General features: G+C 39.7%; 3 protein-coding genes across 5 annotated transcripts; 1 reads left to right on the forward strand and 2 right to left on the reverse strand.

Annotated features, from left to right (window-relative positions):
* Nucleotides 1–19,353: 19,353 nt before the first annotated feature.
* Nucleotides 19,354–62,859, reverse strand: INPP5F (inositol polyphosphate-5-phosphatase F). Its single transcript, XM_063338833.1, has 20 exons — nucleotides 62,572–62,859; nucleotides 48,789–48,869; nucleotides 41,559–41,695; nucleotides 40,086–40,214; nucleotides 39,418–39,585; nucleotides 39,039–39,095; nucleotides 37,243–37,441; nucleotides 34,705–34,884; nucleotides 32,752–32,819; nucleotides 32,163–32,287; nucleotides 30,687–30,764; nucleotides 29,820–29,940; nucleotides 27,607–27,735; nucleotides 27,066–27,183; nucleotides 26,322–26,520; nucleotides 25,228–25,299; nucleotides 25,059–25,132; nucleotides 23,662–23,790; nucleotides 22,831–22,918; nucleotides 19,354–21,582 (listed from the first exon to the last, which is right to left on the reverse strand). The coding sequence occupies exons 1-20, from the start codon at nucleotides 62,666–62,668 to the stop codon at nucleotides 20,451–20,453; spliced, it is 3,381 nt and encodes a 1,126-aa protein (XP_063194903.1). The 5' UTR covers nucleotides 62,669–62,859; the 3' UTR covers nucleotides 19,354–20,450.
* Nucleotides 62,860–87,629: 24,770 nt separating this feature from the next.
* Nucleotides 87,630–105,118, reverse strand: BAG3 (BAG cochaperone 3). Its single transcript, XM_063338673.1, has 4 exons — nucleotides 104,802–105,118; nucleotides 93,132–93,488; nucleotides 90,610–90,990; nucleotides 87,630–88,956 (listed from the first exon to the last, which is right to left on the reverse strand). Exons 1-4 carry the CDS (start codon nucleotides 104,970–104,972, stop codon nucleotides 88,183–88,185), a joined length of 1,683 nt encoding a protein of 560 aa, XP_063194743.1. The 5' UTR covers nucleotides 104,973–105,118; the 3' UTR covers nucleotides 87,630–88,182.
* A 15,793-nt stretch (nucleotides 105,119–120,911) lies between these two features.
* TIAL1 (TIA1 cytotoxic granule associated RNA binding protein like 1) lies at nucleotides 120,912–142,314 on the forward strand. Of its 3 annotated transcripts, none has more exons than XM_063337972.1 (12): nucleotides 120,912–121,219; nucleotides 127,925–128,021; nucleotides 131,140–131,289; nucleotides 131,602–131,656; nucleotides 131,967–132,054; nucleotides 133,958–134,033; nucleotides 136,523–136,631; nucleotides 136,935–137,030; nucleotides 137,116–137,200; nucleotides 137,492–137,615; nucleotides 138,093–138,232; nucleotides 139,206–142,314. In XM_063337972.1, the coding sequence occupies exons 1-12, from the start codon at nucleotides 121,191–121,193 to the stop codon at nucleotides 139,321–139,323; spliced, it is 1,167 nt and encodes a 388-aa protein (XP_063194042.1). In that variant the 5' UTR covers nucleotides 120,912–121,190; the 3' UTR covers nucleotides 139,324–142,314. The 3 variants fall into 3 exon arrangements, with proteins under 3 accessions (XP_063194042.1, XP_063194043.1, XP_063194044.1); XM_063337973.1 differs by having other exon boundaries at nucleotides 120,913–121,219; nucleotides 131,191–131,289; XM_063337974.1 differs by lacking the exons at nucleotides 120,912–121,219; nucleotides 127,925–128,021; nucleotides 131,140–131,289; nucleotides 131,602–131,656; nucleotides 131,967–132,054 and adding an exon at nucleotides 133,224–133,492.
* The last annotated feature ends 277 nt before the right edge of the window (nucleotides 142,315–142,591 follow it).

Raw genomic sequence — 142,591 nt, forward strand, 5'->3', positions numbered from 1 at the left:
TATTTTGGGTTTCGGGAGCCGTACGTGCTGGCTATATGGGTTACCGATCGGTGGTGATATTGCCAGGGCCGCCAGCTGAAGCTGGGCGCTAGGCTTGATCTTAACTAAAGGTGTGTGGGAATAAAAATTTCTGCAGTGAACATAAAGCAGAAAGCGACACCTCCTCCAGCCTCTAGCTGGGTTTCAGGGCTTTTCCTCGCTTCCAGGAGAGGCCGCGTTCTTCTTAGCTTGCCTGAAAGGGTGTAAGATGGGAAGTCAGTGCAATTATAAGAGTCATAAAGTAGTCTAAAGTGCAGTCATTTGCCCAGAACAGAAGGAAATGTTTAAATTGTTTACCATGTTAGGGGAATGCTGAATAGAAGTCTGTTATGTGATGCTAATGCATACATAAATGTGTTTTGTTTGTAGCCCAAAATGTTCCAAACTCTGATTGGGAAAAGAAGGTAACCGAATACTTCAAGGAGAAATTAAAAGAAAATAATGCTACTAATTGGGTAAGATTGTTTTATTCTTTTAGAGTTATGCCATTCTTAAGCTTCATTCTTTTTACTTCCTACATGTTTCTGAGAAGCTCTTCTGTTTCGTGATGAGTACACTTCCGAATTTCAGGCCTAGACTTGGTGATACGTTATTTACACCTCAGTTGCTTTAATCTGTTTGTAAAGCAAATGTGTAAAATCCCGACTGAAACCGGAGAAGCCGATCCGCTTGACTTCAGTGTACTGTTTTGCCCTGGGCCATAGCTGCTGAATGCTGCCTGTTTGTGGTACAATCCAGTAGATGGCAGGAGCTGACAAATACTGTCATTTTTGAAAGTGTTAGTGCCTGCCCTGTCTACTGTGAGCCTGCAGTGTTTGCACACCACGAGTCTCTGAACTGCTGTTTATAAACCCCTTCTCTCCTGATCTTTTGTCACGATGCTGCAAACTTTGTGTGGGTTGAAGAAATAGCTGCTGGGGCTTTCAGGTTTTAGGAAAAAACACTTTTTGCTAAAACTGCCTTATCAGGCCTGGGATTTGCAGTTTAGCAAGGAAGCTACGCGTTAGGTTTAAAAATAAAGCATGCACACTTGAGTTCTAAAGCTGATATTTTTCTAAAAGACTGTGGCAAAAACGGCATTGTGGAACACTGCTAAGTGGATTAGAAAATTTCATATCAGATCTGTTCTGCTTATGGCTAAACAAACAAGTGAAAATAATTGGCTTTCTTTTTTTTCCTTCCACTGAGTGTATTCTGTAATTAATATTTCAATGACAGTTTAAATAGAAGTGTAGATGGCAAAATTGTGTTAAATTTACAACATTAGAAGGGATTGAAAGTGCATTTTCTTACTCAAGAGAAACACAAGGGAATATGTGTTTGTTTATTAAAATGACGTTTCTTATAGGGCCACTTATGGGTTTTGTTGCACTTTAATGTTGGATGTGGGTTTGGGTTTTTTTCAACAGAGAGTTTATCTTCCAAATCAAAAAACCTCTATTCTTATTGCAACTCTCATTATTTCAGGCTATACTACATGCCCAGGCATTGGTTTTTTTCCCCTTCTGTTTTTCCATTGTCATGTAAACATATGGGAAAAAGACTCCCCCCAGTGTGGACTTGGAAATTAACATACAGATTTTCCACGGCCTTTTGTTATAAGAAATTGTGCATGCGATGGCTATGGTACCACTGATAAATAACACATGGTAAAAGTGTTGTTAAATGGGAATAAAATAATCAATAAATTCTATTTAATACTGCAACTGCAATAATTGCCAGTGTAAGAGGTAGTTTTAAATGTTGTTGTAGAGTTTTCATACGGTTTCAGTCACCGAAATGCATTTCTTTATAGTCTAGTATTGGGATTGAGAAATGAACAGGACTGGTGGCTCTGGAATTGGAAGAATTTGGGAACTGTTAAGTGTCTGATAATTGTAACTATTATCTGTACCAGCTGTTCCAGTGTTGAGATATACACACTTTGCTACTGCTTGGATTAGGGGAGTAAATGTGGGGGGAAGAGTACTCAGAAAATATTCAGTATGTTACCTGATGGGGCACTGAGTTATCAGAGGCAATTGATCGTAGCGACAACAGCAATGCAGGGTTTGAAGCAAGTAACAGTAGGATATTACTAGATGATCAGAGAGTAAATTGGTGACAGATTTTGTGCTGATTTTGACTTACTTCAGGGTATTTCTTAATATTTATATAGCAGTTGTTTAGAATAAGCTCTTTCTTATAGGTGCCGTCACTGAATGATGTTCCCGTACATTACCTAAAGCCCAACAGTTTAGTGAAATTTCGCTGCATGGTTCAAGATATGTTTGATCCTGAGTTTTACATGGGAGTATATGAAACAGTTGACCCAAACACAAATGCACGTGTAAGTGAAATACTGATTTATTATTTTACTAAATGTTAGCATTTTCTCCATTCTAGTTTTTATATTTCCTCTAGTTTCTGAATTAAACCTGTAGAGTCTGGGCACTGTCTAATAGAACTCTGTTTATATGTCTCAAATGGCGTCAGTAATACATCACTTCTTACCTTTCCATTGAGGAATAAAAATTACTAAAATAACGAAAGTATGTCTTTGAACAACTTTAGACCGCAGTGATTTTGTTATAAGTAATTCGTATTCAGGATGCCTTCAGAAACATAATGATTGCATTGCCTTTTCTTTCTTGACAGGTTTTGCATTTTGGTAAATACAGAGATGTGGCAGAATGTGGGGTAAGTTATACAAATTTTGAAACGACGTATTAGAAAGATGTAGTTTGTAAGTGTAGTATCGCTTATTTGGTGGCTTATTTGGAAGCCAGTGACTTCCTGGAGATACTGCTCTTAAAATGCAAAATTGATCTCAGGTTTGGAAAGCAGAGTATTCTTAACTGCTCATGAGCATTCTAACTTCAGCAGCCTTCAAGCCGTTTCTGTTGTATTTAAAATTTGTTTTGCTTGGTGGGGGAAGTGCTCTTGCTCTTGAAACTTTCTGCTATGGAAAACAATTTATTTTTGGTAGCACAGTGCAATTAGAACCAAAAACATTATATATGCAGACTGGACTCACTGTTTCATGAGAGTATATCGTCTTGCATGTTTGCTGTAACTTCTGGATGAGTAAATGACTCTGTGGAGTTAGTTTAAAAAAAGAAAACAAACTCTAATCAGATTTTTAACAAAGTTTCTATTGGTATTCTAGCCTCAGCAGGAAATTGATTTGAACTCCTCACAAACAGTCACCTCGGAGAGGCAGACTTTCTACTGCGTTCCAGTGCCTGGCGAATCAGCATGGGTGAAAGAAATATCTTTTTTGACTGGGCTAGTGCTCTGTTACACAAACAGTGATCACCAACTAATTCATTAGGTTTAAGGACATAAGAGGTGGTAGGTTTAAAAAAAAAAAAAAAAAAAAGGAAAATTGGTGATGTGATATATGCACAAAGAGGATGCAAATGAATTTAGGAACACTGCTTTTTGATTTAGTCAGGATTTAGATGAGATTTTTGTGTTTGCTTGGGAGGGTCTTGAAAATTCCTTTCAATTTCTACTTGCGAATTCTTAGAAAAAGAGAAACTTCAGTTGAGCCATGGGTATTCCATTGACATTTTCTGATTAAACTAGTGAGAGCCTCCTACAAGAATCTGTAAAAACACCTGTAGCTGAGCATGTTATGACAATAATTCCTGTAAAATTGACCGCAGTATGTCATTTTCTCAATGAGTACAGGAAACATTTTGGGGAGAAAGAAATCATCTTTAGTTTCTCCTAGTAAATAGAAGTTGAATTTTCTGAGTGAAATGGATACAGGATGTTTATTTTAACACCTTTTAGGAATTTTATATCCTCTTCTCCAAGGGAGTGGGGGAGAGGTCTAGAAAACTTAAGATAAGTTGCATTTTGTGAAAAGATAGGATTTTGATGGTAAATCTATAATGATTTGATATTTCATATTTGGAATTTAGAATTTAAGAAAACTACTATTTGTCATTGTCACAGAATACCAATGCGACTTCACAATTAATCTAGCACAATTTTTGTAATAAAATGATTGATAAGCATTAGTCTTTGAATGAAGCTTGCAGCAAAGTACTGCAGCAATGGAAATTTAAAGTGAGACGTACTATTATGAAAATAGTGAACACTATTTCAATGTTTGCTCATAACGCTAAGAAAAAGTGTATTAGCTTTTTCAGAATTCATTTAAAAGTGTAGTATTGCTAGTATCTTACAAGTATGTCAACACTTCCTGTGTGTTTCTTTTTAAAGTAATAATAATTATATCGGATAGCAAGTCTTTAAATATTATTATAATGTCTGTTCTTTAGGGTTGAAATGTAGGAGAGAAAAAATTCTTGAGATTTTGAGTTATACCTGACCACAAGCGTGTTCTCTGGGCATTAAAAAAACCCCACCTTTTTTTAGAGACTGATAGTGGAATAGCACTCAGTGTTTTTTAGTTTCTATTTTCAACAAAGCCAATGACTCTTGTACACTGCTTAAGCAGGTTATTTGTGTAGCTAAAGAGATGACATCTAAATAACAATTTAAATAATTATTTTAGTGTCTTGCTCAAAATAGGACAATAGAATTTGGTTTAAAAAAAAAAAAAAAAAAAAAAAAAACAAACCCAGAACAACTTGCCTTGAATTTTCTCAACTAAGTCTGTGGTTGTCCTTAATCCACAATTTTACGCATATATTAGTGCAAGCCAAGCTCGAGTTAGTCCTTCAACATCCTACACACCGAGTCGCCACAAGAGGAGCTATGAGGAAGATGAGGATATGGATCTACATCCATCTAAACAGAAAGAGCAACATATAGGTAATAATCATTATTGATGAATACCTTTTGTGATATCTTCCCAGAATTTGCAGAAATTTCATTCTCAAAAATTGAAATATTTGTAGTTGTTTGAATCAGTAGTGTTAATGCAGCCTTCATAACTAATTTGATAGCTTTGTTGAAGTCATCGGTGTGGGAGAGCCTAGTGTTGCATGTGTATTGTATGACTTGTTGGTACTACTTTCTAGAGTTAATTCCTAAAATTAAGATTTTTTTTACGGCAACATTTGTGTATTGCCTTTTGTATGTAACAGCATACACCATTTATAGCAGCAGGCTGAAATTTTGGAGTTCTTGTTTAATTTCCCACTCTATTTCAGATGTCATGGTAATCTGGGAAAAATCATGTCTTTCTTGCGCTCCCTGTGGGGATGTTATTGTGTAAATCGAAGCCAAACTAAATCTCCGATCTTCCAGTCTTACCTTTTGTTCTAACATGAGACTTATTAATTGGACTTCATAAAGGAACTAGATTAATCCCAGACACTTGAAGCATCCTGAAGAAAGCTATTAAAAATTGCAGAAGCTATTGCTTTCTTTTGTTCGGTGTTATGTATCTGTCAGGTTCATTAGCTGAATTCAGGTATTTCTAGTTGTATTCTTACTAGTTTGCAAATGTTTTATTAGATAGTTTAGACTGTTTTGTCTTCATACTCAGACTGATCAATTGTAGAGTAGATATTTTTAGTTTTATTACTGCTGAAAATCTACAGAGATTTTTGATGTAAACTGTTACATTGATGCATACTCTTACCTTTAAGAACTATAGTTTTTTGACCATGAGGTGCAGAAAAATATTACCTTGGCAGTCCAACCAAATTTAGAAAAAAAATCATTCACACAGTTCAAGTATTACATTTTGAAAATCAGATTGTTGACCGTGTTTGGGTTTTGAAGACACGTAGATCCTCCTCATGCTTATCTTGGTGATATAAAACATGCATTTGTGAGACTTCTCTATTCTGAGTAAGAGTATCTTGTGTCAAATCTATTAATTTATTAAATATTTTTGCCTCAGGCATCTTGTTAAATTAGTTTAATTCTGTGTTGCTCAATGAAGAAAGCTGTTTGCTTTTGCATTTCTGTTTGAAGAGCCTATGAATCCTTTATTTTTCAGGCAGCGGAGGTAATATCCATGGATGCGTGGAGCCAAAGAGATTAGAAACGGAGGCTTCTGCTGGTCATCATCTCATTTCTCCCAACTGCTCCCCTCCACTTGACTTAAATTTTCCGTTGCCAGGAGAGAAGGGACCAGCATGTCTCGTCAAGGTAACACAAGCGGAGAGGTGATGAGTGTGGCTGTGGCCTCAGTGAGGCAGACAGAATCTGTAAAGTAGTAAGTCTTGCATTAGTTTATGGGCACAGAAATTGAGTTTCAAGTCCACAATTTTGTTTCTACAGATAATGACATTGTTTTTCTTCATTATTACATTGTTTCTCTTCACTGCTCCTGTAGGTGAATTGCTGAACTCCTTCAGCAGCATTTATTAGAGCTTGCATATTTTTACTACAGTTAGCAAAATGAAAAAATCCATTATTAGATGCTCAAGGGTGTAGCTGATAATGACTCCTGGTATTTTGCTTTTAGGATTGGCCTCTTAAGGAAAAAAGTTGTGATGGAAGAAGCAAAACACTACACTACGCATTTTTGTATTGCATTTGAAATGGTCTGTGATTCACTAATGTGCTATATTGACTATGAAACTTGCGACACAAAATTTCTATGCTGCTGCTGTGTTGAATGCTCTGTTATTCGGCAAATCTTGATCAGTCAGATTAGGGTACAATTTTTTTACATTTCTGTAGCAAAAGAATGACAATAGGAAAAAGCATGCAATCATAGAAACTCATTTTCCAATGTAAGCTTACTGACACTAAGGACTGGGAGAAACCTCTTCACACAGACTGTTCTCAGTCTACAGTTGAGTCTCCTGAGATTTTTCCTTTTGTCTTGTGTTTGTGTTCGGTCCTGCATCTGGCCCATCTGCCTCTGTATTTTATTATTTTCTCTTTTGTGGCAGGTCTACGAGAGCTGGGAGAGCTTCAAAGTCAATGACGTTCTGGAGGTATATGGTATATTGTCTGTGGATCCAGTGCTGAGCATAGTAAACAATGAAGAGAGGTAAGACTCCCCTGGTGCATGATCCTGAATTGAAGGAAAATTTATTATATAAGCAAAATATTCTGGCTGTCCCCTCGATACAGACGTGGAAATGTATAAATACATAACAGTTACGCTTAAGTGGTGAATTTTGTTGCTTAAAAAAAGCTTGATGTGGAAAGTGTTAGATCCACCGTCCTGTAAACTGGAGTCTGTTGTACTCTGGTACATCCATACCCTTGGATACATGATATGTCTTTTTTTAGGTTGTTGTATAGTCTATAAAGCAGAAAATGCTTCTATAGCTAGATGTTTTGTACCCTTTCATGCCTATTAAACTATCAATGAGCGAGTGAATAACGAAAAAAACTTTCTAATAAGCTTTAAAATTATAAAATGTCCTTTTGGAATAATTTCTAAGTCCCTGAAAGTTGTTACCATAAACAATTCTGAAAACTACAAAATAAAAAGTTTGCTTATCTGCATGGAGAGTGAAAGTGACCAAAATGAGTAAAAATGGGCTTTGTTTTTTTTCTTAATTAAGGTATAGCATCACATTATACCGCTGATTGAAACTTCCCATTTCACCTGCTGTTCTGCAATTACTTGCTTGACAAAACACAAACTGACTGACAAGGATGCAAGAAATCAATTTTCAAAATGAAGCTGTTTACCAGTCTAACACGTGTACTAGTGATGTCTTGAACCATTGCGCTTTAAATTATTTCTGTTGGTGATTTGGTTTATCTTTCTGATAAGTACAATATGGAGAGTGCAGTGTGAATCCTTTATAGTGCCAGCTTCTTAAAAGTTAACTCAGCCTGGTCAGCTGCTTTTGGTTATCATCTGTCTGACAGCTGATCCCAGACTGACAGCTCAGTTGGTCTGTCATAGGTTGGGTGTTTTTTTCCCTGCGTGTCATTCTATCACAAATAGACAAAATGGTGGCATTTAACAGTGTTTTGAATGCAAACAAAAGAAGTTTCTTTTAATGGAAAGAGTGGGCAGTCTGTTAGCGAACTGCTGAAGAGGCTTTGAAGTTATATAGCCTTTCAGCTTTTAAAACTGATACAAGTCGATTAAATTTGTACTGAATTGCTATCATCTGGTATAGTCACTTTAGGGATTTTAGTTTCTATTTCAAAAATGAGAACCACCTGGAAGGAATTTTGTAAGACCTCCTCGGAGAGAGCAGAGCTTGTGTATCTGAACTCGTAAATGAAGAGGTTGTACCTTCAAGTTCGAGCTGAGGTACATTAGGATTTATTTACTCACTTGTTTTTTTAACTCGGCCACTGATGTAGCTGTTGTGTGACTGTCTGGAAGATCTTATCGTCAGGCTCTAGAACCTGGTGGAGTATAAAAATCCTACATGTCCATACACTGACAAATGTAGTAAATGATTACATTATTTTCTTAAAAGTTGCTATTTAGACTTGATTCAGTACATGCTGTATAGAACAGTGTAACAGTTTGTTTGAAGCTACATCTCATTAAATGGTGCAGCAAATAATAAATGTGGGGGTTTTGGGGGTGTTTGGTTTTGGGGTTTGTTTTTTTGGTGTTTGGGATTGTTTTTTTTTTCAGAAAGGTAAGATTTAATTATTTTCTGAAAATAATAGAATCCAAATTTTTTTGGTCAAGCATGCTTGGGCATTTCTATATCATTATGTAACTGTGATTCAGTATTTATGGCGTTTATAAAAATCACAAAGAAGGTAGTTTGAATATGGGAGGAGTTACCCGGAGCTGGGAGCGGATGTTGTTTGTTCCGATGTGCTCTGTTCTTGGCCTGCTTCCAGCTGCTCTTAGTCAGATGGCGAGAAATTTGTGTGGAACGCTTCTAAGTCCAATTGTGCTGTGCCCTTTCCTATGGACAGCTCGGCCCTCGATCCTATGGAGTGTATGGACACGGCAGAAGAACAGAGAGTACACAGTCCTCCAGCCTCATTAGTCCCCAGAATCCATGTGATTTTGGCACAGAAATTGCAACACATTAACCCGTTACTGCCTGCTTGCCTTAATGAAGAGGAGAGTAAAACCTGTGAGTATCCGAACTTGACCTCTCTCTGTGTAGGTGTAAATCTGCAGTTTCCTAGTTCATCTGAATAAATACTTCTTTGCTCAGAGACAAACACATCAATGGCAGGATTTGAATTTCAATCTTGTTAAATGGAGGAACCATTCAACACTACAGAACTGGACAATATGCAAGTGTTTGTGTTTGTCATGCTTGTGTGTTTATTTTTCTGAAATAAATGTGATTTATATGAAACTTGGTTTTGCATTCTGTGTGCCCAAGGATTTTACCAAGTTATTCAGCCCTAGTAGTTTATTTATTTTCAAATGGAGCAGTGAATTGCTGGAAAACTAGATTTCCAATTTAGTATAACAGTGACGATAAGAAACATACCGACAACATAAAGAAGAAAATAAGGCAATTCTGGTTTTAAGCAACTGTTCTATTACTTGTGGCCTATTTGACTGTTATTTTTTGTCACTGAATTATTGCATGCAAACCTCTAAGTGATATTTATCGTTTTCTTCCTTGCATGCCTTGTATTGAGCTGTGCTATGTGTAAGGGTTTTTTTTTTTCTGCCTTTAGTATAGTATGGATAGACTATCGATTTTAGAAATTTGGCTCCAGACTTTTCAGCCTTCTGCAAATGCATTACACAATATCTTATTAAAAAAAGGAAGGCATTTCCAAGGAAATGTTGGTTATCTAAGGCTAGTAATTACTCAGTTGGAAAACCAATGAATGTTTGTTTGTTTTTCTTAGACTACTTTGGATTAAACATTTTTCTTCGTCAAACTGTAATGCAAAGTAAGGTTGATGTAGAGGGAAGAGAGTGAGGAACAGCACATTTCCTGACGTTTGTTTTCTTCTGCTTTTTTGTTAGTTGTTTCTAATTTCATGTCTGAGCTGTCACCAGTGAGAGCAGAGTTGCTTGGGTTCCTCACCCACGCCCTCTTGGGAGACAGTTTGGCTGCTGAATACCTTATATTGCATCTCATCTCTACAGTGTAAGTATTTAGATGTTTGCTGAGAATTTATATATTAATCTTTAAAAGAAATCTCCTTTGATGGGGCTCTTCACCGCTCGGCAAATAAATGGCAGAAATAGCTTAAAGAGTTTTTACTAGAAAAACTCTTTTACTACTCCAGTAGTAATTTGTCCAGCTAGAGTTGTCCTGTCATAATAGACAGAGTAAACAGATTTCATAGTCTGAAATAACGGTGAGTTTTGTTAAAAGGCCAGTTTTGTGGCAGCGTGTCCTTGCAGTGTTCCTTTGAGAGTTGGACAAAACTGCCAAGATATGCTTTTAATCAGAGGTATGAAAACATCTTTTTATCTCTAGCTTCCTTTACTGAATAGGACATGCATCCGACTTCTTAAAGATGGCATTTGCTAACTGCAATAATTATTCTTTAGGTATTAAAAGATACTGAAAGGTATTTTCTGGGAGTTTGTTTAATTAAATGTAGACATGTTTAATGGTAAGTTCAAGTGACCCCCATTTAGCATGTGATAGAAATTTACCACCACTACAGCTGATGCTGTAGATAACAATGCAGGTACCTTCAGCTGTCTTCGTGGCTGATTAAAGTGGATTTGTGTAACATTCTCTTATGGTGGTTTAAACTGTCATTGGAGGAAGCAGCAGCATCCTTTGACTCATTAAAATTTCAGGTGCGAAACTTCAGACAATATGTTTTGATTAGATTAAGTGTAGTTGTCAGGCTCAAATTTAATTTTAGTCTTTTCAAAATGAAAATGGATTCCTTTTTTTTAAAAAGAGTAATTTCTTAGTAAATAAACCACTTGTTTATGGTTTTCAAAAATTCCATTCTGCTACGAAGTGAATAGTACAGCGCATATTTGTTTATCGGAAGTGTTTGCAGAGCTGTAACTGGACTCAGCATCTTACCTTTCTCATACCTGCAACTGGTGTGTTAGAAGCCGTAAGATATTTCTCGGCCTCAGTGAGGCAGGTGGTGTCAAAATAGATCCAGCCATAATGCCACAGCTGCCTAATTATCAGCCAACAAGATTTATGGTGGATTTGTGTTTACAGTCTGCCCTGAACCCTTGTCCCCGTGTAAATAGAAGTACTTCAGTATCAGTATGTGGGGTTTGTTTTGTTGGTTTTTTTTTATTCTGTGCACACTTCTTTCTAGTGGGACTGTGAATGCTCTAACACTTAGACTAGAATGTGTTTTCTCTCTTAGCTGTTATCACAAAAAAGTTGAAATTTGTCAAGAATGGGGAGAAGATATACAGTAAGAAGAGGGAGAGGAAAGCTGAGGGCAGGTAAAGGAAATGAACAAGTATGATAAGCAGGGAAACTGAGATTGGGCAATGAGAAGGACAAGGATGAAGAAGTGTATTTACTGAGTAACAATAGAGCACAAGGAGAACAGAACGTCTAGAAGGCACCGTGCAGGGTCTGAAGCACTATAAAGGTGCTGCTTTTGTGCAACGCTGCAAAGCCTTCCACAGCAGCCTTCAGCCTCACTTAGCTCCTTGCACACTGGAGGAGGAAGAAAATATGGCTGCTATTTATTTATACGTATTGGTATTGAAATTCTGCTAGCTGTCAGAGACACTGCACAGTACTCATGCTGATTGATACCTGTATTCACCACGTTAATCAGATGTTTGCCTAACTTTTGTTATTTTTGGTCTAGTTACGCAAGACGAGATGTGCTTCCTCTGGGAAAATTCACAGTCAACTTGAGCGGATGTCCAAGAAATAGCATCTTCACAGAGCACATATACCGCATTATCCAGCAGCTTGTTCCAGCAGTAAGAATAATAGCGTTATAGTGCTTTAATATGTCTGGTGGTAGACGTTGGACTAATTGTTCCAACCAAAAAACCAACACTTTAGTTAAAGACAGGCTTCTTAAACAAAGGCTTGTGCTATCCATGTAGAGAGCAGATAAAAATGGAGATACGGCTTTTCTGTCAGTTGAAGTCTCTATTTACCTAGTCATTTAGGATGAGTGTGTAATAAAATCATATCCCCATAGGCATTAAACTGACAGACAGGTGCTATCTACTTTATTTTGTCTTTCTGGATTGAGATGTTTAGACGTTTCGGTCATTGAATTATCATGTTGTTAGTTTTTATCCCCAAGTTTGTGGACACTCTTCTGCAGAAAATTCATAGTAATTCAGTTTTGGAGTCATAATAATTGTATTGCTGCAATAAATTGTTTGGGGTTTTTTTGCTAATTCTAGATGTGCAGTACAGGTGATAGGAGTTCTTAATGGCATTATTTTCCTTTGGGATTTTTTTTTTTTTTTAAACATTTGGACATTTGGGATGAAGTGTATTCCACATTGTGGAAGTTTTGGTTTACTTGCTATGGAGGTCCACAGTTACAGCGCTTGCTAAAGGCAGCAGTATTTACTAGGGAACCTGGAGGAGAGGAAATGCGCTGATTAGTGTCTTTTCTCGTTGCAGTCCTATCGCCTACAAATGACCATTGAAAACATGAACCATTCACGATTTATCCCACACAAAGACTACACAGCTAATCGCTTAGTGAGTGGGGTCTTGCAGCTTGCCAGCAACACCTCCCTTGTGGTAGACGAGACTCAGCTTGAGCAAGGACAGCTTGACACAACAGGTAGACATTTTTTGTTTTTTAAAAAAAGAAAATCTCATCTGGGAGGTTGAAAGTTGATGCTAATTGTGTCACAGTGATGACTTTATAGTACAAAACTGTTTGTGGTTTCCGTATGGTATTTCATTGCGTGAGCTCGCTTCCTGCTAGTCTGCAGCCTTCTCAGACAACTTACGGCTTCATCTCTTGGAGTTTTTTCCCTGTTTTACTTTCTGGAACTGCCTGGTATTTTGCTCAGAAATGTTTTCATTGAGTCAAAATCTCTATCCCAGACCCCAAATGACCGGTAGTGAAACAAGATAGTTCCTTGTTTAGTATAGCTTTGCATTGCAGAGAACTCTGGACAGTGTCTTTGACACTTGGTGGAAAAGGCCACTGATTTGAGTAAGTCTTTAGACCAAAATACCTCTGATTCATTATAGTAGCCTTTGCTTCCTGTGATAATGAATGAAGAAGTGGGGAAAGCGTATGCTGCTGCCTTATGCTTTATACTTTCAGTGTATGTATGGAAACCATACCTGAAAACCCAACTAAAAACGGGAGATAAAAAAAATAGCTATTACTGTGTGGAACAGAATGATGATTCTAACTTGTAAGCTGATGTAGAGCTGTGTCTGCTTTCTACAGAGCTTTAGACAATTAATTGAATTATAACCTACATAAAAGAGGTGAGTTGTGATACCTGTTAAAAGTTCAGTAACTGAAGAATGCATAGTATGGATATCTGTGGTCATTTCAAGGAAAAAGGAATAGGAAATCACTGGAAGGGACTTTGTTTTTAAAATAAAAATGCTACATCTTGAGAAACCTGCTAGACTGTGAGACACTGTAAGCCTGTGGGGCTCCCTAATGACTATCAGTGCTCTGCCCCATCCAAACACTTCGTCTGGCAGAACTAGTGAGGTTCAGATTTCAGGTTGATTCTATTTAGAAACTTTTTCTTTTCTTTTTTAATTACGCTATTAAAAGTTGTTCAGTGAAAGTATTTGCTTGTTTTTGAGTCCTCAGTATTCTTTTTTGTTACTCTGCTTTGGTAAAATTACAAAACTTCACTAAAGAAAATAGTAAAACTAGTAGAAATCTTTGCATTGTCTGTTCCAAAAAAAGAAGTCAAAACATGAAAAACTCCCATTTACAGAAAAATCTTGCTATGCTGGTTTACGTTCTCTAAAATATTTGCCCTTAATGTCTAAAAAAGCTCAACATTTAATGAAAATTCATATATTAACAGTTGCAGATAAAAAAGGCTTGTTCATTTTATTTTGTTTCTGTTGGTGTGATGATGTTCTCTACTGAATTTAGAATAGAAAAGTAAGAATTTTTAAATTCTTGTAACAATGTTGGGAACAAAATTTAATCCTAGAGAAGAACAAGTATCTTCAGATGTAGTAGTTAGTTTGGAACTCTTGGAAGTTACAGCTTAGAGATTTCAAATGGGAAAATGTCCCAGAAGTAAATAATAACATTAAATTTGCCTTTATTTACTAACTTGGCCTTTATTTACAGTATAGTAAATTAATACCAATTCATTAAAGGCAGAAACATAGCAGTAGATGTGTCATCTGATGCAGTAGCACTGCTGAAGGGAAATTAGAATTGTTGGGTACGTGTTGGTATTTCAAAGGGAGAATTCTAAGAGTTAACCAGTTAATTCATCAATCTTAACTTTCCAGATTTTAAATAACTTAGTTCCAGGTAAGGCAAGTGACTTCTATAAAAATTTGGCAAAATGATAATAAGCCTGTTTTTCATCTGTTCTAGTCTTGGTAGCTTATCTAATGTGTTCTTTTTCCAGCAAGACTTTTTTTTTTCTCTCCCTTAAACTGTTAAATTACACTTTCTGCCAGATAATTTTGTCCTCTTGAGGAGAGATTTTTTTCCTCTGTAAATGGTTATCTGACTTTATAGGACCAATAAAAACATTAGCTATTAACACACATACTATGTCAGATAAAACTCAGGCTTGAAATCCTTCAAGAATTCTTAATTTTGGTCTTAAGAAAGGGTGGCCTCTATCTGGAGGACACAACAGACACAAGAAGAAACAGGATGCTTGCAAGAATTTTTCTTCCAGCTGCTCATTAGAAACAGATTAGAAACGGGGGAGGGGAAAAATCAGGTCTGACATTTGTTTAGGTCCGGTTGTCAGAGAATTTGTTCTTGCTTTTCTAGGTGTACATAATGTGACAGCGCTGGGTAATCTGATAACTTGGCAGAAGGTGGATTATGACTTCAATTACCACCAGATGGAATTCCCGTGCAATATTAATGTTCTTATCACTTCAGAGGGCCGATCGCTCCTACCGGTATGGCATGGTCTTCCTTAATTTGGGGAATAATTGCAGTTGGTAGCTTCTTACTTAGAGCATGCCATTCCTGGAACAAGCGGAGACAGGAAAACTGTCTTGTGACCAGGGCTGGGCACGACACTAGCATTAGTTATCGCTGGTGGCTGCAGCCAGGCCAAGAACCTGTTGAAAGGAGAACCAAGAGGTTGACCTTCCCTCCTCCTTGGCTGAGCGGCACAGTGATGGCACGGCAGTGACCCGAGTTATTAACGGAGATCCCGGCAATGGGGAAGCCTGCAGCCGCACTGCTGCTCTCAGAGCCTTCTAGGACAGACTCTCTGAGGTGGTGGGCGCATGGATAAAGGGCAGCAGGTCTGGCATTGACCCTAGAAAAACGGAGTAGCCGAAGCTTAGAAACATCCGAACTCTTGCATTCCAGTTCCATGAACTGAGTGTTTGTTCTCTCGCCTCTCAGTGAAACTGGCTCCTGCTTGAATAAGGACTTCACACTGGTTTTCAGAAAGGGAACCGTTAAAGAATGAATTTTGTCTTTCCTTAATTCTGGGACATAGTGACTTCTGTCACTTTAGAGTAAATTAGTCTTGGAATAGACAAAAATAGGATGTGGAAAGTGATGATATGTAATTTTATTTTTCAGTCAGATTGCCAAGTCCACTTACAGCCACAGATAATTCCACCCAACATGGAAGAGTACATGAACAGCCTCCTAACAGCAGTGCTCCCTTCTGTGTTGAACAAATTCCGAATTTATCTAAGTTTGTTGAGGCTGCTGGACTATAGTATATCTGATGAAGTGACCAAGGTATGGAAGACTTCACTAATATGTTTTCAACTGTATATTCAGACAGAAAGCACCTTAAGAGAAAGTTATTGTACTTTCCCTTTTCTCTCCCTGTCAGTCATTCTCCTTGAAGTTTTCTAAAAACCAAACAGAAGTATTTTCTTGTCCTGAACGTGCCTTCAAGGATTTGTGTTCTTGGGTATTTCGGTATATACTTTACACGTACCCTGCTTTCTAAAAACTCATTGTGAAATTGTTTTTCAAAGATGAGAACTAGCCTACATTAACTCAGGCTCACTGACAATAACGAGTTGAAATGTTTCTCCTGTCATCTAAGGGTCGTTATGGTGTTTAGCTCCTTAAAAGCTTGTCTCATAGTGAAGATTCTTTTTTTGCCACTTAATTACGTGCTGTATTGTTTATAGGCAGTAGAAGAAGACTTTGTAGAAATGCGCAAGAATGACCCCGAGAGCATAACAGCTGATGATCTGCACCGAACTCTGCTGGTGGCGAGGTGGGTAGCGCCGTTTGTATGAACCGGAGACTTTCTACGAGGTGGTAAGGAACGAATGGTCTGCAGTTCGACTGCAGTTGCGTGAGGCGGGGTAGCAATCTAGAGATGGAATCACCTCTTCCTTTGTTCCTCTCGTCACAGAGTCCTGGTTAGGCAAAGTATTTCCTCCCCCCTTCCTTCCCCTGCTTTCTAGTCCACAGGACACTGACAGAAAACTGGGTTTGTTCTGAATCAGCTTATCAACCCTGACACGCGAACAAGCTCTTCTTTAATTGCTGTTTCTGCTCATCCAGGTTCCTGTCTCTCAGCGCGGGGCAGACAACGCTGTCAAGAGAGAGGTGGCTGAGAGCAAAACAACTGGAGGCCTTACGTAAAGCCAGACTTCAGCAGCAAAAATGTGTTAATGGGAATGAACTTTAATATTTTGTGGATGTCACTATAAAAATTTGTCTAATCCTAGATGGAACCCATACTAAGATTGGAATATTGTTTATACCAGTTTTTGTAGATAATTTATACCAAAAAGCTATGGATATTTACCCTTGCAGTCTGAACACGCTTAACTCTGTTCAGCCAGTTAAACATATTTTATGGAATTTTTTTGGAGCCTGTTTTGTAATTGAAAATTGGTAACAATGAGCAAATTGTTTGATATTAAACTTTAATACTGAAGTTGCGTAAACTTATTTCCTTTAATAATATGCAGCGAGATGCCTTCATACACAGTGACGGTAGTCTTTGTTCTGGAAGAAGTTTGTGATGTAGTTCTTGAAAGGCTGAATTTTGAGGAGCAGAGGTTTCAGCGAGGCTGCAGCTGGAACATTGACTGTAGTAGCCAGAACGGTGTAGTGTTGTTCCCATGAGCTGAGGCACGTTGTGCTCGCAGCAGCAGCAGCAGCATAGTGATGACAGTGTGGTATAAAGAAGTGATTTGATCATATCTGTGACAAGGTTCCAGTATGAAATACCTCTTTATGGTACTCAGAGAAAGCCGTGACTTCTCAAACCTCTCTAATGAGCTTTACTCTGGCACAACTTCTTTTTTGAAAAAAGTGTTGACTGGAGAATTCCTGATACTCATGTACTCGTGCAAAACATACCCGACTTTCTACATGACCAGTAATGCCCTGTGCTTATATTGTTTGAATAATACCAATTAAGCATTAAGAATGGTCTCTACATATCTTATTCATGCCATGGAGTTTGAGCTGGTTTTCAGAGGCCCTACTGCCCCTAATGACTTGCAGAACTAGTTTAACGAGGGTGGTTCAAGTAGTGAAACATTAACAATGTGGAGCCTGGAGCAATCCAGAAGGACTATGTAGTAGGAAGTAGGGCTGCCCCCGTGGAGCGAGCCTGCAAGAGGCAGTGATGGAGCCAATTCTAGATTTTGCTTCAATTAATGCTTTTCTGAACAAGGAAAAAAAAAAAATGTTCCTGCCAAACTACATTAAGCTGATACCACCTTTACTTAGTGCTTTCTCATGATTGAGATTGTGTGAACAGGGACCCTCCTTTTTTTTTACTGCGTTTTTCCTATTCCAAACATGACATTGGTTTTTGCCAATCTGACACTGCCTCTGCACACTAATAATAATTAGATATTTATTATGATAAACAATTTTTGCATATCTTAAACTTGAGCCAAGTTTGATGCCGTTTCAAATCACTTACAGATTATTTCTTTTTTTGAACACTAAAATGCACATCCATGGTTTCAGCTGACTTGTGCTACATTAATGCAAAGTTAAGCAACTGAGCAAATACAGGACAATAATGAAGTCTCTCTTCAAAAGGCAGCCCGGCTGGAAAGCAGAGCTGCCCTAGAGGATGGCTTTATGCGTAGTGCCATGGATTATGTGAGACTGTATCTTCAGTATGTCATAAGTATTGGACAGTTCTAAGCTGGAAGGACACGGTATGTTTGGGTCACCCAGCAGTGCAGCAGATCAGGAACCCATTTCCAGGAAGATACACCCCAGACAGTTGACTAAGCCATATATTTTTTTAATTTTAGGAGTGACTTAATAACCATTAGTACCCTTGCCCTACAGGCCTCTTTTAGACTGTACAAGTCACTACGTAAGCATTTGTACAGATCAGTTTCTCTTGCTCCTACCAAAATAATGGCAAAGTATTTGAAATTTCCTCTCCCTCCTCCAGACCCTTTACAAGTATCAAGGCTTAGGCAGTTTTTAAGGAGTATCCTCATAAACACGTCTTTTTCCCCTCCCCTGAGGCCAGGATAGTAGCAGTGCAGAAGAAAAGGATAAAGCACTTCAGCCACGTACCTGTCCCCTGCCTGACAGGGGCTCCTATTAATGGCTGCAGCTGCCTGAAGGGAGGCTGCAGAGGACAGAGCCAGGCCCTACCCAGTGGTGCCCAGGGATGGGACAAGAGGCCACAGACACAAACTGGAACACGGGAAGTTCCAGCTGAACATCAGGAAACACTGAGCACTAGAAGAGGGTGCCCAGAGGGGTGGAGAAGTTTCTGTCTGTGAAGACATTCAATGGCCACCTGGGCATGGCTCTGGGCAACCAGCTCCAGGTGGTCCTGCTTGAGCAGATGACCTCCAGCCACCCCTTCCAACCTCAGCCACTCTGTGATTCTCTGATGCTGAAGCCAGAGGGAGTCAAGACAACCCACCCACCTCTGAAGCTTAAAATGCCCCAGCCCTGGAGTAACATCACATGCCAAAACCCATCTTTTGATTCCACTTTTTTTTATTAAAATATCTCATGTATATTGCTCACATTAAAATACAGCAGTAGTTTGATTTTAAATATAGCCACAAGTATAGACACTCAAAAAACCCAAACCCACATCACTTCAATAAAACAAATAAATAAATCAGATTTGTTTATCAAAGTTTCAGACCATGGGGGTTAGATGATACTCATTTCAGACACACTAGAAGTCCTAAGACACTGGACTACCCTACCCATGTGACACTATTTTCTGGGAACACCACGTGCAGCCTATCTACAGGACACGGACGAGGACACAGAGGCACCAGGTCTAGAATGGTGGTCGGTTACAAACCACAGCGTAGTAAGATCCTGCTTTACAGTAGCTTTTGGATAATGTCCTATACTAGAATGGAGGGCAAGGCAGTGCTGGGAAAGAGTAATTCAGATTTAATCATTTGACACACATAGATAAGGGCTGTTGTTGGGTTTTGTTTTTTTTTATTATTATTATCCAGTTCCCAGCATGAGTGGATGCTTAGCCTTTTCCTGCAAGTATGCAAAGCTTGAGTTGGTAATGAATTTGGTTTTGATTAGATGCTGACAGCTATGCTCTAATGCAACACGGATTTTCTGAAAGAGTACACTTGCCTTCAGTTTCAGACATTATTTGGACTTTTGCATCTGGATAGTTAGAGTATAGTGTAAAAAAAAAAAATCCTAGCGCAGAGACACACAATGCCTGAAGGTCAGGTAACTGCTTTGTCTTGCTTTACACAGAGACAAAAAAATTATAGCAAAATTGCCAGCATTTGGAAGAAAATGAAACAGGAACAGCTTTAGCATGCACAAGACAATTAGAGGACCTTTGCTCTATTTCCCCTCACCTCAAAACAAGTGAAAAAAACAATAATTACAAACTAAGTTTGCACTGCAGGATCGTGGGTGTTTCAGATTGGATCTATAAACTTTATCTTTACTGAAAGTGTCCCAGGATGTGTGGAAAGAAAGAGGACAGCAAAAAGAAGTCTTAATTTCTGGTTAACATAATTAAATTCAACAAAACCGCATCAATTCCCATTGTAGAGGCACAATTCATAGTAGAAAGCTGCATCTAAAACTTCAATGGAAACAAGTAAAAATACTAGTTCAAAAATAAATAAAATGTAGTTTCCCGGTAAGTTATTTTGCTGGTACAGTGCAAGGTAAGTAAGGTCACAGAAGTGCAGTACCTCCTTTTTAGTATAAATACTTTCTACATAAGTCAGAAGAGCTACAAAATTAGTCTCCAAAAAGAAGTGTGCAACACATAGAAGACAGACAGCATGCTTACTAAATCCCAGTGTCTAAGCTACCTGTTTAAATATGGTTTACCGTTCTTTTGTCTCAGCTGCCTGAGGGAATTCTGAAGCTTGGTCAGAACCAAATTCATCTGCATCTCTCACTTCCTGTAAACAAGTTACCAATAGTATTGATCCCAGTATTCAGTAGCAGTTCATGCCACAACAATGAGTCCTGATATAATTTATTTTTTTTTTGTATTGGATCAAAAGCCACAACTAGAAGAACACTTCCTAAATTAGCAACTAGATTTGAATTATTCGTGTCTGGCATTGCGTAAACATTTCTCTCAGTTCTTTTTGTTTGATTTCATTTATAGCTTCTGGTTCCGCAGGGCTCTTCTGGACCTTTGCCACAGCAAAATTAATCCCTTGAGTCAATCCTGCTTGCGTGATGTTAGCGACCTGGACCATGGAACTGCGAATTTTAGCAAAAGGAGATACAGCTCTGCTGCTGCTACTGTCAGCTGGAGAAGGAGTCGTGTGGAGTCCCGTCTCAAGGTTACCAGACACAGATCCTGGGCTTTTATGAGGTTTAGTGAAGTCAGTCCCACCAACAGCCAAGAGCTGAGGATTTGGCTCAGAAGACTGTACGTCCAACTTAGATGGCCTGGAAGGAATGTCTCTGACGGCTTCAGCCTTGGTTTCTGCCACCTTAGGTGTATTATTGCTGGTTTGATTTATGTGATGGGGCTCTTGAGAGCCAGCCTCAGCCTCCAAAGCATCCGACGTCTGATTCTGAGCATCATGCACAAACCTCTGGCAGTACACATCAATAGGTTTAGCAAATTCCATCTCCACATTGTCAGCAGAAGGTAAGGGTACGTCTTCACAGTCAGACTGGCTCGCCTGAGAGACGTGGATCTCAGACGGAACGTGGATGCTGATGCTCATGTCAGTGCTGCTTATGGACTGGGAGCGACTGCCCAGCCGTGGAGCGGAGGCAATGATGCCACAGCTGGGCAGCACGTAGTCTGCCTGCCCGATGTTCTCCAGAGAGTCAGTCAGCTGGTTGTCCTCGTCGGATTTAGAGTTAGTCAGGTAGTCATCGGAGTGGAATGAATCATTATCTGATCCTTCTGTATCAGATTCAGTACGGACTTTAGTATCTACCACCGGATTCTCTAAAGTTTCAAGGCTACTATCCGATTTCCAGAGATTCACTTTCAAATTTGGCTTTAAAAAATTGACTTTCACTTCAGGCTTGGTAAAGCTGCCCAACTTCCGAAGATTGCTAATGTTCACATTGGATTTGGTTTGTTTCACTTTCTGATTGAGAGACGAGAACTTGCTCAGTAAATAATTCTTGCCTTGGGCCAGGGACCCTCTGTTCTGAGACCGAATGCCAATGATGTCTTCATGAGGTTTACTGCTCTTCCTGGAAGGAAAAGAAAAAGTCTCTAGTGTACAGTCAAGGCGGTCTCATTTGTAAACACCAATTATTTACCGTCTTCCAGTCTATTTCCATAACAAAGATGGACATTTACTGACTTATTCTTTCCTTACATAATTGTACCCATATAAGCTAATCAAATTCAAAACAACAAAGGAGGGCTGAAACAGACTGGTAGCCAAACAAGGGGAAAAGCAAGCTTCTGCAGGCATTTTCAGTTTTAGATGTAACTGGATTCTAAACTCTCTGCATTTATAACCCTGACTTTGTGTATGCTGTATCAGTAGCCAGATTTAGCAAATATTCAATCTTCAGTACCCGTAAAAGAAAACAAGATTTTCTTGCTACACTTTCTAGTCAGCTGGGACAAGAAGCTGAAATAGTAGTAATAGCAATAACAAAGTTATTGAAATATGTGCCATAGTAGTTTTTGCTTGACAATTTACAATTGTGCTACACAACACGTCTTCTAGTAGTTCATGCAGTCTGAACCGGAAGGGTCCAAAATAAAGCAACAGATCACACTTGAACTGCTAAAACATGCTAAACTCCAGCTAGCCATCCTCTCTTATCTCTACACCATCGTCCTTTGTAAATTATTTCACCTCCGATAACACCTCACCAATGTTTGTAGATAAAGGTCACTTCTGTTTAATTATAGATAATTGAATTAGAGAAAACTACCTGAAAAATTCTAGTAAGTACTTTTAATTATCAGCTATGCTTTCACGTGCCATCTCCTCTTAGTGGGCTTGCAAAAGGAAGAACTTCTGTGCCATTCTGACTAACACTTAGAGTTCAGAAGTTCAGCTTCAGACATTTCTTCACACAAGAGCTGTAACGTTATCTGTGAGTTGTTAAGCACTCAGCCCCAGTGGAATCCAAACCAGATTTGCACTTCACAGGTTGTCTTCTTATTACAGAAGCAGACTTTAAGTTCAGATAGGGAAAAACTGAATTTGACAAACTAGTTGTGAACCATCTGATTTGCAGTATGTTGTTTACATTCAGTAGCGTATGTTGTCTGTAAGCACACAGGTATAAAACAGTGCTCTCGCTTATACTTTTAGATAAGCACCTGCAGACAGTTACTATTGGAAGCAGCATACAGACAGATTAGCCAGATACTGACATTTCTTATAGATATCACGTATATGACTGTTGGCATGTGCTGTCAGCCACCAAGAAGAGAGCAGAAGTGCGACACAAAGTTCACATCATTTAAGTACTCACCTCTCCAGCTTCTTCTCAATAATGGGCACATCTAACCCCATCGCTTGCTTTGTGATTCTCAGCATTTCTGCAATGCACTGAAGAGTATCTGAAATCCAATTAGCAGCCTGTCAGACCCTTTAAAAAAACCAACCCTAAAAACCCCATATTCCAAAATCTAAAATTAGACTTATTTCCTTGTAACATTTCTTTGGTTTTGTTGGTTTTTGTTTTTTTATTTCACCCTACAGAAGAGTTGCGCCCTGCAAGTTGCAATTCTGATACAAAGCTTACAAAATAAGCTTAAAGAATAGACTGTCCTTAAGCCCTAAACACCGGGTGTAAGTGAATCACTGCCACAATTCATCATTTGCTGAAGAAAGAGAAGGAATTATATTCCTTCTAATCCTTGTTGATGAAACTCAGTGTTCCAGTAAGAAGTGATATTTTTCCCTTATTAGCATTCATTTAATTTAAGCAAGGAAGAACATTTCTAGACATTGATTTCACTAAATAAATCTCTTCCACTCTTTAGGAGCTAATTTTAAATTAACTCAACCAGTTTTTGGATCAGTAAAGATCTGGACATGGAAATGTCTCAGTTCTAGAGAAACATGCTGCTTTAAAACCATGCTGAAAATTATTTTTCTTTGTATTAAAACAGTAACATTCTAGTGTTGACACAAGAAACCACATACAGGGTTTTTTGTTGCTTCCCCACTCATTTCAATTATATTAAGATTTATCCTTCTTCACAAGTTATTCTAAGAGCACTGGAAAAAGTGTTTCCTAGCAAAATACTGGTATACTGAATATACTTTAACATATAAAACTTTTACATATGAAACAAACCTTTTCCATCTTCTTCTGGGTTGCGTACCACAGCTCTAAGCGTGTGAAAGTACCCACTCATTTCTTTGTATTTGTAATGCAGCCTCATGCAAGAGAACTTGGGTTTGCCAAAGAGAGTAGGTTCAGGCCCTGAGAAATAAGTTAGAAATCAATTAGAAGTTGTCTTTAACCAAACACCAAAAGAGATATTACATATGCTAAGGTACGGTCTTTGCAAGAGTTGACAGTCTTTTTCCAGGATAAAAAGCTTCATGTTTTCTTTAGAGTAGGATAGACATTTCAAATAGATTTCCACAATAACTAAATAATCAATTACTTATAAAAAACAATTAGACACTCTGGGTATGTCTATTATAATCCAGCCTGATTGTTTATTACAGACCATGCCTTCAAATAGAAGAAAAAAGTTCTACACCTATTACATCCCATGTTTTACAGTATGCTCCTGCAAGGATTAAAGAGAAAGCGAATATATTTTTAGCAAGTGGAAGTAATGCAATTTTCAAGATTGAGACCAAGTACTTCAACTTGTGAATGCACCGCATCTTATCTGTATCATTAAACAGGGTGGTTTTTTTGTTTTTATAACGCATTTGGTCTGGATGTTTCAACTGTATTCTGTATGTCAGGATGTGTTATGAATCTCCACAATACAGAACTGAGGGAGACCTTTCCACTGAACTCTTAGAAATTGCACACAGATAGTGAAAGTTACAGTAAGGAGCCGATGAAATCACTATGCATTGTGCAATGGAGGATTAAACTCTACTGGGGGGCCCACAAAAATTTCCCTCCCTTCTCTCTGACTGGAACACCTTTTTCTATCTGTAAAGTCAAAGATATAACATATTTAATACTTGCAGCTGGAAGTGCTGGATTTAGCCTGCAGATGTTACATTCTTTAGTCAATAAATAATGTGATCAGCATAACAAGGTAATTTCATAATAGCATGTTTCTGATCAGACATTAATAAAGAAGAGTTTTTAAAAAGCCATGAAACAGATTTAAAGTACAGTTCATAACCAGCTGCTGTATTTGGATGAAAAAGAGTGCACTAAATGCACAAACTTGTGATTCACTGTAGAAATTGATCAAATTGTTACTGCCAACTGATAATGAAATTTGTTTTGATGAATCCATATTTTAGGAGTCTGAAAGAGCAAAAATTTTAGAATCAAAGTCTCCATTTCAAGCAGTGGCAAGAGAGGACAGAGCGAGAACAGACTCAATTCTGGCATCTGTCATCAGAGAAAGCACATTCTAGCTATGACGGACTACACAGGATATATATTGAAACAGGAGGCCTCAATGTATTGTATATTTGTAGGATGTTTTGATAAGTGCTCAAGCAATTGTTTAAGACAATTCAAGAGATACACGCTGACTATATTCTTACCTATTTCAATTTTTTCCAGAGCTTCAAGACTTAACCTTTGGTACTGATTCACCTTGTCGATTTCATCATCATAGCTAGAAAAAGAGAACCAGAATTTAATGCTTCTAACTGATCAAAAACAAAGCCACTAAAAATAAACTACACAAAGTAAGAGAAAGTGGTAACTTACTAGGCCACATAGTAGGCAGAATTAGAAAGTAGCAGCAGAACATCCACGTCCTTATGAGTAGCATCAATGAGACTAAGGAAGGGGAAGAAGAATGAATACAGGGAAGGTGGTGTTATTTGAACAGCTGTAACACATCCCCAGTGTATTTTAGGGACACTCTTTTACAACTGAAGGCACATTACAACAAGAGGTTTCAATTATGGAATGTGTTCCATCCATCTCATATGATGCTGCTGCCTCCTCACAGCCACTGAAAAACCAAGTTAGGTGTGACACTTCCCAAGCCAAAAGGTGACGTGCCGTTAGACTCTACAATACAATAAGTGGATCCATGTAAGCAACACTTTTAAACCTGGAGTTACCCAATAGCTCTAATAGGTCGGCAGCAGGTCCAAAAATAAATAGCAAACCCACAAGCTACTAAAAATGCTAACAGAGAAATGGAAACATATTTCAGACTCAGTTAAGGTCTGTGCTTTGCAGAGGTACCGTAACATACTGCTTTGCTATTTTTCATTGCTGAAGTTTAACCTGCAGAAGATCTAACCACTATTTTCCTTTTACAAGATAGCGAACTCTGAACTTGATAAGGAGAAGTTATGGTTTATGCTCACTACTTCTCATGAAGAGAAATCTAGGTTTTCCTACTGCTGACTCATTACACAAGAATTTAATCTGATCAGACACGGCTTTGAAGTCAAGTTACACTTTCGCTATAAAGCAATAAGGAACAACGGCTCCTCAAGCAGCCCCTTCTAGAACTAAGGTTAGAAGTTCTTTTCATGGTGCCTACCGCATTTTGGCAATATAAACTGAATGCATGTATTTCCAGGTGGTGTCTCAAAGCTAACTCCAGCATGCACCATTTTTACACCACATTGGGAAAGGCACTCGTTTAGAGGACCTTTCCATTTACAATTACAAGTATTCAATCCCTTCAAGGACTCCTGTCATTCTACAGACCTGTCCAATTTTATTCTGTTAACACATCAGCTATCAAAAGCATTTCATATCAGTAGTAACCAACAGAGGCAGTAGTAATTAACAGAGGTGTCACAGTAGCAGCTGATCAATTCTGACTTTATCACACAAACCTTGGATCACAGTCAATAAGTGCCCATCCTCCATGGAATTTTTCATCATCAGGTAAGAGCAGTTTCATGTAGCTCTGCAACAGCTGGCTGATCAGTTCCTGATGGCTCCTCAGGTTCTCCTTGTGCAAGGCCTCATGCTCTTTCTCTTTTGTAAATATGGAGTAAAGATCCTCCGTTACAGGGATACCCTGCATCAAATCTAAATAAAACACACAAAACATCAAACAAGGAACCAACAAACAGGAGCGACATACAGCAATAGTCAGATTATTTTGTAAATTCCTTCCAAATATTTTATACTTGAAGGAACTCCGGAAAAAATGGTTAGCTATTCTTTCCAAATAGAACGTTGCCTGAAATTGAACACTCAGTAGGTATAACACTATTTTCCCCTCAGTGAAAGTAAGAGTTCATTCACCATTTTAACAAACACACGCTGCATAAGTTTAACTTTGTCTAATAAAGAGATGTTACAAGAAAGTTACTGCTGAAATGATGTCAGGAGCAATGTCTACAATGAGTTACACTGCATGTAGTCTCTCCTAATTGAATGTTGTTTAATCTCCAAATGAAGAACTGACGTTCCATCTGGTGTCCGCTACAGACACATGAATATTACATACACTCAAGGTGCTTTCAAGCTTCAGAAAAAAAAAAAGAATCAGTCAAAGAGATAAAGCCAAGACGATTTCAATAAACTTTCCTGAACACCATAGTTCAACTTAGTTGAAGTTATATTCTTACCTATGACCGCTTGCCTGTAAGCATCCCTGAAGCGATTCAGGTAGTATCTGTTTGCAGAATTAACTCCATCCTTCATCACCCCTGCCAGCTTTCTTTCCCCAGTCCTTGTGAAGTCACCCTGTTACACAGAACATGCGAATCATGCATGTAAGAATATTTCAGAGTTGCGTAAGTACTGTAACTGCTTAAAAGTACCATAATCATGCTTACATTTAAATAGAATTAATGCTTAATATAGATCTTAAACTCTTAGCTCAGCTATGCTTTGTATCTAGACATGAAACTAACAGAATGAAGTTAAAAACCAGCCAGCGATGCCACAGGACGCCTGGACACTCAAGTCTTCTCCAATTCACACTAAGTGTGACAAACACTCTCCTAATGAAATGCCTCTCATCTGTTCAACACAAAAAACATGCCGAATATTTGGCTAGCTTCATTACACATACGAGAGTTCTTCATTGGACATAACATACTAATGTGTAATACATACTGTGACATAACATACTAATCAGAACCAACAATGCTCTTCACCCTTTACCTTTAAGGCTGCGGTGCCAGCATACTGCCGGCTTATGGCATCTCCATTGTTCGCCCATATTATCTGGTAGATCCTATTGCATTTCACTGGCAAAGGCTGTTCTGGTGGCATCACACCCAGTTTTTTGAGCTGCAATTTGACATACACATTAATATAAGGTTCAAAATAAAAATAATTCTCAATGACAGAGCTTGATAAAGGAAGTGGGAACACTTGCCAAGCATTTAATTGTCAAATTTTACATGATCTGAAAAGGGAACCCATTCTGCTAATTTGTCAGATTAAATTGTTAGCAATGAATCACCAATTCATTGTTAAAGATCATACTACTGGACGCAGCAGTAATATATTAATTATGGATGTAGGAGCCAGTCTTCAACAAAATTAGCTGAAGGAAAACAAGTTACTCTACTGAAGATACAGGAAATGTTTTTATTTTCTATAGAGGACTATCAGAAGAACAGACATCACAGAACTTAAACATGGATATAACAAGTTAATGTCTTCTATTGCAAAGGCATTCATGACCTCTAAGCTCTGAAAATAAAGAAATGGAATCTCTTTCCAGTTACAAGAAAAAGCACACCAGGATTCTTCATCTTTTGTTTCTAGATGCCGAAGCAAATGTAGTGGCTCCACCTTCAAACTTACTCCTCCCCCGGAATAAAACCTTACAATAACTTCATCTGTTGTGTTTATTATTAACACTTGTTCGTTTCGGACAGTTACTGTTTAACACCGATACTGGAAGAAAGATATCTTACTCTTCAGAACAACCAGTACTTAAGTTTTTCCAAGATAAGTCTCGGGTACAACACAAACTTCAGCCTTTTTATGGACACTAAATTGGTAAAGCAGCACAGTTTCTCACTCAGAAGGCAATACTACCATACATAACTGCAATGTAGTCGCTCAATGTTAGGCCAACTGCAGGAATAACGTGGACTAAATCATAAGCAAACCTCAATTTACAACCGATACAGAAAATGCTCAAACACTATCTGTAAGTTAGATGAAAGTCATTACAAGTCTGTTCCTTGACTTTGACAGCCCTATCAAGTTCCCAGCTAAGAGAAGACAAGTCCTATAGTTCCAAGGAAGTGCAAAGACAAGGTAAGTGTAATTTTCAGTGTCCTACTTTCTGTCAGTCACCTTAAAACACTTAGGGCATTTCTCAGTTATGAATCCAAGTACATCAGCTATAATACAAGAATGATGCAGCACATCACAAGCTAATACTACAGTAATGATTAGTGAAGTCTTCTTCCCAACACTCTACATAATTCTTGATTTTGAAAGATCACCTTTGAACTGAAGAGTTAACATATATAGAAATCCTATTCTAAAGTAACAACTGTGGGATTCCTGGTCCCACCCCTCCTTCCCAACACTCTTATGTCAGGAGTTCATAAAGCAGATGACAAACAGGAACAGCCAGATACAATGGTTAGAGCCATTCATTCTTCATCCTAAGGAAGGACCCATTTCATCCTTCGCTGTATGCATAGTCAGATTTGTTCATTTAGGGCTGGGCTCTAACTGAAGCTTCAAAGTTCCAGTTACAGTACTATTAAGTCTTCACAAGGGAAGACACCACTGAGCTTATGTATCAAAAAAGCAAACAGGGGGCGCACAAACAAGACGATGACTAAAGGACAGCCTCCATCTACTTGGAAATGCCTTCTCTACACAGGGAGAACTATTCTGGAGCATAATAGCCATCTGGGATATTTACATCATTCATTAATTGCTCTTCTACACACAGAGAAAATTAGTTATCTCCCTACCTGCTGCATCACAGTATTCCACTTAAGTGGCTAACTTCTAGTTAGATTTTAGTCCTTAACATCTCATTTGGGGCAAAGATTTGGGTTTTGACTTTGTTATTTGTTTGGGTTTTTTGTTTTAGTTTTTTAAGCTTTATATTACTGCACAACTTGAAGTGACTAAATCAAAACAAGAGAATTCTCTCCAAGATACAGAGAGACAGCAGTTTCCTCTCTGAAGGAGGCAACTAGGCAACACTGTTTTAGAATGATTCCAAGTTATTTTAATTGTACGTATTACTTTCAGCTTCATGGCTCTTCAAGTAGGTCAAAGATCCTTTTCAGTAGAGGTTACTTTAGCATTTTTCAAACACACAGATTTCCCTGAGCATAACAATTAAGTTCTGAAGTACTCAGTACTTGAAAAAGGACATTGGTTCTACATGCCTGCTGTTCCATGACCACTCTTGCAATAGCAGCCTGCACAACATTGGTACGATCCAGACAGTCCATGCAGTTAACTCGAAAGATTCCTTCCTGTTTACAAATCACACCAGCTTGGTCAACCCTTTTAACAGAAAAATAGAGTAAAAGCATACTGAGACACTTAAATCCTGCATAATTGACCAGCTTCTATAAACAGTAGAAAATTTCACATATGGAATACTATTTATAGATGTACTTATCACCCCAGCCACACACCACTCAGAATTAAATACTCTTGTTCCCACCTATCCTCCGTTTTAGTCTAGGCCAGATATCCAACACAGATGATACTGGGGCATAAACCCGCTATGTAATCATATGCTCAATTCATACACACACGATACAAGCTTTCAAGAGAAAAGGAATTTAATTTCAAAAACATGGAAGTCAACAATAATGACAGCAACATTTCACTCACAAAATGCACTGAACAACATACAGTGATTGACCGAAGACTACAGCCATGCTCATTACCAAAATTCATGAACTTTAATCAGTACAAACTAAAGGTCAAACATGCCTACTGTTTTCAACAGTAAGGTTGGAGTTCTAGGGTTTGTGGCTCAAATACAGTGTTTCACATTAAATATAAGAAACCCTAAAAGTATTAAAGGCAGCAAGCCTCAAGCAGAAGATTGTCTGAGAATTTTTGCTATTATACATGTAGAATAAAAACACTTCAGAACACACCCTCTGACACATGACCTAGGCACTGGGAGAGGAATATAAAACATATCAGTTATGACAAAATCTAGACCTCTGTATATGTACTGGTTTATTTTTTTCTACAAATATTTCATACTAGTCTGAAAACAGTTAAGTACCTACCAGCACCACTTCATATCAAGAATAATATCATGAATGGCATCGGTCAGTGTTTGAACATTTTCAAACTTCATTCCTCGGCTAAAATACAGAATTTCACAGGAGTTAGTTTGAAGTAGAGTAATGATTTTTCTTTACTTAACTATTTCATATTATTTGTAATGTTAATACAGATAGAGTTTTGGCTAAGTGGGAGAGACAAGACATTATCTCCTGCAATAAGCTTTAAACAGCAGCAAATAAATATTCAGAACTATTTTAAAGTACAGTTCGACATATAAATCCAAGGCAATAGATTCAGATCTTTGAATTCACAAAAATTTGCATTCTCAAATGTAGCTTCCACCAGGAAGGAGAAGTGTGCAGCTATTCAGGCATGTGCAACAGTTTGTTCTCATTTTAGGCACAGTCTCAACAAAAGCAACCACTATAGGTTTGAAATTGGGATGTCTTGTCCTGCTTTACCACTGCTTCTACAGAGAAAGGATGAACATCTACAGACACATCATGCCTTCCTCCCCCGACCCCACCAGGCTGCTTTCAGTATTGTTCTCCATTCACTCATGCTCATAGTGCAGAAACAAACAGTCCTGGTCACTATAGCAGTTCTTAGGAGAAAAGCAAACAAAAAATGAAAGGTCATTTAAACAAAAGATTAAGTGTCAAATCAATTCAGGACATCAATACTCCTGCAGAAAAGAAGTCTCTTAAGGGCCATGACTATTTTGAGGGTTTTTTCCCTTCCTCCCTATCCTCTGAGACAATATCCACTAATGACATACTTATTCAGTCAGTAATGCTTTTCCAGGCCAGATGCAATCCCTAGATTAAGTTCAGAAATGAAGATAAAACCCAGAGTTTTTAGACCCCATATTTGTACACAAACGCAGTCTGCTTGAGGGAAGCATGAGAAATACATGCCTGCATGACAGATCACGTGCTTGGGCATGTGAACACTGCACTAGACCATGCCAACACCAGAGCAGAGTCAAAAAAAACCATCAGCTATTTCTACTGGATTAAAATAAAATCCAGTGTATTTTATAATGGAATAACAGCATCAGGGTTCTGAAAGAACCCACCATATATTTACAGAAACAAGCAAGAGAAACAGAAGAATGGCTTGTAGTGAAGAATTAAAAGCAGGATGCTACATAGTTTGAAAAGCAGGTCAGCAACAACTTTACATTCACAGCATGTTTAAGGAAACTCTCTTGCTTAAAATGCGTAACAACTTCTAAGCTTCACCTAATAAATAACTGCATATTTAGCAGGTCAGGAACACAAGACCAACAACAGCAGTGCTTGATTATCCAAACTTGAACTTTTACAGTGCTTTAGGTTACAAAATGTATTCTTCCTATTTAAAAAGTGTTTCATGCAGAAGTAGAAATAATCGTGGCTTTTCTCCTCCCTTCTACTCTCATTTCATACTAATAAAAAAGATGCAAAGTGACATTTCTAAAGAGGGCTTCTTACCAGTGCTCATGGAAGTCGAATGAAACATAAGTCAGATTTGCATTGTTGTACAGAAGAACTTGTTTAAGGTAAGCATCTCCAATAATCTTCTCTCTGCCAGTCTGATCCACCAAATTAATAATAACCTGTTCAAAAGTTTAATTATTTAACACTTGTCATCTGCTACAGAACTTGCTTAGATTTATACCATGGAATAACAAATAGCTCAAGAGTTAAAAAAAGACTTGTAGGTAATCCTGCTGAAGTTACAATCTTTGCTAGATTGTACCCAAGATCAAATAAGGTCCAACAGTTACCTGACTACCTGAATTTTAATACAGAGAAGCTATGAATTCACAAGACAGGTATACAAACGTGAAGATTACTCTTTAAGTTATTGCTGGTTTGTTTTTCGGGGGGCTTTTTTGGTGGGTTTTTTTTTTGGAGGATACTTGAAAAACTTAGTAAAATTCTATTTAAGTACCACCCTTCCAATTGTAAACAAGTTTCTAAAAAATGACAACCCATATTATTAAGAATAAAAACTAAAAACATTAACTTTTATCCCCTGCATTTTCATAAGATGACTATTTTATCATACAACACTTACCTGCTTTTTGTAATTTTTCAGCTGTTCTTCAAAGTGTGCACGAAAACAGGACACTGTTTCATTTTCACCTACAAGACACAGCAGTGTTAGACAAAAACAGCCTGGTCAGCACCAAGCCCTGCCTGAAGTACTAAATCATGCCCAAATCTATACTCTAAAAAAAAAAAAAACCAATATAGCTTTACTTGAAGTACTAAGACACACAACATCACATATTGTACAGAATTACTTCTAAAGGTCTTTCATCAATTTGTTCAACATTATTATTTTACTACTATAATGTACAGGAAACACCATTCTTAAGTTTTGCTTTATTTTGCTTTTTGTGCAGAGCAGATTCGACAAAAAATTAACTTTTAAAAAGCCTGTTTAATCCTTCCACATATGCACCACACCCCCACATAAACATCTCCAAAAGAAGATTACTTATATTTGTTTCACATTTTTTGAAAAAGCAAACTGAAGTGCAAGAAAGGTTTGCAAATTGCAGAGGTGGACACACAGGACAGGGACAGCACTTCCAGTATTATCCCAGTTCTCCTAGAGGACAAAGCTCCTTGTAACTAAAAACACTATCCAGTTGATTCAAGACACCACTGATTCCTCTAAGTCTCAATTCCTACCTGTAAATCTACCAAATTAAGTGCAATTCCTCAATATTTTTTTTGAAACTAATCCTATTAGGAAAAAAGTGAACAAAAAGAACTGCTCAGCTCTATAAACAGATGTCACAGCACAAGCTTTCAGTTGGAACTAATTAAGTGTTGCTGCCAAATATCTTGGGGGAACTGGGAAGTGTTTTATTTGGATTTCCCTCATTTTGAATTTAAATAAGTTTCCATAATGTAGCAACAAGTCATCCCTCTCCAGTAATCTCCAGGTTATTTGGTATAAAAAAAGTCACAAGAAACCTGGATCTCTTGATACAGCTTCCTTAAGTCCACAGTGATAGTAACTGCTTGTCAACTTAAAATTATATGCTTTGCCCAAGTTCCTAAGCAAGCTCAAAGGCCCATTCTACTAGGTATTCCTCAAGACACAGGGAAAAACCAGTCCTTTAGCTTTCCAACACCACAGCCTCCTCTGAAAGAGAAGATTTCTTTTATTTTCAGCCTGAAAACAGTCTTCAGTGGCAGAAGACCAGACCTGCTAATGCTAGAGGAGAATGTGCATCCAACACAGAAGTTGGACTTGCAGAAGTACATACTTGTGATCTAGGATACCAGTCAACCCAATCCATCAGGGGTCTGATTATACAAGATCATGAACATACTGTCTTCCTTCCCAGAAAAGTTTCTCCTTTACAGTGATAAACCTTGAGAAGATTCTTTTTGACCTCTGTCTTAAAAAAGTTCAGGCTATGAATACTTAGTTCATAAAAGCATCCAGATTTGCCAGTCTCATCAATATTCTTATGTTTGGGATTTTGCATTATCTTTGAGTGGAAAAGAAAGCAATTTAGATCTGACAGGGCCCACTAGAGACAGTACTTAATTTCAGAGAAGACAAAAGCACACTACAAAACTGGTGTTATAAGAAATGTCTGTTTTCCCACACTGAAATAGCAGCCCTCAACGCAGAGGGAACCTCAGTAGAAGTTAACTTTGAGGAAAAAGATATTTGTAAAACAATCTCTAAGTACGTTCTCAAAAGAGAAGGCCAAATTGTCTCCTTTCCCAACACAGAAAACTCTGCTGCAGTGAGTAAGACTAGACATAAAACAGGTACTTCATTAAATATTGAAATTCAAGACCTGTTGGTATTTACTTACCATGGACAAGAAGTCAGAGCTCTGCAGAGTTGCAATTAGAGTAGGAGTTAACTGGAGTCATGTCATTACTCTTATTCCTGGCTTTTAGAAAGTGCCACTGAAAGACTAGTGGTAAAGCAACACTCCAGTGAACCTATTTCTAAGGGAACTCTGATCTTTAGGTATTCCAGTCCAATACTTACTCTTGTCCAGTCGGGGCCGTGGGTTGTATCTATATCCAACTTGGCTCCAGAAAACAGGCACAGAGCCTCTGGTTTGTATAAATGAGAGAGTATGATTATGGACATGAATCAGTTGCTCCGTCTCAACATAATTTGCCACGTTTCCATTTTTATCAACACCTCTTCGCTTATACCGCATTCCTAGGAGGCATGAGAACGATCAATTCACATTTAAGTATTAGTCTCAAACATTAATAGCTTTCGTTACTGTATTTGACAACAGTAACACAAGAAGAAAGTTCCAGAGAAAATCCATGATCAATGGTAAAAGTGACTCCCATCCCAGCCTAATCCCCAGAAGTTGTGCTGACTATATGGATAAAGTTTATTTACTGATCTAGTACAAGAAGCAGAAAAATAAGTTGACAGGGCAAGGCAGTCTACTGGCACTATGAAGTCAGATGTATCTAGTCCACTCTAGATGATCCATTGCTTCCTGCTTTGTCGAGTTTAGCAGGAAGTTTTACTTAAGCGCTCGGTATTTTCCATGAACCTAAAAGCCACTTTTACTAACAGATGTTCCACTTCTTACAGTAAGAGGTCCCACAAGCAGCCCAAGATTTCCATGTTCTACAGAAGAAAAGACTTTTCCCCCCACCTTGTTTCAAGCTGTGTAACTAATTCTGCACATTAAGAACAGATACTCTTCTTCCTACTACAGTTTTTTGCCTAGCCATCCCTGACCTGAACATTAAACACAACAGGTAAGTGATGCATACGGACATTTACACATCCTTTACTCAAAGGACAGTACATCACTATTTCAGAAAGGATGCAGGTGATAGCAAGGGATAGGGAAGGAATAAGTAAAAAGGGTTGGAGAAAGACTCAAAGCCGTGGTTTATAGCTTGGAAATTCAGTTACGCAGAATATGAACAACTCTGTTCCATGTCCTGAAGTAGCACTGGACCAAACTTTTGAACTGAAGTCCAACAGCACTAGCTAAGGACTACGGGAGAAGAGGGAAGAGGTTAGAAACAGGGAAGTGAAAGGAATATAGAATACCTGTCATAGGGACCTTTAAGGGGGCTTTCAGACATCCTTTACTTATGTCCTGCCACCAATAGTAGCTGTTACACCAAAACCCACACTAAATCATTGCACAGGAAACTTCAGCTCCTTTACTTTTGATATCTCAACTTTTGCAGACACTAGGCTCTTCAGCTTAAGAGCAGCTGTCTTCCTTTATCTCATGATACCTTTCCTTAAGGTCCTGGGCATGTTGATAATTTAGTGCAATGGTATTTGCATTTTACTTTTAAAAAAAAAGAAAACACAAACAAGCTGCCTGACAAATGAAGACTCGGTGCATTTAACATAGAAGTATCTTAAGCTTTCAAATCAGTGTTTTCTCTGCTTTTTGGGGGGCTTGGGTTTTTAACTACAATATTTCAGAAAGGAAAACACTTTGAACTCTTGCCTAAATTATGTATTACAGAATGAATTAAAAACACAATTCTACAATTATTCTTCAAAACATTGCATCAATTTACTGAAACAATCTTTTTGTGTCAAGGGAGAAAGTTCTACACAGTTACGCTCTGGACTAGCAATCAAATGAGCAGCGTCATTAATAGTAAGAGGGATTCAATAAGCAATTTGCCCTCTGAGATTCAGTTTCTGTATCTGTAAAACTATTTAGTATAAATAAGGCACACTGAAAACTAGTACTACCCTGAAACCCTCAAATATTTACTCTGAGTTGTTCTGACAAACAGTTTTCCTGAGAACTGAATTAAATGCACTGAAGTGAGCTGTGGTACAAAGGCCAGTCCCATATCAGGGTAAGCTTGTCAGCTTTTGTCTTTTTTTGACATGTTAAAAACCTGACTGCGTAGGAAAGGGCTTGGGCACAGCAGAGAATATCTTAAAAAATCTGATAGATTGAAAAGGCTCAGAGACCAGATCTACTAAAGTATCAAATGATTCAATCTTTCTTTCTGTGCTCCTAAGGATGGGCAATATTTTTTGTTTGCCTTGCTACTATTAGAATAAGTCAAATAAGGTGCAAGACCAAAGCACAGTTCTTATTTCTCACCTTGGCCCCACATAAACATCTCTTGGGATGCAGGCACGCACACGCAGCTCTTCAAGTCTCTATTCAGCTGCTGTCAAGCCCTCAAAGGAAGACCTTTGAAAGTTTAACTCACACCCAGGCCTACTGAAAATACTGTATTAGGACAGAGCTGTTACAAGGTCCTAATCAAGGTGTTCTTTGCAAAGATGTAATTTTATCACCGAACTGTGACCTCCAAGGATACATTCAGTGCCCTAAAAGAGCCTAGAGAAGCTCACTTTGTAACCATGCTCAGTATCAGCTCTGCAGTGCTGTACCTGCTACAGCCTTTCCTTTTCTCCTATAAGAAGGAAAGGCTGTGGCACGTACTTCGACAAGAGCTGACCATCTGCAGAGCTGACAGCACTCTTCCGAGTTTTATCTTCTACATCCCTCCCCAGCGCTCAGGAACAATCCCAATGCTTTGAACTATGTTTGCCTACCAGCTCTGTGCCGACTCCGGCGTGAAATAAGCGCCACCAGGAATGTTGGATGAACGTCATCTACACAAGTTGATTCCTGAGGAGGAGTTTCAGGACTGCTCTTATCATCATCAGAAGATTCACTATAGTTTACTACAAGCTCTTCAATCTGCACAAATCCTTGTATGATGGGTATAATCCAGAAGTCCACTTCAGCATTCTGAAGGTTACAAAAAACATTCACATTGTTGTTGATTCTACATTACCTACAATTATTTCTGCCATTTCTCATGTTTATCAATAGTTGTTTCGCATGCATCATGTTTTGAGAAATTTTTGCCATATCCTTGTCTTATTTCTGTAAGAGGTACCAGCATTTATCCTCCATTAGTCCTAGGGCTTTTCAATCAGGAGAAGGAAAGAGAAAGCAATTTGAGATTTTTCTGTAGAGACGAAGCAAGTTGAAGGAAGGCAAGGCAAAAAGCCCTCCTCTACTCACAGCTATCTAGGGATAGAAGAGAACCCTTCAATATTTAAAAGCTTCTTTCCCCCTTTCCTCAAAGGGAGTTTTCATGCAAGGTTATAATTGATGTTTAAACATATATTAAAAGCTTAAAGCAGTAACTTCTCATGTCAAAACCAATGATAGTCAGTTCAGACAGAGCAGCAAATACTGTTTATTATTTAGTTTGTGCTATAAGGCAGTTTTAGAACCTTTATGTGGACATATAGCATAATACAGTTGTATAGGTAGGTAGATTAAAAATTTCAACATGTAATATTGTTAGCCTGTTTTCAGCAAAACATATTAGCATAAGCTTTATAAAGGCTAACTCAGTACCCAAGACCAACTGGTTCGGGGCTCTGCACATCATGCTTCATCACCCTAAAATCTCAGTTTCTTAAGCAGAATTTAGATCTGAGTTCCATACTAATTCAAGGTTATCCATTTATATCTTATAACCTGAAAAATACAACTAGGTAGACTCCTGTATTATACACAAACTTTCCCAGAGCATCTAGGTTTACCCTGCTCTGACTCCATAAGCATTAGAGTATATAAACTTATTAACGAAAGAGAGATACAAGGCATAAGGCAAGATGTGTGCTGTCATCTTTAAAAGAACCTAAGACGTAACCTAAATTGGCATACAGTAGTTAGTAACTCAGTCCTTTATCTAGGAGGTTAATCTAAAACGAAGTGAGATTATAATATTGAAGAAAAAGAGTGGTTGTTTTATGTTTCTTTCTTCATGCCCATTAGCTAGGAAAATGCTTTATCCATTACTCTGAACAAGTTCAGAATAACTTGTTCTACACTACTGTTGCATTGATCACCTACTCTGTTCAAGGAGAAAAACAGTATTCTCCACTTAGGAAGACAAAAATCTCGTCTCAAGAAGATTCTGGAATTCAGCTTTTCTTTCTTTTCTGGCTCCTCCTCCTCATCAAATAATCAGCCCTGTCCAGGGATAATCCATTGCACAGATAAATACATCTTAAATTTACCTTCAGAAATTAGCACAAACATATCACACCTCAAGGTATTCTGCATTGCTATATTGTAATAAAATTTTAATTCAATTGATGTGCATTAATTAGCAATGATCACAGGCTAACGAGAAGGCTGCTGGAAGGCCAGCTGGGGGAAGAAGGTAATGCCAATTGCTCAGCTTCTAGATCAGAAGGCACAGCCCCGATCCTGACCTGTCTGCCAAACAAGCTTTTAAGTAAACTTTGACACCTTAAGTAAACATTTGAACTAAAACTAAAAAATGGTTCTCATAATACATGTTATTGTTAGAAATAAGACTCACATCAATGCTGATGAGATCTTCGATCATGTGCTTGTTCCAAAAGAATCTGTCATCGACCTGTTTAAAATAAAAATGGCAGGTTTTGCAATATTTTAAGTAAGGTTTGGCAATATCTTTGGTAAAGACACCAGTGTTATTCACTACAAGTGCACATACAAGTATAGTGTTCCCTACTTTTGAATGTAACAGCTCTGTTCAAGATTTGCTGCTGGAGACCTTTTGTTTCATTTCCTTGCACTGAAATTGGTTACAGGGCACGATCTTCAGTTGCTGTACATTATACCAGCAGAGAATGTGACCAACCAAGTGTTGGCCACATACATTATTGAACAGCACATCCCCCAAAAGGGGGCAAAAAAAGGAAAGTACACACACTTACTTTTCGCCACAACGGTAAGTTAGTTTTCTCACACGCACTCTGTCTCTGCACAGAATTTGTTAGGTCATAGGTCAGGCTGTAGTAAAAGGAGTCTGAATCCATGAACATTTTGAACAACTCCTCCAATAATCTCTTCTCCAGCTTCTCTTTTTCTTTGCTTTCTTTAATCTGAAAGAAAAGTAACAACTTTCTTATGTTTTTGATTGAAAAGACTCCAGCCATATTTGCTAAGTGCCATTTATAACCTTGTAGGACAAACATTTTCTTAGGAAGCATCTTAAAATTCCTATCAAAGATAAACACAAAGGCCAGCACCTTCAGAAATATCATGTTGCACCAAATTTTGTCTTCGTTTCTATATGGTACGAGATGCTTATGCAGAGCAATTCGTAGAAGATTAGAATCCCAACAGAAGCTAATCCTGGTAAGAAGGCACTCTTAGCTCTGCCAAAGTTATATAATGACAAAGTGAAAAATCATAGAAGAGCAACATTCAAATAATCAAAAATTAAACTGAACTTCAAGACTGCAGAATGTGCAACTACACTGTTTTTTACCAGTTCTCTCTTTAGGTCTTAGTACTCCATTTGATCATCCACCATAACCTTTGAATTATCAACTAAACATTTAAAAAAGAGACAAAACAAGAAAACAGTAGAAAGCTTTACCTTCTTTTTATTTGGAGCAGACACATTTGATTTAATTTGAGTAAGAGTCTTCAGCAGAAATTTTGTGTCATCTGGAGACTGTGTAATCTTCTCTGGCTTGTTTATCCCGAAGTGGTGCTTTTTACAAAGCTAAATAATGATATTGAATTAAAGCCAACCCTTAAATACTCTTTAAGAAGTTCAAGAAAATTTTAGTTAAAAAAAAAAAATCTACAAAAGCAATACTGCAGTGTCCACAAACCTAGGGGAGACACTTAGAAGCCTGCATGTTCTCCCGTATTTCAATATTTCAATCTATAGCATAGAACATCTGCCTCAATTTGACATGACTTGAGTATCCAGTCCCACCTCAACTTCCCACCCAAAATACAGTGTAAATCAGTATTACTCACTTGTATTGTTTTTCCTTTATCTTTTGGAAAAAAGATCTGCAAAATTTAAAGGAAGGCTTTTCCTTGAAGCCAAGTTATAGAATATAAGGTTCCAAAACAAGATGGAAGCAAGAGCTTCCATCTAAAAAAAAAAAATATATATATACACACTCTCTCCTGATTCAGAGGGCAAAGATACAACAGCTTTTCCCCAAGAATATACACACGTGAGAGCCCTGCCTTAGAGACATTCAGGGATAACCTCAGGAGTAAGCAAGTTGAAGTACCTGGGAGAGAGCACTGCAAATCTGAGTTCTTGTACAGGTTTCTAGCCACAGAAGCACCTAGCGTATGCAGAATATTCTTGCCTACACAACTAAGAACAGGAAGGTGTTACATCTAGATTTCAAGTCATATTCTTGTGTCACAGACCCTGGGAGGTTCTAATGCCCAGACTCTGAAGCAGTGCTGCAGCAACTCTTCGTGCTCCTTGAGTTCCACCAAAGCTTTGGAGATTCCATTTTACTCTCCCCCTCTTCAGGGAAGGATTCTCATGCTGTCATACAGGCACCACAGAGACTATCACAAGTCATCCTGTTCCCCCATCATCATTCCCCCCTGACACATACACTCAAAAAAAGATGCCTGAAGCCAGAATTGTTCTCCCAACAGTCTAACCACAGTGTACATCTTAGAGTAATAGAAAGTCTTACCATGCTAGTCATTAAGAGGTAATCAGAGCTTTTTTTTTTTTTTTTAGACAAAACAAGGTTCCTGTCTTAGTCTACAGCTTTGTCCCTTTAGATGACACCAGTGGATTAATTTCTGTTCTGAAGTGATCTGTTGCTCAATTACACTAATAAAGTTTTGTTCTTGTGTGATATTTTCAGGGGTCTTTATGAAATTTGGGTATAGTTTTAATGTAATTTCCCTCCCTAGCAGAACTTTTAACCAAAAAAAAAGGCATTTAAAGAGCACAAGATGTTCAATCTGCCTGCATACACCAGGAAAAAGAGGTAAGAGGCACGTGTTTAACTAATTCTCATTTAAATTTCACTGAAGCAGAAGTGGGAAAGTCAGAATTCACTGCAGATAATCATACCTCTAATTCCAGATCCTGAGGTTCTGTTTCGGAAAGCGGAATCACTGCAATCTTTGTTATTTTGTAAACCTCATGGTCTCCTGGAAGCTTGCCAATCAATGCTTTCTGACGAATTAAAAGTAGCCACCATGGTAAATCTGGGAAAAGATTATAGATGCTTTGATTTGTCTGTCTGGCATTTACTTTGATTAGTCTTCCAGAAGCTTCTCCCCAGTGTAAAACCCCCGCCAGGAACCATTTGACTAGAAGAGTCCAGTGAATGCTGATTCGCCACTGCTATGTTTTGTTATTATGCATTGCAATTAAAAAAAAAACTCTAAAAAGCAATACTTATATTAGATACAGAATAATAACGATATTAACTATTTCATAGACTTACCCATTAGAGGCAAAGTTACCACTACTTCGTCTATAGCAGTTAGACAATCTCTAGGATGATGCACATTCCCACTAATATCACTAACAGCAGTACAATTTGAAAAGAATAGCTGAAGCTCAACACACAGCAAGCTAACATTTTGTACCTTCTATTTTGTATAAAACAGCAAACAAGACAGATATGGGTACCAGCTGATTACAAGATTCATGAGTTAAGAAATCTGGTGAGCAAACATGGACTGCATCATAAAGCAACTCATGAATGTTTAAGGTTTCACAACATCATCCCTGAAGTATATGCATCTAAGTGCTGTAGAATTAATTACCCAAAGATTAATGAAGATACTGATAACAGCTGCATACCATATCCACATTCAATCTACAGCATTTGCAATTATAGCTTCAGCACTTTAAGAGGAGACAGGGAAACAGGACAAACATTCCCACTGACTGAACAGTGCCTGAACATTAGCTTTCTAGATTTGAATCCCTTGGTTAGCTCAGTAGCATGCTAGTAGTACGCCGAGTCAAAAGTGAAAGTTCTGTCAGGACAGATGGAAAGTGTACAGAAAAGTCTTAGACATGCATATATGCTCAGTATTTCTCCCAACTGAGAAGTCACCAACTGAGCTTTACTGAAGAGGTCATACAGGCATTAAAAAGCCTGTTATGTTAGACTTAAATATGCTTCCATACTTGTGACAGTAGACCGTGTCATATATTATGCCTTCAAATACAATATCCAACCTTTGGCAGGAGGTGGGAAAGATCTATTCAGAGGCTTTATAGCAAATGCAACATCTATTTTCCTTGCTCAATAAATTCTAAGTACTATTTTATCCTCCAGGTACTTAAGAAAAAAACAACAGGATAATGTGTTTAAAGTCACAGGACACCCAGAATTGTTCTCTTTCCCGCATTTTCCAATATAGTCTCAGCATAGAATTAAAGGTCTATCAAAATTGTGAGCATCTTTCCAGTAATTGAAATTAAAAAAGCCTTGAACATTTCTGCCCAAATCTGACAAGATATGTTTAAGCTGCAGTTTCTTCTGGAGAAAAGGAACGAACACTGTGAACAGACTGCTGTGCATTACGACAATCCACTCATTTTGATTCTATATCACTATCTTTAGAAGAGAGATGTGCTTATGTTTGGTACTAACAAGCCTTTAAAATCACAAATGCACTGTGAGAAGCAGTGGCTGCCCCCCAAAAAAGGGAGGAGAGGAAGGGGGATGAATTCATGCACCATTTATTTAGTGTATGTGATTTTCTAAAGGGAGTCCTGCACCAGTTCCTGAACACAGCATCAGGATCATAATCCCTATAGGATCAGAGACAAGTCAGGTTGGAAGAGATCTCAGGATGTCACCCTGCTCAATAAGGGTCAGCTCTGAAATTGGACCAAGTCACTCAAAGCCATGACATAAGCATAGTCTCCTAAAAACTAGGTGAACTGTGCTATTCTTGGTGGCGAAAGGATAGCAAAGACAAGAGAGCGACAGCAAATGCCAGCAAGACAGCTAGCCTTACTGACAGCAGCTGCTGGAACAGCTCTTCTGTACAGGTACAGACAACACAACTTGGAGAACATCTGTCCAGCATTACACTGAGCAGCCATAGGTAAGGAAGAAATAAGAAAAGGGAAGCTGAGGAATACAGGATAGATCCTATGTGACAGTGAAAAGACCAATAAATAGGTAAGAAAGTTCTTTTAAAAAGGCGAACTGAAGTGCTGCCAAGAACACCAGCAACAGATGAAGACATCTACTGCTTCATCTAAAAAGAAGGTCAACCATTTTCTTTTGCTTTCCAGTAGGCAAAAGCAATACAGGCTCTGGAAACCCAGGGCAATCCAAGCTTAACAGAAGGGTAGTACAACAGGGAATCCAGACAGATATTCCTGTGGGCAGTCCTATAATCTCATCTATTCCCACCTACAGAAGGGTAGCTACACAACTTACTCCTATGAGGAGATAAGCAGTGTATGCCAACAATCAAAACAGATACTCTTTTAAGAAAGGATACCATCTAGAGCTCCAGTGAAATAATCAATATGATTCCACTGGAAAAAAAAGTATAATGTAAAGGCATTTCTAACCAGATACACCTTAGTGAAAAACGGAAGATAAAAAAGTCTCTGGCTCCGCTTCAGTTTACCTCATGTTAATAAATCCTGGTAGCAATCAGAGCTTAAAGCCAAGTGAGTTCTGTATCTTTTTACCATTTTTTAAAAAATTGCACTCAAAGGCATCTTGGTGTACATTTCAAAACTCTATTTCTATTATAGCCAGAGCCACAGAACATTGAAAGAAAACAGGAATTCCCCAGCAGATCAAAAGAAAACTGTCAGGAAGCAATTATGCAGATAAGTATGCCCTGAAGTAAAAGCTTCAACAATAGCCACAGAAGCAGCATATTATGATTGCCAGCAATATCTAAATAACTGAATCTCTAAATAGAGTATGTGCTTCTGCAGTTAAAAAAGTAGTTCCATAGAACAGCTTTAAAAAAAGATATTTATTAGTTATTGTGTACTCCATGTGGGAGGTATGGTGTGTACAGAAGGGCACTACAGCTATGTGTCATTCCTGAAGAGCACATGTTTTAAATCACCTCTTAAGATCTAATGTTCATTTTTAGTGTTTTATGAAGAACAGATGGCAACAGCTAATTTAAAATACTGTATCTAAAGTAAGCTATTACCTCCCATTCCTCACTAAAACAGGAATTTAGCTCTCTTTGTTCAACACAGTCAGCATATCACTGCTGTTTTTCTGTAACATTTCCCAAACAATATAGTATTTAGTTTCCCCAAATGCTTTTGCAGTAACTTTTCTTAAACTGTACGTGTTTACTAGAAATGCTGCTTTTTGCAAGTATGTTAATTTTAGCCAAGAAATTCCATGCTACCATTTTCTTATTTTTTTGTTACTTGAATAATTTAAAAATTAGTTGCATGCCAAAAGAATATTTTAAGTTGTTGATTGTATGCAGTTAGAAATTCAGCAGCTACATCTCACTGAAGACATTTCAGACCCTGAACTACTCATTGTTTCTATCAAGATTCAGAGGCACACTAACAAAAAAGCTTTCCTTTCCTGGGGATAGGGAAGGAGGAACTCCACTTTCCTTCAGTTTACTGAGTCTACACAACCTTGCCAGCAGCATTTAATTTGGGTCTTAATCAGCACTGGAAGAGCACACCAAATTGATACAAGTACAAACATTAAACTGCACAGGAGTGTGCTTTGACCAAGAAACAGAAAAACACGTGGTGGCACTGAATGAGTTAAGTGGAAGTTGCTGGTACCAGTTAAGAAATCCAGCTTTAGCTATAGTTAGATATACACTATTAACTACTCTGATTAAAAGTGATTCAATTGTAGGCTACCATTACCATTTTAGCAGATTAAAGTATCTACTTTTTACTTTAACAAAAAACAACACAACCTCTTTCTAGTTCTATATTGGAAATTTGACAAAAGGAAATTGAGGGGCTACGCTTATATTTTGTATGCTTGCACACTAACTGAATCACAAAACAAAATTAATACTCTATAAAGGCAACAATGCTTATGCAAGAGATGTGCTTGCCTCTATATGGGAAGATCATGCAGAGACAATTTCAACTGTGCATCTTTATCAAAAAATGTGCAAAGTTCTGTTTCAGTAACTTATGTCCACAATACATCCTAAAATCCTTTTCCTTCTATTCCTATTTTTACAACACATTTTCTTACAAGTCACTTGTGATGGACCAGAAAAAGGTAAGAGACCATATTGCATTCTGATATTCAATTAAGGTTTTGGTTTTTGGTGTTCCCCCCGCCCCCCCCCCCCCAAAGCATCTTAACGTTTAAGAAAATTCAGTATTAGGGAAGAACCAAATGATACTTTAAGTAGACTTTCATCTCTAATTGAGTGCGTGGTTATGTCCAGAGGTACAACTGACCCCCTCATGGCAAAAATTCTTTAGAGAATTAAAAAATAAACCATGTAATATTGGCTAGCTAGTTTCTATGAGATTGCATCCCTGCCACAGAGGCTTTCCTACAAATTCTCCTGTAGCAGGCCTGCAATAAAACCAGCAAAATTAAGAGTAAATTAAATCCCATCCCTAGTTACAGCAAATTGGCAAGGGTATTTCAATGCTACATTAAGGACAGCCCAGGACTGACTACAGGGACACTTCAAGGTCATTTTAGGACTGCTCCAGTATTCTCGCATTAAGCAAGTCTTTCAAGAACATAAGGATCTATGCCCAAGACATTAAAGTGCATATAAGCTTAGTAACAGCTTTAGATTGCCCTGGTAGCAACTTCAATACTTAAAAAGTTATTTAAAGCTTCCAGTATTGGTCAGTATGTGCCAAGCGTTTTTAAAAACACGCCAGTACTTCTTTCCAACAATAGCTAACAACAAGGTTCTGAGCAGGACAAGCCCATACAGGACTCCAGTTAGCCAGACGAGTTCCAAATTAAGTTTTCTGATCCGTATAGTCTTGGGGAAGGGGGGAAGAAATCAGAGCAAGTCCTCCTGTTCTAGATCAGCTCTGTGAGAAAAGCATTTTTCCTCAGCTTCTACAGCACAGTACTCTTACTAAGTCTGAAGATAATGGTCCACCAATATTAAATATTTATACAACTTCTGCTGATAAAGTTTCTCAGTGACAAAGATTGATACAAGAATAAGTAATGAAGACAGGTTACTGTTACAGAGTGCTAGATGATTCAGCTAGAGGATTACAAAAAAACTACACTTGAATATGATCAAGTGAGAGTTCATTAACAATAAAAGGTTTCAAGAGACCTATGTAAGACATCTCAGCCCTCTCATTTTGACTGCCGTCCAACAGAGCAACTGTCAGCAGACTCAAGGAAGCAGCAGTTCTCAGCAGAAGAGTAAGAATAAACAGCTGGAGATTTTATCTTTCTTCAGACATTTAAAGGTAGAAAAATAAATGTCTGCTTACAGGACAGTTGTATCACTAAACACCAGAATATAGACAACGAGGATAGTCTATGAACAGTTTGTGGTGGTGTCATCTGAAGAAGGCAGAGAGGAAACAAAATGCTTCCCACTAGCCTGAACAGCAACTGAATGGAGTGCCTGGATGAGCATAACTGATTCAGGAGCTCTACAGGACACATGGGAAGACCATCAGATATTGGGCTTATTACCTGATAATCTTAATTTACTTGATAACAGCAAGCTGGCACCTACTGAAGTGTCACATGCCAGGGAAAGTTTCAACTCAGCTTTCATAAGGAGAGGAAGTGCCTCACAACAAGCCCACATGCAATGATATTTGGTTGCCATAACACACTAGATTTTCCAGAGAGCATTTGACAAGGTCTCCCCCTTCAAAAGCTTTTATACTAGACTCCCTAGAGAGGGAGGAAAGCCTTTGTGTACCCAAGTGCTTGGTTTAAAAAACAAAAAAAACAAAAACACTAAACACCACCACACCAAAAAAAATGCTAAAAAAAATGATTGAGCATTTTCCCACAACATAAAGAGTCATTACTGGAGTTTAGCCATCATTCATCATGAACAGCACATGCTGAACAGCACAGACAACCTGGATGGAGAGAAGAGAAAGTGAGATGGCAGAGTCTGAACCACTTCCTATCATCAGATCTGAAAAAGAATGGCTGAATAGATCTGCAGAATGAGCACAGGCAAAAACATCATGTGAAATTCAAAGAAGAGAAAGGGACGGAATGGGAAAGAGGATGTGATCATAAACTTCATGGAGAGATGGGCTCTGAACTATTACTGTCAGAAATGAGACCTAGGGGTTACAGTAACTATGTCACCAAAGCATTTCCTAGAGCTAGACCTGTGATACGCTCACGCAGTGGTATACCTGTCCCTTGTCACCTCCTCCCCTATTGCTAGTATGCCACTGCCATCTTGAGTAATACTTTTCTATTCAACAGACTACGAACACCTGATCCACTTCAGCACTTAATCCATCCTGCTATCCTGGAACACACTTGAAACTTTACCTGTAGTGATCATATTGTCAGACACTACTTTAAATGCAGGGTCTAAGCATTCACAAAAAGAACAGCACACACTAAGTAAAGCAGAGTTTACAGCTAGTTTTCCTACCTGTCAGTAAAGATATCCAGAGCACTACGGGCAGAAGAATCTTTCTAGATAAAGCTGGTACATATCAAAAGAAATATTCATCATGGCTACAGGAACTTGCAACTCACTAAAGCTAAAAGAGCAACTGACCTTATTTTACAGGAAAAAGTTACTATAGAAACTTTTAGTTATAGTTAGACCAGCTTAACATTAAATCACAATGCATTCTACACCTGTTTCCATCACCTGCTTCCATTGTATAGCTATGTCTTACATTTAACAACAAATAAGTTTAAGTATTTCTTTTACTTTCAAGTAGTCATCTATCAAGGTAGTAATTACCCCTCAGGTTTTCATATAACATTGCAAATTCAAGCCTTATTTTTCTGAAGACTTACATCATTAGTTTTACACCATAGGAGAACAACAAAAAACTACTTGAAAGGATTATTCAAAGAGGTGCAAGAATTTTATGCATCTCACACAGAGCCTCAGATAGAACTTCAAACAAATTTTTACTCTTTTTGAATGCAGTTCTGTATTTTTACAAGACAGTGACAAACCAGAATACATACACTGTAAAGTACAGGGAATTTGCATCTGCAGCTATAATGCAATCACTTCAACAAGTTCACGTATTTGGGGAGTACACCTCCATTAAAAAGAACACTACACAGTATTATTTGTAGCATCGCTGCCTTTAAAACAAAGTGCATTAGCAGTAAAAAGAAAAACCAAAAGCACCACATACCTGTATGAAGCTGAACTTTACCAATGACTCCCTCAACCAGACCCAGACAAATGGGATTCCAAGCCAAAAGAAGATCAGTGGCTGCAAAGGAGAACAAAGCCCATGGTTTGTTTGGTTATTTTTAAGTAAACTCAACAGAGCAATTAATCCAGTGATGTTCATTCTCTCCCACTTACCCACCTTAGAGGGTAGAAAATACACCACAATTCCTGCAGTGAGATACATATGCCGTTCAATTTTTGCTTGCTACCAAGTAGCTATGACCAAATTACTAAATTTCTAATTTAAAGCCCTACCCCATGTCTTTCCCAGAAATTTCAGAAAAATTGTTTTGGGCTACAGTAACTCAGTTTAATGGAGGCTTAATTCTTCTGACATCCATTAGAATTTGTCACTTAACTGAAGTTTTACATGGCTATAGTGAAATTGAATACAGGTCATTCATTAAGTTAAGAGTGTAGCTTCAAAAACCTAGCAGATGTTAACTTTTAGTCACAGCTCTCTCCCATACCTATCCAGTTACTATTAGTTCCACATTCTATTTCTATATACATGCACACGTACTTCCTCTTTTGTTAAAGCACTCCCACAACTACATGGAATACTGAAGCACACAAATAAGTTTTAGGTTTCTAGTTCTCCTACTGTTAGAGATTACAGTGAACCACATAGGAAGTAGAAAAGAAAGCAGGAAGGCAACACTATCAACTTTGTAATCTGTGAAGGGTACCCCTCTCAACATGCATTCAAGCCATCACTTGATGCAAGTCAGTATTATAATATAAACATGAGAAGTATCCCCCACTGCAGATATTCAGTAAGAGCTTCTAACAGTGGTGTAGTACCTGTTCAGAAGTTTAAGACTCTGGGAAAGAAAAGGTTTCAGAAGTCAAATCTTAAGTGAAGAGAAACCACTAAAAGCAACTAATATCTGTGTAGGAGAGAAGGTTTTTCTATACCAAGAAGGACAAGTTTGTTATTATCTACCAAAACTCACTTGGTTCCAGGGTGGAAGACTTTCTCCAATTTTATCATCCAGACAAATTAAAATCTTAGCTCCCAGTGTAAGCAGACAAACATTTGAAAGAACAAACTCACACAGTATCTTAAGATACAGAAGACTACAATCATCCACCTACACACACTTTATTTACAAGACCTTCGTTTCTTCTTGGAAGTCTAAGATCTGCAGGTGACAACTGGTAGCCTGATATTTTTAATGTACTTACTTTTAAACACTGTGTCGTTTAGACACATTTGTAATTTGAACTTTGCTATTCTAAGAATGCACATTTACTCTTAGCTTTCAGCATAACATTTAATAAGAAACGAGACTCAGCTAATTTCGTCATTAAATACAAGCAATCACATGAGATAAAACAGAAATGGTTTAAGCCAGGATAGATCTAAATTGAACTCATTTAAACAGAATATATCACATGTGCTTTTATATAAGCAGACAAGAAAGAACTAAAAAGGTTTTGATGGCCAGCCCAGCCCACACCACAACACAGTAGCAGAATTTAAAGCTATCTTTGCAGGAGGCAGTACAGAGCTACAACTAATGTTTGTCCATTAAATGGTACAGCCTGGTTACTATATCTGCAGAGAACCTTCCCGTCTCACTGCAGGAGTGCTACAGGCAGCTACTTGGTCTGTACAGAACCTAGTATGAATCATGGTACAACTAAATGAAGTTCTTAAGGAGACTAATACAGGTAGAGGAGTACCAGGAAATAAGTGACAGTGGCTATAACGGTGTGAACGGTTTGATTTACCCTCTAACCTTGAAGTACCTAAACTCATCTTGTATCCATATGTTGTGCTCATACAACACAAGTTCTACAACAGCCTGACCTAAGTTACAGTCCACATAACATGCAAGAGCATTTGTATGCTGAGTGGAAAATCTGCACTATCAAACTCACAGGAAAGAGGAACACAGACAGCTTTCCTCACTCCCAAGTCTTCTCCCTTCTTTCCTAGTTCACCCACACATTCACAGAATCTTGTTTTCACGCCTGGGAATTTTCTACAGCTGATTCATCTCAGACTTCATCTACTTTTTTTGCTATCTTTGCAACCGACTGCCACATTCATATTCCTTTGAGAGCACTAGAAACCAGCCAGATACTTCAAGCAGCCAAAAAAAACCCACTAGGCACAGGAGGCATTTGAAGAACCAAACCACTGAAGGTTTATCATAGCTACTACAAACCCAGTAATCTAGAATACCATCCAAGTATTATTAAACCACTGATCTCCTGCTACGACAAGAGATATTAGTAGAAAGCTCTGGATAGTAAGTGAGGTTTTCTTCTAGTAGCTTACAAGAGAAAAAAAAAACCACAAGAAAAGGATTGTTTTAATTACAGATAAGGAAACAATAGTTTAGACTTGCCTGTAAAAGGACATAAGGAAACTGGTATCAGGGACTATAGGACATGTGGGTCTTACGTAGCTGTACTATTACTTTTGCAGGTTACTCAGATACGCAGCCCTAAACATGAATCACACAGCGCCCAAGACTCCTACAGGAATACTCTCTAATAGCACAGAGACACAATGAGAACTGGCTCCAGACTTTGACTCCTACGTTCACTTATAGTATAGACAAGCTTTGGAAAAAAGAGAATGCATTTAGAGTTAAATGCACACTACACTTTAATTTGCTGTTTAAAGACAGCAAATACAGATCTACAAGCTGGGCAGCACTGGCTCTTGAGGTAAGTGTGATTATCGAGCTACCAATAGTGAAGGCTGACTGCTTCAAGAAACTTTTCCTTGGCGAAGGCAGGGCACAGAACAAAAAAGCAACACATACATATTTAGCAACATTTGAGGAGATTAACTTTTTTTTTCCAATGTCCAAGAAAACCTGTATGTGAAGAAGTCTCACAGGAGGAATGCCTGTAGGCTGTGAAAAAAAACACTAATTATGGAATCACACTGATGTTCTTTGGTGATAGCGGAAGAAAAAAAACAATCTTGTGATACTATTTCTAGAGAACTTTCTATAGGAAAGTATTGTGCAGCATAGAAGCAAGCAAGTTGTTTTAGCTAAGTAAACTGCATCTGGTTCTGACCTGATTAGAACTTCACAACTCGTTATAGCTCAATTTCCTGTGTGACAGTCATATCTCAACTCAGAGCCAACACCCAATCGTGCTAAATAAATATCACTACAGTAAATACCAATATGAACCTTCTGCTCTTGAAGAGTACACTCTGGAAATGCAAGAGGGATAAACCAAATTAAAAGGTTTAACTATAGTCCTCCCCACCCCCCAAGGATATGGGCTTTCATGGTAAGTGCAGTCCCATTTACCCTGTTTTGGAAGAAGCTGTCTCCAACTGCTGTTCAATACTGTAAAATTGTTTGAGACTGTTTGCTCACAGTCATTTAGTCTGTCTCGCAATTCTGGCAGCAGCTATCTTCAGCCACCATCTTGTGTCTTTGAAAAGTTATAACTACTTAATCTTTGCTTATGTAACAATTTTAAATATACAGAGATCCAAGAAAGTTAACTGCAAGCCTGTAGGAGACTAGTCTTTAATTGTAAAATATAGCAGAATGTAAGAGGCAGCTAAGTTGGTGGACAGTAATAAATGTTACAGAAGGTATTTACATCTTTTTAAAGCCAAGGGGGAAAGTAACTGTACAAAACAAAACTGAAAATCCACCGTTAAAAGTTTTCAGATAGCATACATAAGAGACATGTGGCCACATTTCTGACTGCTGAAACAACACAAGGCAAGTTTGATTTTTTTTTTCATTTTTTAAAGAAATGCCTTATCAATAAGAATTAACTGCCACAAGGCTCTATCAAACAAAACACTGGACTTTTCTCTAATCCCAAACCAGACTGAATGCTTTGAGATATAAGGTGAAATCCAATTTATCAATACAGTTACTCTTGTTTCCCCACATAAATTTATCTTCCTATAGATGTCATACCAGTAGTCTAGTGATCTCTTGAAACTCACACAGCCAGGAATAAAGACTTATCAGCCTGAAACTGCAACATTATGTTGTTGAAACAGATTTCTTACAGTATTGTGCTGGTGATAATGAGCACTGTCAAAATAGTAATTGTCCTTCAAAGCAGAAAGCTGCGTACAAAGAGTCACTACGAGCAGTGAACTGAGCCCCATGGCAGATCTTTCCTGACTTGGGGAGTTCTCTGGTGTCCTCAGTATATTTTGAGAGAATTGCCAGGGTTCGATAGGCCTTAACACACGCCCTTAATACTTTTAGGTATGTACTTGCTTACCTAGTTTCCATCCCAAAGTACAAAATAGCTTATTCTTTCCCTTATCCCACTAACTAAATTCAAGCTATTGAAATAAGCGTTGCCTCTTTTTGCTGATTCCTGTCAGAGATTAACAACCACTGACAATAGGTTTACCATTCACAGTGATTGTATCAACATTGTAGTCACAGCACAATAGAACTTCCGTCACAAATTCTGAACAGAACCAGCTTTGATGTGATTACTTCCACCACCACCCCTCAGAGCTCACCAGCAGTGATGCAGGGCCATGCAGTGCCAGACAAATTTCTTTAATTCTTTGTTTACACAAAGATAACCCTGAAAAGGTGACACAAAAACAACTTGGAAGAGCATCAAAAGCCAAGACAGCTTTCTAGCTCTTTCTCCAGTCTAACACCAGCAGAGTTGATTCCGGGTCAGGCACAAATTCTGATAAGAAAGCAAACCACTGCTTTGGGATAAGCCACTTGCTCAACAGTGAATGACTGTAGGCAAGTCTGAAGAGTTTAAGCAGGTGGGCTATCAGCTTCCTTTGGGGAGGAAAAAAAGATTTCATTTGTAGTCACTTGAATCCAGCCCTTACTACCGAGCCGCTGCTATAGTCATAACTTCCAATCTTGCTGTAATTCAGGGAGTATGCTCCTCTTACCTTCCTCAAACTTCGCTGGCTTTCAGAAACAGACCTTGGCTAGAAAGTATTTCCTGTCAGTGTACTCAGTATAAAAAACGTACAAAGCATCACTGAACTTCAAACTCAGTTTATATGTAAGCATATAAACACAGATATAAACGCATGCTGTTTCTCAAAAATTCTTTCCATAGCCTAAGAGAGTAGCAATTCTCATCACAAGCAATAGACATTTATATATATAAAGTAAAAGCTGATTAACTCACCATAAATAGCCAAAGTAAATCCTTCAGCTCTGATAATGTAACATTTGACACCTAAAGTGTTAACTTTTAGAAAAAAGTTCAATACTATTTTTAAATAGATTTGAGATTTTTTTCTTTACATTGTGGCTGCTTTAGATCAAAGACAACTACAAGACTTTATTATTAGCATAATTTGACCTTTATGACCTCTGTGATTTTTCAAATGGAAGTCTGATTCTGAGTTCCAGTTCATCTTTGAATAGTGTTCTGAAATATTAGCCAGGATTAAGACATCACAAATTAAACGGGGAAGATTTAAGACTATAAACTTTAACTTCTTTGTCTTATAGGAAATAAAGTACTACTTTGCAAACAAACTCAGGCTAACTAAGTTTTCCTTTCAGCACAAGTTTCCTGAATTTATTTTTAAGCTACTATAATTGCAGAAAGATGGAAGAGTATTAAGACTTTCAGTATTGCAAGTAAAAGCTCTTAATTGCCATGAAACATTAACTTCAAAAAAGTTATTCCTTCAGCTAATCACCTGTTTTAATTATTTTTAATTTGTCATTTGTACAACTTGCACTGTCTGCGTTAGTCTTGAGAGCCCTCAATCCACTTAGAATTTAAACGCTTTAAAGTGAAATCACCACTACTCCACATCTGCCTACCACATGCACACCCACCTTAAGAAGCCTCCAGCTGGGCTACACTAGGAGGATTTCGGAAAAATCCCAGCTAGTCTTCTCATTCCCACTACACCTTACAGCCTTGCTAGAAAGCCTGCTTATCCTCCAACGAGGAGACACATGTTTTCCAAACAGTAATTCAAGGCAAGTTTCTTACAGAGTGCCTGTCTCAACTGTAGAAGCACAGCACACTACAAAGTACACACCTACTCACTTGAGTCTAGGAAAATGAAACAGTGATTTAGTTTCTTTGGACACTTCCCTTCGGTATTTAAATTAGACTAGATGAACAGGAACAGTTCAAGTGCAATTCAGGCTGTATACTGACAGATTTAAAGCAGTTGGGGTATACAATAGAAGCTTTTATTATTGCTGCAGAAGCAGGATGCAAGTCGCAGAGAAAATGCCTAACAAAAAGTGAATCCTTACTACTCATTTTGATAAAAAGCACTTCTTTGTATTCTGTTGCAGTTATAAAATCCCCTGAGTCACCAGGCATTGCTCAGGAAACTTAAAAACACATGGAAAATATTCAGTCGTTTGGAGAGTATCCAGTATTACAAGTAACTGCACAAGGAACTCCTGTACCCACTGTTGTTACCAGGTGAAACATCTTCCCTCCAAACAGAATTTAACCCTGTAGATCAGCAGTCTCCAAACTTTTTTGATTATGTACCACCAAAAATAATTTAGCATGCACCCTGAATATATGTATATTTATAAACTATACACATGTTCTACTGTACTAATATTGCATACATTATAAAACACAAAAGTAGAAGTTTTAAATGGATGAGATAAATAGTTTTAAAATAGTGTTTCTTTTATCTTTATTAATGGTATAAAATATTGTTTCTGACACACCACTTTAGAGACCACTGCCATAGGTGGCTAAATATGTGCAACAAGCTGTTAAACACATTTCAACCACTTGAAATTAGAAGTGCCTCCTCACCCATTCCAAAAACCTGTAAATACCCGTCAGTTAAGTGACCAGCAGTGACCCCTAAAACGTGAATAGGCACTAAGCCATCTAAGCTCAGTAGGTTTGGGGTTTTTTTACTTTAAAATTTCCCTTTATTCTTCTACCCTGCTGAACTCTACTAGTAGACACATACTTTGTGTCAGATAGAAGCAACACGGGTGAGGAAATATCTTTTATCCTTCCAAAAGTAACAACACTGTACTAATTAATATTATTACAGACCAATGCACATTCCCGTTTTCAGCTGGTATTTCAACAAAGCTCAAGTTGTTTGTGGGTATATCCTCAAAACTAGGAAAGCAGTAGGTTGTCTGTATTTTTTTTTCTTTTTACTCCTACTTACTTGGTAAGAGGGAAATTATCAAAAAGGCAGGAGAAAGGTTTTATTCAAACCTACTTACAAATCTGACAGTTTAAACACCACATTCACTCATTCTGAAGATACACTGTTTAAAGAGTTTGCTCAACAGTTACAGCTATACTCAAAAGAGCATGCAAGAAAGTTATACCATCCTCAAAAGATTTAAATATCAACATTAATTGAGCAGAAGGATTTCACGATTATGGAAAGCAGTTTATTTATCACTGAACTGACTTACATCAATGCTTCTTAAGAGCCATGAGAGAAACACCGGCATAGCTGTGGTGAGCCAAGTCTAAGCAAAGTAAGGTTTTTCTTCTCACACTGTAATTAACTTTCCTCTCAGACTGCCCAACTAATCAAACTCATAGCAGAAAAAGAATTATGGATTAGGAATAACCAATTCAAACACTAAATAAGGCAGTTACACTCAAAAACTCAGCACGTGTTTCAGGAACAGAGAGTAAAGGATGTCATGCCACACACACTGTACATTCCCACCCTCCCCCTATTTTTTTAACTGTTGGGAACAAACTGACTATTTAATCAAAGGACAACAAGCAGTATATCATTTAAGCATTACTGGAAGACACTTCAGTATAATGAAAAGTCTTAAACATCAGCCATATGTGGGAAAGTTGCCATTTTTCCTGAATTGAGAAACAGACAGGGACAAAACAAACCGAAAGTTAACAATTAATGACAGAACAGCACATTTGCCATCTACATTTTTCAACTACCTCTTGGGCAAGGTCAAATACTTCTAAATTTGGCTCAGAATTTGATTTGCACAATGCTGGCATCTTATGTGATTTACTTCAGCATCTCAGCATGATCTTGCCTGCTATCCCCTATCATGTTATCAGAAAGACTTACTACATTACTCAAAACAGGGCATAAGTTTTCCAGCTTAAAGTATTATTGAGAAGCAAAGAGTTACCAAATTTATATCTTATTCTCTAAAAATCTTTATGTACATTAAAAACTCATGTTCTTTATAACACTAAACATGAATCATAAAACCTCTAAACAGTGACAAAAAAGCTTTTGTCAGTAGTCTCAAATCTTTGAGGCAATTCGAGGGAAAGAAGTACAGTCTGCCAAACTCTGGGCCCTGAGTCTCAATACATAACCCTAGCAGAATGAGTTTCTGAAATACACATTCAATATGTATATTGTGTATGTGTAAGCCACATTCAAGACTTGTTTGACATTGCACTGAAGAATTTGTTTCTAGAAGAAAATTCTAAACCACCATCTGAGAAACCTCACAGTTTAAGGGAAGTACTTAGTGGAAGTTATTGCAGTCCTTTGACATCCCGGGGGCTCCTGTTGCAGCTGCCATGCAACACAGCAGTTGGGAAGAGAAGTGGGACAAAGTGTTTTCTTGTTGTCAGTCTCACTCTTTAATTACCAGCAAAGGCCCTGCTGCCCATCAAATCACTTCTCAAAGTCACCCAAAGCCTTCAGGAAGTGTCTTAAAAAAAAAAAGTTACAGCATTAACTGTGCTTTCTGGAACATAACTTCAGCAACATGGATGTGTCCTGTATGCTTAACAGTATCAGTTAGAGACCAAAAAAAAAAAAAATCACATTCCAACCTACAATAGTTGTTTTGAAAGAACACTAACAGCATATCAAATAAATGGTCACCTTTTACTACAGTTCAGACAGTTTAAAACTTAAGTCATTTAAGTTTGAATGTTTCCTTACACATACAGCTGAAATATCACCCACACTGTTAAACTGTGAAAGAACCTAGTAAGAACAACAGTATTCACAGACTGAAATACCACAAGCCTGATACAGATGCAGACCCCCTTCTTAAATTGAAAGGCTGCTACCTGTCAGTGCCTTCTGTTATAAATATTTTAGTTGCAGTTAATATGCAATTTCCTATTCACTACTATTTAGTTAATACTAACCCATGAGAGATCAAAGATGAGTCTAACCTCCACTAGCAAAATACATGCCACAGAAATCCACCCGAATTACAGATTCATTTTAATTCCAGGGGAGAAGCTTGCTTTTTTTTTTTCTTCACAAAGCAAGCAACTTTCAGGTTTTAAAAATAAAAAGCAACATCATATCAAGGTTTAAAGGTTTTTCATATATTTGTTTAAAACCTAAAGTCATTTCAGTGTGTACAGGAATTCCAAGACACCTATGCATCCGAGTTGGGACAAGTTTGGCCATTTCCAGACCTATTCAACTTGTGCTCTGCTACTAAGCCTCAACAGGAAAGTAATCAGGAAACTTCTCACCTCAAGATTTATTTAACTCTCCCCAGATTAGGGTGTAGCATACTATCAGCCCATTTAAGTCTCAGTTTTAGGTTTACTATGCTCTGTAAAAAGAATCATGGATGGAATTATAAAGTAGATCTTATTTAATGAAAGCAGAAAATAATTTATCTCTGGTAAATACATTTGAAGTTCTTGCCTCACATTCAGAAGCTACAAAATTGACTAATGTATATAACAATCAGATGAAGGGCATACAGCAGCCCACCCCTCTCTGCTCTCTTTCATGAGAAGGAGCAAGCAGCAACAGGAACTAACTGCTCAAGATTCTTTAAGCATAGATTCTTGCTGGGTTGCAGCTAATGCAGATCAGTTCTGACATCTGGTTTGTCACATATGCCACAAGTATGTTGTGCTGACATCTAAGAAAGGGTATGGAAAAGGGGGAACAGAATGAACAGGCAAGGGTGAGAAACAGTTCGGTAACCGTTGCAGCTAAAAAAGAAAGTGTCAAAAAAAAGCTTGAGGTTCTTTATAAAGTAACTTGAAATACAGAGAGAATTTTTCTAAAGCTATAACTATCTCCTCTGGTATATTTTCCACAATACATAGGCAGTTTCCGAGACATACTACTGAAATTCAGGAAGTCAGTTTTGTATGAAATACTTAATTCAGTAACATGAAATAACACTCAGGCCATCATCCCTCAGAACCATACTTAGGACTACTCTGTAGCCTTCAAACCTACTGATGCTATTAGTATCAGCAGCATTGCTCCTTACACTGGTCATTAGACCAAGGCCTTCACTTGAGCGTTCACAGGCATTAGACTTCAACCAAAGGAGCTGCTCTTCTCCTCCAGTCTACAATCATGAAGAACAGCTCAGGAATTCTAACAAGCAATTTCTACATGACTCCTGTAATGTCTTTGAGGAGTAAGGCAAGCACATATAGCTAGAATATTAGCTGGCCTTATGATTTATGATGCAGAGAAGATTTCACGCTACTAAGACACCTAACCTGAAATGTCTCCCTGGATACTCTGAGAATACTGTTTGATAACATGTCTCATTAAAAGAAAAATATTTTAAGAGGCATTGCTTCAGTTGCTGATTCACAACAGTACTGTAACACTGATTTCCTAAAGTGTTTAAAACAAATGAATATTCATTTGCCTCTAGTCATAGCTCCAGAGGTAAGACACATCTTAGCACCACCTTACTCTTACAAGCACAGGTGACGGAGTCTGAGCATGAAGTCCCTATAAATTGTGTTAGAATAATTCCAATCTGTGTATCACAAACTATCTGGTAGATTTTTTTCTCCAAGGTGGTGGGAACCAACATTACTACACTGGTTCTAGTAGCAACCATTCCCAATCTTGTTTAGTCTGACATAACTGCCCAGAATATTATGAAGGCCAACACAATGATAACAGAAGTTCTTACTCCATGAAATAATCTCATTCCTTTTTCTGTTGATAAGAAAATGGCGAGTAGGATTCAGTGTCTTCAATACTTGCTCTTTTCTAGATGTGTATACACATGCATGTATACCAACATCAATAGAGTGATATTTGTAATCTGTGTAGAACTACCAGTCAGGAGCAGGCAAGCAGCACATAAGCAGAGTACACCAAGAGTGAAATCCCAATCAAGATCTAATGTAAAGTATTTAAAGCATGGTTGAACACGTGGTTTTTCACTACACTGAAAAAAAGTACCCTGTAGACAGCTAAATTCCTAACAAAATCCATGATGCCAAAGTGATTCATGGATTTCCCTGTAGGTAACTCATTAATGCTTTCACTTCAGAGGGGAAAAAAAAAAAAAAAAAAAAACCAGAAACATCTTGTAAACACAGGCAGGTGTCCTTCAAACTAGGGCCATCCTCAGACTTTGCTTATAACAAATATTTGCCAAGTTTTTTTGCCTTTTTTTAACTCAAGCTGTTCTCTCCATGATTCAACGAAGTCAGAAATAAAGCTTTCAAGATTAGCAAATTTCTGAACATGCCTTTATGGTTAAGGGAGGAGAGTATTATAAAGTTTAGCATGAGCTCTTTAGATTCAGACCTATCATATAAAGGAAGACTTTGCAAGGTTTGCCAGTATTATCTATTTCAATCCATGAATGTGTAAAGATTAATTCAGAGGAGCCTCTGTGGAACAGAATAAAACCAAGGCCTCCAAAAGCAAGTGGAGACACATAGTTAGACTATAGCCTCTTGATAGACTATTAAACATGCCAATGAACACAAGTTATGACTTTGTTTTTTTTAATATGGCAGTGACTCATCACACCGTAATCCATTTACTCATTTCCGGTCAGTGGCCTTGATTATAAATGGTCAAATGTAATAAAATTGTAAACTTGACGACATCCAGCTTTGTCTTAATACAAGCAAGAGCTATTGATCCAAGAAATACTTCTTTTGAGAGAACTGTTTCCTTCTTGGGTTTGCTTTCAACATTCTAAGGTACTTCATTTCACAGCCCTAGAGCCTGCTTTCAATAAGGTGATCCACAGACATGGCTGGAAAAACACAGCTACAAACATTGAAATGGGAAATCATGACTAACAATCAAAGAGTTTCAAGCAGGCTAAGAGACTTCAGTATCATATTACCTATCATTAAACCGTAGGTCACACACAATAGGGATCACATGTTTACCAGCTGAAAATTTAAAGGCAAGCTATGGACAAAATCCTGCTGAACAGTATGCAGACAAACTGTTGAGCGCTGGCAAAGCCTCCATGAAGTTATCAGACTTCAAGAAAAGAAAAAATAAATCACAGCAGCGGCTGCATGAAAACAAGTGATTGATGCTTTTAAAATTAAAGCTTTCAAACAGTCTCCAGAACTGCAGTTCACTAGTTCATGCTTTTATTATTACTCAGGGTCAAATGAGAGCTTTTATGCCTATGCAGATGATTATAACTATAGCAAATCTAAAACCAAGGGGCTTTTTCCCCCCACAAAAACATGCATGTCAATAACTAGTAGTCTTGTTAGCTAGCTTAACATCAAGTATTTTGTAAGATGATTTATAAATCAAAGTACTGCTGGACTTTCTAAGATAAGTGAAGCTGGGGGACAAGAATAAGTCATGTTAACTTGAGACAGACAGTAATTTTATCTAAGACATGTAAACAAATTGCACTGACAAGACAAAAGCATTATCATGACTCAAGTACAAAAACATAACACAAGAAAGACCAGTACGAAAAGCAGTTCTTTGGATAAACACAGATAACAATGGTATTTCATGCTTACATATAAAGTTATTCCAGCCTTTTAAAAAAGCTCATGAACTGTACTGTACTCAGACAGCCAACCTGGGCATGTACATGCTTGACTGGCTTTTTTGGCATAACATGGATCCCAATTTTAGAAACTTGCAAGTAACATCTGTGCAACCTGCCATACATTTTGCAAAATAGCTGGATATTTAGCGTATTCTTTAACTTATAAGCAAGAACACTACTGTCCTTTACATTTAAGTTACATCTATTACTCAGAGCAGGCTAATTTCTAAGGATGGCATTTCATTTTATAGACACCTTTACTGACTAACCTCCCAGATAGTGTATTGTAACTACCAGTTTTGAAATTTCCGTTAACACAACTCACTTTATCTACAGCTTTTGTTCCCATTACCTTCTTTGCAGCCTGATATTAATAACACATAGCCCTCCTCTGTAATTGCCATACTGCCTACAGTCACTAGAAAAATTTGAGAACAATTTACAAGCGTAGCCACCTGTTCAGTTTCTCCCCAGAGAGGGCCAGGTTTGCTCCAAGGGGCACAGTCACCATTTACCGGGAACACTGGCAAGCATCACTTATATAAGGCTGACACCAACACAAGATGGCCCTTCTCCTTTGGTGATGCTCCCCTGAGGGTGACCAGACGCATTTCAACATGATAAACTATTCGGGTTCCGCACGGGGAACTGGCAGGGGCTCCCCGACTGTGTTTTGCAGAGAAACAAACACTTTGTGTAAGAAAAAAATCCATCTGGAGGAGGCAGGTTCCTCGCTGGGACAGCGGTGCCAGGACAGGCGGCACCTCCCGCACCCAACCGGCCCCGGGAAGGCGGCGGCCCGGCATCGCCTCGGCCAAGCGGGGAGAGGCGGCCACCCACCTTCCCTAGCCGACCTTCGGCGTACCGAGCCCCGCCACCCTCACCCGGGGCTCGCCACCGGGCAATCTCAGCGGCGTTTAGGGTCCCGCCCTTCCCCTCAGCGCCCGTCTCCCCGGCCAAGCCACGCAGGGTGGGTGGGTGCCGGCCCGCCCTTCCCCACACAGGAAGCGGGCACCGAGGCGCGCCCCGGCGCCGGCCCCAGCCCCTCACCAGCTCTCAGCTGCAGGCTGCCGTCCCTCCGGCTGCACCACAGCGCCCGCTCCCCACTCTGCAGGATGTAGTGGTCCTTAGCTTGGAAGAGCTCCATCCTCGCACGCCGCCGCCGGGAGAGCAAGGCGACCGGGAGGGCGAGCGGGGCGCTCCCACCGCTCCGCAGCGGGACGGAAGGGGGAGGCAGGACCGGGCCGGGGCGCGCTCCCGAACCGAGCGCGGGTGCGCGCTGCCGCAGGGACCCGCCACCGCTCCCTCAGCCGACTGGGCGCGAGCGCGGGTTCCGGCCCCTCCCCTTCACGTGACGCTGCCCGTCAGCCCCCCCCGCCCCCTTTTAAAGGTGCAGCGCGGCGCGAGGCGGGACTTGCACGTGCCGAGGGGCGAGGCTCCCGCTCCCGCGCCCCTTGCGCCTCGCCCTCCCCTGAGACCCCGCCGGGACCGTGAGGGGACAGTGAGGGACGGGGGCGGCAGCGTCCCTCCTCCTCAGCGCCGGTGCTGCCCCAGCCTCCACTCAAAGGGGTCGGGGGCGGCCCGGCCTGGCTCCCGAGTGGCCCTGGCTCGCCTCAGTGCCCGGAGGGGTGCCGTGCCCCCGCAGGGCCGGGAAGGCTTTCAGCAGCGCAGGCCGCAGGCGGTTATAGCCAGCCACCACAGACGGAGCGGTAACAACCGCGCATGTATCCCCCAAGCTTTTCCTGCTTTTCCCAAAGGAGAGCTACTTTAATAATTGCTGGAAGCAGGCAGGAGTTGGTACAGTAGTTCAGCTAGTGGTGAAAGGAAATAGCACAGGACTCATTACAATTTTAAATATTTATACAGAAAGGAGCACCTACTGATACAAGGGCAATTATACCTTCTCCTCACCAGGCAACACAGGAAAATGTACCAGCCAACTCACCATTGCTACTGACCCCTCCCAGCCTTACCGGGCACTTGCCCACAGACTTCGAGGGTTTGTTTACAGCAGCCGTAGTCCCACTCCGTATAAAACTGAAGTAGAAATGGACGTAGACAAAAAGCATCCTGTCATGCGTACAGCAGTTTGGGAGCAGCTTTGTTGAAAGAGCACCTTCAGTATATCTCAAAAATCAATGGGGCAGGTAAGTAGTTTTACATAGTGCTGGAAAACCAATTTTCTCATCTTTTAAGTACATTTAAATAACATAGGTGTCCTGGTTTGAGGATGGAATAACATGAATGGAACTGAACTCTATTTGATTTGATAATAGATGCTAGTGTCTCTTAACGTTTTCCCCACAGCAGGTATGCAGAAGGACGCACTATTCTTTCTTGGCTACAGATCCCAATTTTGAAAATGCTATGCCTTGTGAATGCCCCGCAGCGTCCAGTGTAGCACTGTCCTGCCTAATTCTTGTATGTAGCAATCAATGCCATTGGCAGAATACTGGCAATGCTGGTAATTCAGACCACTCCTGCAGGTACTGGGCAAGAGAAGGGTTTAAGTGGCTTCTCAGCAATTTAATAAGTATATGTCCTTTGAATTACTTTCTTTTTGATTTTCCCATAAGCACAATGTCACGTATTTTCAAAGGCATATCAGACTCCACAGAAGTGCAGAACAGGGATGGATTGGTCCACGCCTTGTTTCCCAGCAGAACAACATAGTGCTGTTTTCTCACTTGCAAGTGAAATAATACATTTATAGTACCATAAAATGAAGCCTAGCCCAAGCAGGGAAGGCGTTGTGAAATTTCAGGTAGAATGAGTAGACAGCAGAGCTGTGATTGTAATGGGACATATTTTGTGTCTGAAAGCTCCCGGTGTGCAAAGAAAATTGTGTCTTTCTTGCCGTTTTAGCTGCCTAAAGGGAAGGACTGAGGAGCAGCAAGACCCTCAAAGTTTTTCAAATACTCAGCTCAGTAAAATTCTTGCTGCAGCTTCTCCTAGAGAGAAGTCACTCAGTGACCCTGCAAGGAAGCCTGCAATTCTCAGCCGAAAGAGATTCTTTTGCTCTCCTCTCCCTCTTCCCTGCCTTGCACAGGGGGGGACAGGCCAGGGGGACAGTAGTTTAGTTAGATAATGAGTCACAAGCAGCTTGCATCTTACTGGCAGTAGCTGCAGCATTCCCCTTTTCACAGAGAAGCATTTTCTTAAGGAAAAAAAGAAATTTGAGAAGTATTTATGTCTGAGATTTGTTAAGATGGGAGGTGAGGCAGGTTTTTGAGAAGTTAACTTTCATTAGGTAGAAGACTCTTCTAGCTGTCAGTTGTACATATCTGCCTGCCTGAAATATTTTGTTGTTGTTTTCTGGACAGTGCAAATAAACACCTTATTCAGTGGTACCATTCTTTCATTTCATTGTATAAATGTAAGCATTTGACTTTTACATATACATTGAATTAATTATCTGAGAAACCCACAAAGACTTTTAACTAAGATGATTAATATTGTCTTGTAAGAACAAATGATAATCAGTATGGAAATGACAGTAAGAAAGTTGTCCTGTCCCCTGCTATGGACGCCACCCACTTAGTTCGAGTGGCTCCATGAAGAGTTGGCTCAGCATTTGTCACACAACAGGAGAGTGGTAATCTCCAGCCAGGGCATGGGAGCTAGCAGTTGAGGGCAGAGATTTCCAAAATAAGTCTGTTCTGTCAGTGGCAGATCCATTTTAGGAATTTCCCTCCTCTGCCAGGGGTTTCTGCTTCCCTTTGTCAGGCCAAATGAAGAGTTCCTTCAGACACACTCTAGCTGGGAGCACTGAAACCTCTGCTGACAGAGAGGGGTGGACTACTGGGGAGGTTAGCCTCTTCAACTTGCAAATAAAAAGATTTACCAATTATTATTAAACTACCTACCACTGAACAGCACTACTTCAAAATGATTCTTTGAAAAGACTGGTTTCACTCTCATACAGCATTTCTCCATTAGTGTATTGCTATATATATATTAGTTATGCTACAAAATATGTGACTAAAGGGCATTAAGAAATAAGAAATCTCCTTATTAAATGTTAACATTCAAGACCCAGGTAAGAGCTTGATTTTGGAAGGTACTGAGCATTCCATCTCGAAAGGCATTTAATTGTATGCGTGACTTTAGATGTATAAATCAAATACGTTTGATTGGACATTAACATCTTTTAAGATGAGCATGTGCTTCAGAATTTTTCTGGTTTAAAACATCTCAGTGGGTCCAAAACATAACCGTTTACTTTTGCTCCCATCTCTTTCCTCTATTTCTGGGCAGTCTGCGCTATCATTTGCTAAATATTTATCACTGCCATTTGCAATATTATCTCTATTCTGCATGCATTTCCCAAATAGTTCAGTGTTGTAGTGCAATGCGTAAGGTTGCTATTAAAATCATTCAGAGCTCCTTGCAGGGATTCAAGGTCAAACTTTGTTTTGCCTTTGCTCACCCTTTGATTGGGGTTTTTATTGCCCTTGAGTCGTTTTCTGTTTACATGCAGCATGTTTTCCATAGATTGACAGCTGGGCAGTGTTTTTATGAGCCTGTCAGCTTTAGTTAGCAAAAAAAAATTGGAAAAGGAATTTTGCATTTTTGCAATTCATTGTCAATAGCTAATGGTAAGGATATACATAAGCTGACAATTAGTCATGCACTCTCACTCTCATTATTACCTGATTGCCCGCAGCTTGATTTCAAGTTTAAATGTTGATTAATGGGAAGTGATATGATTTAGCAACTGTCCACACTTGGAAGTACAATTGACTGGATAGATTAGGCAAATACACAACTCTTCCTGGGATGAATGATACCAGTTTTGGAAATCACACTGCAAGAGAGTGAGAGGATCTTTGTTTCTGTGTGAGGATCTAAAGGTCTGTGATTAAGAAGTCATGGAACTTTTTTGTTGTTGTTGTTCAGCTTTCATGCTCCTGGTAGCTTCCAGACAAACATCAGAAAAATCTTCTTTGGCAGTGAATACACCTCTAACATATTTGAAGACTCCTGTTTGCCTGCCTGATATCGTTATAGTCAGCTCCTTCCTCTTTTGCTATTAGAGAGACCAGTTTGTAGCTGCAGTTGGTGGAATTTTTACAGTATGGACATTTGCTGTTTTGCTTTTGACTGACAGGTTGAGCCATCACTTGTTTAGCTATTCGACGAGTGGAAATAATTTTTGCTGCCTTATTTATTCAAGGTATATTCAGTCTAATTGTTTACGGGATTGTCAGGTGCTATGATAAAGATGATAAAAAGCAGCCTTGGCACTGATATCAGCCAGCTCCCTCAGTAATTCTGGATGCATCCCATCAGGTCCCATGGACTTTCTATATGTCAGCTTATTTAACTAGTCCCTAACTCAGTTTTCCTCTACCTTTGGTAGGACTTCTGTACCCCAACTTTGCTATTAGACAGTGGCATGGGAGGCCTGAAAGCAAATCCTACAGTAAAATCTGAGGCAGAAAAGGCCTCAGCCTTTTCTATGTCCTTCATCACAGGGTTGCCCACCCCACACAGCAGTGGACTTACATTTTCATTAATCATCTTTTTGATGCCAAAGTAACTACAGAAGCCTTTCTTGTTACCCTTCGTACTCCTTGCCAGTTTTTAATCTAGATGTGCCTTCTCCTTCCTATTTTCATCCCTGTGTGCCCAGGCAGTGCATCTGTATTCTTCCTTGGTAGTCCCTACCCACTTACGCTTTCCATATGCTCCCTTTTTGCTTTTGAGCTTAGTTAGGTTTTCCCCATTCAGTCAGGCTGGCCTCCTGTTATGCCTGCTGGTTTTCTTGCAAGCTGTTTTTTTGCAGACAAGACAGACTGGTTTGCCTGTTTCTGTAACTCAGATGATTCTAAAGTGTTTCTACTAATACAGGAATATGAATAATAAATCCATGATGCTATACCCTTACTGTCTTAAGTCACATCCATTGATAAGAGCTTCTCCAATATTCCAATCATATTCTTTAATTTACCTAATCTTTCACATATTTACCAACCTGATAGCTCCCCAGCCGTGTGAGATGGTTAATAAACTATGATGCAAGAAGAGCTGTTGAGTGACCTTCCTCTTCTGAAATAGTTTTTTTTAAAAGACTTTTGTTGTGCTTTATATTATGCGTTAAACAGACACTCTGAAAAGCCTGCTTTGAGAAGGAACCTCCTCAGAACAAAAGTAACACAATAGGCTCTTCTGGTTGGCAATATAGCAGATAAAAAGAGATTTGTTTGTGACAGCCAACAGTTGCCACCAGAACACTTATGAAATACCTGTAAATGCACTTTCCCTATTATATACTTTTAAAAATACTTGTATGGTATGTTTTATAACAGAAAAATGCAAAACCACTGGCATGAATATTAGCTTTTGGCAAGAAAATGAAAACTTTCTCAAGAACAGGGAAGGCAGTTCAGCATAAGAATTTTTGCCTGAATTTATTTTTAGCTTGCTTTCCACTGGAATAACTTTTTCATATGGCAGCTGTAGTTGTTATCTCTAAAGGAAGAGCGACTCTGGTATTTCCTCGTTTCCCATGAAAACCTTTTACTTGCCAATGGGAATATTTCCATTGACTTCATGAGTTTCACTGAGCACATAGGAAAACAATAACATTTTCCCTTCAAAGCCTTCTGCAATATATTATATTGCTGCAATATACTCTATGGCTTATGGGTAATGTATTGATTTCCCTGTATTACACTTACTGTTAAGATCAAATCAATGAGACCATTTGCAAAAACAAATGAGAATGTTTTGACTGCCTACGATTCTTTTATTCTACAATTACAAATTTCACTTTGCTGACTACCAACCTAGTGCAATCACATATGAAAAGATTCCTGACTGTGTTGTTGGTCTGCCTTCATCAGTTAAAATACTATTTATAGTATACAAAGGCCACACGTAATTTGTAATTTCTCCAAGGTAAATGACAGGCTGCTCTTCAAAGCCATTGTAAGAAAATTCACAGCTAATTTAAAACAAACATTATGTGCTTTTCCTCATCTGATCACCTAGGCGTGCTGCTTTTCCAGTGGTTTTATAAGTGTATAGAGTAGACCAGTTCAGACACAGAAAGTCCTTTACCGAGTAGATTGTATTTTTTGCCCCACAGCCCCATTTCAGTCTTTTCGTTGATTAAGGGCTGATTAAGCATTAATCCCATTTGCCAGAAGGCATCAAGGAAGTCTACACAGCAGATTCATTTTTCCCAAGCGTGGGCTTTTGCACATTTGCCTTACAAGAGACTTTCCTTTCTAGACCTACGTTTGATCAAAGGAAATTTCAGTGTAGGTGTTTCTAAAACAGGCTTCCTCACAACCATATGTGTCTTTATTAGGGTGGCATGAGGTCACAATTTGGGCTTCTGTGGAAACATTTCCAAGACAACTTTGTTGTCTTGGTGGTTATAGCTACAAAACAGTATTTAACTCTGTGTCTTTGGAGTGGAGCAGAATAAATTTAATAAAAAATATGATGGAAATCCATTAGCAACTCATTGAAGATATATTCAGAAAAATAGGATTTAAAAACAGTCTGAGCAAGTTAATGGTTTTATTACCCTTTGGGAGAGCTTAGCTCCCTTTCTTTACTTTTAATTTAGTTAGGTTTTTTTAAGAGCAAAATACTTCACATTTCAAAAAAAGACCCAAGACTTTCGCTTTTAGAAAGTATGAAAAGTAAAATTTTAGGATCTCTGGAATTTAATATGTCTTTTAGAAAAAAAAAAGTTTTTCTGATGGTCTTTTGCCAATTTGAATCAATTTTGTAAGTAGCTTTCTTGGATGTTGCTTTATTTACCCTGATTTTTTTTTTATTTTAATATTATAGAAACAAAAAACATCCAGTTATCTTTGTAATGCTATTAGGGTTCATTGAATCTAGCTTTTTGCTCAAGATTTATCATACGTTCTGTCACTATTTATGAATATGACTACTCAGTTTCTTAGTACTGAGGCAATTTTATAGTAAAATAGCAAAGTATATGTATTCCATTCTTGGCATAACATAAATTTATGTGCTGTGAATACTGTTGAGGCTGAGCATCAAATAACACCTGAAGAATAGCAATAGTTGCCAAGTACTGAAGTGTTATACATTTCTGTCACTTTTCACCATTTTTGGCTGTCCTATGAAAAATAAATGTATTAGTTATTCAGTGCAAAAATCTCTTTCAGCTGAATGTGATGTAAATAAATGCAGTAAAACTCTAACCTTCCCTGGGTTTCTTTTTAAATCACTTTTCTCTTGCTCCCCATTCTCATGGAACTTATTATTTTATACAATATTTATTAATTATTATGCATTGTTTACATTACTGTTGTGCCCAGGAACCCTAGTTATGGATAAGGATCCCCCACAGTGATAGGTACTGTACAAAGCTAGAGCATAATGTCTGTTCAGTTCCAGAGATTTAGAACCATTACAAAAGACAAGGAACAATAACAGAAACAGATATTTAAAGGATGGAACATAAGATAATGAGACATTATTGATCAGGCCTGGAAGCCAGTGGTCTCAGCACCCCAGGATTTAAGCATTACCAAGTTGAGACGGAAAACATACTTTAGTACTCCATTCAATTATTACATTTTTAATATGAAATACTTATATCGTATCACTTTAGTTGACTTCATTTTCTATGTTGTGACTAACATGCTTTCAAAATAGCATATGCACTTACATAGTTGCAGCAAAAGCCTATGCAGTAAATTAATTTGGGGTCAAATTCTCCTTTCCTTACCCTGGAATATGTTCCAGAGGGAACTTTTCAGAGTAAGGTTTGACGTGCTGTGACATTCAGCAACAATACTGCTAAAGCCAGCTTAAATAATCATTTCCTCCTTCCCAGCTGTGTGTTTCTATTCCTGTACCCTGCCTGCACTGTATAGCCACAAGCATTTGTGCAGCATATTGTGAACTGAATTCAGGGAACTAATGCAGATGCAGAATAACCTACTAAAATACTGTTTATGAAACTGGACTCCAAATAACAGTAACCAGAGTAACAGTACACTTACCTAGCCCTTATTGAACAGAAGCAGCCTAATTTTATAGGGTTAGGATTTACCTTAGTGTCACTCACTTGGCAATTCATTCTGAGTTGCCAAGCAATGCAGAATCAGATCATGTCTACATTACGAATGCACTAATGCCAACCATGCCTACGTTAGCAAGCAAGTACAACAGGAAAGGATTCGGAGAATAAAACAGCTGGCACTGAAGATCCAGCTTCTGCACTATGCACATTCCAGGAGCTTTATTTGAGATCAGATCTAGTTTTGTCCTACAGACCCCTTAGCAACTGGAGCACATTAGATGCGGTCCTGGAGTGCATCTTTTGGTTTTGTTTCATCTCTAAGGAACCCAGTTCATGTGGTCATCCATACTTACAGCAGCAGAGTCCCGTGATGAAACACAGAGGGTTCCATCCAAAAGAGCTTTTCCAGCAACTGTTCCATCACCTTCCCAAATGACATGAGCTGAAACAGTAAGAGTGGTCTTCTGTAAGCCTTGCTGGGTCTCAACCAGATTTGCCAGCACAGATAGATATACTGGCTGAAGAGGTGATTATTTTTAACGCTGCTCGTGCAGTTACTGTAGCAGATGGATAGAAAGTTGCCACCTTGGACTTCCGGAGGGCAGACTTTGGTCTATTCAGGAGCCTGGCTGAGAGTCCCATGGGAGGAAGTCCTGAAGGGCAAAGGAGTGCAGGAAGGCTGGACAGTCTTCAAGAAGGAAGTCTTAAAGGCGCAAGAGCAGGCCATCCCCATGTGCCGAAAAACAAGTTGTCAGGGAAAAAGACTGGCCTGGCTGAACAGAGAGCTATGGTCACAACTCAGGGAATAAAATGAGAGTTTATGGCCTTTGGAAGAAAGGGCAGTCCACTCATGAGGACTGCAAGGATGTTGTGAGGCTATATAGGGAGAAAATTATAAGGGCCAAAGCCCAACTAGAACTTAATCTGGCTTCTGCTGTTAAGGAAAATAAAAATGTTTCTATAAATACATTAGCAATAAAAGGAGGACTAAAGATAATCTCCATCCTTTATTAGGCAGGGGGGGAGAAGGAACAAAGTTTCAGACCAAGGATGAAGAAAAGGCTGAGGTACTTAATGCCTTCTTTGCCTCAGTCTTTAGTAGTAGGACCAGTTGTTCCCTGAGTACCCAGCCTCCTGAACTAGAGACAGGGATGGGGAGCCTAATGAAGACCCCATAATCCAGGGGGAAATTATGAGTGACCTGCTACAGCACTTAGACAAACACAGGTCTATGGGGCCAGATGGGATCCACCCAAGGAGCTGGCGGAAGTGCTCACCAAGCCACTGTCCATCATTTATCAGCAGTCCTGGCAAACCAGGGAGGTCCCAGTTGACTGGCGTCTAGCAAATGTGACACCCATCCACAAGAAGGGCCAGAAGGAGGATCTGGAGAACTACAGGCCCGTCAGTCTGACCTTAGTGCCTTGGAAGGTTATGGAACAGATCATCCTGAGTGCCATTATGCAGCACATGAAGGACAACCAGGGGATCAGGCCCTGTCAGCATGGGTTCATGAAAGGCAGGTCCTGCTCGACAAACCTGATCTCCTTCTATGACAAAGTGACCTGCTTAGTGGATGAGGGAAAGGCTGTGCATGTTGTCTACCTAGACTTTAGTAAAGACTTTGACACCATTTCCTGCAGCATTCTCCTGGAGAAACTGGCTGCCCAAGGCATGGACAGGTGTTCTCTTCGCTGGGTAAAAAACTGGCTGGAGGGCCAGGCCCAGAGAGTTGTGGTGAATGGACTTAAATCCAGTTGGTGGCTGGTGACAAGTTGTGTTCCCCAGGGCTCAGTATCGGGGCCCAGTATCGGGGCCAGTTCTGTTTAATGTCTTTATCGATGTGGATGAGGGGATCGAGTGCACCCTCATTCAGTTTGCAGATGACACCAAGTTGGGTGGGAGTGTCGACCTGCTTGAGGGCAGGAAGGCTCTACAGAGGGATCTGGAGAGGCTGGATCAATGGCCGACACCATTGGTATGAGGTTCTACAAGGCCAAGTGCCGGGTCCTGCTCTTGGGTCACAACAACCCCATGCAGCACTACAGGCTTGGGGAAGAGTGGCTGGAAAGCTGCCTGGTGGAAAAGGAACAGGGAGTGTTGGTCAACGGTCAGCTGAACATGAGCCAGCAGTGTGCCCAGGTGGCCAAGAAGGCCAACAGCATCCTGGCCTGTATCAAGAATAGTGCAGCCAGCAGGACTGGGGCAGTGACTGTCCCCCTGTACTCGGCACTGGTGAGGTCCTACCTCAAGTGCTGTGTCCAGTTTTGGGCCCCTCACCGCAAAAAAGACATTGAGGTGCTGTTGCGGGTCCAGAGGAGGGCAATGAAGCTGGTGAGGGGTCTGGAGCACAAGTCTTGTGACGAGCGGCTGAGGGAGCTGGGGTTGTTTAGCCTGGAGAAAAGGAGGCTGAGGGGAGACCTTATCGCTCTCTACAGCTCCCTGAAAGGAGGGTGTAGCGAAGTGGGGGTCAGTCTCTTCTTCCAGGTAACAAGTGATAGCACAAGAGGAAACAATCTGAAGTTGCGCCAGGGGAGGTTTAGGATGGATATTAGGAAAAATTTCTTCGCAGAAAGGGTTATCAAACATTGGAACAGGCTGTCCAGGGAAGTGGTTGAATCACCATCCTTGGAGTTATTTAAAAGATGGGTAGACATGGTGCTGAGGGACATGGTTTAGTGGTGATTTTGTCAGTATTACATTAATGGTTGGACTCGATGATCTTAAAGGTCCCTTCCAACCTAGATGATTCTATGATTCTATAATAAAACCTTATTGACATCCATACCCACTGCTTTCTAATAACACTCATGTTTAGAGAACCTCAACCTCTACATAAAGCTGCATTTACATTGCAGATAAACACATCAGTATTTAAGAGAAGAGTAGGGGTGTATGAAGTTCTAAGAGTGACACTGAATCCTTTTCTCCCGAGAGCAGAATCTCTAGCTGCTAGGTGATAATTTAGGTCAAAAACCACTATCAGCTTTTCCTTCATCTGTGGCTTGTGGATAAAAAAAGTCACGTATAGAATTTGCAATCCTCAAGCTCTTGATGTGCAGTTAAGTGCTGTACCAGTAATTAGAATTCTTATGACTCTCAAAGGGCTAAACCAGAAAATTAAAAGAACTTTATTGTCCTGTGAGATTATATGTTCTATACTTGAATAACTAGGATAGATGATCATTGCTATATACAGGCTAAAAGTGTTTATTGCTGGCTTTGCATTCCTTGTGCAATCATATGTAGGTCATTGTAAAACCTAGGGAAAGAAGATAGATGCAAGACTGAAAAAGAGACTGAAAAAAGGCTGAAAATCTGAATCCTTGTCCTATCTGCCTGGCCTTGGTTGGATAATGTACTCTCTACCTCACTATTACATATGTGCTAAAGATAGTATTTCCCTACCGTGCAGAGGTATTGTAGCCTTACTATATTGATACACATAAAATGTTTTAAACTGCTATGGTGAAAGAGTTTTCGTTCATATTTATAGGCAGATAAATGAAAGCAAGCTCCAAATTTTATGGAAATAATAATAATAAAAAAAAACTGATGTAAGACTACGTCTTAGACAAATCAGGGAACTTTGTATTGTCATTGGAGTCAGTCAGGTTTTGCATTTGTGAAGGACAATGCCAGTGAGAAGCCGAGGTGGAATCAGAGCCACATGTAACACTTGACAATTACTAACATGCTTTTCACTTTGTTTGATATTTTAATTATGTTACAACATATATATATATTTATATACGAGCAATATATATACTGCATATCTGTAATAGCTTTATGCCTTAAGTCTATGACTATGTGTGATAAGTCAGAGAGCTGTAACACTATGACTGATATGTAGCTACACAGATAATTCAGCTTTACCTGAAGATGTTTCTGAGAAAAGGCTGAAGCCATTCCTAAACAAAATTTTAAGACATCCTAGAACCTACTTATAAATAGTCAATTACCTCTTTGCGGGAAGAGGCACGCAAAGAATTGCAAGGCACCATTTCATTTATTAAGGCATCATGGGCCTGCCATATACAGCATTACACCATATAGAATGTAGGAGGAAATAGATTTATCTCTGAGTAATTATTGAAGGGAAAAATTACAAGCATGTGTTATTGTTGCAGGTGCCTACACTATGTCATCGATCCGGTAGGACCGGGTGGAGACTTGATAACCTCAGAGAAGTAAGTACTGATCTTTGAAAACTAAGAGGCTCCAGAAAGCAGGAAAAGTATTTGGGCTTCTAATTTACCAGTATTTTCCAATGTCTGCAAAATCAATGGGAGGTTATTGCTTTATATATATCGATGAGTCTGTGTCACCATCCTGAGCCTTAAAAAAGGGAAAGTGGGAAGACTCAAGGAATTTTAGATCAGACAGACCCTTTTCTTAAATGAAAAAACAATAGAAAAAGATAATCAAAATATGAATTTTGAAGTTCCCACAAGACAACGGAGTGTTAAGAAACAGTTAACATAATAAATTTAAGATTTAGTCGATGCATTTTTCTTCTTATGACAGTCTAGCAGTCTTGGGTGATAGTGTATATCTGCACTTAATATGACCATTGATCCTGTCTCGTGTTTTTCCCGTAACTATCTAAGGAAATATGGTCCAGTTACAATACCTCCACAATCCCATATAGTTGGGGAGTTTTTCTTGTTGAGTGGTTACTAATGGTCAATTCAGAAGTTTGGTACTGTCCTGTATCTTTACCAGTGGCCCAAATAATGGAATAACAAGTGTACTTAGTAAATTATCAAGCTACAAGGCCCTGAAAGCGCACTGGGTATCAGGATACCATTATGAGATTATTGTGGTGAGTTGAATAAATTACCTGAAATGAATGAAATGACTGGCAAGAGAAAAATTTCCAAGAGGAAATGATCATCAGTTTAAATACAAGCCCAGGAACAGCTGGTTAATCAGGAGTTCTGGGGTAATCCTAGATCATAAATTGATCAGCCAAGCAGTAACAAAAAAATTAAAAAAAAATCCAGTTATACTAAAATGAATACACAGGAGCATTATACGTAAGACCTATGCAGTAATCCTTTTATTCTACTATAAGACCTCAGTGGGAATACTATATTGTTTGATACAACCGTTTCAAGTATTATCAACTGAAAACAGGCTGAAGGAAATCAACGGTAATCTGAATTTTAGAAGCTGTGATTTATGATTTGAAGAATTAGGATTCTTTAGACTAGTTTCTCATGGGAAACAGGAAGAGAGTCTTGAAATATATAAAAATTACTGGAAAGAGGGCTAGAATAACTGATTTCTTTGTCCACTGTCACTGAATCATACAATGGTTGAGGTTGAAAGGTACGTGTGGTCCAATTCCACCGCTCACAGCAGGGTCACTGGAGCAGGTTGCCCAGGACCATGTCCAGTGGGGTTTTGAGTATCTCCAAAGATGGTGACTCCACAGCTGCTCTGGGGAACCTGTGCCAGTGTTTGACCATCCTCACAATGAAAAAGTCTTTTCTTATCTTTAAGTGGAATTTCCTGTATTTCAGTTTGTGCCCATTTCCTCTTGTCCTGTCACTGGATACTACTGAGAAGAGTCTGGCCCCATCTTCTTTTCCTCCTCCCCTCAGGCATTTATACACATTGATAAGATCCCCCCTGAGCCTATTCTTTTTGAGGCTAAACAATCCCAGGTCTTATCCCAGATAAAACAAGAAGTAGTGAGCATAATTGCAGGAAGAATGAGTTAGACAGAAACAGAATTTGGATAAATAATCATGGGAATAGACTGCTCACTGAAGTCAGCTGGGCAATGTCCACGCCTAGTGTTTTTTAAGCACAGGTTGGGCAAGACAGGAATGAGGGAATGTGATTTCCTGTTCACAACCTGTAATGATTTGTTGCAACCTTATTTTTTTAATCTCACTTGCGTTGCCCATCTCCACATTCCTTAACCTTCTCTTCATCCATCCCATTCTGTCTTTCTTCTCTTGTGCATATATCTGTCAAGTAGTAGCAGAAGCTCTTGTCAAGGCATAGCAACACCACAGAACTGCAAATACTTGCTAGCTAGCCAGAAATTGCAAAGTTCATCCTACCTAACCCTCTTCGCCTGCTGCTTTTCTTCCAGTTGCGTTCTGAGTCTTCAGAATGATGGCCTTAGTGTCATGTTCTGTGCTCAAGTCTTCTTGCCTCAAACCTGCCTCGTTATAAATAATGTGCACATTGAACTTAAGCATACAGATCCACCGTAGAAACACTAGGATTTTCAAATTTCAGGCCAATGGATTCTAGCACTTCCTTAAGGCTGTAGATACTTCGTCAGAAAGTTCGGGCCATAGCCTCTCGATTTATTGTTTTAAGAAAAAATGAACAGGAAAAAAGAGAAAAAAGGCTGGCATTCCATTTTTCCACGCTCAGCCATGCTTACCTCTTTATAAAAGCAGTAGTTTTTGCCAAAAAAATCCCAGCCTCTAAAAATGAGAAAATAAACATGAGCAAGTCCCCAAATAACTTTCCTGCTCAACTAAAAGGGGTTGAAAAGAGGTTTCTGAGAGACCAGCTAGTGCATTATGCATGCAATTGTTCTGTTTGGCTGATTTGATTTGCCTCAAGCCTCATGTTAATTATAGTGAAAAAGATAAATACAGATTCTCTATTTAAATTTGATAACAATCTTAAAAATAAATGGTACTACCCTACTCTTAATCAAACACGGCATCCACAGGCAAATGCAATTTAACACTAAGAAAACCAGCTGTGGTCTCAGATTTGATTCTCAGTTGGAGTATGTAATTTTAAGTAGTCATCTATCCTTTAGTTTTGTTCAATGTGTTTGGATTCAGCTTATGGAAGATAAAATAAAAAATTATGTCCTGCCACAGCAGTATAATGCCTATGGGAAGGACTGGGAATCAACACTGCTGGGTTATACTACTGATACTACAAATAATTTACCACGGCATTTGTAAATCAAGCAATAGGCATATGACCCATCCCTGTGAAGTTATGACTGGAAAGCACTTTGGAATCATATAAATAAAATACTAGATAAGTACACATAAGAGCATGCACAGTTCCCCGAGAGGGAAATTAGGCAAAAAATAATCCCCAACCATTGTGACAATAGAATAATTTATGTGGACAGTACTCCATTATGCAAAGACCAATTTTTGCTCTGTGCTTTACATATCCTGTTCTTACAGTCCTGTTTGTTCAAGAGAAGGCTGCATCAACTATTATATCAAAAAGATGGGAGCAACCCTTAGAGTCAGATGCTTGTGACTTCTTGGCAGCTTTTTTTGCTGACATAAGTCACTTTAAAATAGTATATGCAATCACTCCCTCTCAGGGAAAAAGTGGCTTGTATGAATTCTGGCCTGGCCTGGCTTTGAGAAACAGAAACCTCGACAAAAGAAAGGTTTAGTGAATAAGTGATTGTGATTTTAATGCCTTGCTCTTTTAAAATGAGTGTTTCAGAAATCAAAGTGTAGATATACCAATGTTGGTCAGAAGGGACTTCTGGTGATCATTAGTCCAACCTTCCACTTGAAGCAGCACTTTGTTAAAAAGCAGAGCTGAAATTTTATATTTTGCTAGTCCTTGGAAGCCCCACAGTGCAGCTGCCCGCTGCCATATAAGGAAAAATCACTCTGATACAAAGTACTGGAACTACTTGACTCCTGCTCATATTTTGTGCTTTTGAGGTTTGAAGGGTTTCAGCCGTCTCTTGCTAGCCTACGCTCATAAGAACACCAGTACTGAGCTGAAAATGGTGCTTTTCTGTCGTAAGACTGATACAAACATTACCTGCTCTGGCAAAGAAGCGCCTACCTCAGTGACTGTCCCTGTTTCTTGTGCTGGCCTCAGGTGGGATTTTTTTCCATTCTTATATTCATATAAAATTGCTCAGTTAGAACAAGAACCTGGATGTCTTAGTGCTCTAGCAGACAGGAATAAAATCAAGGAAATCAAGGAGTTTTGTTTCTTTCATAGATTTTTTTCTATATTGAAAATATTCCTATATTTTCCTGTATTGTAAAAAAAAACAAAACAACAAACCCAAAACAGTTAAACCTGGAACTGCTGCAACATGAGCTATGAGCTGCTGTGGCACAAATTGGTTGTGTCACCTTCTCTCTACTCATCATTCCACCCTCAGCCCTCAGTGCTTAATTAAAAGTATATTTCAAAGTGGCTGCTTTAGAAAGAGTCGCCGAGACCGTAAATTCTCCCCAGGGAGCCGGGAGGTAGCGCCGGGTTTGTCCGGGTGCTCGGTCGGGGAAACCCGCGGCTGCGGGGCGGGAGGCGGCGGCGGTGGCGATGGCGGTGGTGGCACCACCCGCGGGACTCCGTTGCCCTCTGCTGGTCGCTGGGGACCGTTCTTGTCCCAGGTTCGACGTCAAGTTGCTCTTGACGTCATACATGGAGACAAGAAGCGCACATGACGGCGACAGTCGGCTGGAATGAATGCTTGGGCTGTATTTTCCACTTGCAGTAATGCAACTGCATCAGGTGGCCCTGAGAAAGATAATTTTATCACGGTATAAAATTACACCGCATATGCTGGTTTTAATAATAATGCTGTAATGGCCTCTTTATATAACTTGTGGCTGTATGATGAATGCTAAATTACCATTTACTGACATTGTTAGTTTCTTCAGCTGATTGGATTTTGCCATTATCAGCACACCATATAGCAAACAAAGTTAGTTAGAAACATGTTTCTTGGCTCAAGACCAAAGAACTTCGTCTTTTTAGATTTTAAATTTGAAAGATTTTCAGAGCTTGGTTGTGCCTTCTGCACATGACCTGCTAGAATCACACCTGAAATGTCCATATGTATTAATACCAAATTTGGGCTTTTCTTCCTCCATCATGTACTCAGATTATGTTCCAACTTCTGCAAAGGAAGCTTCAGCTGTGCAGTCCTTGGGACAGAAAAGCCACCGGGGGGAACAGAGAAAATCGTAAGCACAAAAAGCTCCCTGACTTTCCTGCCCCTGTGTGACAGGAGTGTTACAGGACAGGATGCATCAGGAGTGGATTACACTGATGGATCAGGCTCTGATCCAAGAACTACTGGAGACTCATGCAGAGTTCCCAGTGGAAAAATTCTGGACAAAATGCAAAAATATCACCATGTGACACTAGGAGAATTTCACCATCTAGATGAAGGAGCTTGGATGGTACAAAATCTGAGTCGATAATTATAAAAATAAATGCTTTAAGCCTCCCTGTAAAAATCTGAGAATAAATGTTTTACGTTAATGGAATTAAGACAGTAGAGTAATTTGCTTGGAGTGGCGATTGTAAGGAACATGTCACTCTAAGCAACCAGAACCAGCATCATCAAGTTTTCTTCTTCCATCACCACTGCCTGCCACTTACATACAGATCCTCTGCTAAACTGGTGTCAGTGAATCTTCACAAGCAGTGTGTCCTGAAGTTAATAAACCACAAGCATAAAAGGGGCAGTTTGTACCTTTCAGCTGTTGCCCCAGCTGAGCCTCTGTAAATTATGCACTAGTGCATTTAAGAGCTCACAAAAACAAGAAAGCATGATTTACGGTAAATAAATAAAGTACTGGCTTGTCAGAATTCACAAATAATAAAGATGTGGCTAAATTCCACATTCCTCATTCGATAAAAGCACCAATTCAAGTGAATGACTAAAAGCTGTAAACCTTTTCTGGATGAATATTTATGCAGAGCCTGGTTTTGTAATGGGCTGGTTCATTCCCTCCTATTGAAAAGCTAAGTCCACCATATAAAAGCTAACCTGTTAAATAATCTCAAAAGTAAGTGTCACTGAGAATAAGGTATTTGAAACTACACCTTCGCTCAGGGTTTTTCTCACTTTAATTTACCATCCTTTCCCTCAGCTAGGTTGTGCTCGGTTTCAAGCTGCAGGACATTTAAAAACTGCTGCCAGTGTGCTGGAAAAATTCAAGGCTTATTCTGCCTGTTTGTGCAGGCTTTTATTTCTTTTTAGAGATTGATGGATTAGGATTGCTGATAGAGGTAAATTTTGGAATGAGGGTTAGAGTTGTGGTTATGGAATAAAGAGGTGCAGAAATGAGCCAATGGCTTTCTTTTTGGTTTGTAAACTGTAAACTAAACTCTCATCCCTCTGCTAGGGGATTACTGTCTTCGTGTAGATCCCAGACTGGAAATGGTTATTGGTTTAATGTGAAGCTTGAGAGTGTCATGTGCAAGTAAGGTTCTACAAAACCTAGTTTGGAAGCCAAATCTGAAAGTATCCTGGCTTTTAAAGTGCTTGATACGTCAATGTTGTTTGTTATAACTAGAACTGCAGGAACCCAAGGCCTCCAACACCCTGCAAACCTGCATTAACCTGACACCTTTTATAAGCTTTAAAAACAATTGTAGGAATGTAGGCATCTACTAGAGCCTGCCACCACAGCATGTGAGCATCCTGCCAACATGTTTACTCACTGCTGTAATGAACACATGCAAGATTAGAAAGTTTGTTTAACTATTGCTGGAAACCATTTTCCATCACAGTCTTTTCAGCTGTTTTACAAATACTGCAGGAGGAAAATTCTGCCTTTGGGCTCATACGCTTGGAACGCGTAATGGGGGTGCAGGAAGAGTTAGCAGTGCCGAGCTGTAACCCTGGGGAGCTTCTCTTGCGGCTGCACCGTAGATCACTATGAGAGTGACATGCAGGAACATTAAGTGACATGAGCAACATCAAGGGAAGTAAGACTCGCAGCCTACCCTGGTTCTCCTGTCAAACGATGTCATGTAACATGCTTTAGATAATGTTGCCTGTGCTATGGCACAACTACATTATAATGGCAAGCACCGGAATAGGAGTGTGGGCATAAGTGAGTTGGTACAGTCGCGCTGTAAATCAGAGGCAGAGGAGGAACTAGAACCTAGTGATGCAAAGAGACAGTTTCTCAGCTCTATCAAATACGTATCCTGTAATTTCATAGCCATATATTGTTTCTTAGTGTAGTCAAGCATAAACTATTTAAGGCAGGGATTCTCTATGCATGTAATTGTATGTTATGTAACAAGAATGATGTGTCTAATTGTTACTGTAAAAAAAGTATAATAATAATAATGATTGCTATGATTTCTGACTTCCCTAATAGTACATATTTTCCTTGAGGTAATCAGGGACTTGTTGCTAGGTAGTTAATATTTAAGGTACCTTAAACATTTTAATGTGTCTGTGCCTGCTGTTTCTAGGCAGCAATATTTGTTTATGATATTGTTATACAACCCTTTCTACCTTATATCCTTTATTCAGTGTAATCTAATATATACATAGTTAAATTTCAGTTCTGATACTTTTTTTTTTCCACAGAGTAGCATATTGAAGTAACTACTGTTAAGAATGATACAATCTCTCTGAGGTAGAAGATTTATTCTTTGTCAGGATGCACTGCCAGCGTTTTTTTCTTTCATTGCACAATCTTCAAAACTGAATAAAATACTTAAATAAGGCCATTTCAAAGTTGGTAGTACTTCTGTGTGCTTTCAGCACCTGTTGAAGATGCTTACATGTTTCAAAAGTGTGAAATTCCAAAGTTTGAAATTAAATCATATGATTTCAGTATTTTGGGTGAAGTCCAATTTGGATTGAACTACAGTTACCTTCATTTTTGTCCTGATGGTTCCAGGTATGTTCCGTCTTAGAGTTGGCTTTATACCTGGTATGCAGGCATGTAGAAATTTTGATAAACATTTGAATTTAATGGCTGAGGATTGAGATCACCTTTAATTGGCAAGAGAAATTTGAGTTGAACTCCCAACTTCTTTTGACCAAGCTCTCTAAATTATTAAGAGAAATCTTCACATGCAAATCTTCTCTATCTCACTCTTTCCTAAGAGGTAATGGGCCAAGAGAAAGAAAGCGGTTTCATGGTAGCTGGAAAGGCCATTGAGGAGAGCAGGAATGGAGATGAGACAGGAGCTCATCAGAAATAATGACACTGAGGGAAGGTCCTGGGGACCAAGTAATCACCAACACCTACTGAAATGCTTAATTAGGGGTATGTGCTCTCATTTCATCAATCCTTTGGAAGTAAAAATATCCTTCTTTTTTGCAGCTGGGGAACATTGCTTTAGGTTTTCCTTGGTTGAACCTCAATTTTATTCAAATACAATAGAAAAACTCACACTGGGTTAAAAGTTCTGGCTCTTACTAACAAATTTTACACTCTGAGCTGTGCACTTGGAGAGGCAAGAGAGACTACTGACTACACATATTTTTTGCCACACATCTATATGCGCTGCAAAAAACATACATCATCTCCCTGCCAAACCAGTGGGAATTGCACAAGAGAATTATTCCAGACAAGAAATAGACAGGAACTTAAAGTCCACCAAAGGATGAAAAGCAATAAATCAAGGCTTCAAGTAATCCATGTAGATGATTTTGCAAATCTAATCTGTTCATTTTCAGGTGCTGCAGAAATACAGTAAAGCCAGGCAAAGTTCCATACCCCTTTGTTGCTAAATTCAGTGAACTACTACTTTTACTGTTTTAAAACTAAGATAACCCCTCATTTTTTTCATCCAATTTATATTTGTGAAGGCAGCTGAACAGCTCTGCAGACAGATCCTCCACTGAGTAGATATAATAGAAGTAGTAACACTTCAAAGTTTGTTATATTTTCTTGCCTGCTCACCTCATTCCTAGAAAAGGTACCATTTCTCATTATGACAAGCTACATGTTTTCATGTCTGTTTAGTCTCCAGCCTTTTTACCAAGACTTCCAACAATGTTATCAATTAGTGCAAATTCTAACAGTGCTTTCTGTGTGTGTTGTGGAACACGCCACAGAATACTGCACAGTCCTCGTATAAATGTCAAATGTAAAGGACTAGAGATGAAAAACTCCATATTCCATGTTTAACTCTGAAACGTGAAGCATGTCTTTACAGATTGGTGGCCTTTGGCATTCTTCTCTGAAACCAGCATGGCAAATGCACCTATAATCTGAAATTTAACCTGTGATCCTCTACTTCCACTTGCCCCACAGTTTACTGGTGCATATGGATACTGAAGGCTGTACCTCTTCCTTTCTTTTGTGCAGATTCCCAGCTTCTGGAGACAGCAGTGAAAAATCTGATAGGCAACAACTAAACTAGCTTCTAATTTTTACCCTCTTTATTTTTTAAAGTTGCCCGTTTATAAATTATGGAGAGGTATTTGACTGAGAATTGGTACATTCCACTGCTTTGTAACTAGCTTCTTGCATATCTTAAAATAACTCTTGCTTTGGATTACATTGGCTGGTGTAGGATTACATTTGTATCTAGTGTTACACAGAGTGGACAGACTGTTCACATTCACACAGTGGTTCACGGGAGTGTAGACTGATCCCATCCATATACAATACTATGAATGCGTTGTTTGTGTAGAGCTAGAAAATCCAAATTATCCAGTATAAAAGGTTCTTTCTTTGTGCAGCAAAGCTAATGTATCTTAGTGTCATCCATTTATCTTTAAGCAAATGCTTTGTCTTAAGAGAAAAATAGTTTAAACAGACTAGTTCGTTTGGATCTCCTGTGTACCATTATGAGATACTCCTACCCACATAAACAGAAGGTGAAAGTGCCAATAAGATATTTTATCTATTGCTAAAATGATTGTGTTGATATTTCATTAATGACAATATTATATATCCAGAGAAATTTGGATTTTGAGTCCTAATATTTATGTTAAGACTCCAGGAAATAATATTTTGTATGGTTAAGTTATGGCTTCAACCTGTATTCTACAGCCAGCAGTACCGAGCTCAGATTAGCTTTTTCTAAAGGCCTCCTTTACCCAAGTGGCCCAAAAGGGCTGAATTTGTTTCTGTCAGAAAAAATATGTAGCTTTTGTAACAAACCCAAAGATTGATCCAATATTAAATGTTTACAGCTAGTGATTTAGATTTTAGTTTCATAAGACACCTGCATTTCTTTACTTGGACACAACAGGAGCAAAAGTTCAGAAGTTACTGCCCACAAACAGTCCTTTAGTCTAAGCCCATTCTGCCCTCATGTTTGTGTATGTCTTATTTAAGTTTGTGATACAGTAGTGTCTTTTATTTGGTTACTTGCAAACTTAAAAAGATAACATGCATATATAAGGAGACTGAAAACCTAGCAAATCTCATAAACCTACCTTGATTAACCTTTGTCCTCTTCAGCAGTTATATGCCAGCCACCAGCAGCTTCTTTATTATTTCAACTATCATTTTAAAAAGTAAGAAGTGCCACATGATATCCTCACTGAGGATACTGAGAGTAGGGCTTTCCTAGACTGGCTTACAGTGCTACTGGAGTGCAGGGGAATGACCTGCCTCTAGAAACACTGCTGTGTTGCTTTCCTGCCTCCTGGGTGGAGTTTCACTTGTTCGCCTTTCCTTCCCCAACTTGTCTGCAAACACAGCTGAGCTAACATGAGGTTGGAAGTAAAACATAACCCAGATAAAGGGCTTGTACTTCCCACTGGAGAGAGGGAGGAATTGGACACCAGAGAGTGCCGCAGCTGTGTCTCAGCATGCTCTTGGGCGCAATGTTAACTATCTGCTGCCCCTTCCTCAGGGTATGGTATGATTTGGCCATGTGTAAATAGTCAAAATGCTATATTTATAGGAAACACAATGCCTCGCTGCTGTGATAGTTTAAATATAGAGAACAGGCCACTACTGGCATTTAAAATATCACTAGCTGGACAAGATAGTGCGATCAGAAAATAGCCTAAGCTTTTACTGTGATTCTGTGTACAGGCTTTTCATATCCCTCTTGCTACTTTTAAATGGGTTGACACAGTGTCTTTCACTGACTTGGGGATTATTTGCTTCTGGAATAAATTAAATGCTTGACATCATTGTCTCAAAATGAGTAACAGGCAGCTTTATTTTTTTTTTCTTATTGAAAAGCTTGGGGGTATTTTCATTTTTTAAAATGGCTACAGCCAATGCAGTGTGTTTATTTGAACATCTTGTATTCCAGAGCACTTTTGCTGTTGGTTGCACATCTGGTTTTGAAAACCAGTGCAATGTAAAACCATTCTTATCGCTAGTATTAAAATCCTAATTACTTTCTACCAGAGTTTCAAAGCCAAGTTTCCATAGGTAGTTACCCAGGGTCAAGACACAGACCTAGTACCGTGCTGCAGAAATGCAAGTTAATGAAGGATCTTTTTCCTCTCCTCTGGCAGCTGCCCACATCATTGGTACCAATGCAAGGAAGCAGGCAGGCTCTGCAAAGAGTAGGTCAGCAGCTTACAGGGAATGGGTGGGAATCTTCATCTGCTTCCTCCTTCACTACTCCCTCCTTCCAGCCCATATGCAGAATTTGTAGCTATGCTGATGCATCAAGACATATATGCTGGACTGGGTGTAGTTTAATCTTGAGCAAGAGGAAACAAAGAGAGACTATGACTCAGAGCAACGCTCTTCCAGCTAGGCAGCTCCAGGGCAGCCAAATGTACTTTCCCTTATTAGGCCAGATCCTGAAACCTTGCTTCATTTTGAGTGGTACCTAATTCTGCAGTAGTTCACTGACTTTAATAATCAACTTTTCAAGTACCCCTTAGCAGAACGTAACTCCACCTCTAGCTTTGCTTCTTTAAAAAAAAAAAAAAAAAAAAAAAGTTGTAATTAAATTTGACTCCGCCTACTCTGACCAACATTGAATAGTAGAACATGAATCAGGCTCCATTAGCAGCAGATGACATGTTTTAGAAGGATAGCACCTGTTTAACTTCCTCTAAATAGTATGTTTTTATGACTGTAATCTGAATTTCCACATTGCCATCTCAGCTAATGAAGTGGCTTTGATCTGAATTGCTTTAGTGGGGTACTAAGAGAAACCAGAAAGAAGATACAGTCTCATGTTTCCCACAGACCTTGCTTATAGCTTAATTTTAAGAACCCATAGCTGATTTTCCTCAATCCAAGTATTTTTGTTACATGATGTCAGGGACGTGTGTCCTCAACTGAAATGTAATCCTGCAGGAGGAATGTGTCACTGAAGTGAGTTCATACAAGAATTATGCAGGCGGGTGAACTTTCACACCTCTCCTGCTGGAATGCCTACAATGCTGCTCCAAAAGCTCCAGTAGCCAAATGGTTACAAGACATTGTGTATTCTTACATGGTGGTGTTGACTGTTCAAAATGAAACTAAAAGAAGCATCAACCTTCTACCTACAACTAAGCAGGCAGTTCACAGTCCAATTGTTATTTCAAAACACTTGTTGCATTACAATTTATGTGCTACATTGTTATTTTAAAATATTAACAGTTCTAGATGACCACTCTCAACCTGCTTCTTAAAAGCACGTTTTCAGACAGGTTTAAACCTGATTTCCAATCTAATCTTGTGATTTATAGTGTAATTCAGTAAGTAATCAATTGCCTTGAGCAGCTCTATTAAAGTTTTCCTCATATGCTGTAAACATATGCTCTCAGGTAAAAAAGATTTGTTCATTTTACAAATGCACATCAAAGGTAACTTCTGGAGTTTGGTTAGGACTCGTTCTGCACTGGTCTGACTCTGCTGCTTTCATTTTACATGGATGTTGCTGAAGTATGTTTTGTGTCCCTTGCTTAAGTGTAAGTTGCTAATCACTTAGAACAACCACAAAGTATTGCTTAAACTGTTCACAAAATGAGAGGACTAACTCTTAATTATGTTGGCTCTAAGAATACCAAGTGTGTTTGGCTGGAAATTCAGAAGTACTTGTTAATAAAAGGCTAATGACTTTGCAGAACAAGTTAAGATGCTGTAAAATAAACTCCTCTAAGAGGATAGCAGTAGATATGGATTTCTTCATGTTATAAACATTTCTGTTAAATGGTGACTCCCAGGGCAGAGGGAGAAAAAGAAGGGCGGGGGGGGGGTAAGAAAAAGCTAAGCAAAATTCTTTCCTCAGTCCACATATGCGATACAGCAATGACATTAAACGGGGGCAAGTGAATGGAGAAAGGCACATTTTGATCTTAATGAGAAAGCAGCTGCCAGACTCCAACTACAATGGTGTAACTAAAAGAAATCTCTATGTTTAGAAGAGTGTATTTGAAACCCATTACTGTCCTTACATTTCCAGCTTATAAAATCACAAGACTAAATTAGGCTTCTATAGTATTTTATTTCCCTCTTAAAATATAGCATCGAAGTCCTGCACACATATAAATATCCCTACAGTTTCTTACACACTTTCTATCCATCATTACTTAAAGTGCCCAACTGTGAACATTAAAAATAAAAACATTACTGTTAAGAGTGGCTACGCTTACAGAAGGACTGGTATTCTGACAATGCAGGCCACTGATTTTACAAAAATCACCTGCAAAAGAATACACGCTAAACAACACGCATCAATATTAACCCTGAAGTAGTTGGTTTGTTTTGTTTGGGTTTTTTTCCATTCAGCTGATCTAAAAGTGATTAATGTACAGGGTTTATTTTTGAAACATGTCTTTTACATAGTGTAAGAATAAAGGATAAATGCATTACTTTCTTTCTAACTCCCTCCTTCCCCCACAAAGTGTTTACTGTGTCCCAAGCTGCTATGTTGATTAAAAACCAGTTGAAAAGAGCTCTGGAAATGCATGCAACTTAAAATTCACTTAAACACACTTTAAGTTATAAAGTCTGAGAGATTTTACTTTCAGCATGGGGCTACGGTTCAGTTGGATTATTAGATGTGTTTGTCGTGGTGGCGAGATTGGTAAACACTTCTTCCTTAGTTTCAGGCTGATGTCTCTCCATTTTGGTTTCCCCTTTAGCATCTTTATTACTGGTATCTCCCTTGCTCTTGACTACCACAGGCTCAATCTCCATGATTTCCTGTGGTGGCTTAGGCTCTGGCAAATTTGGCTGAAGTCCATCAACTTGAACTGGTTCTGGGACATCTTCTGCTTTCTGTTCAAGTCTTTCCAAAATGTTCTGGACCTTCCTTACACCATCTCTCCTGGCCTGACGCACATCCGCACGACCCTCAGGGTCCACTGAGTCTAGGGCTAGCAACTCTTTGGTCAAATACTCTTCAATCATCAAGTATTTTTTGTCAGTTTTCTTGCCTTCAAAGGAGTCAACTGCCTGCTCAAGCATTTGTACCTTCTCCAGAATTGCCTCCACTTTCAAAACACCAGGATGCTTTTGAGGTTCTCCTGTTTCCATTGTCTTCAGTGTTGCCGCTTCTTCAGGAGGAGGCCTTTCCTGTGGGGGAACAATCTTAGCTGGGCAGGGAACGTTTTTATCAGCTTTCTCTGCCATGGCTGGAGGCTTCTGGGGTGGTAGTTTAGTATCCGGTTCTTGGTGGGTGACCTGAATTGGGATATATGGTGATGGTGCCTCAGTTTCAGGTGGTGGGACTGCCTTATTTTCAGGTTTGATTTCAGGAGATGGGGATGGTCTTGGTGGCTCTTGAGGTGGCATTTGTTGCTGAGAAACCTGGTGAGCAAGGCAAGTTTATGTTGAGATACAATGAACAATGATCCTTATTTCCTTCTAAAGAACAAGTAACCTAACATTCAATTTTCTGTACTTCTGGAAGTGGAATTTTCGCACACGCCAGATGATTAGTCTTTCCTGTGCGTTGCTGAGTTTTACTCTTTTAAAATAATTTTAAAAAAAGCACTGTGCCGAACAGTTCAGTTATTGTTTTCAAGCTATTGCAGATTACAAGCACCAATTGACTCTCAAAGACATTAAATTTCATCCCACCAAATCCTGCCCATGCTTACGAAAATCAGCCCTACAAGCAGTTTTGTAAGATAGGACCTTAGAGCAAAGCCCTCACCTGCCTTAAGTAAGATTTGTGGCAGCTGACTGCAGCACGGTCAAGGTGTTATCCTCAGTGTGTCACTAACTGAGAGCTGGTGTTTCTTGAAAAGCTAACTACTTTGCTGAGTTTTACTCACATTTTGGGCTGTTCTCATCCCGTTCCTGTTTTCAGAACATTCCTTTTTTTGCTAGTGTTTATTTATACTGGTTTTATCTTTAGAGTATTTACATGCAGAGGTTACTGTGTCAATCTTATTACACTGTAGCGATTAGAGACAATCCCTGGGATTACTACAGATCTAAGTGTCATCAGATCAGAAATCTCTTGAAACTAGTTTTTAAATTTTTGCAGAAAACTGGAATTCATGAGATCTGCATTTTAATTCCCCTGCCACCCGCTTCACTCATTCGTGCACATATAGAATTTTTTTTGAAAGATACTAGATCCAGCTCTCATGTATTTACACGGCTGAAGTAAAATACCTACATTTATATTTAAACCAAATAAGTAATGGCCTGCACTGATAATCTGTTACTGCTTTACCCATTAAATATAAAATTTGTTTAGGGAGCTCAAATTCTCACCCATAAAAATAAATTAGCGTTATAGCCTAGAATATGCCATTAAATCTGAAGTCTTCATTGTTTTGCCCTAGCACCTGGGTTTTCAGAAATATTAACCTAATTCTGCTCCTGTCATTTTCAATGTGAAGTCTCTCGAGAGAGGAAATCAAGGCTTCCCGTTCCACACACTCACAGTGGTCAAATTCACAGTAGTCTTTAACTGTAGTTTGAGTAAGAACTTTAACAGGGAAAAAGTGTTCAATGAGCAACATGTTCTATGAGCAAGAGCATGCTTCATATAGGAAGAATAAAAAGCTCTAAGACTAGATTTTGCTGATCCTCTCTCTTCATAATTAAAACCACTTTGTACATCTGATGCTATCCTAAATGGTTCTGAGACATCAATGAGGTGTATTTACATAGATGCCACAAATCCCGCGGACCTGATTTTCTTCTCACAAACATAATGCAACATCAGTGACCTCAGTGTAATTACACCAAATTATACTCTGACGAGAGGAAAATCAAATTGTGTGTTAAATCATATTTCAGTGATCCAAAGACTCCACAATCCTGATAGGTGGAAAAGCAGCTTGCTGCTAATATATTATCTCAGTATCTCCCAATTTGTTTAAATGCAGAAATGTGAGACTGCTTTACATGCTTTCATGTACCTGTTAGTATGAGCCAATTTTTCATCTCTAGCCACACCAAAAAAAACAGCTGGCAGGTAATTCCCTGCCCTATTTTACGTACCTGGGGTCTGTCTACAACTGTCTGCACTCTGATGGGAGCTGGGGGCTGGATCTGGGTGGTAATTCTGGCCGGTGAACTTTCGCGGCTCGATGAACCTCTCTGAGACACTCTGAACGGAGACTGCGCTCGCGTTGGCTTAGGCTCCCTCTCATCTGGTTGAATTTTGTGAAACACCGGTTGGTGGGCTTGGTACTCGCTCTGCTGGGCAGGGTAGTGTGTCTTCTGTGCCTGATGGTAGACTTGCGTTGGTTGCCGTTGGATATTTTCATGTATCACAGGAATTGGAATATAACCACGAGGAAGCTGATGGCTTCCTGCGTTGGGTCTGCCAGAGGACTGAGGGGAAACCGTTGGAGAATCAGAAGCTGCAGGAGGTTGAGGCTGCCATGAAAACAAAGTCCATTATTAAATGTTAAACGTTTTATGCTCACAGTACTTTTCATTTCCAAAGCGAAAAAAAGGAAACACTCAGAGAAACTGAGCTCATGTTTCCGGCACGCGAAGGATCCACTTCCTTGTTTTTTTGGCCAAGGGCCTCACTATACAAACCACAGAAGTTGTGAGAGAACATCATTATAACAAGTAGAAACCTGAGCTACAGCATTCCCAGCCCTCAAATAAGCAGGGAGTGGATGCTCGGTCAGAATGTTTGCTGCTTTTGCATGGCCATTCCTGTCTAAACCTGTTAAATTTGAGGCAAACTAAAGTTAAGCAAACAAATTATATGCTGGAGACAAAAACAAACCCCTGACAGAGGCACACAACATTCAGACTTTTGATCCTGGTCACACTAACAGAATTTGTTTGGTTTATTTGTTTGTTTTAAAGCATGTAATTAATTTGGTAGCAGGTTATGGCAATGCACATATGGCTAATGCCCTGCCCCCCCGCCCCAAGACCTTCCAACATCTTAGCCCCTCGGCACCAGCAGTGAGAGCTGCACCAGCTTAGACCCACCATTAGCAGGAACAAGCACCAGGCTCACTGCAAAACCCCGTTCCCAGGCTGTTCCCGGTTGTTGGTCTGCAGCTTGGGGAAAGGCAGTTTGTTTTCCCACAGCTCACTCCCACCTCCTGCTATGCCAATCCATCACCTCACCTGCTTTGCACCAACTCCAGCAGCCATCAGGCTATTCTCTGACCAGTTTCACTCACTAAGTAAGAGGAAAAAAATGATTTCCTGGTGGGTTTGTTACACAGCTCAGTGAAAAGCCACGTCAGACTGGAGAGGGCAGAGGAGAGGGCAGGACAACACAGCCAGAAGACAAGAACAGAAGGGCAGGCAAGGCAGGAGAGGAAGGGGAAAAAGACCCCTCTTTTGGTACTGGTGAACTGCTCCGCTGCCTGTGAAACCTTAATATAAATAAATAACAAATAAATGCTGGTTTGTATTATGGTATCCATCACTGCCACTGCTGGTGGCCTTGGTGACCAAGGGGTTTAAAGGCACAATCACAGGCTCTGGTCAGTTGATACCCACAACGTGCTGCCTAAGTTTGCAACAGCAAGTTCTGAGGTCCTCAGCAGCTATCTCAGAGGGCTGCAGTAAGAGTCACAGAAGACGATCCCAAAGCCACTCTGCGTGCAAGACAAAGCTGTATAGTGTTGGGAGAAGGAAAAGCTGAGCCTCTTGTCCCGGCACTGCGTGGACGAGGCATTGTTAGTCAAGACAGCTGAGAAACCTACTAACTGAACTGTAATTACATTGTTCAGACTCCAAACAAGTTTCAGAGAAAAAGCCACCACTGCTGAATTACAGACCTGATGACATATTCTCAGCTTGGTGAAGGCTGAATTTCCTGCTCATCTTACTTTAAATAAAAATGAGGTTGATATTTCCATACACTACAAGAATACCAATTCTGCTAATTCTCTAGAGAGAAACAGGCACAACCAAAATCCCACCTTCTGAAACAAAGCAAGCAGGGTGACTTTTTTTTAAGAAGAAAAAGAAAAAGTTCGTAGTTTGCAAGCATTTGAATGACAAAAATACTTTACAATTCACTTTTAAAGCTGTATATGTGTACATCTATACACTCAATGCAACTGAAGAATTAAATTGGAAAGCAAAGATCACAGGAGTACAACTTCTAAAATGGCCTGGGTTGTTAGCTAACTGGCCACTTTATTTTTTTTCTCCCACTTTGTTCTCTTCAGTTTCTGACTCATGGTGCAGAACACAAGAGAGTTGCCTGTTTCCTCTGCTTGTGGGGAAACCAGCATAAACCCCAAACCAATCCTCCCCTGCTGCAGGACCTGCGCAGCTCCTTTTTGCAGAAGCCATTTACGTCCATTTGTTTCTGCAGAATCATTCCGGAACAAAAGCAGGCGATGCTAGATAAACCTGACATATTTACACTGCTATGACTGTGCATTTTCACATTTTAATACTCTGGAAGTATTGGGAAAATGTAATCCTGTGGCAAGTTTGGCTTTCTGAAGGATAAACTACTCCTGTGACATTCAGGTCATAAATGCTGCAAAGACCAATGCAAACACACACCAGCAATCCCGACACGTTACCTCGGGTCCGTGCGTGGCCGGCGCTTGGGCTGCTGCAGCTGCCGTTGTCTGTCCACATTGTTTATCTGTCTGAGAAGCCTCTGTCGGTCCCCTTGGAGGGGACTCGGGGCCGACGTAGGCCCCCCTTAGAGGTGGCTGTGCCTGCACCGTGGTAGGCACAGCTTCGGTCTTGTATCGTTGCACACCAGGCTGAGCAGCAGAAAAGCACGGGTGCTGCTGTCTGCCATCAATGCCCTCGTGGATGACGGGAATAGGGATATAGCCAGCCCGGAGCTTGGGGTATCCCATGTTTCCTTCTCTTGCTGGTGGCTGCTTGGGGCTATCGCGAGATGGACCATTTGCTGATGACTGGCCATCCTAGAAGTTAAAAACATCACATAACACTTGCTGGTAGCTCAGCTCAATACAACTGGCAAGAAAAAGCTGCCCTAAACGTCTGTCCTAATAGCAACATCAGCTGCCACTAAGAAGTTCAGACCCACTGGGGTCCAGGCAGGGCAGCTAACATGAGGTGCTACCACTCCAGATCTGTAAGAGAAAACAGCAAGCTAAAAAATCTGCTTATGTATGAGTCTTTCACCCCCACTTCTCATAAATTCCAACTTAGCCTTTAAAATACCTAATTACACCAGGATTTGTTACTCAGCACACATCACTTGCATTTAGCCACCAGCCCACTCCCTTCAGACAGAGCTCTTCAAACTGCTGGCCTGTGGGAACCAGAGACATCTCCTTAGCACCTCTCAGAACCCACCCCGTGCTATAGATAACATCTGACAAGAAACTTTCAAGGAAGCCTAATCCCATCAGAAGCACAATGTTTGCTGGTGTTGCTCTTCCCACTGGCTTTACTAATGCCCGTGCTGAAGGATATATTCACTTCCAGCTATGGGAGGATCCAGTTCAGTAAATACTGAAGGAGAAGAAAGGGCAAAGACAGGATAGCGTAACGAAAAGGAAAACGCTGAAAAGCAAGATAAAATAAATCCCTGCGTTGTCTGAGTGTGCTCACTGGACAATGTCAAAGCTCTGGCAGGGGTGGAAGTGGTTTGTACCAAGAGCCCTCACAAGTCCTCTAGTAAGTTCTTCCTGCATCGGTCATTCTATTTTGAGTCCCTGCGAGGGCCAAGTTCCAGATGTATCTCTAAGTCAGATCATATAACAAGCACCTCTGTCATTCAGAGGGTAATGTCATTATTCAGTAAGAGGAGAATTTAATAAGGGGACATATGGTGCAAGTGTTGGAAACCCTATTTTTAAAGAGGTGTTTAAGCTGCGAAAATATTTAATGTCACCCCTGTACACATTAATATACTAATTCATTAAGAATTAACTATTTTACCAACCAGATTTTGAGACCGTATCCCCTTAAAAATTAATTTCTGAGAATTCCTGTGAGCAATGAAACTGCAGAGAATAAAGATTATTATTTCAGTAAGCTAATAAAATAAAGATAACAAGTACTGATAGGAACAAGTTTGAAGTCGGAGGCCCTGGTGTTGCACTTCATTTTACTTATTAAAAAACCCTTCACAAACAAAGGAAAAATTCCGAAAGGGGCACAGAGGAGAGCCAGGCCTAGAAAGTTCGCACAGAGAAGTAATTTTAAGTTGGCTTTTCCAGTTGCAGAACAAGGATGATCTCATGCCAAGGTCTGCACCAGGATCCACGGCCGACAGATGAGTCATTTTAAATTCCCCCTACCGGGAAGCCACATTCCTCTGCTCCCTGCAGGCTGTCTGGGGGCTTCAGGACCCCAAGGACCAACAACCATTTGCCAGTTCACCTTCTACCAGCGTAACCCCGAACCCGCAGCGCTCCCGGCAGCCGCCTCTCCTGGGATCTGGAGGGACGCACACTTACACCAGCAAACTGCATTTGCCGGAAAATAAATTTAAGTGCGCTCAGCTAGCAACAATGCGAGGCCGCATCAGAGCCAAGTGTCTGCCGGGCGAGCGGAGCCGAGCAGGCTGCCGAGGAGGGAGGGAAACTGATGATTCGACAGTCGGAAGAAGCACCTCGCTGCTCCTCGCTGAGTCCATGCATTCTGCGCCTGCCACGCACCAGCTGCTGGGCAGTCTCCCTGACAGAGGGAGCGGGCTGCGGGTGCAACCCGAGAGTCCGCAGCCAGTCACCCCACCTCCAGGCACAGCTCCCACTGCTATAAAAAGGAGATTCACTCACTTCCAGCGTTGTCAGGCTCCCTGCTGGAAGGTGCTGGGAAGGGTTTAGGAGCTGGGTGGGCCAGCAGCACCTACAGATGCCCTGACAGGAGAAGGCTCTCAGCCATGGATGCTCTGCTCCACCTGGGTGTACAACAAATCTGCCCAAAGGCATTACTTGCCAGCTCCTCGCTCTCCTGGCATTTTAGGGGTCTGCAATGTTTTGAACCGCTCCACCTGGGGATAAAACCTTCAATCTCCTGGAGTAATCCACAATGATAAATCTTTGCCAAGGCTTCTACACGGACAGTGTCCCATTGCCCCCACCCTCCACGAACCGCCTCCTCGGAGTCTGACCATGGGCTTCTAACCATGGAGGACTTTTGTGTGTGTCTCTTAACAGTGCAGTCATCTTGGTGCAGTCCTCGGTAAAGGAACAAATGGAACGCGCCTTTGTTTTTTTCCCCACCATCAGCATCTCTGAGGCAGAGAGGTCAGATTTAGGAAAGGTCTCTCATAACAACTGCTCTTCGTCATCCACATTGCTCTCACCAACACTTAACTAAAATTTAATTCTATAAATGGTTTCTTATGTTAGCCAGCTTGTATCACCACATCCTCAACATTCCTTCGTCTTTTCTGTTCCCTTTCTCCCTACTGTTTCCTATGTCCATAAACATGCACTATCCGTGTACTTCGAAACACCATACACCAAGGAACCACATGGCAGCACCATGACCGAAGACAAAAGAGGCCTTGGGTTCAGGTAGATGGCTGCAAGTGGTTTGGTTTGTTTTTTAGTGAGAATCCAGAACAACGGCGAGGACACCAGGATCCCAATACTCTCTTAGTCAGGCTTTTGGCCAAAGCAGTTCTCTTTTTTGTGCAAGGAAGCCTGCGTTTCCAGCCTGGACAAACAGGTCCTGTAAGACTTAAGGAGAAGCTGAGGTGTGCCTGGGGACACTGTGGCAAGGGGGGAGGAATGGAATCGAGCTCTGGAGAACTCTTGTCGTAATGCTACAGAGAAAAGATTCATGGGTTCCCTCTGAACACTTTAATTCCTAAATTTCACAGGATAGCCAGCCAGGAGACTAAAAGTGTCCATTTTTCATTTTTATTTGCCCTCTAACAAATGCAGTTTTTGCTTGTTAACAAACGTGTTATCTGAAAAAGCCCAAAGCTCCCATTTAGCACAAATCCACGAAGAGATATTACCAATAAATGAATGAAACTCTTTAGTCCATCATCCTTCCCAGTTTAAGGATAAAAAACAGGAACCCAACTCCTATTTCTGCATTAAAAAAAATTAAGTAAATTTCTCCTGCCCTCATCCAAGGAAACAAGTACTTCAATGATAAAATTGAGAATAATTATGAACAACAGAACATTGATAAATTTTCCTATAAGTAGCAAAACTGACAATCCAGCACTGCAGGAATCCTGGCTGTGATCACACATTTATTTTACATTCAAGAGACAGAATCCCCCAAAAAAGGAGGGAGCATAAGAATGCAAAAACCTCCCTCAAGCAGCTCAGAAATGTAAACAACAGTCCTGACCTACACTTCGGGTACCCTGAAACAACACCAGAAACTCAGACCCCATCCACCATCGCAGGAGGTGCCGAGCAAGTGTAAAGGAGTCGTCATCACTGGTCAAATAAGAAAGAAAAAAAGCATCGTTATGTTTTAAACAAGCTGCAAGCGGGACAGCAGAGCTGTGCGGGGAGATCTGCTCAGGAGGAATGACAGCACTCCCACCTCTCCGGACGAGGACATGTGTTTCTGTTGTGAGGCCATCACCATGATAAATAAAGGTGCAGCCAGCACAAGTTGTGCAACTGGAAAAAACACTTCATAGCCCTACATCCTACTCTTGGCTTCCCATGGGAAGGGCACAGTCAGGAGTGACACCAAAATCCTCAAACTTGCTGAGATTTTCAGTGAGTTCTGACACTCTGTGCCGTTGGAATAAAAAAAAAAAAAAAAGAAAAAAGTGACAGCAAGAGAAAAACACAACCTTGCAAGAAAACTCCCAGTACAGCTGTACTATCTATCCGGAGTGGATAATGGCATAACTCCTGACTGCCTAAGTGTTATTCCAGACTGAAACACAGAAACCTGCAAATTCAGTCACTGCTGATGCGAGCGAATTACCACTGAAGTCATTCAGATGGCTGTACCGATAGAATTAAATTTGTCAAAATATTCTGTATGCATGCTAGATTACTTGAATAGTTGTATTGAACTTGGAATCTCCCTTTTGAGACTGTTCGCATAATATATTTTTCATTCCTCTTATACTGAAAACGTCTACAGAAAAAGAAGTTGAAAGGCAAGTTTTGCTGCCATTACTCTCTCACCATTTTTCTTGCCCTGTATTGATTATTTGTAGTACAGTAAATTCAGCTCTCTAATGCATGTATTATACACACATGTAGCACCTCTACAGCTCTTCCAGAGCATCAGAACAAATATTGAAATTATATTTGTTTCATAAATATTATCTAGCAAAGGAATACAAATTTTACAAGAATTACTAACAGATGAAATATCTCTTTCTGTATGCAAAGAGAAGATCTACTGACTTCAGTATGGTTCTGAACTTTTAAGCTGCTGCTGTAAAGACTATCATGCAAATAAAAGTATCCTGGTTACTCAAATGACTGAGAGAAGGCCAGTATCTGACAAAATCTGACTTGAGAGCACACTTCCCATGATTTTAAGCCTGGGTCCCATATATTTAGGAAGAAGGGCGTAGCATGATTCTGTTCTTTCACAACAGAATATGAAAATATAACTAAAATGAGTGACTGAAATAGGACAACTAAGTTTTCTTTGCACATAAACTCAAAACAATTTTTTATCAGAAATTGCCATGAATAACCAAAAAATCCAGTAGTACCTAATACTCAAAACGAAGAATGATGTACCAAGTCTATTTATTAATAAAAAAAAAAAAAACAAAAAACAAACAAAAAACCCAAACCCAACAACAAAAAACAACAAAACCCACAAAAAAAACCCCAAAACCAAACACATTTTGTGTCACGGAAAGGTATAACTTTCACCACTGGAACTGGATTCCGTACTTGCTTGTATTTTACTTTTGACCAGACCTTTTTCTTTTCTTCTGTTACACCAACTAGACAAATCAAAACTACTACACTAGCTTTGCTACTGATAGAAAACAGCACATCCAAGTATTCCTTGTAACTTGATTAAAGTACTAAAAAGTTTCCCAACAGTGCTTTGTGTTTAAGTATATTAACAGCACGACATAACCATGAAGTACGTTTCCTTAGTACTTCCCAGAGAACCATACGAGTGGGAAGGTGGAGAGTGGTTTGCTCTCACCACTGACCCCTCACTTCCTACTGCCGTGCTTCAGCCACTGAGGATTTTTACATTCTCACTCTTTTACTCACAATTTGCGCTTAAATATATACACTGAGCACATAGGCATTTGAGCAAGATATCATTAGCTAATGACCGAAGCAAACCATGAATAAGCTTAGTCGCATGAGCTGTCTCAGTAGAACTTCGTGTCGGTCACATCATGTAACCCATTTACACGCCAAGCTGCTTTTGATGTTTTACTTGTTGAATGCTGAGTTTTATTTCCTAACATACACATGTGTAAGCAAATAGGCCTGTTGTTCTCTCTTGTAATTATCATGTTCTATTATACAAGTATTGCATTAACATATGCTCCAACTGATGGAGCGCAATGATGTCATTAGAAATAAATAAACACTATGAAAATTGACTGAGAAATCTAATCCTAAGCTTTCCAGAGCACAGAGCCTTATTGGAGCAAACATGGTGGCTATCTTGCAGACTAATCTTGTTTCAGGAAGAAAAACTTTTTTATCACTAAGATGATTCTTTCTTGGCGGAGACATGACAACACTTGCCTTTATGCCCAGGAGTGGAAGGTGGCCCACGCACAGAAAGCATCTGATGGGCCAAACTGAACATGTTCAGAGAAAGAAGCAATGACTGATATGAAGAGCAGAGGGCTCTTAGGAGAGAGCTGGTATCACCATCCATCCTGTCAGCTTTAATGGAGGGGGTTAAAGAAAAGCCCTTTAGAGCGCTCACAGAAATATCCTTGTCAAGGGTGATGAGAATGACACGCTTACCTAAGCAGCAGGTGGTCAACCTGTTGCTTTCCTGCTCTTAGCTGTGAGCCAGAAATTTGTGACACAGAAGAAAGTACAAGCCTCAAGAATTAGCAAAGCAATACCCCATAAAAGAGAAGAATAATAAGTAGCTAACAATTGCAGAATCGGCTGTGAATTCCACAGGTTATAGTCAGGGTCTACATTTTCCTCTAAATTTCATTTCGCACACAGCAGTTTTCTGACTTCAATTCCCAAAGAGCAATTTTCCAACACTATAAAAACACTTGCTACACTGCACCCTATTTATCAATTATAAGGCTTTGCCATGAGTATAAAAATGTACTTTTGTGCTACCTGACCTACTGGGAGATCTTAGACAAGTCACTTCACCACCTCATGTCTCATTTCCCTGTCTGTAAAACCAAGAAGGAAAAATAAAAAGAATCCAACCACAACTTCTGCAACTTATTTGAAGATACAGCATTTTTCATCTATAATTAAGTAATCTAATTTGTGTGAACAAGCCATTTCTTCTATTTTGTATTTATATTTAACTTGGCATAAAGAGAGGGCACAGCTGCCACAGAAAAAGGTGGAGACAGAGCTTACCTAGGGAGTGATACTGTCTATATACCCCAAAGCGTATTGGATCATTACCTGCCTTATCACGGTTCAAGTGGGAACAATTCTATTTTTGCTATGTGGTTATGGAAAAGTCTTGCCTGTGTATAGGTTAGCGCTGTTAAAAATATGATTCCTAGGTACAACTGCTGACACCTGGCACGAATATTCTTTTCTCCCGTAGATAAGAGGTATGCTGCGTCAGGAGTTACACAGAACCATGCAAGACCTTCCTTGTTTTTCCTCTGGCATGATTGCCCAGACACTGCTGCATTATTGCTGGCGTCATTTCTTGGTGTTCTTTCCTCTTATTTCTGATCTGATCCACCCCTTATTTTCAGATTAACTGGAATCTCCATAAATTAACTCCCTGGTTACCATTGTCTATCAAGGAGGGCTTTAAATAAGTACACAAAGCAGCTTCAGGGAATCTGGACAAAGCCAGGACACAACCCTCCAAAAGTCCCCTACTGCTAATTTTACCACTCCTACACATTATGCCGTTTATATACACAGTACCTTTTTAATCCAGTAACTAATTTATTAACCTGTGACAGAATGCACATCAGCATAAGTAATGTAAAAAATATGGTAAGTAAAAGAGACTTAAGTTGTTACCTAGCCCTACATTCCCTTCCACTGATGTGGACCACTGCAAAAGGCAGAGTTTCAGAGAGTCTTATTGAACTTCCAGGGCAATTTCTAATTTGGTCTACCAAGAATTCTTCGGTCAACTCGAACATGAGAAGTCAGTGCTCAAAAATAAGTTCACTGCTAAAGAGATGGGAATCGAGTAACTTAAGTCTTATTTGGGGAAGCAGAGACAAAAGAAATGCCACAGTCATGAGGGGTGAGGATGGAAACTTAGGTGTCGTTAGCTGTTCCCCCGAATACCAACGAAGCCATCAGTAAGAGGGTAAGATGGCTGCTTCTTCCTTTGTTTAGGCCTGTGCAGTCATTGTTGCAACCAATAAATATATCGCTTTTATCACTGCTCCCAGACTTTGTGGCTGGCTGGTGCAGCTTTTATCTCAAACCTAAAGCACTAGTGAGCTATCGATCATTGTAATATTAGTCCGGTGAAGCTCAGCACAGTCAATTGCTTTGGTCTATTTTTAGTTGCGGTATTTCCCATTGGGTTTACTGCATGTGGAAACAACATATGGAAGGGGCATCAATAAATATTTATATGAGCCTTGTTTCTCTTTTCTTCTTTAAACGTAATCTCTTTTTGTCAACGCTTTGGGGAATACCAAGTAAACAACTTAGCATTATAAGACAATCTTGCAGAAAGTATGCTGAGCTGTGATGGCGTAAGTTAACACAGAAAACACCAACATCAGATGAACATAGGAAATCAATAGTTCTACCAAAGAAAAGACAGGAAGAGTGGCACTGCTAGTAAACACTTTTTTAGTAAAAGTATGCATATACATGCTTCATTATATTGATTGTACCTTGATCTTTGAATGTCTTACTATTAACTAATTAGACACTTGGAAGAAAACCATTAGTCTACCAAGAGGTTCTGTTAATAAATGGTTTTCAGTCATTTGCAAAGTCATGGCTTATTTCTCACTGGAGTAAAGAGATTTTCTGTTCTTTCTCAGGAAGGTCTCCCCAGTCCAGCCTTTTACTGCAATGATTTCATACAAGTAGCGGAGCTGAACATGCAGAAGAAGGACACCCATCCCTCATGTGAGTAAAAAAGGTCCAACTGAATGAGAAAATAATAGACAGACATCTGAATTGATAAACGCATCTAAAATATATAGTTAAACGCAAATCAAGGTCTGGTTCCATTGATTTAAAATGGCTCTGTCATAGGTTAAAATTTTAAAAGAGCCATTTCTCATTTTACCTGATAATTTTTCTGGTACAGTTTACTGTAGTCAGCATAGTCACACTGATGGTAAGCCCACGGCAAGTGAGAATACCAAGATTTGGGAGAAATGGGATTCATTACTAATACTGTCTCAGCTGTATTACTTAGCTAGAAAAGCTGTTAGCTTTAGACCTGTGCTCCATTCATTGTCCACTTACACTGTAATACCTCATTTTGTTGCCTAGGTCTCTTCAGAAAGGGAACAAATATTCAGAGAGACAATATTAATAAATATTAGTGTAAGGGTTATTGAAAGACCACCATAAAGATGATTAAAAAATTGCTCATTTCACTGGCTAATTTCAATGCCGCAAGGCAGCGATGAAGTCAGTACAAGTTTGGTCTTTGTATAATCATCCTTGAAAAGATGCATGAAGTCTGACACACGCAGTCAGCTTGTGCAATTCTCAGATCACTTCTAAAACCCCCAAGTTGTCATTTGAGCTAGACTGAGGGAAATCAGAAAGCTGTTCATATCTAGTCTTTCTTTCTGCCTACATCTGTGATTTTGTCCTTCCTAACTGTTTAGGTAAAAGGAAAAAAAAAAAAAGAGAGAGTCTAATGCCTTCAAAAATCACTGCTGGATTTATCTTCTTGGGTATTGTCTAGCTAACAAAATCTTATTTAGGAAAAGAAATACTTTCCTTGGGCCTGATTCTGAGGTTCTTTTGCTAAATAGTACCTGTCCTTGTAAAATACACTGGTACTTAACAAACCAGATTTTAGAAGGTGTCCATTAATTCCAGCAGATATTCTTAACTTAAGGCTCTGACAAATGGTTGTATGAGATCAGTTACACACAACTTCTGTCGCCATAAACTGGAGTTTTTTTTCTTTCAACATTAGACAGAAACTCCCAAAAAATCAACAATTTTGCATTTTCATTTCTGAAAGCATTTCTCTCTCTTTATGAATGATCCCAAATCACACACACATTCCTGCTTATAGTCAGCAGTAACAGGTTTTCCTGTTTGGAAAAAAGTGTATCCCACAAAAGCCGTTCAAAAGCAGGTGCGACTTTCTCTGTCTGCAATAACCCTTGCAAGTTGGCAGAAGAGGAGGCACTTTTCATTACTACAGATTTCACATCAGATAGGGGTGAAAATTTGTTTGGTTTCAGGCACCCACTCAAGCAGAGGACTGATCCATCAGAGTACTTCAAACTCTTCTTTCACACAATTATCAAAACCAGCTTAAAAATGTGACTTTTCTGTTAAATGGGTTAGTTTCAAGTGGTATTTCCATAACAAAAGCCTTTGAGTAAACAGCGCACTTTTCTTCTCAAGTATGTTTTATGCTTATAAAACCCACACTATTTATTATTTGTATTGCCATAACAGCCAGTGTTAACAGGTGCCTCATTATACCAGGAAGATGGTGTCTTCAAAAAGCAGTTAAAGCACTTTTTCCTATGCCAGTCTCAATATTCTCATTATCAAATTACAGTTTTGTAAGACCTCTTTGTATCATTACTGGAATTCTGTCGTTCATAGATCAAATTAACTAGCCCTGAGAAAGTTGAAAAGGGGGTGAAAGGCTACATTTTGTCAATTGCGATTCATTAGAACACTTTGTGACTGCGACTCCAGTAAGTTCCCTGGCTTCAGCTGCAGCGCGATAGAAAAGCACGTCCTTTTCCTACCTTTTCAACACCCGGCTGCTCTCACCCCGCGCCGGCAGCCAGGGTCTGCACTCGCAAAGTGGGCAATTACTATTTTAAGAAACAGTAAGCTCTTAAAACAATAACACTTACTGAGTGCTTTGATCCTCACGTTTTATGTAAGGCTACGGCAGCGAAAAAGCCGCAACAAGTATGTGGAAGATACATTTCGAAGACACCAAGTGTCTCCCAAATGCTGTATTTTTTATATATTTAGCACACAATTAGATACACAATTCAGAGCCGGGGGGGTCCTGCTTAGAGCAGCACCTTCTTCCCAGCCCCTCGGTTCTCCCCGGCCGCTCCGGGGCCGCTCGGTCCCGCCCGCCCCGGCCCCGGGCTCTCTGCCAGCCGCAGGGCTCCGCGCCGGCCGCCCCAGCCGCTCCCGGCGCCGGGGTACGTGGCGGAGCGCCCCCCCCGACACACACCTTCCCCGTCCTTCCCGACGGGGACCCCGGGAAGGGGTGCGTTCTGCGGCGGGCGAGCCGGCCAGCGCCGGGGTGAAGCGATGCTGCTGGCAGAGAAGCAGCACGAAAACCCCGGAGGGAATCGTTTTCCCACCGGGCAACTTCTACTTCGGTTCAAGTTTCCAGCACTTTCTGCCTACAGCCATCGCACTGCGAAAATACCAGCGCGGGTGAAAGGGCTCTGTTCCCCACACGGGCTGTATTCCCCCAAAACCAGAGAATTTGACCCGAAAGGGCCCCGACAAAATCACAACCGCTCTCCCCTCCGCGCCTCTCCTTCCATGGACATATTTGGACTAAGATACGGCTTTTCTCTGAGCATGCTTAAGAGCAAAACCAGACCAGACAGCAACTGAGATAGTTTGTGACCAGAAAAAAAAAAAAAAAAGGAAAAAAAAAAGAAGGAAAAAAAAAGGAAAACAAAACTTGACAAGTAAAAGTCTGGGCTGGGTTTCTTTTTTTTTTTTTTAAGGGCATTCATTGTTTGGGCTGTTCACAGCTGAAAAATAAATCAAGGTTCATGTCTTCCCTGGCAGGCCGGGTGGACTTGACCAACTTTAAATAAACATTACAGGGCCGAGGTATCAAATGATTTAATGCACAAAAAAGGGCCTGCAGTGCGTCAGAGACAAAAGGCAGCTCCTGCCCTCACTGCATCGCCATGCGCTGGGGGGAGCGCCCGGGTCCCCCCGCTCCAGGACGGGACAGGGACGGGGACGGGGAGGGGGACAGGGACAGGGTGAGGGTACCTGCGCCGCCGCCCGCAGCCGCGGGTCGCTCCAGGTGGTGGTGCGGCTGTTGTGATCCACGAAGAAGGGCCAGCCCGTCTGCGGGTCGATCTTGATCTCCCAGCCGGGGGGCAGCGGCTCGGCGCTCCCCTCCATCGGCGGCGGCGGGGGGGTCTGCGCGGCGGTGCTCATGGCGGGCCCTCACCCCACCCTACCGGGCCCTAAACCCACCGTACCGGGCCCTGCCGTCTGCCCAGTGCCGGGGGGGGGCGCCGGACCGGCGGCTTTATCCTCGGCGGGGCGTCGGGGGGGCGGAGGAGCGGGGCTGGAAGTGTCTGGAAACGGCGGCGGCGGAGGAGGGACGAGGGGAGGGACACGGAGGAGGAGGAGAAGGAGGGAGGCGGAGGAGCCGGCCGGCTCGCTGGAAACTTCTGGTTGTCTCCAGCACGGCTCGGCCGACCCTGGGGTTACCGGACACGTCTCCCCGGGGAGCTGCAGCGGGCACGGAGCGGGGCGGGCGCCCCCGGTTTCCCCCGGTGCTTCGGGAAAGGCTGTACCACGCGGAGCGGTTGTACTGCTCCGGCCGGTGCCGGCGGCAGCTCCGAGCCCGGTCCCTCCGCGCTGGGCGATCCGTGTCCGTGGGGATCCCGCAGCCCTCCCACTCCGGCCGGTGGCGGGGACACGATGGCCCGGTAGCTCCTTCCTACCGCCCCGTGTAACGAGCCAGAGCCCAGAGCTCCTCCCCATATAATTCCAGTTTGGAGTTGACAAATAGCAAAAATAATGTTTCTTCCCAAATAAGGGTGTGGGCAGGCGTTGTTCTTCAGATTGAGCCGGTTTGAACTTTCCCAGCTCTTTGCAAGTACGTGTCTCAGTCCTCAGTTTCACATACAAATACATCTTAAGGCAAAGAATGTGTCTGTGAGCTTTACAATCATCTCTTTCTCCATGGATGCTGTATCAGCGTGTCAGGCACTCTGTGTTTAGTTTGAGGTAACTGTACTTCACAATTATACCACTTGTAGTCATCTGACAGTCACACAAACAGCCACAGATGTCTGTTGGTAGTTACTTTAAGTAGAAGACAGAATACTCGGTGTCCCTCAAGTGCAGACCTGCTGCAAAGCTACTTGCTTCAAAGAATTCAAGGTATGCATTCCTCGGAGATAGATGCTTATTACCAAAGTATCTCTTACTTCAGAAAAACCCGCCTGTTCACACTCCTGGTGACAGTCAGGATCTCCTACTGCTTGGGAAAGGATCAAAGATCTCTCGATACTGCTTGACACTGATAGTCATTCCTTTTTTAACAGAGTGGGGTTTGTTTATTGCGCTGTCAAAACTAATAATTGCTCAAACTTGCTCCCTCTCTCCTGCAGCTCTTCCATCCTGCACATCCCTCACCTTCAGAACCACACTGTGGTCCATCACCACCTCGGTTTTGTGTCCTCCTTGTTGTGTGCCTTTGACTCGTAAGTATTGTAAATGGATCATTTTTCCCCAGAGCGTTTACCGTCAGGTGTCTGTGTCATCACCACCATTATTGACTTATCTGTTTCTTACAGCAACAAGTCTTATCTCACAGTCAGTCCTGGGCCGCAGTGCCTTTCCCTGGACATGTCTCCTACCTCTGCTACCTCTCATGCTCTCTCAGACACAAGACCTCTGCTCAGCCTCATCAATGACAGCAGTTGCCTCAAAAGACATAACATCAGAGATTTCTTCTACCTCCAATCTGCAGAGATCTGCAGAGGAATTTCACTCTGTCTCATAGCGGAGAGGCATGTTTAGACCATATGTTCTCTGTAGCATATGCCAGAGTCTTTGCCAAATCAACAAAAGCAGCTGATTCAGACACAGGGGACACAGATGTTAAAAGGTCTTGCAGGAAAATTACTCTCGTGACTGGAGGAAGTGATACAGATGGGGTTTGTAGCTGATAGAGCGTAAACAGAGACGTGAAGAATGGGGTTTCTTTGTTTTGCTGCAGCTGACAGCTAACCATATACTCAGCAGAGGTAATGAATAAGGTCAGCAAGTAGGTGAAAAAAATGATAAAAGGAAAATTCAAAGGATATCTAACAGATTTAAGTTAGATATTTTTGTGAGGGCACACCCTGCTAAGAAACAGAGGAAGTTACATTTCACAGAAACTAACATGGGCTAGTGGTTCAGGATTCACTCGAGCTGTGGCAGGAGAGAAACCTGGGTGGACAAGCATCCAGCTGGAGAGAGATCAGTCTGGGCTGAGAAGGAAAAGCATTTTAGTGATTGAATTTAGTTGGCTAGACCTCCTGCTTTTTCCATTAATTAAATTGTCTTCCTTGACGGGTAGGTTTTAGCCTGGTGCCTTGTGAAGTTGAAAGGACTCCCAGCCTGGTAGGTTATACAGGATAACAGTACAGGGATTCACTTTTTGTTCTCTTGTACCATGCTGTCACTGGGTCATAACTGCAACCCCGAGGCAACAGGGCTCCTAGTTTGTATTGGCATTAGCCATATTTCAGATCAGAATGATTTGTGGAAATGTTCATGTAAGGAATACTGCCAAGCAAAAATCTTGTGTTCAGAAAAATTTATTATTAAGATAAGTAAGTCTCTGTAGTGTCTGGCTAATCTCAGATGAGACTCCAGGCTCAAGGTCTATATATTCCATTTCAGAAGGGGAAAACAATCAAGAAGCATTTGCTATTTTTTGTCTTCTTCATATAGGTGCAAACACAGCACTCCTGACTTCTCCGGGTGCCTATCTGTGCAGTGCTTTGCATACCCAGGGTCTAAGCACTTGTTCCAGGGTGTTCCAATACAACTAGAAGCTGTGCAATTGTAGTTACCCAATTAATAAACTCTACGGGGTCTTCACGTGTTTCTTTGTCTTGAAAATGGGGGGATTCTAGGTGAAACAGCTAGAAAATTATTAGGCTTGTATGCACAACTGGATTTCCAAGGAATAATCCAGAACCCCAATTCAAAGCAAAGCCATTCCTTCCTCAAGGTATGGACCTTCCTTCAGAGTATGGACCACCCTGGGGAGTCACTGCGTGCTGCCACATCTCCCTTGGTGGATGGGTCAGTAAACACCTGCAGAGGTGTCTGCTTCACCTACGGCTCACACAAGGTCTCTGGTTACAGATCTGTCCAAGATGGTGGGACATGTTTGTGTGGATCATCCTGCTGCAGAGAGCTCCCTCCTAGATGCACTCCAGCTCCAGCTCAGCTTGTACGAAACAGCACCGTTTTAACAATATAATTGTTATTCATTGTATAAACAAGTCAATATCTCTGGTGTGTCAGGAAACAACATGTCTTGCAGTAAGCTCTAAATTGGCTTTCTACCTCCTGAGTACCCGTGGCAATTTGGCAGATCACCTGAACAGAAAAGGCACTGTTGATCGGGACTGTGGGTTCAAATGGTTGTTCCGGATCCGGTATTGCAGAAAGCTGTTATTGATGAACCTGTGAGTAAGTGATGCATACGGTATGTGTCTAGTGCTGTATTTCTAAGCAGGCGTCAGTCCAAGTTCTCTGCTGGATGCATTTAAGATTGAGTCATATGAAAAGCTGTTAATAAATGCAGCAAGCACACAGAGTTTCTCAATCTTCAGATTCAAGAGACACGATGAATTTGACCAGCATGATTTCCATCGCCTGATGTTTCATCCAAATCCAGAGTATCAATACTCAATAGCTCAGAACTTCACTGGCTGCATTTTTAATATCCTGCTCCAGGTGTATGAACCATTTCGGCTAAAAGCAAAGAGGTCTCAACTATAGATTCTCTGCTAATTGTAACCAAAGAAGTGCAGATGTTTGGCTTCACCGTTTGTTCACAATTGTGGACTTGTTTGTATCAACAGGACAAAAAAAGAGCCACAATTGGGCCCTGTATTTCAGAAAATTAAAGATGCAAAGTGATTGATAATCTTGTACTGATTGCCACTTATGCTACAGACTGCTTTTGACTTGATTCTCAATGTTTGGTACATAATTTAGTGTAACTGCTGATGAAGTCGGCAGCCATCCACAAATGGTCTCATCTCACTCTGGCTGCAGACATTGTGTGGTTCACATGGCTTGGGCATGTCATCTGCTTATTGGAGTTACAGCAATAACATGCACATTATTTGGTAAATAAATAGAGTTCCTATGAACTTTAATAGAAAATGCAATACATTAATGAGAAAATAAAGTGCTAAGTGTACTGTCTAAACGGAGAAAAGCTTTTTAAACATACCTGTTGCAAACACAGTGCCACTACCCTAAATCTGGGCATTCACAAAGCACATACTCATATTTCCAAATTTCAGACTTTTTGGACCTGAAAAAGATTCCAGAAGCTAATTCCAGTAGCCCTTTTTTTTTTTGCCTTTTGCCTTTTTATTTTCACCTGGAATGCAACCTGCCTTCAATCAGGGAGTAAATCTGGCTGTGAACACAGCGAAAACAGCTTTAATTTCTGTGACTGTATGCAGAGAAAGCAAAATTCAATCCAGAACACAGGCAGCAGAAAACAACTGGGATTTTTACAGCTCCTCATTTTCATGATATGTTATGAATGGCGTATGTAAGCTAAATCAATATTTACAAAATAGGAATTGTTAGTTGAGCATTCCCTGTTCTTCTGGAGTCAGTCAGACAGAGGCCTAAGGAGACAGCTCTTTGGTGGAAGAGGTGTCTGGGTCTGCCTTACTTTGTTGGAAATCGAGAGAATGAATTGAGTCAATCTCAGACGGCTTTTTTAATTGCTGCAGTGATCATCATCCATTAGTATTTGCAGGCCTCCACCTAGTGGATAAACTGCTCTTATGTACTCAAGGCTGCAATGATCCAAATGTACACTGGAATATCTGGGTTACTTTGTCAAGCTTTACTAGGTTTACTAGCAATTCTCTCTCCAAAAAATAACCATTTCCAGAGCTGAGTGTGCCCAATAGCAGGCATGGTACAGAGGCTGGGAAAAACAACTGAAAAGGGAACTTGAAAATCCTTTTTCATGAGTAAATTGATCCTTTTATGGGCAGTAGCAGAATGCAGCACATGTGAAGACAGAAGTTTTTCTCCATTTTCTGTGGGTACTGCAACTCATTTAATGATATTGGCCCCCTGTCCCTAATTATGACTCCAAAATATTTTTATTCCCTTGAATTGAAGAAGTAGGTGCATAGCTGATAGTGTCTCTGTCTCTGGCACACTGGTGTCTCAAAGGAGGCAGCAGACTAAGAGGGAAAGAAACAAATCCTTCAGTCTCTGCTCCTACTGGTTCTCCTTCATGGAGCAGCGTCCGCTTGGGAATTCAGCTTTGGAAGTGCTAGCATTTCCTAGCTATACACAGAGTTCTTTGGGTCCAAGCCAGGAATGCAACCCCTCCACTTCTAGGAGGGTGGTTGGCTGCTCAAGCCTGGCTCACTGATAAGAGCAGTTGAGAAGAGTTGCAAGAACCATTAGTGCCTTCCCCGCTTTCTCTTGGGAGCTGCTTTCAGCTGAGCTCTCACTCCAGGCCCCCACCAAAGCTACACCATGGCTGCACTACCGTTATTACTATTTATGTATGTAGGAAATCCATCATTCAGGGGTTTGACAGTTGTATCGGCAGGATATATTGACAGATGTGAGGTGGAGAGTTTCTGGACAGCGTTACTGGTTACATCAGCTATCTGATCAACACAGGCATTTACATAGCCACTCAATGCTGCAAGCAAGGGAGCAGGCAAAACTAAAACGTCTGGTTAGCACAGAACCTATACATTATTTTAATGGAGAACATTACCTTGTCTGTGCTGAGCTTTAAACTAACCAAGAAGTCAGGACAAATCTTCACTTGCCTTCAGAAGCTGAAATTATATACAAAACCATGCTTATAGGTATACTCATGAAAACGTGAGTTTTGCCATGGTGAATTTTAATACAGAGTCTTCAGCAGTAAGGAAATCCAAGTGGAAAATCTTAGTCTGCATACTTCTGAAAAAAGCCAGAACATTCAGAGGAGGCATGTACAAAATTCTCCTGATCGGAGGAGCGAATCCTACTCATGATAATAATTTTCCTCTAATTTCCTTGCTAATGAAGTTGGGTAAGCATCCCAGCTCTATCAGTGGCTGTGACTCACGTTCACATGTGAAGTCGGATAGGATGGCTCATTGATTTCTGCTCATACCTGTCAGTTTGTCTCCTGCAGCATCCTATCCCTGCAACAGGGACACAGAACGAAACATCTCTGCTACGCTGCAGTCCACAACCTGCAGATTAATCTGAACTGTTACTAATTTCCTTCTTAAATGAGAACAGAGGACTGTAATCTGTAGCTCTTGATCACATATTATCTTCTTCTGCCATCCCTGCTTGAGGGTCAGTAATGCCTGATTGGGCAGAGAGGTGGGAAACCCGGGACTCCCCTTCTGCTCAACTGGCTGAGTCAGAGCTACATCTCCAGCATTTCGGAGGATAACGCATAAGACCTGTAGTTCATTGCAGCAGTAGGGGAATACTTTCCAAACTTACTCAATTTTCTGAAACAGAAGATGAGATGATGCTTATCTTAGTTTGCAGAACCGCTGTAATTATAAATGCTGATAACAATCTTCCTCCCCCCCTAAATTCTGGTCTGTGGTAGACAAAAAGATTGTTTAGCTCATTTTAACCAGAACAAGGCACTTTTCATTTCCGAGCGCTTCTATTTCTAAATAGTCCAGGGCACTGGAAAACTAGATTTTTGTTTTTAAGTGCATATTGCAAATTTTCTCATATTTTATTTTATTTTATTTTTGGCTGAATGTCATCTATTCTGTATCCTTCTGTGGTTTAAATATCACCTCTATTGAAAAATGTACAGACAGTGCAAAACACAAAACCAGTGGATCTGATTTCCAGAGGGTTCTGCTGGCATGGGAAGATCCTTGCTAAGCTTTAGGACAGCACAGTCCTCCTTTTGTTCCCTGGTGCTGGGAATGCGGCCTGGCAGTTAGCTGGAATAGATCACTTCCAGTCTTCAGCAAATCTAAATTGCCAAAATAGCTTGCCTTGGCAAGGTGAGCAAGCTAGAGAACAAGTCTGCTGTCCTGTTCTCTCCTTCCGTCCCACAAAACCTTTTGAGATTTCATAATTGTCAGTGATCTTCATTGAGAAGGAAATCCGCTTTTTTTGTCTTTGTGTAGAAAAATGAGAATATCATCCCAGAATAATCCCACGCTTAGGGCAGTACTGGATTGTGGTTAAAGTCTCTTGGCTCTTAGCCAAATGAGAGACTTTAACCTTTATTTCTTACTGCCCAGTTGAGCTCTATACCACGAGATCATTGCATGTGCTTTTTCTGTCATTTCTCTTGCCTGAGAATTTTACAAAGCTTGTAGCCCTGAGAAGAGTTTGATTTCAAGGAGTCAGCAGGTTCTGGTGAGAAAGTTGTTTGGTTTGGGTTTTTTTAGTTCCTTGGACCCTTTTGAATAGTTTCTTTTTCTTTTTCAGCCTGGTCCCAAGGAAAAGGTGTTTCTGCAATCCTGCTGCCTGTCTGTCAGTCAATCCTTTGAATCCATGGCCACTTTCCCTAAATTTGAGTAAGAACGTTTCAAAAGCAATTGCATCCCAATACACTCCATGGAAATCAACAGCCAGGCAGAGAAGGGAAACACATATGAACATCTCCTGCAAAGGAAAGATGAGTAGAAGCCAGCTGTTCAACATCTGGCCACTGGCTAATCAGCATGAGCACAGCCCCGCCACGCAATATGGTATTTTTGCTCAGTGGAGATGTTAACAGGAGCTTGGGAGAGGAAGGGAAACTAGAAATGACCAAATAATCCTTCTTACGGTAAATTCAAGCACAGCCATATTTTTAATGTTAATAGTGTTTGTAAAGGTTATCTCCTGCAAGAAGGTGAGTGCGCTCCATGTGTATGTTTGATGAGTTTCTTTTCGAGACATCAAAACACGGAATTATATGCAAAAAGCCAGCTCCATATCTGTGTTTGCTGAAGTCCATCCTGAATGAGGTATAAATTTTTGGCTTTGAAAATATGTATTGAGCCTTTATCCTCCACTGCTTTAATCAATGGGAACAGAACCAAGTTCTGAGACTGAGGTTCTGCATGTTTCACCATGCTTTTTAGTTCCACGGCTTCACTGGGAGCAATGCCAAGTCCGAACATCCACAAAAAACTGCAAGAGAAGGAAATGAGCACACAAAGTTTGCAGTAATATCAAGCAGGCAGCAAGACTCGGTAGAGTAATAAACAGTTTAAAAGATAGACTCTTGCATGACTGAGCCCTTGTGTGGGATACTGTAATCTACTAGTGTCTAGACAAATATATCTTATATAGTTCTCTTTCTTCTCTAACCTGAGTGCAGTTAGAATTTCCAAAAGAAAGTACATTAAGAGAATTTCAGGTTGCAGGTTTACACACTCACTAGTCAAAGAATATCCAGATGAATTTTGCACAGAATCTCTATCCTGTTTTTATAATACCCGCTTGTCTGTGCACACGGTTCCTCTTTTTGCCTGTTCCAGGACTAAAGTCTTAGAAACAAAATCTTTGTAAGAGTCTTTAATGCAAGGTTGTACATTCATAGCACGGTGTATTCATGTGACAGGAAATTATGGTTTAAATGCACAATCTGTGACAGTGTAAAGAAGACACAGGAACTTGGTATAATATCCTCGTTCATCATCATTTATCATAATTAAACAAAAATGTTGAGTGATTATGAAATATGCATAATGGACACAAATACATTTTTTAAAAAAGTAAGTCTTATGTCGGTAGTTTGGAATAACATCTCTTTTGGTTCCGAACAGGCAAATAAAGGCATTTCTTATACAAGACCTCTTGAACTGCAAGAATCAAAGCTTGGGGTACTTGTGATCAGCAGATGTAAGAAAACCATTATGTAGTACCGGTGGTGGGAAATTTTCAACAGATTGAACTTACAATATCTATGTATTTTACAGTTTGGTTTGGAAAAACAATATAACACTTGTCAGTACATCTGGGAAGAATTTGTTGAAACTTAAGTCCTGTAACCTCATGTTCAGTGAAGTCCTGAGTAAAAAAGAGTATCGGAATTGGCGCCTCTGGTTAAGATTACCAGAGCTGCAGGCAAACAAAAGGGACACCGGGACCCGGTCCATCTTCCATTCACTGCTCATCAAGCAGATGTCTTCTGTTAACATGGCCAGGGAATCATATTCTCTTGGATTATTTTTGCTCAATTTAATGACAGAAATGAAGACGCTGTGAACATCCTAGCTTTTGAAAGCAGCTCCCGTTAAGACAGAGACACAGTCTTCAAAGTTTCTTTTTGTTAGCTTCAGGAAAGCAGAACCGCATCAGCCTATTTGTGTATTTAGCTCACTGGTTTTGTCAGATCACATTTTGCTCCTGTTAGCCCTGTGGGATCACATCCAATGTGTTTTCAGAGTTTAGACTATGATCAAATAGGAACAGTGTGGCACAACAGAAGGGTTTATTTTATTTTAGGATACATGTGTGTTTTCTTGTTGCAAACTCAGAGTTGACAAATAGATGACAAATTCTGGATGGCATTTGAAGTAAACTTTCATTAAGCTGGCAGCATCTTTATGTTTATTTTTGGTGGAATGACCTTTCGATGTGTAAAGGCCCTAGATGCTTCCTGATTAAGTTATACTTCCACGTGAGAAACACTTTCAGCTCAGAGGAATGATGTGGGAACAATCGATGAATCTTCTACTTTCTCACCGTCTCCTGCTCAAATTGTAAGATACATTTCATGGGGGGAGATGTTTACCTGAAAAATAAAGCTGAAATGTAATTTCCTTTTTTTTAAGTTGCAGTTCCTAGTGCTGTCTGTCATCACAACCAGATGTTTTAGAAGAGTCAATGGGGTTGATGAGCTACATGAAAAAACAGAACTGACTCTTAGAAAAAGGCAACTGATGTTAAGATAAAAGAACATTTCTGTGCAGCTAAAATAAAAGATCATTTCAATGCAGCAAATTGGGCCTTCTTTGTGTTTTCTCATTTTTTAAATTTTTAATGATTTGACTATTCCTTTTCCATTTACTTACACATTACTGTTAATTAGTTTACATTCCTCAGCTCCCATCCTGACCTAGCACTGGTTTCCTACCTGTCTGCTGTGAGGAGAGAGGCTTGGCTATGTCTCTGTGCGTGTGCTTAGCAGTTGCAAAATTCAAATAGCTCAGGCTATTAGCCCTGTCTCCTTGTATGTGTCAACTTTTCAGCTGTCAGATAAAATATAAATATATTTCATTTAGATGAAACATTAGGTTTTGGGGGGAGAAGAAAAAACACCAAACACCAAACAAGAAACAATAACCCAAGGTCAGGAGTGGAAAGCATGCTCTCAGGACATGATTTAAGTTCAGGCTCCTTTCCTGGTTGTACTCCATAATTCTGTGCTAAATCCCAGTTAGCTCACAGGAGTCTGACCAGTCTGGCCAAGGGCTGGGTAACAGTCGTGAGGAGACCTCCGAATTTTGCCTCAGGTGTTTCTATTACACATCTAAGAGCTTCATATTTGAAGAGTTATTTTAAGTCTCACTGCACCTGCTGTTCTTTGGAAGGATAATTTGATACATAAAGGAAGACAAATTAATTAGATTTAGAGGAGTCTGGATATCAAGACTAGCCCTCTTGCTGCTGAAGTGAGGATGACAGAGAGCAGACTGTATTTAAGTCTTTTTTCCTTCCTCCTGCTTCTCAGCAGGCTCTGCCCTGGCCGTCCTGCATCTTAACGACATTGCTGCTGCTCTGCACTGCGCTGGATGAGAATAGCCCTTCAAAGATGCTCTCACGAACCGAACTCACAGAAGTGTGCTGCACCCCAAATTTCTCCCCTCCTGCCCTGTTCCTTCCTCCTCGCTTCTGGGGAAGCAGCGGTGCCAGAGGGTGCACTGGCTTCTGCCTCCCAGGGTGTCCCTATTCCTCATTCCACCTTGCCCTCCAAGGGCAGCTTGCGCTACCTTCCAGGTAGACCTCCGGTGGTCTAAGGTAATGAGTAGGAACTCGAACCTTTGTTGCGTCTTGATTTCCTCCATAAATCTGTAAAATGCAGGTTCCGTAAAATAAAAAAAAAAAAATTTAAAAGATTTTAGAGCTGAGGTGAAGACAAGTTAGCAAATCATCTCTGCAGAATTTCGCTGCCACAGTACAGCTTCCAGACTTGCCATATGTAATTAAGAATAAGGTATGCAAGCTAACAAGTTCTGTTAGATAAGCTGCTCTGACAAAGAGATAAATCAAGAGGCTAGTCCAAAACGATTCCTGTGCTAGAGTCTATAGTTAGCGAAAACTCTTTGCAGGGAATGTTGTTGTACCCCCAGCTGCCCACTGGAATAAGTAGAGTGGTTCTGGAAAACAGAGATAACTGGGTGGCCACAGATTATAACTGTTGTCTTAATTTCTCATGTAACTCCTTTAGGATTTTATAACTTCTTCATTTCATTCCTAATGCTTCCCACCTTCTTCGTCAGGCGTAGGTGTGTTGAAACAGAGGGCTGCTGACTTGGAGCATCCAAGAGACTTCGTTTGCCGGCAGTTTCAGATGAGAATTGCTGTATCTTGAAAATATCACTGGTTTGTCAGGAGATGGGAGACATTAGATTTCTCTAGAGCGTTAAGGTTCTGTTTTCCATTTATAATACGAATTTAATGAAATACAAATTTGCCGAAGGTTCTTGTTATTCAGGAACGCTTCATAAAAAAAGCAGTAAAGCAGCGCTTTAGAGGGGCAAAACACCACATACATGTTAAATGTTAGCTCTTGTTAATGGTACGTGTAGCTGTTTGAAAGTCTCTTGCACAATCAAGAATTGTCCTCAGGCCTCTCTTTATCAGTAGAGAAAACCGCCCAAGTAGAGCCGAAAAGCTGATCCTTTCACTACCACGCAAGGTCGACTGTCAGAACCGTGTTTGTCCGAAAACCAGATCCACTTATTTTGACCACGTTCTCAGTTAATAAAGCACCTACGAGGTGTCATTGAGCTCACATGCTCTGGCCAGGCCGACTGTCAGAACTTCGCACTTGTGCAAAAATAATCATTTAACTCTGACAAGGGGGATCTACCGCCTGCCGTCAATACTCTGACACTGATTTTTACGTAGAACAATATGTTTCAATCAAGGGGGAGCTCTGGTTACAAACAACTGACAAATTTATTTGCAACCTTTTTTGGACAAGCTGGATATTGATTAGAAAGAAATGTTTTAAAATCAGTCAGCCTGAACAATTTTTACACAAGGATCTTCAAGGAATGGGCTGAAGTTTCTCATCGATACTCACAACAAATTCTGGAATAGTAAGGAAATTCCAGAAAAGGGATTAAACACAAATATTGTGTCAAAATTAAAAAAAAAAAGAGAAATAAATAAAAAAAAGATGATTCACGTAACTTTAACCAGCTCTAAATAAATTAACAAAAAGGCCATTTAGCATTCGTGGCTAAAAAAGCAGTTGTATGGAACATAAGCCTCATCAATGGTCCTTACGGCGTTTTTTTAAGGAGATACTGCTGCTTTGGTTGATAAAATATCTGCAGACATAAAACGGGCCGTTGTACTTAATGAATTATTGTCTTTCCAAAACACTAAATGACATTTTGTTTAGCAAATTAGAGCTATAGAAAGGCAATGGGGTACATATCACACAGATTAAGACATGCTAATTAACAAATCTCAAAAAGGTACTTGTTAATGGGAAAACATAATTGCCCAGCAGTGTTTCCAGAGAAGTTCTCCTGGGATCAGGGCTTTCCAACACACAGAATACTGCAAGTCTTTCAACCTAGTAGGAAAACTTAGCTTTCAGCGCATGCTTTGAGAAGATTTCTCAGTCAGCATATAACTGCTTGATAAAGTGCTTCACTTCTTGGATGTTGATGTAATTAAATCTACACCCATTTTTTGTCTAGAAGTTGCAAGGACCTTACGTATCTCTGAAACTGAAACAAACCTGAGTTGCTTTTCAAACTCATGTCAAGAAGACGATTTTTGTGTCAACATGTCCGTCAACACGTCGCGACGTTCCATTTTCTGGTAAATTGTCCAGCGATTTCCTTGCCCTTGTTCTCAGCTTTGGTGAAGATTTTCTGCGACACCCTGGACTGGTGTAAGGAACCAACGCTGGGTTCCTACCAAAGGCCTTTTCGGTTTCATGGATGGAAAAGCATGATGTGGTTTTTCTGTAGTCATTCATTTTGGAGACATTTTGGCACCAATTATCTCTGTTATCAGCTCTTCATGCCATTCCTACACTCTCAAATGGCTAACAAAATAAAATGGAAGCACCAGTGCAGTAGGTTTTGATTAATACAATCTGGGAAGCTTGAACTCAGGAAATAATTTTTCCTGCATTAAAAAAAAAAAAAAATTATTGCTGCATTAAACAAAAATACTTGCACTGTCAGGGACCTGGCAGTTAGGTCAGTGATGCACATTATTGATGCTCGTCAGTAACGGGCACCATAACGCCATTCTGTCATGCTGCATCATCTCTTCTAGCTACAAGCACTGGAAATTATCGTAACACTCAGAGAACGCCTGTGATTTACTGCCTATAGGCCAAATAACCAAACACATGAAATAAATAATTTCACTTATTGATCTGGAGAGGTATACATATACAAAAATATATAAAATATCTATCTATCCAAACATATATATCTTGACATGAGCTTTCTCACTTGCTACTTTTTAAAAAGTTTCCCAGGCAGTGCTGGGGAGAAAAAAAAGAGCAGAAAAGCAAGATTTAAAGGGCGTGAAATGATGACGGTTTGTGTGACACTCTATTAAAGTTCTAGTGCAATGTTTTTGTAAGGGAAGAAGGGAAGTGCTGTTTTGATTGTTTTTTGGAGATAGCCAGTCATTTCGTATATGGCAGAATATTTAAAATATTTGGTAACATAATGTTCACATGTCTCTGAAAGAGAAAAATGACTGGTTTACATTGCTACTGTAAATCAAGTGTCTCTTCTCAGAGTAGTATATGAAATTAAATTATTTGTATAGATGTGTACTCCAGTTTCATTCACTTTTTTAGCCCACAGGCTTTACCAGGAGGCATTGCTAATCCACACATACTGCGCCAAGACGTCAGTCTGCCAGGTACGGATCACACAGATCCAGCAGCGAATTTTATGGGACCTGCAGAGCAGTGCAAACTCCTGCTGTGCCATTGGTTAATTTGCAGCTCCCCGTGCAGGCACTCCTGAACTCTGTGCAGATGGTTTGCATCAGGAGTCAGTTTTGTCTGTTCTACAGAAATACGTGTTTTATATCAGGTCTCGGACCTGGGCACGTGCAGGGCACTACACAGGCCACTTCAAAGCGACATGCAGCTGGCGTTTGCCCCCGCCACCAATACCCAGCACCTCCCTCCCTGTTGTTCGTGCCTCCTTCCACTGCCGTTGCCAGTGGCAGTATCTGCCAAAAAAGCATTTGATCCCTGCTGGATACGCAGATTCTTTATATGCAGATCTTTGGCTATTCAAAACCCATGGTTAGACTATTCCAGTCATTCCTTATGTATTCAGCCTTCTGTGTTTTTAATACGTTTTAAAAAGTTACTTAAGCCACCTATATCAGCATCTATGAGCTAGAATAGCGTGTTTCAGAAATATATGCCTGGCAGCAGTCTTGCATGTTTAAGTTAAAGATAGGAAAACATTATTGTGTGAACAGCAGGCACGAAAATATCTAGTTTGATAAGTATATAGGCAGTTTTCTCCATGGTGTTACTATTTTGGAAGAGGAAGAGTATTTAAGAGTACTCAAGTATTCAATATGCATACGAATTGAATTTCTTCCAGAGTAAGAGTGCTGTGATTATTCTGCAGTAACTGTGCGTGAGGATACTGGTACTCCATCTATGCAGAGCTGTTCTGATCTATTTCCTCACTGACAATTCCTAACTTAATTTCTCGCTAGCTAATGGAAAAGTTACCATAAAAATTCTTGTATTAAACCTTTTTTTTTTCTAGCGAGAACAGTTTAATGATGTTAGCAAGGATTTTTATGTTGGATGTAAAAAGGAGAGCACTTCCAGGACAAGAATTTCCAGAGACCATTGCTCGATGCCTCTGCTGAAATTGCTGATGAAGAATGGTAATGCACAAGGCTTCTTCCTTTGAAACTGCTCTGAGACATCGTCACCGCTGCATTGTTGTTTGTCCTGAGTCTCAGCCACCAGCACCGACTTCTGCTTTGTGATACAAACTCTGCGTGGGGTTCTAAGTGATAATTAATGGAGCTTTCTTCTGTGCTTAGGACAGAGGTTGGCTTCATGGACCCAAAGAGTAGTGGCCTACAGTACGATTCATATAAAACACCTCGTTATGGTGTACATGGAACGAAGCGAGACAGACGGGCCTCTTTCCCCATCATTTCTGCTCTTGGTGAGCCCCTTAAGCACTACACATCTCGTAATAATCATCACCTTTACAATTGACACTGTACTGTGGTACCTGAAGACAGCCAGGCTGTACTTTTAATATCATAAGTGGACAGTACGTACAATCACAATCTTTGCTTGTGAATGTGACATGCAGTAACACATCGCAGGATAAATCAGACTCCCCCCAGGCAAGCAGACGGCAATGCAATAAATATTTACAGGATGAGCCCCCTGAGGTGTATCAGGTGGCTTTATTCGCCATTTATGCACACACCGCTGCCACACTTCTGCATCGGTGTCACCCTCCCCGCACAGAAACCCCCCAGGGGTCTGTGGTTGAACAGGGGCTTTCCCCAACTCCTCCCAGGGCAGCGGCCCATGGCCAGCGCTGGCGGCACCCCGCGGGGCCGGGGCTGGGGCCGGGGCCTGGAGCCGGCCCTGCCTCGCTCGTCTCCGGCTCCCACAAGCGAATCTTCCCGGGCTGCTGGCGGCCAATGGGCGCCGCTCGGGCCGGCCCCCGGCGGCGGGGAGGGAGGCGGGCAGCCGCGCCGCCCGTCCCGCCCGCCGCCCGGCTCCCGCCCGGCCTGCCGGGAGCGGTAGTTCTTTCCCGCCTCTCCCCCCCGCGCCCGCGGCGCAGTGCGCGGTCGGAGGGACTACAGCGCCCAGAAGGCCAGCGGGCCCCGCTCGCCGTCCCGCCGCCCTCTCCCCGTCAGTGCCTACCATCCCCGGCGAGCTCCGCGGCGGCGCTGGCGGGGACCGGGAAGGAGAATCCGGCCCGAAGAGGGAGCTGGGCCGGCGGGGCGCGGCTGCGCAGAGCGCGGCTTCCTGAGTGTCTGGTGGCGGCGGCCATTTTGTGGTGCTTCTTCCCTCTCCTGTTCGGGCTGCGGTGTCGGGACCTGGCGAGGGGGCGAGACGGAGCGGGGGGAGCCGGGGCCCTCACCCTCACCTTCCCTTCGCCTCCCTGCGCGGCGGAGCCCCCCTCCGGCGCTGCCCGCGGGTGCAGCTGAGAGCGGCGCTCGCCCACCATTATGGAAGACGACGGGCAGCCCAGGACCCTGTGAGTGGGGAGGGAGCGGCGGGGAGAGCCGGGGTGGGGGGCGCTCCGGGGGTGAGGAGCGAGGCCCAGCGGGCCCGGGGCGGAGAGGGCCGGGGCGCGGCGGGGAGCGGGATGCGCTCCCGGCGGCGTGCGGGGCCGGGCCGCGGCGGGGCCGGGGGGGTACGCGGCGAGCGGGGCCGGGGGGAGGGCCGCGGGGGTCCCGGGGGAGCGGAGCGGAGGGGTGGGGATGGGGAGGGACGGGGGGGAGCGGCGGGGGGAGGCTGGAGGCGGGGGGGCCCCGGGGAGAGCGCAGCAGCCCAGGCGGGGAGGGCGCAGAGGCTTGCGTTGCACCGATTCGGGGCGAAAATCGGGGGGGAAACGCAGCTGCTGCCGTGGTGTTGGCGGGGGGAGGGCGGGGGATGTGGCTGGGGACGGAGCCCCCGGTGCCCCGCCGGCGGGTACAGGTCTCTGCCGGGGCCGGGCCGCCCGTCCCCTTCCCGGCCTTAGGAAAGTTCTTTGTGCTCTCCCTGCGGCGGGTGGGATGGGGGACGCCGCAAAAGCGGGCGGGGGGGCGGGCAGGAGAGGGGAAAAAATCCCTTTTCCCTCCATTATTTCAGAGTGTGGTTCGGTAGCCGTCTCTTGGGCCCTGGCAAAAGAAATAACTGTGTGTTGGCCGCGTCTCTCTAGGCAGTGTTTGATCAGTTGGTGGCTGTCATCTGTTTTGTGTTTAAAAATATAAATCTGAGCTTTTTTTTTTGTTGTTGTTTTTGGTTGCTGTTGAGTTCTTTTCCACTCTGCAGGTATGGTTTTGATGAGTTTTCTTTGTCCTGTTGGCTTATATGAGGGGGCCAGTATGTGTGGTTAGGCACTTGAGATAATATAATTCTGCTGTTGATTATCTTAACGAGTTCCTAGATTTCCAGTTTCCAAAGGATGTTGCTACGTGCTGTATGAACAGTTGAGTGTTCGGGCCGCCCGTAGGAGAAACACAGCTCGAGACAGTGCGAATGAAATCTTTATCTATTTAGTTTTTGGGATAGTAGCAGCCTTCAGAAAGGCTTTCAAAGATAATTTGGATTGAAGGCAACTTAAAAGAAACTACTGAAAACAGAGTAAAAGATGTCTGAATTTTGTTTCCACTAACAAAATGATGACTTGGCATTTAAGGCTTTTCAAGCGAATTTGTGTATTTTCTCCTTCCTATGTCTGCAAAAGTTCTTTTAACTTGTTTATGGTGTAGTATAAGTACTTACTTAGTCCTTGCTCCCTGAGATGCATAGTTTAAATAAGCATATCTTAAATGCTTTTTGTGTTGACTACCCAGATGGTCTGAGTTTGCTTGGCCCTGATAGTGGATGTAGTTTTCTGAGCGTGAGAGGAGGGAAAAGGGCAAAGTTGCACAGCATTTTACTCAGTTTTATTTTCAAGGTTCCTCTCTTCCCGATTGGCTCCTCTCTTTCTAAATAAGTGCTGTATCTAGACTAAGTTTTAAAACGTTCTTTTACTGCTAACAAGTGGGTGGTTCTTACTAACGCATCCATCGATGACCTGACTTAGCCCATAGTCGCTGACAAGGAAAATATTACATTTGTACTAAGATGTCTGAAATAGCATCTCTACAGCTGCCCAAGATGTTTTATTTCATACATGTGACTCTCTGTTTAATTTGTCAAACTAACAAACAGCATATACATTAATTTCCTAGTAGTTTTGTAGTAACCACAGTCATGTAGGGTTACTTTCCTGTAATTATTTGAGGGCTTTTTTCATAGAACACAAAAATTCTGCTGTAGCGTTTCATGCGTCTCCTTTTTGCCCCTACTTTATCTTTAAATTGAGAATTGCAAGTTTTAAAGATTATTATCCTGGGTAGTACTTCTCATGTATAGTAGTTATTATCTCTCATTAAAATAAAACTCGCTGGCCCCCAAGAATAACCAATAATATTGTAGGTTGAACTCCTTGTTTTTGTTTGTTTGTTTGTTTTCTCGGGAGGTGGGGGGGTGTCAGTGAAGAACAAATGTTTCTGTAGCTGTTTGGCCATGTAGGAGTTTTCTTTTTTAACGCTTGCAAGAAATTTTTTTTTTTATTATAAAAAGAAAAACCTACCTAACCACTGCTCACCTAACGCTTGTGCCCATTTTAAATATCTCAGGAATAATAACTGTTTCTATTTGCAGTACTTACAGGTCTGTTATGTTGTTTTCAGTCATGATAGGTCAGTCATGAACCTCTTAAGAATTCAAAATATTTTCTGAGGCTTAATATAGAAAACAGGCACCATTTGCATTTTTATTTCTCACATTTCATAACTCGTAGGCCTTTATAGAAATGTGGAGAGTAACATTCAGTATTTTCTGCCAAAAAGTTTTCCTTACTGCTCTAAACAATTTGAAGGTAACTTGAGAAAGGGGGGCCTTTTTGTAGGATTTGTCACCCCCCTCAATTCAAATGGGATATAGAAAATTCACAACGTGTAATTTTTTGAGCTGGTCCTAAAATGAGCTGTGGGCTTCTGAATTAGTTTTTTTATAGAACACTTGAAAGCTTTGTTTTCTGTGAGTACTGTCAGATGTCCTTCCATCACAAGCTGTATCAAAGTCCTTTTTCTACTTTAAAATGAAAACCAGACTATTAGAAACGTAGTATGTTGCTAACGTTATTGGCTGTTACTGGTAACTGGAAGAAAAGTTCCAAATTTGTATATTCTTCTTATAAATGGTTTTAGAAAAAAAACTTCATGAGCAGTCACTGAATACCTACAAGTTGTTGTATCATTAGCTGTGGGATATTCTAAGTGTGGTGGAATTTGGATGGGGTGCAGAAGTAGGACTTCAACTGTGAACTGGATTCACTTCTCTTATACTTCCTTTCAGTAGAGGAATATTGTCTGCTAGGAGAGTCTACAGACTGGATTTTTCTTGGTATCCTTTTCTTCCCAGTAGCTCACTAGCACCAGGCAGAGATGCTACTAGAATTTCTGTGGGCTTTCCACCACATCAGTGACCTTATTGCTTATCATGCTTTCTTCATTTAAATGTGGAATCTGCCGTTCCTTGCATGTTGTCTGTATGACTGTGAAAACATATTTACTCTTTCCTCCAAGTAGTGTGTAGGGGACTTTTGTGGACTTAAAAGCAGTGGCTGTAAATGTCCCTGTCTTCCTTACCTGTCTAGGATACAATGAAAACCTGTTTACCTTCACAAAGAGGATTTTCTTGTTCAAGCTGAAGAGTTTAATTCTAAAACTCATTACTTGCTGATATGCACTTCTTTTATTCTTCAGATAATTTTACAAGATCTCTGAATTTCAAGCACAGTTTTCCTATTCTTTGTGTTGTCAGCAGCATTCAAAAGTGTAAAATATTGAAATTTATATCAGGAGATATATATACGGTTGAGGGTTGGGTTTTTTTTCCCCCTGTGTGCTTATTAATTGGTATTTAAGTGCTTCAGACTTTCAGAAGGGAACAAACACTATTGCCTGTATGCAAAAAGCCCCAACTTTTGCTGCCCTGTCACATTAACCAGGACAACAGCCTATAAAAGTATAGTAAGTGCTTTTTTTCTGTAGGGTTTTATAATTTTTTAAGAAGTTTGAATAATATATCCTTTAGAATGTAACAAACCAAAAAGATTGAAATACCATGCAATGGCATGTTAAAAGCCATGTGTTTTCTTTAGGTGTGGTTCTGCTTATTTTGATTTCATGAAGTAGAATAGAAAATACCGTGTTATGTTATATCATGTATAAATGGAGCTAGAAAGGGGAAAACTGGGTGCACCAATGGGCTGGTGCTGCGTGGCAGGTGATTAGCATCAGCTGAGGAAGGTTTGTGTTTCCAGAAAGGTAAGGTTTCTGTTCCTAATGTGTTGAATATATTTCTCTCCTTAGTTATACAGTGTTCAAACATTTTACACTGAAGATGTTCGCTTGTATGTTGTGGGTTTTTTTGTCATCTTTAACTGTACTGAAGGAGGTAATGTTACTGCAACCTACTTTACTTGAAGACATGAAAGTAACGATCAAGTCTGATTTTTTTTTTTTAGTGTATTGTTTCAAATTTGTAGAGTTTTGCATTCCCATATTTTACATGCAGTTCAAGAGATTTGGGTCTCTGTGAATGTTGCCCTTGTTACACGAACCTTTTATTGTGAAGTATTGCCAGCGTGTGTATTACTCAGGCTTCAGAGTGTTTGCAACTTGTGAAAAGTATTAATGCCTTCTGACTGTGGTAGTATTACACATCAAGGCAGTATTTATCATACACGTTTAGAGAATTAATGGACCATTAGGACCTTACATCCCGTTTGAATCTAGCAATTACGTAGTCTAGAATTACACTGCTGATTTTTATGAAGACGCGACCTGTTTCATAGCTAAGGTTCATGATGCAACGTTCCCACTCACAGCTATCTTGATGAAGACATAGTGGTATTGGAGAAGCACCTAGTATCTCTTCGAGCAATCAGTGTAATTTGTCTTACCTTAATTGAATAGGTTTCTAAGGAATGTCTTTTCTTGGCTTTTTTTTGTCAGACCAAGAGGAATTCTTCAGGTTGCTTTTCAGAGTTCTTGCATTTCCAAAGTACATACTAATACTATGCAGAAGGGGCTGAGGTTTTGGTTTTCTGTACTGTTAATTGTACTCCTTATTGTATCTGATTTTGCAGTAGAAATAAATAATGTTAATAAGACTTCACTGTGTTTAATTTTATGTCAGTGCTACCACATAGGTGCTTATATCCGTATGCTGTTAAGGCATGGTGTTAACTAATACGGGTCTACAACATACAGAGGAAACAAGTACTAGTAGTAAGTTCACAGCAGTACTGACACTTTATGTGGGAATTCCTACTGGTGGTTATATTTTCCATCTGATTTTAGTAGTATCTGCAAAGGTTACTATTTCCATTTAAAACTATTAGTGATTTACAATTTAATCTTGGTGAATGATTAACAAAAATTTAGTCAGGGTTTCAGAAGGAAGGTGTGGATAAATGTTTAACTGTGAGGTTTTCAGAATAGAGAATTGCAAAGTCGGTGTGGTGTGCAATTTGTAAGACCTGTAGTGGGTCTTGCAGGATTCTGCAATTTTTAACTTCTTTACTGAAATGCTTCATAACAATACAGGCAGCAAACGTATCTTCTATTAATGACTTCTATTAATTCATATGTATTTAGTAAGAAAGTAATGAGTACGTGAAAGCTTTTAATGGATGTTTCTATATTGAGGTGATGTGATGTATAAGAAACTCACTTTGCATCTTGCGTAGCATTGAAGTCCTGACTGAGGAAGCGCAGAGCTGTTTCATAGTTGCTGTTATTCTTTCAACGTAAACAAAAATCTGTTGATATCATTGTGTGGTGTTCAGATGAAAACAAATAGTCTCCATTTTAATTTTGCTGAAGCTAGGTGAAAGTCCAGCTGTCAAACACAGAAATGGCTTTTCAAAATATCATAGGGATGCCCGTTAAGCAAAAGAAGTGTGCACTTAAGTTGCTGTACTCGGAAGAATTTGGTTTATGCGTAGACTAAGAAATGCTGGTTCTCATTTGTGTTTGCTGAGGTGTATTAACAGCTCAGACTGACTTTAGTTTGCTGTATTATGACATTCTATAATAGATCAGAGTGAAATGAATAAAACGTATGTTATTTCAACAGCTAAATCACAAAAGTTTTGCTCCTGTTAGTGGCTGCATTTGAATACTTTGTCTTGACAGGCTTATTTGTAAAGATAGTGACTGTCCCCGTGCTGATGACTTTTGAGTTCTGTTGCTGTGACAAGCCTTTCTTTTAGTGGATCACTTTGTTTACAGTTAGATTACAAATCAGTTGCTTTCTTTTTTTTTTTAAAGAATTCAGTTTTGCATGCATGACTCTTTCTCATCCATCTCTGTGACCTGGTTTTACTTTTTGTGAGTGTAAAACGTAGCAGGGTATCTAGAAGTAGTTCTAAAAGTCTGTTACTAGATTTCTGGCTATCTGGGCAGTCTAGGACTCGATCTAAACTTGATAGGTATTTCAAAACTTGGAATTATTTGTACAGTTTTATAAATAAAAAAAATCAGGAAGTATGGGTGATACTAAAGACTGCCAGAATTTTGGGGAGTTTTACAGAGGTGGTAGCTGTTGAGATAGATTCTGTGTGGAGCATTCCTACGGCATAATGCCACATCAGTTGCGTTGCCTATCAGTGAGTGGGCTGGTTTTCCGAATGTTCAGGAAAACAGAAGAATTGAGTTGGTCGCTTGCAAGGCAGCACAATTCCCGTCTGAGTTCCTACTACTGAACTAATAGGAGTTAGATGCGGGTTCATACCCAAATTCAGAAGTAGTCTTGATTAGATGCTCAGCGGGAAGGGAAACTTAAAACATCTTTGCCTGGTTGGTTGCTTGTTCTATCCAACATTCTTGAGCCATTTTCTTCCTGCTTTTGACATTTCTCTGCCAAAGAAATGACTGGCACTAGATATCGGTGTCCAGTATTATGTCTGAATCAAGCTTTGTGTTCTCAGTTGTGCGGCCAACTTTATAATTTAGAAACCTCATGAGTGCTGCATTAAAACTGTATCGTGAAATAATTTGTAAATAGTATCTTTAAGATACTTGGGATATTTAAAGGGAGATTTTTCATAGTCATTTAAGACTTTAAAATCATAATAACATTTGAAAAGATGAAAATTTCTGGTTTAAAATGTTCGTTTTTTTGTTTCCTTGTGTAGCTATGTAGGAAACCTCTCCAGAGATGTGACTGAAGTTCTTATACTTCAGTTGTTCAGCCAGATTGGACCATGCAAAAGCTGTAAAATGATAACAGAGGTAAGGCCTTCCGCATCCAGGGGGGTAGCAAATAATAACGTAACTTAAAATAAAGTTGTGCAAAATTAATGGAGTTGGGGGCTTCTTTTGACATGACTGGTAGTGGTTTTTTTTCGGTTGATTGTGTTTGGCTTTGGGGATGACTTTGCAGAAGAGACCTGTTGTTGTGTACAGTCCTGTACTTTTGCCTTTTTACCAGTTGATGATGAGATTCCACTTTATTTAAAAGATTGTTACCCTCTCTTTTCAGAACCACGTTGTTCTGATTATCAGAAACCTTATTGTTTCAAGTGTTATTCATGCCTGTTTTGTACTTTTTTCACTTTATTTGAACATCAGCCTCAGTAATTCTTTTCCCTCTCCAATAAATGTTTCTTCGCTGTGGATGAAAAGTAAAAAATCCTTCAAAATAAGTTTTGTTCTTCCTGAGCCTCTTCTGAGCCAGTGCAAATAGCTCTGCACCTTTCTGTTCTTAAATTATTTTTTTTCTTGAAACAAAGTGACAAAATTTCCATAGTATTCCAGATAAGGTCTTTTGTACAAAGTGTTGGTAAGTATTAATACTTTCTTCTCTCCGTTGTAAGTACTCTGATACGTTTAGGGTTGGTAGCCATTTCTGTGATCTTGTTGACATATCCTAGGCAACTTCTTGCTCCATGATGTTTTTCCTTCCTTCTTCATTTATAACAGATAAACTTTGAGCACGCAGGGACTAATCGAAACTTTTGCTAGGTTTAAACTTTGGTTCTTTAACTCTGTTTTTCTTTATGCTGTTCCTACTTCTTACTACTTCTTATGCTTTCTACTAACTTGTAATGACAGATTTCCTGAGTACAGTGACATTATTTCTTTGTCAAGATTGTTAATGAAAGTATTAAAAGGCAAGTCTTGCTACCAGACTTCTATAGGAACACTAAAGCTCCTCTTTGGACACTAGTAGCTCCTCTGTGGTCTTTTCCTTTCAATGTGACACACTGCTTTTTTGGGGTTTAGCTGCTTATTATCCCCCTGATGCTTGTTTAATCACTCTCATCTTTGTCTTAACTAATAATTTCCCATGGGGCACTTCATGAAAACTTTTTAGTGAAGATAAGAGCTCTGCCACATTTTCTATAAGTTTATTGGAGGAAGATAACTACACAGAAGGATAACAGAGCACAGTTATTAGTTTTTCTGAAAAAACAGTTTTGATTGTCATACACGCTTCAGAAATAAGGTCCTGCTGTTCCTGGCTTTGGCTGATTGAGAGCTATTAACCATCAGTTTGATTTCTGGAGAACCAGATGAGAAATTCCAGCACTCGTTTTACCTTGATTTAGGCTTTGTGGTTTTAAGATTTTTTTTAAATAACTGTAGAACTAACCAGTGAGACGCCTTTATGAAATAAGTAGATAAACAAAAAGCTACTCGCAGCTATATTCAGTCCTCGGGAGGTGACCGCACTGGGCTGACCTTAGCACCTGTCACCAAGCAGTCACTGCGCGCAGGTTGGATTCTCGGCTGGAGCTGGCCTGCAGCTACGGCGCTTTTAACTGTCAAAGTACCCGTCCCTGCTCTCCATCCTTCTAGTCACTGTGGTGTGAACTTTCATAGGCACCGAGTTGCATTTAAGTGAATCTTACCTGTCCATTGAGAGGCTCTTCTCACGTTCAGACAAGTTCTTAGTGCTAAAGAAGACCTCCTCACAATCTGAAGGTGCACTTCAGTTGAGGCAAAAATGCACTAAATCTTCTAAGGCCTTAAATGGGTTTCCCAAATCTTGTTTTCATTGCAGCAGGAAAGTAGAATGGGGTGGGGGGTCAATTAAAGCTTACTGTTTTGGGGCATCTGGAGTGAATTTGCTTTTAGAGCACTTCATGGCTGTTGTGAGTTAAAGTCCTTTTTTTTTTTTATGATCCCAGATACATTTTCTCTTGTCTGTTCATTTTGCATCAGTTAGCAATAGCTAGTACTGACTGTTTAAAAGGATGGCTTCAGACAACTTAATCATTTTAGGTATATAAAGGACTTGTGATCAGTTCAGCTATTAGATCTTAATAGCTTCCCTTTTCAGCTGTAGACAGAACTATGTTTGAAGATGTACAGTCCAGTTTGATGGGGCAGAATTAGAATTTCGTTGTCCATGTAAGCGTGTATGAGTTTTCAGAACTTAAACAGTAAAACTGGTAAAGGCCTGCTCTTACCTTGTGTTAGAGCTGCGTCCTTCCAGACGGGGGGGAGGTTCATATCCAGTAATACTGATGCCAAAGCAGTTTCTTAATGTGCTAGACCATTCCCTGTCCAGGCAAGAAATAATTTGTTTAGTTTACTATTAATGTTTATCATCTTTTGGTCCATGTACATGCAGAGTAGTTAATGTAGATATTTTGGTGTAAGGCTCTAGTTTTTATACTCATTACATCTTTTAGGCAGATTAAATCCAATGTTAAAGCTGGCATTCTAATCATCACTTCCACTTGATCAAATTTTCTGAAAACTTTTACGTTCTTTACACTTAATACTCTGGTACATTTAATACTTCAGTGAACTTTGTTTCTCAGTTAGTATTTTTGATGGTGATTCGATAGGCATCCTACAAAAACAGGTTATAGCCATGATTTAACAGAGTAACAAGCAATTGATCAATATCTTTTTTCCCTCAGTCAGACTACTTTGAGTCCGTTTAAAGGGCTGTTTCCCAGTTGCTGGGTATAACGTTTTTCACTTGAGACTGAGAACATGCAGCTTTTAGGCTGCTGTCTGCTAGTGATTTTCAGACAAAAGGAAAGACTTCTTAAGTAGGAGGAGATAGAAGATTGGCAAAAATGTATCTGGGGAACAAACTTCTCAAGCTTTGAGTATATATATGAGGCAGAAGACCATTTTTATTCTTCTCTCCATTCTTCCACTTTTTTCCTCACTTCTATCCAGTCTGCACATCGCTTTTCTGGTAGTTGAATTATTTTTAGTTCAGTAAACTTAAATCACACTTCAGAAATTGCTAGACCTTTAATAAAAAGTCCATCTTAATAATTCTTGCATTTAAGTGTAATGTCAAAGGCTGTTTCATAAATCTAATGCAAATCGTTCTTAAAGTTTCTAGCTATAAGTAATATATTTTCCTGGATTTTCTTCTCAGCAACCCGATAGCAGAAGGGTCAACTCTTCTGTTGGATTTTCTGTTTTGCAGCATACAAGCAATGACCCTTATTGCTTTGTGGAATTTTATGAACACAGAGATGCAGCTGCTGCATTAGCTGCTATGAATGGGAGAAAAATTTTGGGAAAGGTAAGTTGCTTACATTGTAATCTTAGATTTAAGGAATATAGGTGTGTGTAAAAATATTAATAACTGTGGGGCATTCATTTTGTTGAAGGTGTTTACCAAAGTTAAATATTGTTAGAATAATCTTTTAAAAATATTGATTTTTTAAAAAGTAAGTCTTGTTTAGGAAACACATTGTTTGTGATGTTCTAATTATGACAGTGTTTTACATTGAATGATGATTTGTAAACATTGACAGTTGTAACGCACCCCTGAATGAACTTATAAAATGTAAGACTTTTGTGGATTTATACTAAATCTTGTACTTATTTTCAGGAGGTCAAAGTAAACTGGGCAACAACACCAAGTAGCCAGAAAAAAGATACATCCAGTAAGTAAAGTAATGGCACAGTATCACTTCTACACAAATACTTCACAACGTGGTAATAATTTGTTGTAAATGCATTTAAACATAACTTTTCTCCTTCCCATCTTGTGTTTAATAGAATCTTGCAAACTAATTCTTCTGTTTCTGCTTTACAACTGGGGAAACTGGAGTGGACAGATTAAATTGCTGCTGCTCATCAAATGGAATCCTGGGCGTTCCTGGTTCCCAGTGCTGTGTGCAGAGCATCACTTTCTCAGGAGTTGAAATTTTAGATAGCAGTTAAATATTTGATTAGTAAATTATTTATTTTCAGATCACTTCCATGTGTTCGTTGGGGATTTAAGTCCAGAAATAACAACAGAAGACATCAAGTCAGCATTTGCTCCTTTTGGTAAAATATCGTAAGTATCATAATAAACATTTCCAATATCGGTTAGAAAATATGACAGTGATAATTTGTTTCTGAGTTGAAATGTTATTTATTATCTTTCTAGATAATTTTTCTGATGTTAATTTCCTTGTGTTGGGTGGGTGGTAAAGAGGGATTATTGTTTCATCTCAGTATCTATATCGTGATTGTAAATACAGTAATGTAATTGTGCTCCGGTTTCGCTGAAAGCAATGTGCTTTTAACCTAATTTATATGCTAATGTCCGTCAACTTTTTATTAAAATTTAATTACTGTTCCTAAGTGTGACCTTTTTATTGTTCAGAATGTGTACAGAGTAGTGACTTGACAACTGGTATATGTTGCGTCCCCAGTGTATTTTGTATGCAGTCATACTGTGTTTCATAGGCAGTATGGAAAACTGGGCAATTAGAATATAATTTTATGAAGCAGCTGGTTGAGTAACTCGAACACTTTGAAAAAAGCTAATACTTACGAGACTGAAATCTACTTTTTTGGATGATAACAGGGGATGAATTAAGATTATAATATTTAAATGAAAGAGTGGTGGATTTACAATATGTGCACATTTCTACCAGTTAAGAGAATGTTTCTTTAAACTTCTCACAGATAATTCAGGTGATACTAAATCACCTGTTGCTTTAATTGAACATTACAAGAATCCTTGTGAGTGCTAAAGTATGTATGCCCGTAAGAGTACTGCTACTAAAATAGTCTGTTAATATTCTATCAGTTTATCGTTATAAAAAACTTTCAAAGTTGCACATGAACGTTTTTGTACTACTTTACAGGAATAGATTTCTAAGAACAAAATTCTTATTTTTCTCTTGTTCTGTACGCATATTTTTAAATGAATCATAAATCTTATTTCTTACCTCTGCTATTTTGTTTACTTTGCTTTTTGTCTCTTTATGTGGTAAGTAGTACTGTTTTAAAAATCAATTTAAAGAGAATAATTCAGGTTTCTGTTTCTCAATCTATATTTATACCTGAGACCTGCAGTTTTTCTAAAGTCCAAGTCACAATTAAAAGTAATAGCATTCTGGTTATTTTGCAGAATTGCTCATAAGAATGGACAGGATCTTGAAGGCTAACTGCAAGGAACTGTGCACACTGGAACTCAGTTGTAGATTTTTTCTCATTTCTATTTATTCTTATTATACATTATTTATATATACATATTTTAGTATTTACATTTTAACATTCTATATTCAGTGCAGTTCTATATTTCCAATCATTTTAACTTACTCACTAAAATTTCTGTGTAAATTTGTTGTTTTCGTACTGGTGTGCTTAGCATTGTTGTTAGTTTTATTCTCCTTTCTTAAATTTCTGAAAATGTCAATTTTTCAAAATTTACAGCTACCCAAACTCCAAAATGATGGTAGAGAATTGACCAAGAAAAATAAAGAAATCTGTTAACAGGCCATGTATGCCTTTTAATTCCTATTTTTTCCTCTTTTTCGATTTTTTAATATTTCATATATTTTGTATCACTAGGCAGAAGACATTTAACTATTTAGAAAATGCATGGTAAATTAGATAGAATTGTTACAGTAATTTATAGAACAGTAAACCTTAGAGGACCCTAGCCAATAGACTATTAGAAAAGGAAATTTTGTTTCTCTTATACTTCAAATTTGAACATTCTAGTTTTAGCCAGTATAGGTTATGTGGATAGGTTGCATGTTTATTACATGTTATTTTTTTTGTCCTACTGCTTTTTTCTAACAGGTAAAGAAGCAATAGGGAGAGTTCAGGAATGACTGTAGTTTTAGGGCTAACTGAATTTATAAGAAAAAATTATGCTCACAATACAGTGTGTGTGGTTCCTTTTAGTTTTTATTTTGCAGGTTATTAATATTACCCTCATATAGCTGTGCTTCTTTTCACAGGGATGCACGGGTAGTTAAAGATATGGCAACTGGAAAGTCAAAAGGCTATGGTTTTGTATCTTTTTATAACAAACTGGTGAGTAAGATTTAAAACTTCTAGTTTTGTCTCTTTGTTTATATATTTATTATGTATCAGATGACGCTTAGGAAAAGATGATTCTGGCGAGTGACTAGTATCCCCTTCTGATACAGATATTAAAAATGTTATTTGTAGAATTTAATCACAACAGTAATGATAAAAATCAGATAAGTAATGCTATGCCCTACTATTTATAGCAATACAATTGACTTAACAAATAATTCTTGGCAATTTGGAAGTTAAAGATTTGGCAGCCTAAGAAATTTGTGAAAATTAATTGGAAAATTGAGCTGTATGTGTTTAGAGGTATGTTAAGGACAACATGGGGAAACTGTGTAAACAGTTTTCCTTAAATATTTTGCACAGAAAAAACACACCCAGTTCAGGCTTTTAGACGTATAAGTGTGTGTGTGTGTGGTCATAGGTCCTACGTGTCAAGGCTCCACCTTCTGTACCAGTTATCTGGAGCTGAATCTTAATCAGAAGAAAAAGCTGGAATTTCTTTTCTTCAGATTTACAAGTGCTATAAGATAATATCATTGAATGCCTTTTTTTAGTGTCATTTTTCCACTTGCACTTTGTTTACTTGTGTTGCAGCTCAGACAAGAGGAATAGATGTCTTATTTCCTTGTACCCCTCTTCCCTTATCATACGGTTGTGTTTGCTTTCTGTGACCGTAGGGGAAATGTTATAACAGTCACATGGAATGCAAGTTACTGGATTCTTTTAAGACTGAGCCATAAAAACTCCCATTTAAAGTCTGTATTCATTTTACAAAATGAATGGGTGAATTCTAAATGTAATACTAAAAAGTACTTCTAAAATTTATGTCCTGAGTGCTGTTCATTCAAACAGCAGCTGCACCTACCGGGTTACGGCACGACCATCCGGAGCTGGTAGCGTAAGGCCTGTTTTTCAGAATTTATCGTCATCCCCCATAGATTTGGGGAAGCGAGACTTAGGGTACTCCAGCCTGAGGTCTTAATGCACACCATGGTTATGAGAAAGTTAAACTCCTACACTGAAATGGAACAGTTATGGCATGGGCTCTGTTCCATTTTTGTCATAGCTATGATCCTCAAGACTGGCAGCAAGATTCATTAGAGCTAGTTTCCTTTCCTAGTCAGTTGTTATGTTTTGGGACCAAGGGTACTTGATTAAGTTCAGACTTTTTTATTGTCTGGTGGTTTGTTTTTGTCTTTTAGGTCTGGGGTTTTTTTTCTGTATTGGTCATCTCTCATAATTTCTTTTTTGTATTTATGTATTGTCTTAAAAATGAGCATTCTGTTTCATTAAAACTTAGGAGGATCAAGGTTCTGAGTGATTTGAGTTTGAGTCTGTTACAGCATTGTCCTGCTTCACACTGAAGGCTTCCAGCGAGCTGCTCACCTTTAACTTGTCCACATGTTCTCTTTGTCCCTTGTGCTTGGCGTTTTCTGTCTTAAGCTTTGTGCCCTTGGAAAAGCATTTCAAACATACATACTATTTCAAATTGAGTGGGGAAAAAATAGCTTCTTGCAAGTGTCAGCAAACTTATCCCTTCCTTACTAGATGTGAACTTAAAGATTGTCTTCTAATTCATGCTCAAGATAAGTTAAGCCATGTGGGACTCTCGTGTGTGTGTGTGTGTGTTTTTTTAATACAATGACCTCAATATTTAGAGAACTTCCAAAGGAATCTGTGCTCAGACATATATCACGTGCCTCCAGAGGGCAGACGAGAGGATGGGACAGGGCTGGGAGGGTACGCAAATAATAAATAAAAGAAAACTTAGATGCTCAATCTATTTGTATCTCAGCGTTACAGTTTCTTAGTAACTACCATTTAGCTTTCCCAGAACATAGGATTTTTCTACCTAAACTGTGCCTATTATGTTGAGTGCATATTAAGATTCTGAAAAAACACATTCAGATCTTGTTATACAATGTCTTTTGCAAACACATACTGCATGATGTAAGTGTTACTTGGGATGCATCTGAGAACTTTTTCAGTGAGGGGTTTTGATGGTTAAAAAGTCTTTCCTGACTTTTCATTTGTTACTATTAAATATACCTTTGCGTATTGTATTTTTAATACAGTCAGTTGGCAAAATACTTTGATTTAAAAAAAAAATAATTAAAATTATAGTATTTTTATTTCAGTAACTGCCTCTGCCATCTGTATGACCATTATACTTTGGGCAGTCTTCAGATATTCTAATACAGATGCTTGTTGTGTAAAGGTAGAATATGTATGATTGTCGTTGGCTTCTAACCCATGTGTAGAAAAGGGCTGTGGGAGCATGGTTGTATCAAATGACTTGTGAGGGCCTTCTCCGATTGCCTTCGTGGGACTTCTTTTTTGACTGCTCACTGTGGTTGTTCAGAATTTGATACAGTTTTACTGGTTTTGTTAAAAGAATTAACTTTCTTTTTTAGAAGTAGACTTGTACGTACCGTACTTATTGTTTGGATGTGTTATAATAATCTTTATTTTAATCTCCTTAGGATGCAGAAAATGCTATTGTACACATGGGAGGCCAGTGGTTGGGAGGCCGTCAGATCAGAACTAACTGGGCAACACGGAAACCACCAGCCCCCAAAAGTACACAAGAAAGTAAGACCTTTGTGTAATGTTATGTTGTGCTTGCTCTCTTGTGCGTCATTGTTCAATGGAGGAGTAGAAAATAGTGTTGCCAAAATCATGTCACTTAATTACATGTCTAGCTTGACTTCCAGATCTTAAAGAATAGATTTTTTTGGTATATTATATCAATGTAATGATGGCATTACTGGTCTATCATAAAATACTGAATGTATTTGTTAAAATGTGGAATTCATACTTGTGTATAAGGTAAGTGTCTTGGACTCTGTGGTTACTGTTAGCCTACTGCTTAAAAACAACCTTCTGTCTTTATAGATAATACAAAACAATTGAGATTTGAAGATGTAGTAAATCAGTCAAGTCCAAAAAATTGTACTGTGTACTGTGGAGGAATTGCCTCTGGGCTAACAGGTATGATTTGGTTTGTTGTTTTTTTATTACTGAATCTTTTTGGATACCAAGGTAGTTCCTAACTCAGAAACATTGTATGTTGTAGATCAACTTATGAGACAGACTTTTTCACCATTTGGACAGATTATGGAAATAAGGGTGTTTCCCGAAAAAGGTTACTCGTTTGTCAGGTATGGACAAAGAAAAATAAAATCTGTGATTTTGTGAATGCAGTAATGTTTCGTCTTTCTGTAATATCACTTGCTTGAACTTCTGCTGATACAGTAAAGGCTGTCACCATATGTTCATAGAAATATTTGGAACTTTTAAAAGTGCACACCGATCTTTTTACTTGAGAAGATGAATATCTGTGAAAGCAGGTCTTTTTCTCTGGATTTCCTGTATGTATGTAGTTACTGTTTTTTAGCAATCAGGTGAAAGTACTACAAAGCATAACACTAATTTGTTTTTACGTTCTTTAGATTTTCAACCCATGAAAGTGCAGCACACGCTATTGTTTCAGTTAATGGAACCACAATTGAAGGACATGTTGTTAAATGTTATTGGGGTAAAGAGTCCCCTGATATGACTAAAAACTTCCAACAGGTAACTGCACTTTAACCTTTTCATTGTATTACAGAAGCAATTGTGTATGTACCTGTAATGCCTTCCCAGTTACAAGAGCTAAATTTTGTGGTAGAGTTCTTATGAAATTCCATGTTCTGTCTCAGTTATGTTCCAGTTGTTCATCAAATTGGGCTAGTGATTTTGATGGAGTATCTGTTACTGTCTTCTGGATGTGATTCAAGATAGGGAGAAACTTTGAGGTAACGCTGATTCTTGCTAGTTCACCAACTGCAGACTAGGTGACTATCCAGTGAAATATTCTTTGGTCTTTCAAACGCAAATGTGTTTTTCAGTACAAGGATCTAATTAAGTCACAGTGATGTCTTATTTTTCTGATCTCATTATTGCTTATTGTAGCCCTGTAATTGATATAGCCAAAAATGTTGCCTTCAGCAGGACAAAAGGAACATAATCCATCTCTGGAACCTGAAGTACAATGAATTATTCTCTCCTTAGGTGGATTACAGTCAGTGGGGGCAATGGAGCCAAGTATATGGAAATCCACAGCAGTATGGGCAATATATGGCTAATGGGTGGCAAGTACCATCATATGGAATGTATGGCCAAGCATGGAATCAACAGGGTTTTGGAGTAGAGTGAGTAATTGCATTTAATTTTTTTCAGAATATTCCAAGAATATTATATCTCTGAGTTTCAGGCTCATTTGGTTCAAGGATTGCACAAGGTTTCAAGCCTTAGGTGGACCCCTATGTGCTTAAAGCTTATGTTTAATGATTTCCATGGACCAAGTAAGGGGGCAAGTTGCTCTGACCGGTACTTGACCACACATCATGCATTTTATGTGTATGGGTGTTTTGAGACCAAAGGCACAAAGACCACCTTCTATGGTAGAATTTTGGATGGTGATTTTGTCTGATACCTAAAAATTTTTTGGATTCTGACTTGAGGTAGTGAATACTGGAGAGTCTGAGCCAGGGAGCCCAGGTATTTACCTAAAAGGTTCATAACCCTGGGGAGAAGAAACTCCATACTGATGGTTTCGCTTGTGCGGTTTCAGAATTTGGTTGGGCTTTTAATACTTGATGTCTTGAAGACTGAAGTCTTAACAACACCTTCTTGTTCGAACATTCTTTTAAAATAACTTACTTGTTTGCATAATTCTTCATTATCTCTTGCCAATTAAACATATTAACCCTGATAAACCTGTCACTGGCATTCCTGCCAATTAGGCGATGGGAATTTTTTGCATTTCTGCATCACTGATGTCGATTTACAGCCACCTGCGTATGTACATGCCTTTGGAGGTGGTTGTCATATGCAACTAGTAGCCAAAGTTTGTGGGGCTTTTTGTTGTTCTTTATTCTTAAAAAGCTTGTGATATTTTCAAGAATCACATGTTGTAGCACTTAACCTGAATTACTCATTAAAGAAGAAGTAAAGAGAAGAAGAAATTGTTCTATTTTGGTATTAACAGTACTGTAGAAAGGATGGTTTTATGTTCTCTTCTTTTTAGTCTGTTGTCTTGTAAATAATTTGACTAGCTTGCATGATTATTTTCCTTTTTTTTTTTCCTTTTTTTTTTTTTTAACCATCGTGTTTCTTTTTAAGCCAATCTCCATCTGCTGCCTGGATGGGTGGATTTGGTGCTCAACCTGCCCAGGGACAAGGTGCTCCTGTAATACCTAACCAAGCTGGATATGGTATGGCAAGCTACCAAACACAGTGAGCTGGGACTCTGTTTAAAAGTGTGTATTTCATGATAGGCTGCAGTTTCCAGTGACATTCTGAAGACTGGAATGTAGACAATGAAAAAAAGAAAATATTTATTTTAAAAATGGAAATGTTTGGAACCTTTAGCACAGCTTTGCTTTGGTGAAGGACACAAATGTCTTCTAGTTCTGCCTTTTTAAGTTTTTGTTCATGATGGATATGAACATGTTTTTCTTTGTGTACAAAAATTAAAAATAAAGTCAATAAAGACAATTCTGACTACAAATTTTGATATAGTAGGAGAAATGGCTAATGAATTTTAGGTTACCATTCCATTTTTTTTTTTTGTTCTGTCTTCAGTGTTTTATATCACTGTGCTTTTTAAGAGAAATGACGTTGAAAAACAACAAGTTGCTTTTAGTTGAACACACATCCTGAAATAAACTGTGGACCAATCATTACAACCTGCTAGACAGTATTGATTTTTCAAGAAACCTGTGGGCATAGCTCAGAAAGTATATGTAGGTCTTGGAATAATTTTTTAAAAAAATATTTAATTTTTCTACACACTTAAAGAGAACAGTCGGATACAAAGAATAGCTCAGTCTAAAATGAAAAACAGTACTGTCTGAGTAATTTCACGTAACTTTTACTGTCCACATTCAGGCACACATTAAAACTTTTCAGAGCTGGTTTGCTTATTAAGACTGTAGTAATTTGCATTTAATTTTGAGAAGTAAAAACGTTTTTGCAAGTATGTTGTTTGTATTCAGATCAGACAGTCATACTTGTGCTTTTACATAAAGTTTGAAGGCTACAAATTGTAAATATTTCATAATTACAGTGTTTCAAAAGCATGCTCAAACATAGAAGTAGCAATGTAATTATTCAAAGTAATACTTAATATACTCTACTGCTTTAAATGCAGTAGATTGACAAGAATGTGCAAGACTGACATTTCCAAAGTTGGCTATTATGTAAAGTTACATAAAGAACTATAACAAAGAGCCTTAATTTTAATTTCATAAATCTTTAATGCATCACCTTTTTGTCATTAGAAATACGAATTTTTTGCTTTACATTATTTGGTATGTAAATACCTTGGTTAACAACCTTGTAAACCTATTTCAAGGTTATTATAAGTTGTATAGTATCTTGAGTGTTTTGAAAAATCTTGATGTTTTTTAAGTCTAGAAATATTTTGCCCAAGAATTTTTTAACAAGATTGTTAAAAACATCTTATTTTAGAGAATATTCAATGTGCCATTTGGTAAATGGAGATGCAGTTGAAACAGTACACTGAGTTGTGACTTATTTTTAATTAAAGTTTTTGTCTTTATGGGTGGTTTGCATGTGATGAACCTGTACAGAGGCTGGGTTGTTTGTGTACTGAGTGTGTAAATGGATAAATCATGAAGATGTTTAAATGGTATACTTGGGTTATTTCTGAATTATTTTATGGATACATTGATATAAACTGCCTCAATAAATTTGAAGTTGAAAATGAATGTAAGTTAGATATAAGTACTGTGTCTTACCTGTGACAGCTAGGGGGTGCAAATGTTGCAGCTGTATACTGAAATACACTGAGGCAGGCACAGTTGGAAAAAAAAAAAAAAAAGTAGGATTTGCAGTGATAGTTCAGTGGAGCAAACTTGCATTTTAAAAGAAACAGAATTTTTGATTTTTAGAGATGATAGTTCTCAATGAATGTCTGAGCAACTGCGTATTTTCTCTCTTCTGTTTCTTACCGTGCAGGTGTTGCAAGTTAGAATAGAGTTTGAAATGGAAACTTGCAGTTTTGTTAAACCCAGCCAGGTTGTGCAAATAACTACACCTAACGCTGTAGCAAATCACATGAGGTTTTGTTCCTCCTCTTCTACTTGACATGCTAAAATAGTACCTTGACTTCTAGATCAGGTTGAAAGTGAGATATACTGGGAGAGCATTTTAGTCAGTTGGCTCAACTGTCCCCAGAGATACTTGTAACTCTGGGTGTCTGATGCATGCAATAATGACTGAAGTTAGTGTGGAACCATAAGTGCTTGTGATGACAGAATTGGCCCTTTATCTCTGTTTCTCCTTTATGGTATACGTAGTGTTTTTTTCGCTCGAGTTAGGGATCTTGTCTACAGGACTTATGTTTTTCTATAAATTTTGTATATATGTGTATATCTACGCGAGGATCGGCCTATACATTGTAGTTTGGAAAAAAAAAAGTCACAAACAAGTCTGCATTTTTGTTACACTTACCTGGTTTAAAAGAAAAATCACAAGTCGGTAGATATATGAATTGCAAGTTACTTTAGGATTTCTTAGACCTCACTTGAAATCTGGGGCTTCTACATAATTTTAGGTGTTTGACTATGTTCTGGATGCATGCTGGTATGTAAGCAGTATGTTCTTTAGGCGCTACTGAAGATTTAGATGATGCAAGTACATTGCCACATAAATGCCCATATAAATGGGTGTAAGATTAAGGCAGTGATCTTTCAGGTCTCAATGTGTAAAACCTTAAATCTGATTATTTAATATGCCTGCTGTAGAGCTGGGCCATACCTGACCTGTATTTCAGGGTGAAAGATAGGATATACTTTCTCATTTAAGTCTGTTGTCGTTGATTTTTATACAGCTTTTCTTTAATGGTGATATTTCTTCGCAGACTGCGCAAGGTATGGGAGTCTCCGATGTTCTTTAGTGTTTCTGTAGCACTGCGAGGAAGAGTTGTAATTTGGATTGCTTTCTACTCAGTAGCGTTCATAAATGCATCACCGACAGTTTTTTGGCACCAAAGAGCCTCTTGCACCATACTGCTTTTCTGAGTGACTGTTACACTGTTGTAATTTCTCTAACTACAGAAACCAACCACTACCTGACCCCTTACCACTAGGATTTGGATTTCAGAAAGCATTGATTCGTCATGGCTTAAGTTGATGCGTGCAACCTGAAGCAAGGTTGTAATCTGCATTTGCAGAAGCTGTTCAATAAAAGTGAAACATGATAAAGGGCTTATCCTGTATTGTCATCTGTCAGAACATTGTCCCTCTTTGCTGTAAAACTGACAACAGGCGTATAAGGCTGAACTTGTAAACTATGCACTTGCAATCGTGTAAAAGATGTTTTATTTAAAATTTTTCGTACAAAACCATTTTGTATTTTGCAGAGTTGCGGTAGTAAGGCTGTAAATCTAAGGTTACCTGTAGCTTTTCATCAGTCCTGCCTCCTTGTGTATGTTTGTTAACGTTGTTTTCAGGCATACTCCTCCTGTAGAACCTTCTTCCTTA

Source organism: Chroicocephalus ridibundus, chromosome 6 (assembly GCF_963924245.1).
Source record: "Chroicocephalus ridibundus chromosome 6, bChrRid1.1, whole genome shotgun sequence".
In the NCBI taxonomy this organism is placed as follows: Eukaryota; Metazoa; Chordata; class Aves; order Charadriiformes; family Laridae; genus Chroicocephalus; species Chroicocephalus ridibundus.

Coding starts and splice junctions, on each gene's coding strand:
- INPP5F (XM_063338833.1), bottom strand. CDS start 62,668: ATGGAGCTCTTCCAAGCTAAGGACCACTACATCCTGCAGAGTGGGGAG. Junction 41,696..48,788: donor TAAAGTTCAGCTTCATACAG/GTATGTGGTGCT, acceptor ATCTTTTCCCAG/ATTTACCATGGTGGCTACTT. Junction 39,586..40,085: donor CTGCTCCAAATAAAAAGAAG/GTAAAGCTTTCT, acceptor CTTTTCTTTCAG/ATTAAAGAAAGCAAAGAAAA.
- TIAL1 (XM_063337972.1), top strand. CDS start 121,191: ATGGAAGACGACGGGCAGCCCAGGACCCT. Junction 131,657..131,966: donor CCAGAAAAAAGATACATCCA/GTAAGTAAAGTA, acceptor ATTTATTTTCAG/ATCACTTCCATGTGTTCGTT. Junction 132,055..133,957: donor GCTCCTTTTGGTAAAATATC/GTAAGTATCATA, acceptor TTCTTTTCACAG/GGATGCACGGGTAGTTAAAG.
- BAG3 (XM_063338673.1), bottom strand. CDS start 104,972: ATGAGCACCGCCGCGCAGACCCCCCCGCCGCCGCCGATGGAGGGGAGC. Junction 90,991..93,131: donor CGGCCACGCACGGACCCGAG/GTAACGTGTCGG, acceptor TTTTCATGGCAG/CCTCAACCTCCTGCAGCTTC. Junction 88,957..90,609: donor CAGTTGTAGACAGACCCCAG/GTACGTAAAATA, acceptor CTTGCTCACCAG/GTTTCTCAGCAACAAATGCC.